Raw genomic sequence first — 144179 nt, 5'->3', positions numbered from 1 at the left:
GCTGATCATCGTTTGCCCACATGAGATCAACATATGAAGAGATGACATCAACATGTATAGCCTCCTCGACATCATCATAACCACCATGGGTAGCATCAGCGTCATCAAAATCACCATCTCCTCCAGGGGCAACCTCACTCTGTAGACCCATACATACATTCCCGCAACTCATCCAAACATGTACTAAGCTAGGGGAAACAATCACCTCGTGCAACTACTGTACCGAATTGCCCGACAGGGCACTCAATGAACCAAGAGAAACATCCACTGCTCAATGATGGGTAGGTGTTGGAACAAACAATGCAAAAAGAGGAACGAAGAGATCATCACACACACAGTTTCTAACTCTGTCACTCAATTTGGGCCCCGACCTATCCTGGGGCATGCCTCTCCCAACCCCCTTAAATGATCTAATATCAAAGTAATTGGGTTTTTTATCCAATTCAAATTCGGCCCATAATTTTTTCAAAAAAAATATGGTAACCTCATGATTGGATTGTGGCAGATAGTCAAAGACCATCCACCACCGCTCCCAAAAGTGTCTAGCTATTCCTAGGTACCTACACCATCAAATTGAGATTCATGACTTCTTTGGATCTATCTCTTCACCCATCTTAGGGTTCACAAAATATTGTTTCAAATCCTTTTATGTTATTTTTAATTCATTGACTTGTTTTTATGATATGCCATCAGCGTAAAAAGCACGGAATCCCTCCCTCCAACTATAATAGCTATCCAACTCACTATCTAAATCCTGTATAGACATTACAATCCCTTGCACACTATCTGCAAGGCATAACAACTGTGGAGGTGGATGAGACTCACGTCTAATGGTGTAGATATCTCTAATCAAAGAATCAATATTCCTCCTAGTGGTCTGCCACAATTGATCGGGTGGAGGTGGAGGTGGCGCTAGACCTAATAGATCATCTATCTCAAACTCATCCATTGTGTGAAAATAATCTGCATATATATACGAACATGAAAATTTACAATTACTATTTAATTTACATTTCACCTTCCAAAAAAACTTATAATTAACTAGAATTTACCAAATTAAATATAGAAAAAGGAAACTCACATAGATCTATATTATTAATAGGTGGGTCTATTTAAATAATAAGCATCATTAAAGAAATATTATCCACTTAAATCAAAGTATAAGAAATATTCTACAAAATAAAACATCATAATGCCCATGCAACTCAAACAATATTTTTTAACATCTAAAGATGCATTAGTATAGGTTCCATCAAAATCATAAAAATAATCATGACAGAGGGAGAGAGAATAGATAATGAATAAAATGACTCCACTAATTTAGATAATGAATAATCATCTCCTCTAAATTCCACTGAGGGCTCATTCTCGATTAAGATTCTCTTTTAGTTGGCATTTTGGGCCATCATGGTGCATTTGTATGTTTGTTATAGAGAGATGGATGATTACAATAATTATGATAGTTGTACTTTGGGACCCATAATAGTTGACCATCTTGTCATGAGAGGCTTCCAATCATAGTTTAATGGTAGTGTTGTGTAGTTCTTCTTTTCAAAGAAGGTAACTTCCATGGAATTACAATTTAGTACCCTTGCAATATTTAACCATTATCTTCAATTAGGATACCACTTTATATTTTCAACTTGATAGTCCAATCGATTCAACTACTCTCTTTCAGTTTTAACTAAATCCATTAAAGTCATAAGTTATGTGTATGAACTTGTCAATACATGTACTGCTTTGTTGTGTTCTTTGCTAGAATCATGGGATGATTTGGTGATCGCAACTACTAGTACTACACTAAGTTGAAGCTTGAATAAATAGTAGGTTCTCTACTCTTGGAGGAGTTAAAACAAAAAAAAACTAATTTTTTTAAAGGATGCATTGGTTAATAGAGGAAGATAAAAGGATAAAGCAAAGAGAAAAAATAAGAAAAAGGAAAAAGCTCCAAATCTAAAGTGAGATCTAAGTCTCTCAATAAATCCTATGTTAAGCTTTATAATCATGTCAAGAAAATCCACATAAAAATGAATGCAAGAAAAATATTACAAGAACGAATTAAATGATGATTTAGATTCAATAAATTATTAGGATGACAATAGTGATATAATTGTTATATATTTGGAATGCATATATGTGAGGATACATGGATGGTTAAATATAGAGATTCTTTCCACATGAGATTCTATTTCTCATTGAGGCGTAATTTTACATTTAGTGTAATATTTTTTAAGTTCAAAAACATCTTTAGATTCACATTGCAACGTTGGTAGAAGGTGGACTTTAGGATTAGTTGAAATTTAGTATAATAATGTCATTTTAGAAACAATTAGGATACTTCACCAATAATCTCACTTTGATGACAAGTTGAAACTTTGATAACTTTTTATGACACTTTAACAACACTTAATGTTACTTCAATAAGAGCTAACATTTAGTGGAAATCTATCACTTTGGTAGCCATTGGTCTTAATGGACATACTACCTCTAGGTTGGAATTTAATATCTAGCGTCTCAATGACTCACCCTTACATCTAAGAGTTCCATAAGGTTTTAAATAAATATAATATGGTGTAGCATGAACACATGGGCCACAATAGTGAAAAAGAACTTAGATATTTGAAAAATAAAAATCTTGTTGAGGGATCAACTAATTATTTTTTATTTTCACTTTTGTGATAATTGTATATATGAAAAAAAATATTTTTAATTTTATTTGAGATATACTTAGAGATATGTCTACACCTATAAATATGGAAAAAATATAAACTAACTAGAAACAACTTTTTGCTACACCTATAATTATGAAAAACCATGAATTATTTGAGCAATATTTGTCTGCACTTAAAGATTTGGAGGACATGATTCATGTGCTTTGTGATAGTGTGATTGGGAGCCTCATGTATGCTATGGCCTACACTAGACAATAAATTACCAAACAATGGGGGTTTTGAGGGTCTTTATGGCTAATCTTAAAAAGAATCACAAGGTTTCATTAAAGAGATTTTTTAGATATCTTTATGGTACTTTGGATTTCTCTATTTTTTATCAAGGATTTTTAAAACAAATGCTTTTAACAACCATGTTTTCAAAGCACAAAGTTTGGAAACAAGAAAGTTTAGTAGTAGGATTGTTCCACATGTTATTAAAAATATAGGGACTTGTAAACTCAAATTGGATATGGGATGTTGACATTAGGAACATTGTCTATGCATTTAGTCTATGTGGTGGTGCAATTAGTTGGATGAGTAGGTGACAAATTGTGGTTTCTCTTTCCACTATTTAGTCAAAGTATATGACATCTTATCATGTTTGTAAATATATAGTATATCTTTAGAGATTGGGATAAGTTAGGAAGTAGTGAGGATTAATAGTGATAGTTAGAGTATTATCAAATTTAAGAACCCTAATTTTCACACACACAAAAAAGAACATTCATATTCATTATCATTTTAAAGTTCAATTTAAATGTAAATTAAACATCAAAACATAAATTAAACATCTAACTTTTACAAAAGAATCCTATAATTAAATACAACATTTAGAAATATAAATTTAAATATTCAAACTAATACGCATGATTAAAATAGAGAGAGAGAGAGGGAGAGTAGGTAATTTGAGATACAACGAGTTAGAGAGAGAATAGATAATGAGAGATAGAGAGTAGGTAATGAAAGAGAGAGAGAGAGGGTAACGTGAGAGAGAGAGAGAGACGGGGCTAATGTGTGTGTAAGAGAGAGGGAGAGAGGGGGTAACGTGTGTGTGTGTGAGAGAGAGAGGGGGTAATGAGAGATTGAGAGAAAGAGAGAGCATAATGATAGAGAGGGTAACGTGTACATGTGTGCGAGAGAGAAAACGGGGGTTTATTGTTTGTTAATTTTTTAGGGTTTGTTGTTCATTTATTTTCTAGGGTTTAGTGTTCATTTTTTTCTATCTAGGGTTTATTGTTCATTTTTCTGTCCAGTGTTTATTGTCTATTTTTTGTGTCTAATGTTTATTGTTCGTTTACGTTTTTGTTTTTTGTTTTTTTCCTACGATTTTAAGTTTTTACTATTTTTTACTTTTCATATTTTTTACAATATTTAAAAACTAAAAACTATTTTAAACGTGAAATTAAATAAAATAAAAAATGTTTTTCAAACTTTAAAACACTAAAATTAAAAAATAACAATAAATTAACATTTTTTAATGAAAAATAATAACAATAAATTAACATTTTTTTATGAAAATTAATAAAAATAAATTTAAAAAGAATATAAAATACAAACTACGTACCTAGAAGGAGATAAAAAATGGTCTGGGGGGTCACCTGGGATGAAAAAAATGGGTACCCATGCTCCTCTAAAACGTTTACCCATTTTTGAAATATAAAATGATGGAAAATGGGTTAAAATAAATAAATAAATACATTCAAGAAACAGGAGCCCATTTAGCTTCGAGCACCCCAACCAAAACGGGTGCATGTTTCTGAAAAATGTGCACCCATTTTTGAATTGTTCATGCACTCGAAGTGAAATGGGTGCCCGATTTGTAAAAATCAAGCACCCGTTTCTAGCAGGCTCTTTTTCCAACCGACATACTTCCTCAGGATTGGGACCCAACTTTGTGCATTTACCCCTGTCTCTGTCTCAACTTTATCTTTAAAGATTTTAAACTTTTCAAAAGCCTCAGATTTCGCCCTAAGAAAAGTAACCCACATCTTCTTAGAATAGTCATCAATGATTAGCATAAAATATCTATCACCTTGAAAACTTTTCATTCTAGTAAGACCACACAAATCAGTATGAATAAGATCAAGAGCAACATTAGATTTGTCTTGTATACTCTTAAAAGAAGTTCTGACCTGTTTCCCCATTTGACATTCCTTACATACCAGATTATAGCACTTCACAATCTTAGGTTTATCTCTAACTTCTTTAATAGAACTAATTTTCACAATCCAGTCAAAATTCACATGACATAGCCTCTTATGCCATAGCCAACTTTCATCAATCTATGCAATCAAACATGTCTTCTCACCAGAATTCAAATGAAAGATATTACCTTTAGTCTGTGTATCTATTACAATCTCCAATCCAGATCGGTTAATAATCTTGCATTTTCCATCCTTGAATTGTAATTGAAATCTCTTATCCACCAATTGTCGTACACTCAAAATATTATACTCTAAACCTTCAACATAATAAACATTATCAGTGTTATGCTTACCATCCAATGATATATTTCCTTTTCCTTTGATCATACATGGTTTGTCATTTCCAAATCTAACCAGACTGCCATCAAACTCTTGCAAAGATAGAAACTTCACTTTATCTCCAGTCATATGATGTGAACATCCACTATCTATTACCCATTCATCCTTTTTTTCAATTTTAGCAACAAGGGCCTTCTCTTCAAATTGCTTCCCTTTTGGTACTTGATCACCTTCCTTAATAGCCAAGAACACCCATTCCTTTCCATTTCTAGAACCACTAGCAGAATCTTGTGTTGGTTCATCATGAGAATCAGTCACACCTTCCTCATCAGTAATATAGCATGATTTGTCTCTATTTCTCTCGTACTTATGTTTGTTCTAATAATTAAGATTAGCCTTAAAATATCTTCTAGCTCTTTCCTGAAATATTGAATTCCTTTTAGGACATCTACATGCAAAATGACCTATCTTATTACATGCAAAACATTTAAAAGGTTCTTTTCCTTCATACATACTTCATGTCGGTCCTTTAGGTACTCTTCTAGCAAAAAGGGCTTCAAGTTTGTCAAATTATTCATCTTCTCTCTTCATATCATCCAATTCTTTTGCATACAAATATTTCCAATCTTTCTTGCTAGTTGATTATTTAGATGCATGAAGAGTAGTTTCAGACTTCATAGCTCCAGAAGGTCCAAATTCTTCAAGCTCAAAGGCAGATAATTTCGCCACCAAAGTATCTCGATTAACAGTAGTGTTAGCCATTGTTCTTAATTAATTAATTGGAGTAGCCTTAATCTTATAGGCCGGTGGTAAAGCTCTTATAACTTTAGAAACTATTTCATCTTCGCTCAGAGATCCACCACAACATTGAATTCCCATAACAATCTCATTAAAAATTTCCATAAAAGCAGTAATCCTTGCATCTTCTTCCATCTTTAGATTCTCATATCTCACCCGATAACCATCAAGTTTTGCAATTTTAATAGTAGGGTCACCTTCATTCAGAGTCTCCAATTTGTCCCATCTAGCCTTTGTAGTTGCTTTGTCAGTTAGTCCCATTATTTTCTGATTAGAGAGTGCACACAAAAGTGCTTCTCTAGCTCTACAATCATTCTCAAGCTCCTTATCTAGGCCTATCGGTCGAGGATTGTCATATGCTGAATTATAAGGTGTAAGCCTAGTTTTTGTGATTTCCCAAATGTCCTTTCCAAGACATCTCAGATGAGTCTCCATTTGAATCTTCCATACCCTATAATTTGAACCATCAAGCTTAGGAATTTCTCTCCGGAAAAAAGCTACAAATGTGGATGATGAACTTAAACTATTAGATGCCATAGGATCTTCCTCAAGCAGTTAAGCTTCTATAAAGAGGACTAGAATCTGATACCAATTGTTACACAAATCAAGTAACTAGAAGACAAGTGAGAGGGGGGGGGGTGAATCAGTTGTCAACAAATTACCATAACCTTAAGCAACTCAAAGTTTAATATTGGAACCAAAAAGAATAATACCCGAATGCATAAACCAAATACCAAAATAGTAGATATACCAATTGAGCTCAAGAAATAATCAGAGAATAAATACAATCCACAAGACACCAAGATTTGTCCGTGGAAAACCCGATAAATGGAAAAACCACAGTGGGAAGCCTACCCACAGTCAGATAATACTTCTACAGCAAGTATGTGATTACAATTGAGGGGCCTGCACTTACAAGAAGGCCAATAGCCTAGAGCACACTTCTCATCACAAAAGGAGCCTCACTGACTACATAAAAATCCAGACAACAATCTGAAAGAATGAATGAATTACAATGATAGCATCTCCTATGCTTGAGTACAGTTCTGGTTAAGCTCAATGCTGGAGGACTAAATCATCTTACATAAAACCAACTCACTCTTCAATGATCTGCCAAATCCTCTACCTAAATGATTATTACATTATTCACATAGATAATCTCATAAACCCATAACCCATATATGATCTACAATGAGATCTTACATCTATATATACAAACCCTCGACCACAAACAATAAGGTCGGCCACCAGACAATAAAAAAATTACATAATTACAAAATATGTTGGCCAAAGACCAAACAAATAATATCCAACCCATAAGACATCCCAAAAACATATCTGGAAGCCCAATCCACACATTACATTTAGCCGGTCCATAAGCTAGATGAACTGGGAGGCAATTTAGGTCTATACACGCTAAGGAAATGATCTTAATCAACCAATTCTCAAACACAATCACCATTAGCATCCTAAAACTTCACTAGAAGTTGCACCAACAACACTTATGCATAATATCAAAGATCTTCAATAAAGCTTTGTCGGTGAAACTCTCGCTAGAACAACAAACCAAGCTTGTCAGCATACAAGAGAGCATCTGATCACCAAATCAAAACCAAATGACTGAGCATGAATCAGAGTGGCATGAATAAGCCAATTCCATAAGCCAAACATATCAGAGCATACCGGATCAACATGATCTAATCCAACTAGGAACCAAACAACCTATTGGGATTAGAAGGATACTAATAAAGCAACCAAAACAGCTAGTGTTGACATCAATGACAAAACATCAATGCAAAACATAATCAATTGCACCAAATTGCCTATAGTTATTCCTTACACATACTATTAGAGGTCTGATAGGAACATGATAGAGACAATACTTAACAAACAATGAGTGTCCATAAGACATTCACATTTGGAATGGTCACCATTAACAGTAAAAGAGAAAACAGAAAAGAAAATTGCTCAAATCCAAAATCACGAAAAGAAGAAAATTTGTGGCAAAATCCAATCAAGAACGAAGTGTAACAAGTGCCACTTAAAGGTAAAATAATATAACAGAAGCAAGAAATTGGTGACAGTCCAAGGTAAGGAAAATCCAAATCCATATTAACTCCATCCATACCACTCACAAATCACTGAAAAAAAAAAACCAAATAAACGATTCATTCAATCCACATCACGAGGTGACTAATGTTAGTCACAACAGAGGGATTAACTGCTGCACAAAACCCAAGTGTATAATGCCCTTGAATGAGTAGAGAGTGCATGCCATGCATTTAAGACCTTTACTTAAATTCCATATTTTCCTAATTTTCTTTAATGTAATGCACCCCTTTTAGCGAAGGTCTATATGAGTATCTTTTAGGAAAGTGACAATTTCAAGGGAGAGTTGGAGTAACTAGTACACCCATACTGATTATTAATAGAAATATCTTTTGCATGTTAGCTATCTCTATTAAGGTTGTCATAATCCTATTCTCATAACTTACTTTTCCTTTTCACACCATTCAATGCATACACACATTACCCTATTTAGAATCACTTCGTAACATTACTTTAAATGCAAGCATTTATGGAACAAGTATTTTCAGCCTTTCTGGGATACTATCATTCAGAAGACATATTACGAATTCATTCAATTCATTATCCTTAAATCCCACTAGAAATCTCAAGAGAGACACCTTGTTAAAATTCAAATAAAGGAAATAACATTCATTCTTATTCCACTTCATTGATTAAACAAAACATTCCTCCAAACCACACTAATCCTATTCAAAGTCAAGAATTCTATTTTATCAAAGGATGAAAGACATAATGGTACCATTCTCTATCCTTGCCATGTATCAATCTTTATTTTATATATATACATTGTATCATGGTATTATCACTTATTAAGTTTTAAACACTTGTATCTACATGGATAAATATTCTATCTAACTAGCTATTTTTTTTTAAAGAAATTAGAAATCGTAGATGATTTAGAAATCTTACACTTCAATAAAAATTTATTCTATGAAACTCTTTTAAAGCATGCAAAATTTATTTCTACCAATGGAAAATCATGATAGCAATAATCTTCTAGATACATAAATCTTTTGCCGAATGGAGCTCGGTGAGGGAGAAAGGACATTGCCAGCCAATTAACATACACACCCACAATTTTAAGCATGGACTATTCAATTATTAAATATTCTATATGAAGCTAATACAATCCTTCAATGGTATGCAAATCCATCTTCCCTTGGCATTTCCTAGTATTGCAGATACACCATGAATTCCCTTCCATGAATGAATGATATAATTTTACCAAATGCCATTTTCTTGCATGTTGAATCACACATAGGTAGAACACTTGGTAATTATTTTAGGTACCCTACATTACTAACCAATTTTGTGCTTCTCCAAGCTAAGCATCTTCTATAAACTATCCTACTTCAGCCATGTATTACAGATATTCATATGACCATACATTTAGAAACAACATAATAATTCATACTTTAGAGGCATCCACTTACAATGGAATATTACAAATAATTCATTTCATTTCTATATTGCAAGTTAGAAGAAACAATACAACACCATCTAATATATCTTTCACAGCCATAATCAAGTTCCAGAGTAACATTTGCCACTATATTTATAATTATCCAACCTACTAAGGGCTTAGCTTAACTAATACATGATCAGTAACAAAATCTCCTTTCTAGACTATCACCATTATTGCCATACTTACTCAATTCCTCCCTAACATAACTTAGCATGATCTCGAATGACATAGTCCTATTCCAATTTCTTAATACATATCTTACATCTCACGAATACATTGTATTTATCTATGTATATATTACTTTACAACCACTCCATATACTTAATGTTCTTTACTAAACCATAACCCACTTCATCGTTAATGCCATATGTTCCATCTTACACGTATCGCAACCAATATGATGAGTTAGTTCTATTTCCAACATAAACCTATAACAAGATAAGATCATAAATCACTTCCTTTCCATTATGAATTATAACATTATAACACATCTCAATACATATCAAGGACACATCATTACTGCCCTCTTCACCCAAGCCTACGGTGTCACCTAGAAGTCATCAATACATATACATACACTTAATCATTACAACATAAGCTTAGCACTTCTATTACATGATTCACCTAATTATCTATAAGGAAGTCAACATAACAAGAAAATGTTTTAAAAATACATAGCATGAGTTAAGGGTATACACACAATCCATTCCCTAATCATCTTTTTATAGAAAAACAAACCCATATCATCCAAGTAGGTATCAAAATTTACTAAAGAAACCAAGACTGCATAGAGTCATTGGACATTCCTTTCATACAAGAGGTATGTATATGAAATGAATACTTATTATGCACAAAATTATGATTTATAGGGGAGTCCAGGGACAGGCACAAGTATAAGTATCTAAGATTTCTAAGTTTTCATGACCTTTCCCATATGCAACACAAAGAGTGATTTAAGTTCAATAACATCATATTTCACTACCCATGTGATCAAGAGCAATGTTTGAAAATATCAGAATATAATTTTCTTTTATTTGTATGTTATATGTATATATATATATATATATATATATATATTTGTATTTTATACATGTTAGCAATTGGCATTTGAAGGTCTTGAGAGAATTTTCAGCCCTTGAAACTTTGGTCAATATTTTAGAGTGTTACCATAGGAATACTCTTATAGGTCCCAAGATACAACTCTTAGAGACCTTTCCAACAATGCAAATGGCTCGTAGTTTCGAGTTCTGATCAGAAAGTTATGACTAGTCAAAGATAGGATAAATTTTGATATAGATTTTTGGTGCTTTTTGTTTTTCTTATGTAACAAAAAATTATGACTATTGTGTTTAGATTTTAAGGGATTTCAATGACCCTTTGAATCTCATGAACTGGTATATGTTCAATTTTCGAATAGAATGGATCACTTTTGGCTTGTTGCAATTTTGTTCTTGTAAGCCTATTTTGTCAATACCACCGGTACTCACCAAGCATTGTAATCTAAAACCATAACCTAGATCAGCATGAATAAGACACCCAACCTTAACCAGAGATCACAGTGTTTGTGACTCTAGCTCTGCTACCAGATATAATGCCCACCAAAATACCCTAGAGAATTAAAGCCAAACTAATCTAAAGAGGGATAAATTTTTGTTTTGTTTAATAAACTAAAGTACACTTAACTCGTACTAACGAAAAAATTAAGCATTTGTTAACTTAGTTTCCAACTTAATGTCAATATCTTTATCATTGACTATTTATTAAGTTGTTACACAAGCGAAATTCTCATTATGATACCACACCTATTTCCCTAGGGTACATTAACGTCATTACTTAATCTCAACAGTAACATCTACTTACTAACCTTCATTAACCCTCATTAGCTGTCAGTAGCCATTACTAACCATCATTGGCTATACTTAGCTATCATAAGCTATCACTACCTATCCTTTTATACCATGCACATGCATAGACGCAATCTAGCTATATGTCCCATCATGAAGTACAACTACATGAACGTGGATGCAATCTGTTGATTTTATATGCAAGATTATGCAATGCTAGAAAATTCACTAACTTATCTATGTACATATGCAAGTACACAATTAACTACTCTTCATGATGATTTCTACTAATCTTATTCTATATGATATGATTCAAGGTTATCCCCTTTAGTCTAATATCCATTTGAGAACCAAATCCAAACACTCATAATCCCTTAACCATCTCTTACCTATGTGGAACATCATGCATCTATCATGATTAACCATCTCCTAATGCATAATCATTAACTCCATTAACCTCTAACCATATTTCTCATAAATATAAATTTGATTAGCATGATCATTTACTATCATTAACCTTACATTCACAATGTAATATCTAATTACTTCCATGTTGTCCTTACATTATGCATAATATGAAATGTATAAATTTCCCTATCATTACATGTTTCAGATGAGATTTCTATTCCTATTATGATAATTTATTTCATGCAGTCCAACTACATAATGCAATGGTCTATATGCCTTTCCTATGTGTTATTGCTATGAGATGCATGCTTACTAACTTGGAAATTAAACTAAAAGAATGTTAACATTACCTACACATGATATGAGTCATTGCAACCATCATAATTATGCAACCAAGGGAATATTACATTCATTACTAATAATATGATTTCAGCCATACATCTTATTTAGTTTTTATAGTGTTAATCTAAGGTTCATTGCCACATAATGTCTTAGTACAACTACACATGATTTCAGCTATTTTTCTATTATAGTTTCCATTCCACTCTTCTAAGATTCTTGCATAATGTCTCTAACCACTAATTTTATTTCCACTACCTAATAATGCTACTACACAATATCATGGTTCTAAGTTTACTTCCAACATCAACTTAGCATAATAGAATCAACTTAAGAATCAATTCCTCATTCCAACAAAAACATAAAAAATACATTATATACATTGCATATCAAAGTCATTTAATGATTACATTTATTGGCCAAGACTAGCATGACCATGAGTACGCTATGATTCAACATGATCATAACTCACCAAGTGTAAATATAAATGATCACATACACCTATTACAAATGTTTACATTACATTTACTTGAACATTAATTACTTCAAGAGTTTCATCCTTTCAATTCTATGGTTACTAATACATATATCTTCTTCCATAAAGACCCTAAGCCATCAATATGAAGATCCAATCTACGCATGGAGGGAAGAACACCAACCAGGAAGGAAAAACCCCAATGGTAAAAAGCACCAACCACCTGACCAATGTGGAACCTACAAGGAACCATACCCCATGGTAGGAGATGATGCAAGGTCCCAACACACACTCTACATCTAGGTTGATGCTCAAAACCAAAGGACAAGACTACCACAAGACACCCATGCATGAAGCAAACACAACTAACAACAATAAGAAAATCCCATAGGCTATCAATAATAAGGCATAGATACAATGCAAAACAACAAGGGATCATATGTAGGAGTGGAGTGTCATGACATGCTATCCACAAAACACATAACATAGGCACTATCCTGATGGACATGTGGAGCGATCTCAACCTATAAGAGACTAACAAAGATTAGCTTACCATCTTCACATCCTTCTCATGCTTATCTTAAAACATCCTCCCTTGGACTAAGTCATGAGGTACAAATCAATTTATTATTTTATTAATAAACCTATCTACCCATCCCATGTTCATTTTTAGGTTATTACTTGTATACAATGCAAGGTAAACCCCCTCTTTCCTTGGCGGTCTATACTTCATGCATCCTTACAAGGAACCTCGGGATAGTCAATCTCTCATGACCCCAGTTATCACAAGGAATCCCACTCCCCCTAACATGGACCTGTAAACAAGGAAAATATGCCAAAGAGATCCTAAAACAAGTATTCAAATCTTGAACTGAAACTCATAGCATGCAACCCAAACACTCACACACAAACAAGGCCACAATAACAAGGAAAAAAAGAATAGGAACCTCTTGGAAATCAATCATATATCAAAGGGCCACACATAGGGGCATCATAATATACTGCCAAACATAGAAACAACATCACAACAAGGCCATTCCCTTGCTAGAAACATAACATCAGGGTGCAACCTTCTCTCATGGAAATCACAACATGAGAGGAATCAATAAAACAACAACATGAAGATCAAAAGCTCATAAATCATCATAAGACCTTAAATATGAGTAAGAGAAATTCTAGAGCACAATAACATATCATAAACTAGCCTCGTGTGTGGAGAACAATATGGAAAAATCAAGTCAAATAAGCAACATATTGGAAAACTCCCTAAATACACAGTCATAGTGTTTTAGTCATATCTCAAAAACCCAGATCCCAAATTTCATGATTGTTACATAGATTTTAGAAGATTTTAAGGCAAAAAAAAATTAAAATTCATGTAAACATGGTTTCTACTTTTTGAGATACGTTCATCAAAATGTTGTAGATTCAAACATAAGAGTAGAAAATCACGGCAAGAAAATAAAATTTTACACTTAGCCGAATGACTCAGTAACACAGACATAGAGTCGCCTAGACCAGATCAACACTTAGAAACAAACCCAAATGAAATAGACCAAATGTGGTGAAGATTAACATTAAATAAAACTCACTCTAGACAAATAATGAACAATGAGTAACTCTCATAGAGTGTAAATTCCAACAATAACAACTTCAACACTATCACTCAACAATACCAAACACTCCAAAATGAAAGACACCAATCAAGGAAGCCCAAAACTATAACCATGGTTGCATAGGAAGGAAACATTGTCATGAATGACAACTTAAAAGGGAAAACATTATTGTAATAAAATTTAAGTAACTTAGGAGATAGTTCTCCACAATATGAATCCTTCACTATGCATTCAACACTAAATAAAACAACAAAGACTACCCAACAACAATAGAATAATGCACATGAATGGGAACCATTGTCGTGAATGGCACCCATAGGAAAAATATAGAACATCAAACCATACAATATGCACAATAAAATCAAACTCCTTTATCCCATAATACTCAATTGCAAACGATATTCTATATAAAGAAATGTTCAATACTACCCCATATTATCCCATAATACTCCATATTATCCCATATTATCCCATAATACTCCATTGTAAATGATATTATATATAAAGAAATGTTCAATACTAGCCCATATGCTTCAAGCAAACACAAGCACGAAGAAGACATAGGTAACATCACAAATCAGTATAAAAATAAAACAAAGTACAAGAAGTCAACGTCAACTCTATGTGATGGAAGGAAAGAGACCGATGAAGAGTTTTCCCCAAGTCCTCTAGTGATCCAACAAAGCAAAGCCAAGACCAAGCTCCAAAAATCAACCCAAGAAGTTGTAGACCCAATTTTTTTTAGAGAGAGGAAGAAGAAGAGCCCCAAAAATCTCACGACAACAACATAAAAATTAAAGACAATTAATCCAAAACCCTAGCCTCTCTTCTAGCCAATGAGATTATTTCATTTGAAATATATCTCATCCCAAATCTTAGGGTTAGATAATATATTTTCCCCATTGACTTTAACAATAAAATTTAAAAACAAAGGAGATAATAATATAATATTCCAACAGACTATTATTATGAGTGGGGAGGTATTTATATTAATTTAGCCCATAGTTTTATTTCCCCCTTATATAATATTAAAGCAACTATATATATAAATGAAAATTTAAATTAATTAAATAAATCAAGGAGGGGTTATAAATAAATAACCAAGTCTCCCAAAACTATATTAAATAAGATTAATTTAAACACTAAATAAAATAAACTATAAACAACAAATAAATAAATAAATTAACTACAAACATTATATATCGAATGAACCCCAACAAAATATAAAGTAATAAACATTAAACATTAATTAAATTAAAACACTAAATGAATATGGTAAGTTATAAACAATAAATCAACTCCAATAAATAAAATATCAATTTTTCAAATAAATGATCCAAACTCTCAAATATGAAATAAACAATAAATATTAAATAAAGCCTTAAGCAACCTTAATTTCCAAAAAGCATTGACTCTAATACATCAAAATATACATAATAACCATATAATCATGAATTTATAGTAAGATGATTAACTTAACATTATTGATCACATAAATGGCCACCAACTCATTCCACATACTCACATACCAAGGTGACCAATCTTACATGGCACTTCATGCCCACACTGACGACACACACAAGTGAAAACATAGAAATAGAATGTGTAAGGGGAAACAACATCATCTCTGGAACCACATATTACCATTAAGAAAGAACACACTCACACTTGTAAGGCCAGGGAGCTTGCACCAAGGAATCTAGGAGGAATAGATGTCTAGTACCTGCAAATCTTGCAACCGCAACAATGATACACATACATATACACATAACAGGAAAGTGGTAGAATTTTACAATGACACATCCCATTCAAAATGAGTGATGTGACATTTATTATCCATGAAAACAATCAAACAATATACAAACAATAGTCTATATCTCATAACATCATCTTATCATATGTACTCAGGAATGGGGTTAGTACATCCATAATATCACTAAATGTACAACCAACCTAATCTAAAACATAGCTAAGCATGTATAATCCATGAAGCACATGATTGCACATAAAAAACCATGGATATGTAAATCCACAATCCACATAGATAGTAAGACAGTATCCACGTCCATAGAATCATCAGAGCAACATACGCCCACCTGATGTTAAACATTGAAATGAGTAACAAAAATATATGGATTCCTAAACTTAACTTGAGACATCAAATAGGAATCTAAACAAATCTATTAAGAGAAACACACATGATGGGTCTGTTAGGATTCCCAAAGATACTGAGAGGGGGGGGGTGAATCAGTATCTAACCAGTATATCAAATTACTTGATTTAAAACATGAAAAACATGTTAAAACTGAGTACCGGTAAACCAGAAATAATGCAATAAATAAGAACAATAACAACAACATGAGAAGCACACCATAACATAGTATTTTAATGAGGAAACCCGGTGTGGGAAAAACCTCGATGGGATTTGTGACCCACAATATTCACTTACTAGCCAATAAGGGAATATTACTCTTACAATAGGGGCCTGCACATGCAAGAAGGCCAACTGCCTAGAGCTCATTTCTCAATTACAAAAGAAGTCACACTGACTTACAAAAATGGATTATACTAATCCAATGTCTTGTACTGCTTCAGATTAGCATCTACTATGCCAGATTCAGTACTGGTTTAAGCTCTGCAACAACATAAACCCTTAACCAATAATTTACATATTAGGTTTGTATATTTTGCATCCTATGTCATGTCTACAAAATGATCTAGAATGATCTCATACATATATGAGTCATATCACAATCCACCATGTAATCTTACAAAAGATTTTACAATTAATTACAAAGTATAAATACATAAAATTCATGTCGGCTAGGGTGTCGGTATTCTTCCTTTTTGCTGCTGGTGTTCTGTGTGTTGGTGTAGAGTTTGTCGATGCTGGTGCCTGTGTTTGTCTGCCGGTATCACATGATTGCAAGGTTGCCATCAATGGTAATACCTTCAATCACCTATAATTTCTCATTGGAGTGTGCATTTGCCAACAATCTCCCCCTTTGGCATTGATGGCAACACTCATGAGAAAAATTCAAGAGTGCATTTGAAAACTGAAGTCCAAATTTTTTTTGCCAAAAATCCAAAAATATGTGCTCCCCATTAGCAGATAATCTCTACTTCCTTCTGACCATTTTTCTCATCAAAGTACTCCCCCTTTGACATCAATTACAAAGGTTGTCATTCACTATCAGTGGAGTCCTGCCTGTATTCTTGTAACCGGTGGGTTACAATCTGAAAGATATCTGTCAAAATCAAATTTATACCATTATTGAATGTTTTGTTGTCTTTTATTGCCTCTTGTGTTCTCTACACTGTACTAGTGAGTATGTGAATTTTCTCTTCCGGTGTCTTTAGTCTGGGAACTAGAGCCTCAGATATTTCTTTTCTCAAAGAAGTGAGGTATTCTAGTCTTGGACCAAATCTGCATTTCAAGTCCTTTGCTTTACCCTTTATTCTCTGTTTGTCATTCTCCAACTTCTTGATTTTCTCTTCTTGATTTGTTATCTTCTTTTCTATCTCCAAAAATGAATCCAATGATCCTATCATATTGTTAGCAATATTGTTAATCTTGTCTTGTGCTTTGCTGATTTCCTTGTCAAGGTCTTCTATTAAGACATTTGTTTTATAAGTGTCCCTATACAATTTCTTGAAGTCAACAATTATTTCTCCAAGTTCCGATAATAGGGTATCCATTTTCTCCTTGTTCTTCTTCACAATTTCTTCAAAGAATTTCTCTTTTTCTTTAATCATTATTTCCTTAAATGTATCCTCATTTATTTGATCAACAACCAATATGTTGTCGGTGATGAACTTAGACAATGTGTCTAGTTTACCTAAATAATCCTTATTACCAACAATGCAATTTGGTGCTATCAATTTATGAATTGGAATTGTATCATCAATAGCCTTATAGGCTTGTACATTACATGTTGTGATCTTCTTTATTGAATCCAACAAGACCTCTATTATACTTGTAGATCTGAATTCTGCCATAGATGTACCAGATGTTTGTCCAACAGTCTTTACAATAGCCATGCTACCAGTTGTGGTAATCACCTTACTTGATTCAACCTCTATTAGGCCAATCTGTGTTTGCATTTCTACAAACAAGGGCTTTTGCTTTTTAGTTTGGGCCGGTGGCACTGTCTCTGTCTGAACCTCCACTTCAACCTGTACCTATTTTGGTTTCTCTATCTGTGTCTTAGAGGGTTTCTCTTAGCTTTCAACTGCCGGTTTCTCAAATGTAGTCTCAGTTTGTACCTTTGAACTCTCTTTTTCTAGTTCTTCAGATGGGTTTTCAGTTGTTTCTACCGGTTTCTCTGTGGTATCCTCAATCAGTTGTTCTTCCTGTGTAGGATTTTCTAAGCTTATCTTAACTTCTGCAGCTAGTGACTCAGTAGTCACATCTTCCCCTTTATCTTCAGTGGTTTCTCTGTCAACCACAAAATTTACTTCCTGGGTGTCTAAATTCATAGTATACAAAATTTCAGACTCAGGATTTGTATCCTCTAGTGGAGTCTTCATACACTCTGTGGTTGGCTGACTATCATTAGTATCTACCGGTGGAGTATATGAAAGAGGTGGGGGATCATTGTTAGTTATTTTAAGGCTTGGAGGTCCACCTACCTTACCTTTCCCCTTATCTCTGTCCTTTTGATATACTTTAATAGTGTCCGGTCTAAGTAATTCTTCTTGTTTTTCTTTTTCCACAAAGAATATATCCCATGCATCTATTGTTTCCTCAGAGACTTCCTCTACTCTACCTGCCATTGGTGCTACATGTTGGTGAGCAGTAGAGAATACTACCCAGTTTGCTTCACTGATAAGTTTATCAATTTCATCAGTTGAGTTGACTTTATGTACTGCAAGTAGTTTTTCAATCTTAATTTTCTTGTCCAATTCAATAATTGCTAACCTTCTAGCTTCAAGTCTTCTATACAGATCATTTGGAATTTCATCAACAATTTGCATAAAAAATTTCTTGTATATATCTAAGTGTAAAATTAAACTATTCTCTATGCTTTCCTTATCATCAACTGATAGTTTATTGTATATTTTGTCGATGTTCTTCAGCTTACCATCCTCTATAATTTAGTTAAGAAGTTTGTCTATTGGAGCAATATCTTGTTTTACCTTCTTCTTCTTAGGAGTCATTTTATTTGTTGGAGGCCTTACTGCATGTTGTTTTTGTCTAGTTCTTTTTGGTGTAGGAGAGGGTACCGGTGTGGGTTTTCTTTTCCCTTCTACCCTTTTAAATACTATCAGTATATCACTCTCAGAAGAAGTTCCAACTGGTGAAAGATGAGTTTCCGGTTGAGGTGCTTCCAACTCACTTTCACTTATAGTTGTTTGTCTCAAAACATCTTCCTTGATTGCTTTAGCCTACTAGGTTCCTTTTCTTACGGTTGCTTCAACCTTCTTAACCCTTTTCCTTGATTAAATTCCACTTTCTATTGTTTCAACATTTCTAAGAACTTCCTAAGTAGGTTCATTGGGTGCTTCAAGGAGGGCTTTTGCATAAGTTTCAATGATATTGTCATCTATTTCATAGCCCATTTCAGTTACCTAGATAATTCTAGGGACAACTGCCTCCATCCAAATTTCATCTTTCTTGATCACAAAACAAATTTCCTTCTAATATTTATTCACAATAGCTTGTGACAGTCTTACTCTAGTTTTCATTCGAGTCTTTAATGCTCGAAAATGTTCATTTAGGTTTTTCTCTCAGTTTTCTCCCATATTGTTCAATAGATCCAACATTTGTTTTCCTACCGAAATGTCAAAACCAAAATCTTTTGCACCAATACTGGGTACTTGTTTTGTTATGTACACCATCAGACAAACAAGCAAATTTCCAAATCTGAATGTTCCTTTCTTATCTCATTTAATCTTTCCTAGATTGTCTATCAACTCATCTTTGAGCCATATCATAGGCACTTCTGATACATAGGCTATAAATTGAGTTCAACCTATTTGCATGTGTATCCTTATAACCTAAGATCATACTAATAAATTTGACATTTATGTCTTTTACATCATTTACCCTTAGAGAGATTTTATCAAATGTTGCACCGGTTAGGTTTATCACTATGTCATTTGAGACCTTCTTTGTTTTGTCAGGTCTATTACCAGTGGAAGGTAACCCTGTTACAACTTTTACCGCTTCTTTTGTGATTTTATGGATTGAATCCCACTAGAAAAATTCACCATGTACTCTGCTTAACACAATCCTTGGGAAAATCTGGGATACTAAGAATTTTAGTAAAACCTAGGGTTTCCACTATTTTGTGTTTCGGTTTGACATTTCTAGACTCATCACAAATCACAGTCTTATGCATATTCTTAATCTCATCATCAACTAATTCCTCAATATGGAAATGTATATACATCCTAGGGTCTTCAGCATATACTACTCCCTTAGGAATTTGAGAAAATGCACCTATGCTATCATCTATCTTTGCAATTTCGGGAACCAGTTTGAAAACGGTTCTAGGGCACTTAATAACTTCAACAACAGTAGGGTTTGCAATAAATTTAGGAGTGGATGAAGATGTCATAGCTATGAATACCTCAATCTTCCTTAGGGATGAATGCTTTGTTGGATTGCTTCACTTCTTCACTTAGAATGCATTCGCTCGAGAATTTTCATGCTTTCAAAGATTTGAATGCTTGGTGAATGAAAAAAGAGCCAAAATATTTGCTTTATAATGTTATTTTCTCCAACTACCACATTTAATGCTCACTGGTTAAGTCACAACTTAACTCATCTTTCGGTATAGAAATAATTTTAACTTCTTACCATCAACCGAGGGAATAATAGCATGTTTTTCATTTTGTTGCTAAACCCCCGAAGAATTTTTCTTTAGTTAGATGAAGAGTCTCTTATCGGTGGAGTGTTACTCTATTCTACTATTGGAGGAGTATTCCCATCAACATTCTGATCTGACTTTCTGATCCATTGTTTTGAGAATTCTTGCTTTACCTCTTCAACCTTTTCTTTACCTTTCAAGCTAGGACCTTTGGTATTTGCCGGTGATGCCTTACTTCTACAAAATTTTGCAATATGTCCAATCTTGTTACATGCATAACAAGTCACATTGTTCTTCTGAATAGCTTTCCCATATCCTATGCCTGTATGTGTCCTGCATTGATTAGAAAAGTGTGCAAATCTTCCACAAATATAACATCTTACATTCATTCTGCAATTCTTTGAATTATGACCAACTTTGTTGCATTTAGAACATTGACTGGTGGGTGTATTAGTATTCTAATGATTTCTAGATCTACACTGATTTTCTCTATGACCATACTTGTTACAATTAAAGCATTTGCCATTAAGTTTGTAAGTAGTAGGTTGTCTTAATGGTTTGCTATGATCATGATTGTTTGCAGTACCAGAGCTTTCACCAACTTCAAAGCCAAGGCCATTTGTATCACCATTAGGTTTCTGATTCTTCAACATGCCACCAAGTTCTTCTGAACATTTCTTGAATTTATCCTTGTCTTGATTTGCAGCAGTCAGTTCATTCTCCAAGATTCCTTTCTGTCTCATGAGTTTAGTTCTGTCATTTTGTTTGTGCATAAGATCTGTCTTCAACATATCATTTTCATGACTAAGTCTTGTGTTTTCATTTCCAACATCATTTAGTCTTCTAACCAAGTCTTCTTCATTCTTCTTTCTATCTTCAATTTCTTTACAGAATCTCATAGTCATATCTTGCATCTCATTCTTTGTTGTACTTATTTCTTGTCTTAGCTTGTTTACCAAATCATTAAGAGTTTCCTTTTCATTTTCCTCATTCTGCATCTTCTCATAAAGTTCTCTCCTCTTGTTCCTTGCAATAGTAAAATTCTCTTGAAGTGCTTGAATAATATCTTGAGCAGCCTTCAAATCATCCTCAAGTTTGATATTCTTCACTTTTTCTGCATCATAGTCTATAAAAGTTGTTTCCATTTGCTTTCTCAAGTTTTCCATCTCTACTAGTGACAAGATCTTCCTCAAGCTGTTAGGCTTTTGAAAATAGAGGACCAAGCTCTGATACCAATTTTTAGGATTCCCAAAGATATTGAGAGCGGGGGGGGGGGGGGTGAATCAATATCTAACCGGTATATCAAATTACTTGATTTAAAACATGAAAAACATATGAAAACTGAGTACCAATAAACCAGAAATAATGCAATAAATAAGAACAATAACAACAACATGAGAAGCACACCATAAAATAGTATTTTAACGAGGAAACCCAGTGTAGGAAAAACCTCGGTGGGATTTGTAAGCCACAATATTCGCTTACTGGCCAATAAGGGAATATTACTCTTACAATAGGGGCCTGAACATGCAGGAAGGCCAAGTGCCTAGAGCTCACTACTCAATTACAAAAGAAGTCACACTAACTTACAAAAATGGATTATACTAATCCAATGTCTTGTACTACTTTAGATTAGCATCTGCTATGCCAGATTCAGTACTAGTTTAAGCTATGCTACAACATAAACCCTTAACCAATAATTTACATATTAGGTCTGTATATTTTGCATCCTATGTCATGTCTACAAAATGATCTATAATGATCTCATACATATATGAGTCATATTACAATCCACCATGTTGGCTTACAAAAGATTTTACAATTAATTACAAAGTATAAATACATAAAATTCCTGTCAGCCAGTGTGTCAGTATTCTTCCTTTTTGTTGCCGGTGTTTTGTTTGCCGGTGTAGAGTCTACCGGTGTTGGTGCTTGTGTCTTCCTGCCAGTATCACATGATTGCAAGGTTGCCAACAATGACAATACCTTCAATCACCTACAATTTCTCATTGGAGTGTGCATTTTCCAGTAGGGTCGAGGAAGGGCACTACATTTTAACTGTCATGGAACTTATTACTTTTTCCCATCTTGTCTTTGTATAGTCATGTGGACTATGTTCTTCCTCTTTCATCCATGAATATTTTTAGTTGCTTGTATCTGACATCAATTTTTTCTTGACTGTAACAAAATCCCATGGGTCATGTACCATTGTGAATAGACTATCACAGTGATTATTTGTGAGGCAACTTCAAGGATCAATTTATATGTGTCTTGACTATAATAAATCAAAGTGTGTTTCTATGGCGAATGACTACAATGAAGCCTTTCGATTAGCTATATTCTTCCCTTCAGATTGAATTTTTTATGTTCATCATATGGTTCTTATGACTCTCTTTTATTGTAAAAGAAAGCTTAAATAAATCTCTTTTTATTGTTACACCCTTCTATGACTATCTTTTTAAAGATTAACAATGGATCCACCCATGCCGTTTCCCCTTTAGTCTCTTATTTGGTAGTGAATGAATATTCTTGTTCATTGTTCTTAGCAATAAGAACTAGTTTGATAGTGATCATTCTTTGTCACTAAGACTCCTCAAAGACATCTCCAAGACTCATATCTACACCTCTTCTATTATTGGTTTTTATTCAAATATAACACCTTGCACAACTTATCATTTCTACCCCTCACCCCATTAGCATCTCCACTCCCAAATCCCTACTAGTTAGTGAGACATACCTTAGATGCCTTTATAGGAGGGATGTAGGCTCCTAGTTCTTATTTTTATATTTTCTTGGAGAATTTCATGTCATTGATTTCAAATTCCATGATTTTTTTCACCCTCATTGAGTCACCCTCGCCAAGTCTAAGTCATGGTTAAAGGAGTGAAAATAGATAGACTGAGTGATTAATTGGTATACTACTACTTCTATTGATTATGTTGATTATGATAATAAAAAAATCTAAAACAAATTGTATACTTTTTTCATACATAAAAAATACTTTCACCTTGCTTGTATTTCTATTTTGGAAAAAAATATGAAAACCTCCTACTATCATTGAACATCGTATGGACTGTGAAAACCTAACATACATCTTTTATTATATTTGATTATTTTCTCTTTCAAAAAATTTATATTGGAAGTTGGAACAACAAGCCTCAAAAAATTCTTTTTCTCTATACAGGTCCCTTTAGAGAAGGAACAATTGAGAGATTTCCATGTTACTACTCAAAAAATTATCAAACTAGAAGAGCTTTGGAAAAAAAGCCTTCAAGATACTCTTGAAGATCTTGAGAAGATTGGATTAGACAATGAGACTCAGTTAATTGATCTAAAAGTATGAAGATGTGTATGAGGTATATTCCTAGTCTTTGTATTAATTGCTATTTTATGTATTCTATATGTTTTCTCTTGTGGTGATTTTTTAATTTAATTCATACAAAAATATCCATCAACCAAAAACAATACATCAACCAATGGTTACCGGCAACAAAAGAAAAACAAAAAACATTAAAAAACTCCTTGTAGATGAGGATTATTAGAACCTTTCCACACTAGAAATATTAGAGTTGTAATGAACCTACTGTTATATATTTTGACAATTCAAGTACTATCAATATTTCAAGGAATCCGGTCTTGCATTCTAAGACAAAACATATATCAATCAAGTTTCATCTCTTGAGAGAGAAGGCGAATGAGAAAGAAGTAATATTGGAGTATGTATCTACAAAGGAACAAATTATAGATATCTTCATGAAGGCTTTGCCTACAAGTACATTTATATATATGAGAGAGAATTTAGGGGTGATTGCCCTTCCTATTATGAACTAGATGCATTGTGTTGCATCAATTCGGTGGACCTCATAGTCTTATTCTAATATCTGGATTGATAAGTGGGTCCCTCTATTCAAAGGGAGTGGTAAGTATATTATTCAATTGTTCAAATTTATGAGTTCTTTCTAAGAGGATGAGAATAATGATTTTTATGTTTCTTTGGCATTGTTGTCAAAGGGGGAGAGATGTGTTAGCACATATTTTTACAAAATATTTTATGCTATAATAAGGCCTTTTTCTTTTATCATATGAGCATTTATTACTGGTTTGAATATCCAGGAACCTTATTAGCACTGGTAAAAGTTCTCTAAGGATTAGTTGTTTAAGGAGTGCCAAGATATCATTTGGGCAACACTAAGGGCATGCACTAAGTATAGACTGCACAAGAAATCCATTACGGAAGCATTTGTCAGCAGAGAATTTATTATGGTATGATCTAGGATTGTCCTCTAGTGTGTACCAAACCATGTGGGAAAAAGGTTGGGATCACCAATATTTAGGATGAAAGCCTCATTTGTACTAGATTGCAAAAAATTCAATTATCGGCATAAGTAATCCTGATGAAGCAGCATTGGCAAGCAAAAGAAGGGTTATTGGCATAACTTTTACTAGTGAAACAGAAGGCGGATGCATTAGAATGCTTAAAAGAGACTTAGCATGGTGCACGCTTTGAAAAGGTCATACCATCAGGATAGTTTTTTGCGATGAAGCAGAAGACGGTGGTTTTCTATCGGCATGTATCAGCTTATAGGAAAAACATAGAAATTGTTATACCGATAGCCTATGAAACTATCGGTGTGACTTTTGATGATAACGAAATGCGGATCATGGACTTACAGTATCGGGAGATCACAAGCAATGAAAAAAGTCTATCTTGATACTTGATGACTAAAAAGAACAGAAGGCGGGCCCATCAGAGAAAAAGACCATATCGGGATAAGGCAAAAATAGTTAGACTAATACCCAATGTCCTAGAGAATTAGAAGGCGGAACCATCGGCATTACTTATATCGGTAAAATAGACTCAGAAGGACAAAGCATAAAAGTTCATCAGAGATGGATTGGGACTTCGGGAGGAATAGAAAAAGGCTATTCCAACCCTTGATGAATATAGAAGTTCCTATGGGGATATCAGTGTAACATATACCAATAAAGTAAACATTAAGTGAGAACTCATCGAGACATTGGAAGAAGAAATTTTATGCTAGTTGAGTCCTGATAGAGTTGTTAAGGTGGATAGTGAGTTGCTAGGAATTCTTCAAGGTAAGTTATGCCGATAGCATGGGGGACTTAATCAGAATGCAGATTGGTATATTGAGATTATCGGGGCATTAGGGGGAAATGAAATAAATTATACTAACACTCGATGAGTTAAATAGAAGAAAACCAAAGGCGAGAGCATCAGGGGGAATTATGCCGATGGAGCGTTAGAACAAAAACAAAGCTGAAACTGAAGGGATGCTCATCGGGATAAATTGAACCATCGGGATAAATTGAACCATCGGGATAGGAGAAAATTTGTTATCTCGAGACTCGATAAGTTGGTCGGGATATCTTGTACCGATCAAAGGGTGAAAAGTGGTAAGGTCATAACAAATGGCACTAAACAATTGAATCATTAGGAAAAGTCTTGCCGATTAGCCATTGGAGGTTTTGATGTGAAAAATTGACACAATGGCTTCAATTAAATGTATCTGTTGAGTAGGTTCATTGCCACATGAAGCAAATCCATCAAGATTGTGGTAATTGAGTACAAGATTGGACTTCCTGGAATATATAACCAGTGTTGCATAGCAGTATTTTGCATAGAGCTATTGCAATAAGATATCAGGTGTTTATTGAGAGAATATCCTGAGTTACTGAGCATAGAGAGTAAATAAATTTATAGAGATGGAGGGGTCAAGCTCAAAAGGGAAGAGAAAGGTTGTTGAAATATCCAGTACTGTGATGAAAAAATTGAAGGGTGACATCGGTGAAGCTCAAAGAAAATTAAACCAAGATATGATAGATCAGATGGGCTCTCCAGGAGCTAGGTCACATAGAACTAAGGTGAATTTGCCTATTCGTGACCAGTTGGAAGATAGATATAGAGTGATTGGAGATGTACTCACAACAGTGCGTGGGCACGAGTTGTTTGTCTTTCATTACCTCCACAGGGATGAGCCTATGCCAATTTCAAATCCATGGAACACTGATTTAGGTAAACTTGTGGTACCTAATGTCTTTGTAAATATTGACTTATTGAAGCTCTTGGTAAGACATTATGATGCAAGCAAATGGTGTATTTTGTTTCCTAATGGGACTTCTTTTGTTCACTTTGCAATAGCTACAATTCAGGAAGTTTTTGGAGTGGATCTAGAGGCAAATGTGCCTTTATCATTTGTGTATTTGGAAGAGGAATATAGAAAGATGGATACTACATATCATGGTTGGAACCTCTCTATTCACAAAGTGGAAAAGGGGAGGCTAATAGAGGAAGATGGTCCTCCTTATGATATGACTATTTTCAAGAAGTATCTACAGTATACATATATGGCTTGTGGCCAGGTCGGAGGAGTTGAAGCTCCTGATGTGGCAAACATAGGACCATTGGTTTTACCAGCAGATATCAAGAGACATGAGCCTAGAGATTTTGATTTTTCTTCATACCTGGTGGACAAACTACATGAAGGCTTCATGAACTTGAAATATAATCTAGACAAGTATTTCAAATATTATTCACTATTAATGCATATTATTTTATTTTATGGGAGATTCAAGGGATTGTGGTCAGAGGGTTTGAATGTAAATATAGTAGGGAAGAATGGACAAGATCAATTAGTGCAGTTGTGGGTTTCTGTCTGGGATTACGGATATGTGAATTCTCATTACCTCCAATTTGAGGAATTCTTTATTAAACAAATTTTCTTGCTCTTTGTTGAGCCTTTGCAGGGATCATTTTCTGAGGATGTCAAGAAGTTTCTTAGGCCTCACGAGCATAAGAATCCAAAGGTCAATCACAATTGGGGTTATTGGTACTCATGCCAAAACTTCACTTTTTTTTGATGCTACAGATTTAAGGGGTATCCCTATGTGTTACCAAATCCTGCACCGGACAGGATTGCATTTCTGGAATTTGTGAGGCAATTAAGTGTCTCTAATGCTAAGCATTTTGGAGGTGCACACAAGCAAGCCTTCCTCCCTGGTACACTTCATTTCCATGATTTTAAAGTTGTATCTACCAAAACATATGAATTTATTGACAGGAAGATGGTGGATGAATACAACCTGTTCCAACACATATCTAGAACGCATTATGACCCCAAGGGTTACATCCATGCAAGCAGGAAGAGGCAGGAGTTGGGAGATTATTTTCATCAGGAGGATGAATTTGAAGACATGTGTAGAAATAAGGAGGTAGAAGAGCTAACGGATGTTATGGAGACCCTGGAGAAAAAACTAGAGGAAAGAAGGTAGAGATTAGAAAACATGGAGAAAGAACTAGCCCAAAGTGATTCAGGGGAGAACGAAGTAGTTTCCAAGCTCCAGTCACCTGATGAAGAAAAGGATCCAGAGGTGCAAGATAAGCTCATCATTGCACTGAATGGAAAAGCAGATGAAAGAATGATAGAGAATGTTTCTTTTGTATTAGATGATCAATTTATAAAGTCTAAGGAGTTCAAATCATTCCTGTACCATTTCAAGGGTAAGAAATTAAGGGAAGCAGTGCCAAATATTACCCCTGAGAATGAGGCAGAAATGAAGAAGAGGTTGAAGGAAGATATAGACATGGAAGTTGAGACTATGACCCCACAAAAGGGGAGGCAACTACTAATAGAGGCTAGAGTAATTGTGTTTCTAGGTTGGGACCTAAGTTCCTCATTTATCTCTGATTCTTTGTTGCACTCTAACAATAAGGATATGAAATTGAATATCCAAGGAGTAAAAGATATTTTTATTGGATCAAGGTACAATCCAAATGAAGAAGAAATTTTATTGTGGGCCTTGTACCCTCCCAATAAAATGCCAAAAATTATGATGTGGATAAAGCTTTTGGTCACATTATGACTCTGAAAGTTGGAGAGGTAGACCCTATGGTCATGGCCGACATAGGTATTAATATTTCAAAATTCAACAAGGCCCAGATGAAATATGAGATAGCAGAGAAGAATAAATATAAGGCCTTATATGAAGAAACACTTAAGAGGAGTGGGCATCCGATCTCTCAAATCACTGATTCAGGAGGTCAGTGGAAGAAGAAATTTGAAAAATTAGCCTATGAGCATACTAGCTTGAAAAGGAAGATGAAGAGCATCAGGGTTGACACTGCTTGTGTTTTGTTGAGTAAGAGATATGACAATATGGAGAAGGTTTTGGATGATTTTTGGGGTGTATATTAGAGGAACATGGACAATATGGTTTCACACACCAGAATTTGAGATAGACTCAACCTGCTGTTGCAAGATGCATCGACTAAAGAAAAGGTAAAAAGGAAGGTTCAGGGTCTGCTTGTCACACATGAGGAAGTTGCAAAGGATTTGAAGTCTGAATTTGATGAATGCTAGCAAATTGTCCAACATGGGGTTCCCCATTTGGTAGAAGATGCACGAGTAATTAAAGATAAGATTATATGTCTTTCTAAGTGCAAGTTAGCCCAAGCCATTACCAAAACAGATATCCTTGATATGAATGACATTGTTGACCAGTTCGAGAAATTTTACATGATCAAGAATGTAGCCAGGGATGCGATCTTAAATGCTACAACCTACAAAGATGCGGGCTATTTGCGGCATATTCAGAAATGTGGACAAAGGTTGGATCGAAAGTCCTAGTTCTTTGTTTTAGTTTTTGTAATGTAATTGATAATTTAGTTAGGTTATTTAGTTACTGTTTAGTTAGTTGTTAGGATAATGGAAGGGTGTGTCCTTCCATTCGTATCTCTTAGCATGTATATTTGTAATGAGTCATTTTGTATGAAGAAGGAATTAGGACTTAGAAAACAGATATTGCCTGGCAGGACTGCAAGTTATATGTATTAGGGAAGTCTATAGAACAAAGTGGTATCTTTTATGCGAAACAGACTATAATGGATTATTGTGAGGTGCAGTTTGTATATGAAATCATCTCTTAAAGATTAATATATGAAGGTTCATTGTTTCTTTTCCTAAGTATTGTGCATACTTCTGTGGTGATGAGTTCTTTTGTCCTCTTGATAAATCTATTACATGATTTACTATGATGTGCCATCACATGTTGTTACATTAAATGTGATATTGGGTTCTTCATTGTTGTGTAACACATACTGAAACCTTCATAGTTGATAATTAATATTGTCTTGGGAGTTGATAGGATTTTCTATCCACAAATTATCATAAATACCCTTGAATAGAGGCATTGGTCTGCTATTTATCTTTTAAGGTTTTGGTTGGTCATACATTCAAGGTCCCTGATATCGAAACATTTTTCCTGAATTCTATACGAACTAATCTTTACATATTTCTTTCAAGTCTTAAAAGTATTCTTATTCTTAATATACTATTATAATCATTTTCATTTCTTCTTAGAGGCATTTTACTTAAAGCACTTAATAAAGCATAAATTGCAAAACAACAGATTGCCAGTTTTTGTAATTTGCTAAGAAGCTTAAATCCACTTTAAACAATCTCTTTTATGCTTGGGAGAAAGAGGTATACCTGCCTAGGTTTAGTGGAGCCTTAAGTGCAAAGGGATTTGGTCTTTGACCATCCCTATTCGTTGGCGAAAGCTTACTGGATTATTTGAGGAATTGGCAAACCCTTAAGTATTCCAATTTGTGGTTTTGGGAACCAACAAGATGCATGTGAAAAATTGTCTTATTTATTTAAGGTAGAGAGAGGTGTGTGCATGATCTCAGGGGGAGATTGTTTGAGTTGATTTATTTCTTTGCATTGATTGTTTTTCACATTCATATGTTTCCATCAATGCCAAAGGTGGAGATTGTTGGATATTAGAGTTGTTGGAATGTGTTGTTGCCATTGATGTCAACATATTCCTATGTTTCTTGTGCTTTTGTGTTATAGAGAGGGGGTTTCATTGCAAATGTGCTGATGTGGAATAATGATTTTTGAGATACTTAACTCTAGTTGATTTAGTATGATTTTTAGTGTTTTGGAAGGTGATTTGATCAAGTTATGTGATCCAGTGGATGATTGGTTTTTTTGTTGGTTCTATATTGTAGAGTTGTTATTTTTGGTCTGTATTACTATGAAATTGATTCTTTATGTTGTGTAGATTTTTAAGAGTGTTAGGGATGTTCATGTGTGTCCTCAGTTCAAGTAATTCATGATTTGTAAATTCAAAAGTGTATCTTTCAGTTTGTCAGTAAGTTATGTTGGTATTCTTGAGCTCCAATGATGAAATGATGATGATTCTTATTATCTGAGTTATTGCAGTTATTGTGGAGGAATTTATGTTCCTTGTTGATGTTATTTGATCATGTTCTATGCATTTTGGTGGTCTGCATTGATCATGGTGTGTGTTATTGAAGATTTTATTGGTTTGGTGATATTCTTCATGTTATATGACTTTATGGCCGAGCCGATAGTTCTTGCATGTTGTAGATAATGTTGGAGTGATATTCAGTGGTGTTTCATGTTCGAGGTTTTGATTTGGATCCATGATATGTCCTTGTTGACATTTTATTGGTCTACATATTGATTTATGTATCGTGTGATGAAATTTTGTAATTAGGTCTTATGTGTTCAATTGACCTTGAGTTTAAGGTTGATGAATTGTATAAATACATGTAATAGTGATTTGAGAGAGGTAATATGTGTGTGTGAATATTATTTTGATCCTTCACTAGCAGAGGAAAAAGGTGAAGAAGTGTGAAAGAGTGTGCAAAACTGTGAAGAGAAGAGTTTGAGTATATGTGCTTAACCGATAATGTGATATTATTTTAGTTCATGTAATCTGAATTGTTGTCCAATATTTGTAAGGCAATGAGCCTTCTAAAGGTTGTAGCCCCCTTTTTTTTTTGAACAATGAGCTCTAGATAGTGTTCGTGAATGCATGTGTGTTCCCCATTGTAATATTTTCACATACTACTACAGAGTGTCATCATATTGTGGGGTTCCCATCATGGTTTTTCCCTTAATCGTTGGGTTTTCCACATCAAAAATTTGTGTGTTATGTGTGTTGTTGATGTGGTGTTTATCTTTTCTATTGTTGTTCATGATCAGATCTAAAGTTGTGATTTTATTTTTTTTGGTGAAAACTGGTTCAACCCCCTTCCTCTCAGTTTTCTTGCATTGTTGTTGCCAAAAAATATAAAGTTTGACTTTGCTTCAGAAATAGAGAGGAAGTTACATAAATAATTGATGAAACTAAAAGAAGGTAGAAGTCCATTTGGCTTCAGACACTATTCATTGTTTTGCCATCTGATTTTATATCAAAATAGAAATAGGTGGAGGAAAAGGTTGACTTTGGAAATGATTAATAACCAAGGATATAGTCTACTAGTTCAATGATGGTGTTATGTGTGGGATAGGAGATGTCCAAACAATGACTATGTAGGTTTCTATAAATATTTCTTAATTATAATTATTGTAACTTTGAATCATATTTCACCAAGGCTACCCAAACAAATAATGGAAGTGTTGAGGCCTTTGACCTTAATACCAAAGAAGGGACACACAAATAACTTAGGTGGTTATTTTTTCATGGATAACTACACACTAATCATAGTTTATGGGTGCCCCCAAGCTCCCCACCATTTCCCTAAATTTGTCTTTGTAAGGGTTACTTTTATGGAGTTTATGTGGTAGATAATATGGATGGAGAATGATGTTATGGAAAGACAAAAGAAGAGAACCTATTTGCTACATGTAACTATATGCGTAGGATTTTCTATTGGATCCAATGCTTTAGAATAATTGAAAAATTATTTCAAAGGAATGTATGCTTTGAAGTCAAGAGTTGAGAGGGTATTTGACTCTAAAGTTCACATGGACTTAGTAAGACAAAAAAATATGACTAAAGTGATTGTAATTCCTCATGAGGTATATTATGATTAAGATGTTGTAAGGAATTGTGTCACAGTTCTTGAAGTGTTCCAAGGAAAGAAAAAATAAAATATTTTAATGAAAATTTAAGAGGAGAAGAAGAAGAAAGACTGGAGTTTTTAGGGTTCTTTGTAGAAGAGAGTAATCCTCTTATTTGAAAGATTATATAGCAAGTCAATATTTGATATTTAGGGGAAGCCATCTAAGCCTACAAAACTCTTAGTGAGGAGACCAAAATAGGATATAATTGTTGAGCACCCTCTAGATACTAGTACAATTAACCTCACCAAGCCCAACACCTAATCAACCAATGTCCAAAATAAAGGGGATTGATGATCCTAATCCTATTGTGCCTCATGAGATGATTGAAGAAGTAGGAGATATAGAGGAAATTTTTAGTACATTGAGGAGGGATGATGTAGAGATTGATCAACCATCAAAATTACCACCTAGGGTTGAGATTGAGCCTCATAAGACCAAATCTAGGAGGTATACACAAACACAAGGCAAGAAAGAGCCACATGAAGATGAGAAGATTGCAACTAGCATGAGATTTATTGAAGAAGATGAATTTATGAAGGAATTTGTGTTTAAGGACTTTTAGATCAAGATGAAGATGAAAGAGTTTGAAGAAATATTACAAGTGAATAAAATGGCAGTAGATGAATCCCAACATGATGAGATTGTCGGTCAAACTTTTAGAGAACTCAAAACAAATGAAATTGATATTATAATAGATGAGGCCAGAAGACTAGTGTTGAAAAGTGACATGTTACTTATTCCCAACATGGAAGTGCAAAAAATAATTTTGGTTGGTCAAGTAAGAAATCAAGATGACCCCATGATGATTGAAAATTTTTCTTGGTGTTTAAGAAGTAAAAACACAAAAAAGCCAACATTATTGGATATTGTTCAAGAGATGAGGGGAATAACAATAGTTAAAATACTTGTGGATACTTCAATGTTAGAAGAAAGCATCTTAATAATGCACTCAACCATGTTCACCCAAGCTATTGTTAAGAATGTGGTGCTTAAATTGGTTGAGTATGAGAAGACTCAGATAGATATGAATGAATAAATAAATAGATTGGTTATAGAGAATGTGAAGTTAAAACAACAACTCGAAGGACCGACCCCATTGCAAGGAAAAGATCTTCTTGTGTATCAATCCTCCAAAAGAAAAAGACAAATGTTGATGCAACTTCTATTAGATTTATGTGAATCTTATCATTAATGTCAAATCCAATAACCTTGTTAGTGTTGGAATCCAATAACACTGAGAGGGGGGGGTTAATCAGTGTTATACTAGAATGATCAATTTTAGCATTACTAAACATGCATACACCAACTAGTATATCGGTACGTACAAAATTGAAAGAAGTAAAGCAACCAATAAGACAATGACATAAATGAGAATCATAACACACAAATTTATACTTGGAAAACCTAAAAGAGGAAAAACCACGATGGGATTTGTGACCCACAATATCAATTCACTAGCCATATGAAGAGATATTAAAACATATAAGGGTCCTGCACTTGTAGGAAGGCTTATAGCCTAGAGCACACTGCTCAATCATAAAAGGAGCCTCATTGAATACATATAAATCCAGACTACAATCCAGAGAAGTGTTGAACTGGTAAGATAGCATCTTCTCTTCTAGAATACAGTTCTGATCTGAAACCCTAAACCCTTTACCAGAATAACCCTTACATAAATATCCTCACATACATAATCTCTTTGATATATTTTGTATTGAATCACATTCACATATCCATAATCTCCTATATCAAAAAATGATCTAATCAAACTGACCTATATACCCTATACAACTTATCATGCCTTATGTCGACTTACAAAGATAATTACAATATCAAAATACACATCATCTAGATAACATGAATGCATAAATATGAAGAACAAATGTCAATGCCAGATCCAAGAGATGTCAGACTCCAATATTGATAACCATATTCTAAACCATGTTGGCTTGCATTGCTGGTGAAGTGCCTATCGGTACACAATGAAACCAAAACATGAAGCCGGAATAAGATACCATGTTGCCATCAATGGCAACATAGTGAAACCAACCAATTGAGTGTCAATTTACAACAATATGCCCCTTTGGCATTGATGGCAACACTCATGTGAAAAATGGTCAAGGTTTCATCTGCTGGTTCCATCCTGCCTGCTCCCCCTAAGCTAAATATTCATTAATGCAAAATACTCCATAACTCCATATCTCCATATTTCCATATCTCCCCCTAATGTATACAACTCCTATTTTTTTTCACATCTATATCACTCCCCCTTTGACATCAATGGCATCAAAAATTCTAAAAAGAACGTCAAAGATCCAAAAAAAACTATACAATGAATGTCCCAAAAATATCTTACCAGAGCTTAACCAATTTCAAAATTTCTGGATAAGCATTCTCCAGTAGCTCAAGATAAGTATCCCAAGTAGTTTTGAATGTGCCGGAAATAGATACTAGTCTACTTAATATATGTGCAAATGACTCTTTCTCATTTACCTCTGTTGGTGTGGTCTTTCCCACCATATCCATGCATTCTTTCTTATGTACACTGAGTGAATCCAACTAGGGACTCACCAAGCCTCTCAGACTTCTGGCTCTTCTTATAATTTTGTCTCTTTTCTTCTCAAGAATAGAAATTTGGTTTTCCAAAATCAAAATTTGACCATCAATAGATGTAGTCAATGAAGTTAGCTCGTCAAAAGAGTTAGCTATATTTGCAATTTTCTCCTAAGATTCTTTTATCTTCTTATCCACATTAACTAGAAGTATATCAGTGCTACAACATACCCTATAAATATTTGTACACTACTTCAAAGAATTTTCTATCAGTTTCATCTTTTCATCAATCTTCTTCTTCTCAGATTCAATTCCCTAATCAAATGCAACTTTCTTAGCCTGAGTGAACCTCTCCAATGCTTTCCAGTTTGAAATCTACTGTAAGGATTGAAAATCCTTTGAAATATGCTAAGTAATTGTCTTAATCTTGTCAGATGGGCTCACTTCATTCTCAATCTTGCACTCTGGGACTAGTCTGTGTAAAATAATGATTGATTAATCAATAATCCATTTATCTGTAGATCCCTCCTTCATTAGTTTTTGTTCTGCCATCATCATGAGTTCAGTAGGACTCATCTTTGTTATGTTTTTCTTTTCAGCCTGTGAGGTGTCAATTAAAAAAAATTATGGACCAACTACCGGTTCTCTCCCGGTTTCCCCTTTCTCCTCCTCTGATGATTTATCCTTTATAACTTCCTCACTTGCACTAGTGGCTTCATGACTTGGTGCAGTCTCTGTAACTGTCGGTTCCTTTGTAGGAACTGTAACCTCAACCGGTACATTTGTATCTAGATGACAGTTATCCTCAAAATTATTATCTTGTACATCATTAACTTTTTCTTTCTCTGTATTAACCATTATCTCAATATTTGTCTTTACATTTGTATCTCTCGGGGGCTAGATTTCCACTATCTTAATGTTTTTCAAAATTAAGAGTGAAGAACCCATAATCCCTTTTCCTTTTCCTTCAACCAGGGTGTCTATAGTGTTTGTCTTTGATTCCTATGAAGTAAAGATTCCTCTATTCTCTCCAAAGAAATGAGTTTCCTTTATTATTTCATTTACCCTTCCTAGCATCAGACTGGTTATTCTATGTTTTCTATTAAAAACTTTTCTATTTGCCACCTCAAGTGTCCTTTCCATTTCCTCTAGAGGAATAGTAACACAAACAAATAATAACTCTTGAAGTTTTATATGCTTATCTTCTTGCATTGTAGACAGTCTCCTAGCATCTAAAATATTGTATAATTATGCCAGTATTTGATTTTCAATTTCTATTAAGGCTTTCTTATGAATATCTAAGTATAGTAAGACTACTTCCTCTACCTCTCTTTGTTCATCATCCTCTAAATGATAATAGTAAAACTATACATTCTTAACATGTCATCCTTAGTTATTTCATCTACTAGTTCTGCACAAGTTTTAGGTGGAACATTTCTAGATTGAGTAGTTGTATCAGTGTCATTCTTCTTCTTCCTCTTTGCAGTACCAAATGTAGCTGAAGTGGTTACTTTTGGTGCTCGCTTGTTTGCTGGTATTTTGAATGTAACCTTCCTAACCGGTTGCTTTTTAGCTTCTACATTTGTTTCCTCTATTTTCTTTCTTACAACCCTCTTGAATGTCAATGGTGTGTCATCCTTAGATTCAGACTCTCTTGTAATAGGTTCAATGTGTACTTCTGGATTCTTCCTCTTCCTGCCTTTCTTTGGGACAATATCGATTAATGATTTGATGTCCCATGAGACCTTCTCAAAAAATTTTCTATCCTTTCCTTCTTGCTTCTCTCTTTTCTTCTGGTTGAACTCTATTTCAACCTCATGTGATTTCTATTGTGCAGTACCACAGGGCTTCCCTACCTCATCAATAGGTGCATCAATCAATATTTTTGTATAAGCATCAAGGATCTATGCATCCACTTCATAGCCCATTTCCTCAGTCCAAATATTTTGGGGCTTAATCGCTTCCATAAGTGTTTCATCCTTCTTCACCATGAAGCATATGTCAGTTGAATATTTTTCTACAATATGCTTAGGAACCCTTACCCTAGACTTTATAGAGTTATGGAATGTTTTGAAATATCCCCATACCTTATCATCTCTCTGACTTCCTAAAGCAACAATTGGCTGTTTCAATTGTCTCCCTACAGGGATGTCAAATGCCCATTGCCCTTTACCAAAACCAGCTGTATCATTTATGAAAAATAACATTAAGGAGACTATTAAGTTGCCATACTGGAAGGTTCCCTTCTTTTCTCCCTTAATCTTTGCTAAGTTTATTAATAACTCATCTAACATCCAACCGCATAGATCCAATTTCACATTTTCTCATATCATTTTATATGCAGCCAAAATGCAAGAAATGGAAACAAAATTTAGTTGGTTTGACTGAGATACCTTATACCTGATGATCATGCTACTGAATCTGATGCTCATGTTAGTAATAGTGCTTATTCTAATAGATCTCCTATCAGATGATTTTGTTCATGAAATCATTTCAAATCTTCTTATCTGGATGTTGCCCAACCCATGGTAATCCAATGATTTCCTAGATAACTTCCTTAGTGATTTTGTAAGGTCTATCTAACTAGATAAACTCCCCATGTACTCTACTCAAAACATACCTAATTATCTCATCTTCAAATTTTGGGATGTCCAGAATGTTGGTAAAATGTAAGTCTTATATGTGTTTGTATGCCGGTTTGATCTTTCTAGATTCTCCCATTAGCTCACTCATGTACATGCCCTTTATTTCAAATGTTCCCAAGTTCTCTATGTGATAGTGTATGTATGCCTTAACATCTTCAACATAGACAACTCCCTCCAAAACATGGGAAAATGCTTCAACCAAATCTTCCAGGGTATCCACATGCAGATACCGCTCGGAAATTGGCCTGGGGCAGTCCTTGACCTCTATTATAGTCAGGTTTTCAATAAAGATAGGAATAGATGATGATCTCACTTGAATTTTCAAAGATAAGTACCTGTTGATCACTTTCAGTGAAAACCCTTAACAAATTCTTCCAATCGCCAGTGAAATCATTCAAGAAGAAACCTGATTGCTCTGAAATGCCTTTGATTGCTCTTAGTCACTCTTAATCACTTTGAAATCAATCTGAATGTAATTTGATCAATAATGAAGTGAATTTGACCTTTTATCCTCCAAGAAAACCCCTAATCTTCTATTGACATAAATGACTACCGGTGAAAGATACTGGATCTCGAACATAACATATCCATGCCGAATATGTATCTCCAATGCCTAGAACATCTTCCAGAACCTCTTTCTGGGGCATATGCAACATCTTCATGAATTTTTCCTACCCCTAAGTCATCTGCCTCAATTACCGAGTGAGCTACCTACCAGTGCTGGACCAACCTCCCCTACCAAATAAGTAACCAATACATTTCTATCTGATGATTGTTCTTTAGTCTTCCTAACCCATCTCTGAGTATGATCTTGTCAGATCTCACTAACCTTCTCTTGCCCTTTCTCATTTGATCCTCCATTACCAACCGATGGATTTTTGCTTCTACATGATTTAGCAATATGTCCAACCTCATTACATGCATAACATGTAACATTCTTCCTTTGAATTGATTTTCTAAAACTAGTGAAATTTCTTGACTTGCACTGATTAGCCATATGTCCAAACTTTCAACATGCATAGAATTTAACATTCATTCTACAATCTTCTATCTTATGACAATACTTATTGCATTTAGAACATTTACTGGGAGCAAAATCAGGGTTTTGATTTGCTCCTTTTCTACATTGTCTAGCAATGTGACCAAATCTATTGCAAACAAAACATCTACCATTAAATTTATAAGCATTAAATTTCTTTACCAATGCTTTATGTTTTTGATCTTCATTAGTAGTACTAGAACTCTGTCCTTGCTCAAATCCAAGTCCACTAGAATCTCCAATCTACCTTTGTCTCTTCAATAACTCATCTAGCTGTGTTGTGCTAATCTTGAAATTTTCTTTATACTCACTTGCAGTAGTTAGATCTTCTCCCAAAATTATCATTTGTCTCTCAAGCTTTAGTTCATTACTCTGGGATTGTACTAAATCTGTTCTCAACATATTACTCTCATGAACCAACCTACCACATTCTTCAAATTTTTTCTTTAGGGATACAACAAGATTTTCTTCCTTTTTCTTTCGGTCATCAATCTCCTTAGACATTCTCATAGTTATAACTTACATTTCTTTATTCATAACCATGTTCTCCTAACTCAATTTCTGACATTGTTCCTTAAGTGGACCTTTCCCTTCATCATCCTGATTTTGCAAAAGTTCCTTCCTCCTAGACTAAACAAATGATAACCTCTCCTGTAGGACCAGAATGGATTCCTTACCAGAATTTAATTCATCTTGTAGCTTTAAGTTCTTCAATCTTTTAGCATCATAATCTTCAAGTTCCATCTCAGGTTGCTTCCCCAAATCCATATCCATGTATTCCAGATTCATGATCTTCTGCAAGCTGTTAAACTTCCTCCGAGGCACAAGGCTCTAATACTAATTGTCAGAATCCAATAACATTGAGAGGGGCGAGTGAATCAATGTTATACCAGAATGATCAATTTTAGCCTTATTAAAACATGCATACACCAACCGGTATACTAGTACATAGAGAATTGAAAGAAATAAAGAAACCAATAAACCAATCACATAAAGGAGAATCATAACACATAGATTTATACGTGGAAAACCTCAAAGAGGAAAAACCACGATGGGATTTGTGACCCACAATATCAATTTACTAGCCATATGAAGAGAGATTACGACATATAAGGGGCCTCTACTTGCAGGAAGCCTTACAGCCTAGAGCACACTGCTCAATCACAAAAGTAGCCTCACTTACTACATATAAATCCATACTACAATCTGAAGAAGTATTGAACTACTAAGATAACATCCTCTATGCTAGAATACAGTTCCAGTTTAAGCTCTATCTGTTCCAGTCTAGAACCATAAACCCTTTACCAGAATAACCCTTACATAAATATCCTCACATACATAATCTCTCTGATATATTTCACATTGTATCACATTCGCATATCCATAATCTCCTATATCAAGAAATTATATAATCCAATGGACCTACATACCCTATACAACTTATCATGCCTTATGTCGGCTTACAAAGATAATTACAATATCAAATTACATGTCGGCTAGATAACATGAATGCATAATTATGAAGATCAATTTTCGATGCTGGATCCAAGATATGTCGGCCTCCAATATGGATAACCATATCCTAAACCATGTCGTCCTGCATTGCCGGTAACCAAAGAAATTCCTCTTAACTGTCGGTGTCAGTACAAGTGTCGGTGAAGTCCCTATCGGTACACAACTGAACCAAAACATGAAGCCAAAATAAGATACCATTTTTCCATCAATGACAACATAGTGAAACCAACCAATTGAGTGTCAATTGCCAATAGTTAGGACTAGAAATGGCATGTTGAACAACAGTGGAAGATAGGTATGTATGTGATATGAAGCAGTAAGGCATGTATGATCTACATGAGTCATTTCCAAATGATCATCTCCTCTAGAATCTTATGTTTTGCTTATCATGGTTTGTATCTAATTCTAGTATCAATTCTATCAATTATATCAATTTTATCAATTATATCAGTCATATTAGTTGTATCAATTGTCTCAATTGTATTAGTTGGTACTACTATCTGCATGATTTTATTGCATGGTTCTATGTTCCAAAATTTTTGGCATCTATATCAATTGTGTATGTTTAATTAGTTGTTGTGGTTGGAATTTGTGCTGAAGGGTATGACAAACCCTTGTTTTGGTACAATGATTGAGGTGTATGTTTCGGTTAATGAAGTGTGTAATGGAAGCATGTGGAAGATCTATAATGGTCAACTTGATTATCCTATTTTTTGTCAAGTCATTTTTTGGATAATGTGTTTATCTAAGAAGTGTATTATTGTGTAAATCATTTGTGCTTGGCAGACATATTATCTTGGTGTACGTGCTTACCAATATATATATACATAGAAGATATGAGGATGTAAATATGATATATTGTATATATTGAATGAAGAGTGTAGTATGTGTAGCGGAGTATGAAGTGTGCAAATCATAGAGTTATAGATAGAAGAGAAGTATATAGTGTGAGAAGTATATGAGAAAAGGTGTGTTTGAAGAAGTGTTAGAGTGTAGAGAGTGTTGCAGTAATCCTTTACTAGATTTGCTACAAGCAGTTGGTTTAGCATAGTGTAGTCATGGTGGTCCAACTATCCTTTATTAGATCTATTGTAGGCAGTTGTGGATAGGTTGGAGATATCCTTCACCAAATCTATTGTGAGGTTCTATAAGATGATATTGGTGCTTATATTGGAACTGACCTCATCCATTAAGATATGTAATTTTTCCTCAGTTCGTTTATTTTCTATTACAATGAGTGTTCTGACATTGAGCTACTTAGTAATCTAGTAATGAGCCATCTAGTAGTAAGCCACCCATTTTGTAGACACCATATAACTAGTTGTTTTATCTTGAGAGTTAACCCTCTCCATATTTTTTCCCACTTAATTTTTCCACGTATAAAATTCAATGTTTCATTTGTTGTTGTCTTGTTTATTTATCATGCATTTTCTGATTTATGTTTATGAGATTAATTGATAAAGTTAGCAATTCAGTAAAAGTTTTGAAAGTGTGGGAGACTGATTCACCCCCCTCTTTGTACTTCAGTCCATTCAACATTTGGTATCAGAGCTTGGTCCCTTGTTTGAAAGCTTAACCTCTTAAGGGAGATCCTTGTTGGTTGAATCATGGCACCAATGAGTATGACCGAAGAGTATCATCTAGATGAGGAATTGAAGATAGCTCTTGAATATCTGGAAAGTGTAGAATCTGAAAATTAAGAGTTGAATGACAATGTGAAGGTAGAAAATGAATGTGTGCAGAAGATGAGAGTTCAAATCCAGAAGTTCAAATGGATACATAAGGAAGTTAATAGTCAATTGAAGAAGGCAAATGAAACTATTAAAGATCTAATGCTGAAGATTGAGGAGAAGAACACGATAGAAGAAACCCTAAAAGATTGAATTAAGCTGAAGATCGAATAATGTGAGAGGTTGGAACAAGAAGTAAAAAGATAAAGGAAGACAGTAAAGCACTTGAAAGTAGCAAATATTGGAAGATCTGATTAACATGCAAAAAGCTCATTTAGATAAGATAGGACTAGGATTTCAAACAGGTGAATGTTTAAATCAAAATGATAATGATAAAGGCATTTAAGTCAAAATTGAAGCATAGAAGAAACTGAAAGATGCAATAAAAAGATCTACTACAAGGAGACTATTAGTTTCTCAATAGAATGCACAAAGGTACCCATCATTTAATGGTTATTATTTTCAATGCAATAAATTTGATCCTAAGGCTAGAGTTTGTATACGCATTCAATGTTACAATTGCAAGAAGTGTAGTCATAATTTCTTTTGTTGTAGAAATCATGTGGTGAGTCAGAATCATAATCTGATTGGGATGAGTAGGATGAATAGTAACTCTCATGGATATTGTCATATATGTAATGGCTATGGTCACAAAGCTAATTAGTGGAGAAATGAAGTTGGTATGGAAATTTCAATAGAGAAGAATGTGATGAAGGTTGGTGAATCAAGGAAAAAGAAAGTCATGGTTTAAAGAAAGAAAGAGGTAAGCAATGAGATAAAGTGTGGTGTATCAAAATTTGGTGCCTACACATCTTCCTCTGGTAATTGAGCTTATTTCTTTGTCTCAGGGAGAGTTTCCAAGTCAAATCATTTAGACCCCCTCTCTCTCCAAATTAGTTCATGTTGTTGGTCCAACATGACTATGTTTGAGATGAAATCCTCTAATTCAAGGTTTATGCTAATGTCATCGATAAGACACTTTTTGGCAGAAAAACCCTAGGAGATTTTGGCAAGATAAATTTGAGAATTTGAGATTATTTTCACCATTATGCAAAAAAGAATAGTTTAAGGAGCACAGAAACAGTTAAAGAATAAAGAGCAAAGATTAAAGAAAGTAAGGATTGAATCAAAGATGGTTATCAGACAATCACTCATTAAAAGTTTAAATTTAGACTTTGGAAACGGTATGATTAATTAAGTTTGACACAAAAAAGATAAAAAAATATAGAAAGAAGTTTTAAGTGAAGTAAATTTGGAGAAAGTTAAGGAGTTAGGTAATAAAGGAATGGATTTGTGGAGTGATTTCCCATTGTTTAACAATGAACATGTGATCATATTAATCTTGAATCCTGTGCAAAATGAGTGTATTCTTTCGGATAAACCATTCGATCATGAAGGACATTATTTCAAATGTTACAGGTTTGTGTGATAGAGGGAGTGTACCGCTTAAGAAGGCTATAAAGAATAAAGAGCTTGAAACTCTAGCCAGTGTGATGGGTGATCAAAGAGAATTGTTGATCAACAAAATCATTAATCCCATTGTGAGGTACATTGAAAATTGTATATCTTATAAGATTTATTTTAGAAATAAGGTAGGTTCTAAATAGACTATTGCAGTATATGTTGTGCACATGATTTCTATGGAAGATGCGGTATTCAATTTTTATGAATTGCTAAAAAATTCATTGTTAGAGAATATCAAAATAATAAAACATCAAAGCTACCCTTTCCATTTTGGATCATTGCTTGTATGTTTAGCAATGTATTGTCTAGGATCTTTACTCACAAAAGAGAATGTGATATAAGAATCTAGAGTCCTGGTTGCTATGCAGATCTTTCAATATCTTAATGGATTGGAAAAGAGAGAAGAAGCTATTGATGATTACTTCAAATAATGTTAGTATATGTAGAGTATCAGTTGGGTATCCCATGCTACTGATTTGGTTAAGGAGGGTATGTCCTTTGGAAATCGGAAATTAAAGGAGAATGAGTCTTTTGGTTCTTTGTAACCTAAGAAGAAGCAGAAAGAGCAAAAATAGGAAGAAATAATTGAGCTAGATGATCTGAAATACCTTGTGGTAAGGAAGAATTGGAGGTTGCAGAATAGGAAAAATATGATTCTGATGATGAAGCAGATAACATGTGTGATATGTTGGAAAATGTGATGATGATAAAAGAACCTTATCAACATGCATAAATGAGATGATAGATTGTATCAATAGTGCCAACAGAGTTTATAGATATTGTCTACAATTGTTGTCTACTATGGTAAAGAAGTTCAATTGAAGAAGAATTGAATTCTTTGGGTAAGACATTTGACTTTCTAAGTGACAAAGATGGTGAGCAATAAAAAGGTAAATTCCTTGCAGTCTGAGTTATTATTTTTAAAGAGGAAAAAGAAAGATAATGTGAGTGTTTTCTGAAAAATTTAAGGAAATTGTTGAAGCTAAGCTAGAACATTTATCTACATTGCTTGGTGATGCAATTTAGTATGAGTAGAATCCATCTATTCGAGACAATTTTTCCCATGCTATTGATGTGTTGGTGGAGTACATAAGCTTATCTATTAGCACTAAATTAGTTGTTCAGTCTTGGAAGGTTCTCCTTCTAGACATCAAGGAGAAATACAAGTAGATATTTCAGAAGAAAATTAGTTAAGAATCATTTTTGGTTGGCATACAATTTTGACATTTTTTTTGTTGGTGAATGCATTCATTTTTTTTATTTCCTTATTTTTTAATCAAAGGCACCATTTGTCCTTGATGTCAAAGTGGGAGAAGGAGCGAGGAGAAGGAGAAAGGTAAATAAAGATATATGAGTAAGGGGGAGTTACATGCAGGAGTTATATGAAGATATGTTTTCAAGATTATTTTTAAGATTATGTTTTTCCATCAATAAAAAAGGGGGAGATTGTTAGATTTGTGTGAATGTTGTCATTGATGTCAAACCTGGTAATCTAGTTAGGACTAGATATGGTCTATTGAACAACAATGGAAGATAGGTATTGTAAAGTGGAAAATTGAACCCTACTGATTCCCCACCTAGGAGAGAGAAAGGAAATCACTAGGATGATTTTCACTTGGGGGAAAATTTAAATTTAAAAGAGGGGATTGAATCCACTAGATCCAAATCCAAGGGAAATAAGGATGTGAATTCCAAGTGGATTGCAAGGGTTGAAGTGTGTTTTTCCCTCTTTTGTAAATAGGAAAGTTGACTTGTTGACTATGTGGAACAATGAAAGAAATTGAGTGAAATGAGAAGCTACTAGTTCAAGATTGTGCTCTAACTTTGGATCTTAGCTAATTAGACTGATATAGATCTGTCCTACAAATTTGGAGAAAAGTTCGTGGGACCATGGTGACAGTGTACATGGTCCTCCACAAAATCCACGAAATAAAAAGGGTTCCTCCATCTCTGCAGATGAAGCCCAAACCTACAATTACAGTTGCACACCTACAACCTACACATAGAAAAGATGGGAAGACGGGTTGTGGATAGGGGTTTGTCTTAGTCAAACCCCGGTTGAGGAATCAACCTTGAAAAAAGTAATTGCAAATGCTGAAATATAAAAAATGGAATTGTATACCTTGTAGATCTGCAATTTGTCGATGCTGATTGCTTTTGCTTCTTGAATGGAATCACAAGTGTTGCATGAAATGGAATTTAACATGACAAAACCCTAACACACACACATTCTTGCAAATGAATGTTGTAATGTTTCTCTAATGGATGAATAAATAAGACACATGAAGAAAGAAGACTTGATGAATGCTTGAAGACTTGAATGCTTGATGATGATAATGAAGACCTTCTACTTCAATTCCTTGTCCTTCCAAATGATAAGATTAATTCCCTTTTTGTACATGCCTTAGAAGATTAATTCATCTCACTAAAGGCTGACATTGAGGAGATTTGGGATCCCAAAGTGTAGATAGGGCCGGGGGGACCTATCTTGGGGCCACCCTAAGAGGGTGGGATAGGGACACCACGCCCCTATCCTTCCATATCTTGGGGCTTGGACAGGGTCCTGAGGCTATCTGAGGGCTCAAACGGGAAGGGGTAAAGGGGTGAAAATGCAGAAAGAGGTCTTGGTCAGAAAGGAGGGTGTCATCACCAAGGTGAGGACTTTAAATGTGGTTAAAATTGCTAGGGTTGCAGTTTTATGACACTATATTCAACCCCCACTTTAGTGGGAGTAACACGTACATTAATACTGTTGGTAATGTAGAAGAAGAGAGAGATCAAGATGAGAGATGTAGAGCAATACCATAAGGAGTATAATATATCACTAATCTTGAGGAAAAAAATCCCCCAATCCTAGGATCTTAACTCACTAAAATATATGCAAGAGCACACAAAGAAAAAAGGAATAAGATGCACAAAATAAAAAACAAAGCACAAAAGGACACATGACACAAACAAGACACAAACCAACTAGCCAAAGAGACCTTGATACTTAGATGTCTCAACAACTAATCAGGACACAAAGACCAATGCCATCACATAAACACAAGCGATCAGATAAAAGATAAAAGCTGACATCATCCATAAACCATTAATAGAAAAACTATGGGTTCATGAGAGGAAGGAGAGAGAGGACATGAATTCACACTTTGGTGATCCATGAGAAGAAAGGAAAAGAAAAAAGGAACCATGGGCGTCTCGCCCCTAAAACTAGGTGATCCATGGAGAGAAGGACATAGAAAACTAGCCCCCAATGTCTGTTTGGGTGATCCATGTAAGGGAGGAGAGTGAGAACACCGTTAGTTCCACCCAGCCTCAGGTGTGTGTGTGTGCAAGTGAGGTTCGAAGTGCCTCATAGGATTCTATGCCCAAGTATGCTATAACCTGCATAAGATTTATAGTACAAGTGTCAAGAAAGGAATGACATCTTGCTCTAAGAGTTTGTGCTCTGGTTCCAAGAATAATCACCTTGCATAAGAGAAAACTGGCATCATCTCTCTTGAAGAGTCTATGCTTTGGTTCCAAGAATGACCCACTGTACAAGGAAAACATGATGACATCTCTCTCTAAGAGTATGTGCTCTAGTTCTGAGAATGACCCACTATACAAGGAAAATAGTGATTACATCTTGCTCTAAGAGTCTGTGCTCTGGTTCTAAGAATGACCCACTGCACAAGAGAAGTGATGACATCTTTCTCTAAGAGGCCACCCTCTGGTTCCAAGAATGTCCCACTGTATAGTGCACAAGAGAAGTATGGTACAAAGGAGCAGTGTGGGTGCCCCCCATTAAGATGTCAACATAGGTTGATGTTGAAATCTTAAGGAAAGTAGAGAAAAGATTCATACCTTCACCACAAGAAGATATCCACTATGCAACAATGCCATAAATCCAAGCAAGAGAGTGAATACTCTTCAAACAAGGATAAGATAACTGAAAAGAGGTATCTTGCTATAAGTGTAAAGGAGATCCTTGAAGGAGAAGAGATTTTTGTTCAAAATACATCTACCCCCAAGAGGAGTTTTTCTTAGAAAAATATAACATCTTCTAGAACAAAACAAATGAGAGAACAAGAATACAATCCTTCCTCCTATTCCTAGGTGAAAGGGTTTCTCGAAGAGGGATGACTCAATTTTAGCCCTCAGAGGGATGGGTGAATTTATCATAGGTGTACATTACCAAGTGTGAAAGAGGTTGTAGTCAAGGACTTACACCTCTTGTATAAGAGAGAATCCTTGAGCCAACACCCAAAAACTATGCACAAGGAATAACATCAAGTAATATAACTCACACCATCCACAAAATAGGGCAAAGTGGATCCCTAGAGAAAGAGAGAGAGATCATTTCCCCCCAAGTGTAGGAAAATGCGAAGAATTACACAACTTCTAGAGAGATATTACTCATAATAGACGTACCATTTCAAGGAAGAAATACATCCTAACCAAGGAACAAACATGTGCTCGCATGAAGGATAACTCCATTCAAGAAAGGACATCAAGTTATGAATAACACAATAGAAGAGGCAATTTTCAAAGACAAAGGAAGAAAATGATTCAAAAAAGTTCTCTAAGGAGAGATTGTTCATAATAGACGTACCATTTCAAGAAAGGAGAAGATCCCACTCACGAAACAGACATGCACTCACATTAGGAAAAATCCATGCAAGAAAGGACATCAAGTTAATGAATAATGTACTCCATAAAGAAAATAGTGAAACCTTAGAAAGAGGAAAAGAAATATTATTGCCCCCAAATCATAGAGGCAAGAATAAATAGACTATTAAATTACTCACTATGTATGATTGCACCTGAAATTGTACCACCATGAATGACAAGGAGACCCCAATAAGTAGGCTAACAATGTCACATAGTGAGGAGCAACATAATAGAAACTTGAATGTTATTTTCAATGATCATGATGAATATGCCATTCATTGTCAGATGTTATTTTTAACATGTGTGAATCAATTTCAAGATTTGTTTTAAGAGAAAAATTTCGACTATGAAATTTAGGCATCTTAGATGTTCTAGAAAAGGTAGGAGTGAAATCTAAGGACCCCCAATCATCCTCTAAGAGTCCTTCTTTATGAACTTCTTTGGTAGGAGATGGTGTATTTGAGTGAATTGAAGAGAGCATTGTAGGAACTAAGAAAGCATATGATGCTTCACTTATGTTCTCATCAGCTACCTCATTAGTATATGTGTAAGGCACACCACGATAATCAGGAAATTTTTTTAGTTTCCTAGGAACATGAAAAGAATTGATTTGATTTTTATTAGGCTCTTGATCTGTGGGAGAGAGAGCATTATGATGAGAAATAATATCATCCTCTCATTCTAAGGTATCTTTATGTTCAAGACATTCATTAGAAAAATGACTATCATATGTAATAAATGCTTCATCTTTAGAGGGAAAATCATGAAAATAAGGTATGATATCACTAGGATAAGTAGCCATAATATCATCTCATTTGACCAAATAATCCTTATGAGGGAGGTAATTTTTACGAGAAGAAGGAACACAATTCTCCAAATATTTATCTTTAGGAGGGAGATCTTTGAAAAAAGTGTCCACAATCCCTTTTTGCACCAAAGTGCCCTCATTAATGAGATCAATTTTGGGAGAGGGTAAATCATAGGTATGAATGAAAGGGAGAACTAAATTATCATCATATTCATGAAAGGGAACATCATGAGCATCTTTAATGTAACTTGAAATTGAATTAGCAAAATTAGATAAGAACTCCATGTGCACTTATGATCAAACAAGAAACTCATATGTCATTTAACCAGAATAATGTTTACCCCATACATGCATAGAGAATTTAATAAAGGAGGGGAAAATGGAATTTGAACTACAAATTTGAAATTTGAATTTGAAACTGTGAAATTTGAATTTGTGTTTGACCTTAGAGGGTGTTAAAATTGATAAAGTACATCCATTTTCTGGATTTAAGCAGAAAAACACAGTCAATTCTATCTCCTGAAATTTTGAGAAAAAAGACGAGGACCATAGCGAAATTGCACACAGTCCAACCAATTTTTTTCAAAATTTGCAGGGATGATAGGTATTATAATATGATTACTGAATCCAAAAAAACAACTGATTTGGAGATGTCTCGATTGGTCAAATTTGCAGTCAAAGGTCAAAAATAGAAATATCTTAAAAATTAGGGTTTTATTATTTAAGCACTGAATTTTCAGAATAAAGAGACATATTTGAATTACAATTTTGAGATGAAAATAAGATCTGAAACAATGAATTAAAAAGTTGTACTTCACAAGCTTAATTTGCTCAAAATGAATAATTAGGCTTTTTACGTAATTAACCTCTAAAATTGCCAAATAGATCAAAGTCGGAAATGAAAATTTCAAATCCAAATTGCAATCAATCATATCTAATAATGAGAAATTAGAATTAATCTATAAGATGTCAAGTTCACCAAAATGTAAAGTGGAAAATTGAACCCTAGTGATTCCCCACCTAGGAGAGAGAAAAGAAATCACTAGATCCAAATCCAAGGGAAACAAGGATGTGAAGTCCAAGTGGATTTCAAGGGTTGAATTGTGTTTTTCCCTCTTCTATAAATAGAAAAGTTGATTTGTTGACTATGTGGAACAAAAAGAGAAATTGAGTGAAATGAGGAGCTACCGGTTTGGGATCGTGTTATAACTTTGGATCTGAGATAATTAGATTTATATAGATATGTCCCTCAAATTTAGAGAAAATTCATCGGGACCATGGCGATAGTGTACATGGTCCTCCATAAAATCCGTTGCACACCTGCAACTTAGACACAAAAAAGAAGGGAAGAAGGGTTGTGGATAGGCGGTTGCCTTAGTCAAACCCCATTTGAGGAATCAACCTTGAAAGAAAGTAATTACAAATGTTGAAATGTAAATAATGGAATTGTATACCTTGTAGATCTACAATTTTTTGATGATGATTGCTTTTCTTCTTGAATGTTATCAAAAGTATTACATGAAATAGCATGTAACATGACAAAACCCTAACACACACACATGCTTGCAAATGAATGTTGTAATGTTGCTCAAATGGATGAATAAAGAAGACACGCGAAGAAAGAAGACTTGATGAATGCTTGAAGACTTGAATGCTTGATGATGATAATGAAGACATTCTACTTCAATTCATTTTCATTGCAAATGAGAAGACACATTCCTTTTTTATACATGCCTTAGAAGATTAACTCATCTCACCAAAGGCCGACATCGGGGAGCTTTGGGATCCTGAAGTGCAGATAGGGCCGAGGGGAGCTATCTTGGGGCTACCCTAAGAGGGTGGGATAGGGGTTCCACTCCCCTTTCCTTCCCTATCTTTTGGCCCAAACAAGTTTCTGAGGCTATCTCAGGGTTGATACAGGAAGGGGTCAAGGGGTGAAAATGCAGAAAGAGCTCTTGGTCCGAAAGGAGGGTGTCGTTGCCAAGGTGAAGACTTCAAATATGGTTAAAATTGCTAGGTTTGAAATTTTATGACACTATAGGTATACATATAATATAAATTTCTAAGGCATGCATGATCTACTAGAGTCATTTTCGGAAGATCGTCTACTAGGCCTCTTTCCTAGTAGCCCTCTTAAAGGGTCTATTCCTCCATAAATTTTGAGTCGGGTATGATAATTAAAATGTAAGACAATTTTAAGATACCCTTTTTTATTTTATTCAACATATCTCAAAATTAGGGTAGGTTGTTTTGGCACAATACCCATAAACATTGACTGCTATTTCTGCAACTAGGCCTAATTAGGCTTACTTGAATGGCTCACTATTAGGTTTTCAAATTCCCAACCTCAAAATTTCATGAAAATTGATCATATAAATAAAAAATAGCCTTATATTAACATTTTAAACCCTTTCAAACCATTTCCCATGGGCTTTCCCACAAACTCTAACTCATAAGCCACTTTTATGACAAAAAACATAATGTTTTCCTGACTAGGGAATAGCCTTTCGATAAGAAAAATTTATTTTCAGTTCTTGAAAGTTTTTTTTCTTTAATAATGCATAATTATAGGGCTTTTAACCAATTTATAGGATATTTTAGTATACCAAATGGGAGATATGAGTTTTTTTTTGTTTCTAGAAACCCTAAGCAAGGTTTTTGGATTGATTTCACAAAAAATGTAATATTTCTCTCAAAACTCAACAAAAATCGATTAGGAAAAGTGAATTTGAAAGTATATTCATGTTTATTTCAATTTATATTGATCTAGGATAAATATATTGAATATTAAATTCATAGAACGTGCTACAACAAGACTGTTATAGGAAAATCTGAAAGTGGCAGTCACTAAAAATGATCTAACATACTGAAAACTTAATGAAATCCAACCAAAGAAAAGAAAAATTAAAGTTAACTCATTACCATATAAATAAAAATAAATTGAAATACTTTATCAGACCATACAAATCTGTACAATGCAAGAGAGAAGCATTATTGTAGAAAAACACAAGGAAAATTGTTCCAAAATTATTGCATTTTCCTTCAAAACCTTCATCAACCCCTCTCCAACCTTGGATTGAACCTAAAATGGCTTATTGAAACATATTTCAATATTTACCAACCAAATTTTTAATTCCATTCAACTTTTCACATTCATTTCCACCTTTGACCCTTCATATTCCTCTTTTTTTACATTCTTGTACAATGACAACATTTTCAAAATTGAACAATGTGATTCCACAACCACCTACCAACCTAATATGACTTAAAAAACACATAAAATGGTCCTAATTGACCTTATTTCATAGGGAAAATACCAAAACAACACAAAATGACAAAATGGCCTCGTGGAGGCATAAAGTCCACTAGGTGCTCCTACACCATACTCCCAAGGGAAAAGAAAATTTGAGGTCCACCTCAAATAAGAATATTTTTTCTTGTCTTCTAGTTCCTTTACACGTGTGCATGGTTTTCATTTTTTTGGATCTCAAGTAAATTTGTATCTACTGGTGCACTTGTGCATTTTGGTCCATCAACATGCTTCTTGAGCTAATGCCAACTTGGTACAATGTAGCCATGTGGTTTTGTTTTTGTTCTTGTTCTAGATGTACCTTGGAATGCAATTGGAAAGTTATAGTTTCTTTCATCCAATTTGTCTTTGTTAGCTGCACATGAAACAAACATATTAAATAAATCACATTTTTTGTCTTCACACTTCACTTCTTCATCCACCTCATGTTGTTTGTCACACATTCTTTTCTTTTCATGATTCTCCAAAATATTTGGTTTCACCTCAATCTTACTCAACCATTCATTTTCATTTTTTAATTTTTCATTCATTCTTCCATTCTTATTGACATCAACATTCTCAACTCTTAGTTCCTGTCTTGGGAACCATGCTATCTCCTATCCTCTATGCCTCTCTTCTCTATTTGGACTATCCTTGAATCCTCTACAACTTCTTCTGCTATCTCTTCTTCTTCCTAAACATCACTCACTTTAGCATCAATGTCACCATTAGTTTCATTAGTTTGAGAAAATTCAAAATAAAATTCTTCCCTTTCTTTTTCAAACAACATGTTGCTTTCAAAATGTGTTACCTCATTTGTCTTTCCCTTATACTATTGCACTTTCTTTTTCTTACTTAACAACAAGCTTTCAATTTCCATGCACTCATCCTTCAAGGAAGTTAATGCATATTTCATTCCATCTTTTCTCAACTCATATGTGTTTTTTTTTATGTTATACTTTTCTACTTTTTTATAATGCCACAACCCTCCAAACACAATATGACATACATCCAAATGCATAATATCACAAACTATTTTATCCTTATAAGGGCCTATTTGAAACTCAACTTTGCATTGCTCACTTACAATTACCTGGTTACCTATTTGAAGCCAAGTCACTAAATAGGGAGTGGGATGTGGTATTCTCTCCAAACCCAACTTATATACCATATATTTAAAAACAATGTTATCCATGCATAAATATGAGATCACAACTTTGCAACATTTACCTTTACACTAGCAGGTAGTCCATAATAAGATTTATTTTTCCATCTTACTTTCTTTCTTGGATTTCATTTCTTCCTCCTATATCTTATTTTCCACTTTGAGAAATCTATTAAATAATGATGATTCTCCTTGCCCATCTTTCTTCTTATTAAGAGTTATCCTAAAATATCAAATCTCACTAAACCACATTAGCCAAAATAATAGATCATTTCCCAAAGATCTTCTAGCTCTGATACCAATTTATATAGGGAACAATCTTATAACATATTTACTAACTCAATCAAGCACTCACAACAAGTCTTTGGCATGGTTCAATGGTAGATTTTTCACAACTAGGTCTCTTTCCTAGTAGCCTTCTCGAAGGGTCTATTCCTCCATAAATTTTTAGTCAAGAATGATAATTTAAATATAATACCATTTTAAGATACCCTTTTGGTGTTTATTTAACATATCTCAAAATTAGGGTAGGTTGTTTTGGCACAAAGCCTCAAAAAGTGACTGCTATTTTATGCAACTAGGCCTAATTAGGCTTACTTGAATGGCTCACTACTAGATTTTCAAAGTCTCAACCTCAAAAATTCATGAAAATTGATCAGATATTTCACAAATATCCTTAACAAAAAATTTCAACCCTTGCAAACCATTTCCCAGGGGCTTTCCCACAAAGTCTAACTCATAAGCCACTTTTATGACAAACAACATATTATTTTCCTGACCAGGGCATCACCTTTCCATGGAAAAAAAATATTTTCAGTTCTTTAAAGTTTGGTATCTTTAATAATACATAATTACAGGCCTTTTAACCAATTTATAGGAGATTTAATCATGCCAAATGGGATATATGTTTTTTTTGTGTTTCTAGAAACCCTAGGCAGGGTTTTGGGACTGTTTTCACCAAAAATGCAATCTCTCTCTCAAAACTCATCAAAAATTGATAATACCAAGTAAATTTGAAATTATATTAATTTATATTTGAATCATAATTGATATAATATTAATATATTAAATATAAAATTCATACCACGTGCTGCAACAGGACTATTATAGAAACACTTGAAAGTGACAGTCACTAAAAATGCTCTAATATACTCAAAACTTGATGAAATATAGCCAAACCAAAGCCAAATGATATTTAACTCATTACCATATCAATAAAAATAAATTTTAATACTAAATCATACCATACAAATCTTTACAATGCAAGAGAGAAGCATTATTACAGGAAAACACAAGGAAAATTGTTCCAAAATTATTCAATTTTCATTCAAAACATTCTTCAACCCCTCCAACCCTGGATTAGACCTTACAAGGCTTATTTAAACATATTTCAACACTTCTCAACCAACTTTTAACATTCATTTTCCACCTTTGACCCTTCATATTCCTCTTTGATTCAGGAACATCCTTGGTTCACAACAATCTTGCATCAACCAAAAACATTTTCCTTTCTGTGTGTCCCGGTTTTGGCTCACAAGATCCTATGGAGTTGGATTATACTTGAAGAATTAATCATATTTCTTTCTTTTAGACCACATCACATTTGGATCATTTACCAGCAAGATATCGATGTCAGTTTTCATGACAGTTTCTTGTTACCGATTGTTACTTCATTACCGGTTGCCTCAGACCTATTCTGGTGATCTACCAGAACCCATTACAAAGCTTGTGAAGCTTTGAGAATTGATTTCGATTTTCCTTTATGTTTGGCCAACATTTTCCTGGGATCTACGTTTCATCCTTTGGACTTTCTAGAGGAATCTCTTGGCGAAGGCTAATGTTGTTCATTTTGCAGGTGAGTTCTTGTTCTTCAGGTTTTGATCCCTTCTGGGCCGACTAGATCCTGTGGATCGATATATATATTTGTACTCATTCTTTAGAATAAAATAAATTATAATCAATTAGAGTATCGAATAGATAGACTATTCCTAGAAGATAGATCTTTCGATTCAAGGTCTTGATTGTGACCTATTCTACTAGGCATGTGTGTCGGTATGTTGTAACCTAGTTGTTACCAGTTGGATGTAATCAAATTCCATATAATAAAACTATCTGTTCTGAATTTCCTCCATCATATCTGTGTGTTTCCATTTTGTTACTCTTGCTGACCAGTCCAGACTGATCTCCTTGAGGTCCCTCCTCACCGGTGACTTCTTCAGGGTAAGTGCACAAAGATGGTGGTCAAAAGGGGGGTTATAAGTGGACACTTTTTTTTTGAAATCAAGTGAACCTAAACTTGGAGGCAAAATCTAAAAGTCGTCCACTCAACATATGAAGATAATCAAATAACAAATATTGTATTACTCTAAATCTAGTTTCCAAAATACAAAACTTTCAAAATTGGATAAGATTAAGAGGGAAAAATCCTTCGGGCATGAAAAACTGACCCTAATTTTTTCTGAAAAACATAACATAGTGTCTGACGTGCACATCAAAAAAGTCATAGTTAGATTTAGTATTTTGAAAAATCCTTTGGTAGAAATATAGTTAAGAGTGAGCACTAGAAGATGTATATTTTTTTGTTATTTTTTGTTGAGTATTTGTTTTTTTATGATTTTTCCAATCGAGCGCATCCTGAAAATTAGGTACCTATTCGTGCGTGGAGTACAAGTTGCACTAAACAAATTGAAAAATACATTTTTTTAAAAAATTGTAACGAATCAAGTGCACTACAATAATATATAAAGTTTTTTAAATTTGGATAAGTATATCAAAAGTTATTCAAAAAATGGTGCACCTATGTCTGTGAGAACTATGGAGACACTGGTAAAAGAAATTCAATAATAATATGTTATTGTTGTTCAAATTGAAAAAAAAATTATATGGTTAGAAAGCTCATAAGATGGGTGAAAATATGGTGGCAATTTTAGAAATACCCACTTGATGAGGTGTAAACCTGATGATGACAAAGTCGCTAAACCAAGTTGATAAAATAAAACACGTCAAAAATGAGAGAAATGGAGGGAAATGAAACTTCCAAACCGTAGCTTTGTCATACAGGCCTATTTCCAAGCCTAAACAATCAAAAGCACATACATGGTACTTATGGTGTAAGCAGCGCGCATGTGCTCTTTTTACTATAAACAACATGTACGCGCTATTGTATAATATGATATTGTATATATAATATGATATTGATGGCATATGCACACTCCAATGAGACATTGTAGGTGATTGAAGGTTTTGTCATTGATGGCAACCTTACAATCCTATGATACCGGCAAGGCATTCCACTGGCACTAGCAAGATTAGACTCTACACCGGCACTCAGACCACTGACATTGGCAGTGAAAGGAAGCATACTGACACAGAAGCCGACAAGAATTTTTTTGTTAATATATTTTGTTTATTATTGTAAAATCATTGTAAGCCAACTTGGCAAGTTGTAAAATGACTCTTATATAAGAGAGATCATTGTAGAACATTTTGTAATGAGATGGAGGAATGTAATTAGGCAAAATAAGGCAGACCTATTATGTGAATTATAGGTTAAGGGTTTATGTAAGAAGCAGAGCAAAAGATGGTACTGGATCTGGCATTATAGATGCTATTTTGAAGCAGTACAAGACACTATATTTATATAATCCATTTTGTAAGTCAGTGAGACTTCCTATTTTGTATTTGAGTAGTGAGCTCTAGGCACTTGGCCTTCCTCCATGTGCAAGCCCCTCTTGTAGCAGTAATATTCTCTTATTGGCCAGTAAGCAAATATTGTGGGTCACAAATCCTACCGAGGTTTTTCCCACATCGGGTTTCCTCGTTAAAATATTGTGTTATGGTGTGTTTTTCATGTGGTTGCTTTTGTCTCTATTTATTGCATTACTTTTTGCTTACGGGTACACAATATTAATATGCTCTACATGTTTTAAGTTAAGAAAATTTTATAACCGGTTAGATACTGATTCACCCCCCCCCCCTCTCAGTATCTGTGAGAATCCTAACAATTGGTATCAGAGCTTGGTCCTCTATTTTCAGAAGCCTAACAGCTTGAGGAAGATCTTGACACCGGTAGAGATGGAAAACTTGATGAAGCAACTTGAAAGAGCTCTCTCAGACTATGATGCAAAAAAATTGAAAAATATCAAACTTGAAGATGATCTAAAGGTTGCTCAGGATATCATTCAAGCACTTCAAGAAAATCTAACTATTTCAAGAAACAAGAGAAGAGAACTTTGTGAAAAGATGCAAAATGAGAATGATGAAAAAGAAACTCTTAATGATATGATAAACAAGCTAAAGCAAGAGAACATGATAACAAAGAATGAGATGCAGGATATGACTATGAGATTTTGTAAAGAAATTGAAGGTAGAAAGAAGAATGAAGAAGATTTGACTAGAAGACTAAGTGATGCTACAAATGAGAACACAAGACTTAGCTATGAAAATGATTTGTTGAAAATGGATCTGATGCACACACAGAATGACTCAAATGAACTGATGAGGCAGAAAGAACTCTTAGAAAGAGAGCTAGATATTGCAAATCAACATAAAGAGAAATTCAAGAAAAGCTCAGAAGAATTTTGTAACTTGCTGAAGAATCAAAAACCCAAAGGTGACACTTATGGAATTGGCTTTGAAGTTGGTGAAAGCTCTGGTACTCCAAACACACAGGATCATAGAAAACCGGTAAGACAACCTACTACTTATAAATTCAATGGCAAATGCTTTAACTATAACAAGTATGGTCATAGAGCAAATGAATGTAGATCTAGAAATTATCAGAATACCAATGTACCCATCGGTCAATGTTCAAAATGCAACAAAGTTGTTCATAATTCTGAGAATTGCAGAATGAATGTGAGATGTTATGTTTGTGGAAGATTTGGACACTTATCTAATCAATGCAGAACACAAACTAGCATAGGTTATGGAAAGGCTATTCAGAGAAATAATGTGACTTGTTATGCATGTAACGAAATTGGGCATAATGCTAAATTTTGTAGAAGCAAGTCCTCACTGGTAGACAACAAAGGTCCTAGTTTGAAAGGAAAAGAAAAAGTTGAAGAAGTTAAGAAGGAATTCTCAAAACAATGGATCAGGAAATCAGAACTAAATGGTGTTGGGAATACTCCTCCACTGGTAGAACCAAGCAACACTCCATCGATGGAATAGAGTAGCACTACACCAGTAGAAGTCTCTTCATCAAATTGAAGAAATTTCTTTGAGGGTTTGGCAATCAATGAGACATATGCTATTATTCCCTCGGTTGATGGTAAGAAGTTGAAATTACTTCTATACCGACAGTTATGTTAAGTGATTACTTAACCGGCAAGTATTAAATGTTGTAGTTGGCAGATTGACATTATAAATTAGTGTTTTTGGCTCCATTTCACTTCACCGAGCATTCAAACATTTGAAGAGCACAAAAGTTCTAGAGCTAAGGCATTTCAAGCAAAGAGGCAAAGCATTTCAGCAATCAATCTTTCCAAAGGCAGAAAAAGGTATTTATAATCATGGCATCCTCCTCTGTACCTGAATTCATAGCAAACCCTACTGTAGTCGAGGTAATCAAACGCCCTAGGCCTGTATTTTAGCTAGTTCCCAAGATAGCTAAAAAGGATGATAATATTGGTGCTTTTTCCCAAATTCTGAAAGGAGTTGTTTTTGCAGAAGATCCTAGACTGTATATCCATTGCCATATAGAGGAATTAGGAGATCAAGAAATCAAAAACATGTACAAGACTATCATATGTGATGACTCCGGAAATGTAAAACCTGAACACAAAATTGTTGAAACCCTAGGATTCACTGAGATCCTCTGCTTTCCGGAATTCCCCAAGAAAGTGATAAGGATAGTATTGAGCAAGGTACATGGAGAATTTTTCTGGCTAGATTCAATTCATAAAATTACCAAGGAAGCTGTGAAAACTGTAACAGGGTTACCTTCCATCGGTAATAGACCAGACAAAACAAAGAAGGTCTCAAATGACCTGGTAATGAACCTAATAGGTGCAAAATCTGACAAAAGGCCCTTAAGGGTTAATGATGTAACCGACATAAATGTAAGATTCATTAGCATGATTCTAGGTTACAAAGTAACACATGCAAACAGACTTAACTCAACCTCCAGTTTATGCATAAAAAGTGCACATGATATGATAAATGAGAATGTGAAAATTGATGTATGTGAATGGTTAAAGGATGAACTGATTGACAATTTAGGGAAGATCAAGAAGGATAAGAAAGGAAAATTTAGATTTGGCAACTTACTTGTATGCTTAATGCTACACATAACCAAATAGGTGCCCGATATAGGTATCAAGATCCTTGGATTTGACATACCGGTAGGAAAATAGTTATCAAACTTGTTCAACAACATGGGTGAAAGCAAACAAAAGAATATTGATGAGTATTTTCAAGCACTAAAGGCCAAAATGAACAAAAGAGTCAGACTGTCACAAAAAATTGTAAACAAATACAAAGATGATATATGTTTTGTGATTAAAAAGGATGAGATTTGGATGGAAGCAGTTATCCCAAGAACAATTTGGGTTACTAAGATGGGTTATGAGATAGATGATCACATCATTGAAACATATGCTAAATCCCTTCTAGAAGCACCAAATGAACCTAAGGAAGAGGTATTTGGTAGTGTTGAGACCATTGAAAGCCAAATTCAATCTAAGAAGAGAGTAAAGAAAGTTGAAGCAACTATGAGGAGAGGTTCAAGGAAGGCTAAGGATATTAAAGAAAATGTACTGAAACAAACCGGTATCACTGAAGATGAGTTACAGGCTCAACAACCAAAAACTCACCATTCGCCGGTAGCAACTTCTTCAGAAAGTGACATGCCAGCTGAATTCAAAAGAATTGTGAGGAAAATACAACCTTCACCGGTATCCACACCTTCACCTAGAAGAACTAGGCAAAAACAACAGGCAGTGAGGCCCCTGGTCAAGAAGAAAAAGTTGAGACCAAAGAAAAGAACTCAAAAAATATTTCTCCGATTGACAGACTATTGGATGAAATCACAGAAGAAGGACAGTTGAAAAATGTCAACAAACTATATGACTCACTATCATTTGATGATAAAGAAAAGGTTGAAAACAGTGTTATTTTACACTTGGATATCTACAAGAAGTTTTTGATGCAAATTGTAGATGAAGTACCAGATGAACTATTCAAGAGACTAGAAGCAAGAAGACAATCTGTTAGAGAGCTTGACAAGAAAATGAAAATTGAAAAATTACTTGATGTCTACCCAGTTGAATCTCCGAAAGAAATAGATGATCTAATTGCAGAGGCTGATCGGTCAGTATTTTCTACTGCACACCGGCATATTGCACTAATGGTTGGAAGAGTAAATGAGGTTGTAGAAGAAACTGAAGATGCATGGGATATATTTCTTGTTGAGAAGGAAAAATAGGAAGAATATAGGAACCCTAAACCAATAAAAGTATATCAGAAAGACAAGGACAAAGGTAAAGGAAAGGTTGGTGGTCCTTCGAGCATCAACATAAGAGATAATTTATCCTCACCACCTCTAGTTACTCCACTGGTAATAACAACTAAAGATCAACCGGCAGATGAGAGTATGGATATAGAGGATACAAATCCTAATCCTGAGGTCTTATACACAGTTGATGTTGATACTCAAAAGTTCAACATTATGATAGACAAGGACACAACTGGTAACATAGATATGGCTAGTGAGCCACCGATAGCTGACAAAATTGATAACACTGAAGGTAAACCGGCAGATGGGAAAACAAAACAACAAGTAGATCAACAAACAAAGAGACAAGCAGAGCAACAGGCTCCAGAACAACAACAAGTTCATGTGGAAATAGTGCCACCGGCAACAAGAGAACAACAAAAACCCTTGCTTAAGGAAATGGAAACACAGATTGACCTACTGGAGGTCACTACAAGCAAGGATATTTCTCCCACCAGCAAAATTTAGAATGTTAGCTCTTCAACTGAAGGATTTAAATCAACAAATGTAATTGAAGTTATTTTAGATTTTGTAAAGAAAATTACAGATTGCAGTTCATGGGTATATAAAGCTATAGATGACACAATTCCAGTTTTGAAGATGATAGCTACAAACTGCAAGATAGATACTAAGGATTCTTTGAGTCAACTTGACACTTTGTCTAAGTATATTACTGACAACATAGTGACAGTTGAACTAATAAAGGAGGAAGCATTCAAAGAGAGGTTAGAAAAGGAAAAAATAAAATTATTTGAGGAAGAAATAAAGAAGTGTTCAAGGCAGTTTGACACACTTCTACTAGAACTATACAACACGCTTGAGTTCAAAACTTTGTACAAAGACACTTGTAAGACAAACTTTTTAACAGTTGACATAGACAAGAAAATGAGCAACATATAGGAGGAAATTAATAAACTTGCTAACAATTTTGTTAATTCACCTGATTCATTATCAGATTTTGAGCAAAAGATAACAGGTTTTGAGGAAGAGTTACTGAAGCTAGAGAGAGAAAAGGAGAGAATAATAAACAAGGATAAGAATATGAGATCAAGACTAAGTCCCAGACTAGACTATCTAGCATCCCTAAGGAAGGAAATATCTGAAGCACTAGTACATGGATAGAAAACACCGGCAAAGCATATGTAGCACCTCACTGGTATAGTTCAAAGAACAAAGGCAGCAATAAAAGATAATAAGAAGTTTTTGGAAAGCATAAATTTGGTTTTGGGGGATCTTTTTCAAATTGTAACCACCTAGTTACAAGGTTGAGACAGAAAACTAGAACTCTATTGACACTTTGACAATCTTTGTCATTGATGCCATAGGGGGAGTAGTAGTATGAGAAAATAATCAACAAAAGACTTATCTGCTCAGGGGGAGCTCACATATTTTTGGTACACAATTTTTGGATTACAAGTTTTTGAATTTTCTCATGAGTGTTGCCATCAATGCCAAAGAGGGAGATTGTTGGCATATGCACACTCCAATGAGACATTGTAGGTGATTGAAGGTTTTTTCATTGATGGCAATCATACAATCCTATGACACCGGCAAGGCATTCCACTGACACTAGCAAGATCAGACTCTACACTAGCACTCAAACCACTGACACCGGCAGTGAAAGGAAGCATACCGACACAGAAGCTGATAGGAATTTTGTTGTTAATATTTTTTGTTTATTATTGTAAAATCATTGTAAGCTGACTTGGCAAATTGTAGAATGACTCTTATATAAGAGAGATCATTGTAGAACATTTTGTAATGAGATAGAGGAATGTAATTAGGCGAAATAAGGCAGACCTATTATGTGAATTATAGGTTAAGGGTTTATGTAAGAAGCAGAGCAGAAACCGGTACTGGATCTGGCATTATAGATGCTATTTGAAGCAGTACAAGACACTGGATTTATATAATCCATTTTGTAAGTCAGTGAGACTTCCTATTTTGTATTTGAGCAGTGAGCTCTAGGCACTTGGCCTTTTGGCATCTGCAAGCCCCTCTTGTAGTAGTAATATTCTCTTATTGGCTAGTAAACGAATATTCTGGGTCACAAATCCCACCGAGGTTTTTCCCACACCAGGTTTCGTCATTAAAATATTGTGTTATGGTGTGTTTTTCATGTGGTTGCTTTTGTCTCTATTTATTGCATTACTTTTTGCTTACCAATACACAGTATTAATATGCTCTACATGTTTTAAGTTAAGAAAATCTTATAACCGGTTAGATACTGATTCACCCCCCCCCTCTCAGTATCTATGGGAATCCTAACACTTTTTACTATAAACAGCGCGTACACACTATTATATAATATGATATTGTATATATAATATGTGTATGTACATATAATATATGTAATATATACTATATGTATAGTATGATATTGTATATATAGTATGTGTATATACATATAATATATAATATTTATATATGCATATATATATATGTATAAATATAATATATTAAGTATATATACACATGTAAGTGTATTGTCTCCCCTTCTCCCTTCCTCCATACCTGATCCCTCCCTCTCTCTCTCGCTCTCTCCCCTTCTCCCTTCCTCCATACCCTATCCCTCTTTCTCTTCTTCTCTCCCTCCCTCCCTGTATACCCCACTGCAACTATTTCTGCATTTCTATAAAAGTAAGTGAATTTATTTCTTGTCTACAATTTCATCTTTGATTTTTATCATGTATGCTCTCCTAAGAAAATTGACAGATGGATTTGTGTGTGTATATTTAATAGGAGGAATAGGGTTTGAAATTGAACCACGAGTGTATTACCATGACAAACAAGGAAACCTACAACAATATTCTTCTTGAATGTGTTTTTAATGAGTATAGCAGATGTGGAAAATAGTGTCAACAAAGAAACATGATGATTCAAAGTACCTGAAATATGTTTTTCAGAAGGAAACAACTGGTAGGAAGAGAAAGAGGGAGAGTAACAAGGATGATGTCCTGGAGAATGATAGTGGTGGGTATGCAAGAGTTTCCATGTTGTTACACAATACCTGTCACCTAAAGAAATTAAATTTTGTTGTATGCATGGAAGTGGTAGTATATGATGATCATCACATGTCAAACGGCTTGGAACGGTACCTACCCATGAAAGAAATCAAGTGTGTAATTCCTATAGTCACAATCAATATCAGTCTTATAACCTTGTAAATTTAATAGCATAATATGTTTTAGAACTTAGGCAGTACTCTTAGGGTTAGGTCAAGCTCTTACACTTTCTTTTTAGTGAAGCCTCGTTGTTTGTTCGCTCGGAGTCTCATTGTATGATGTTCTGGTTATAACATAAATTTAATATATCATTTTATTAGCCCACCATATGACCCCTTAGGTGTCATTAGTGGTCGTCTTGTTTCTTAAGAGGTCATATGGTGTCCCGTGACTCCTTAGGACACCATATGACCCCTTAAGACACCATATGACCCATAACAACACCATATGGTGTCCTAAGGGGTAATAGGATGCTATATGACCCCTCAGAACACCAATGACCCATAAAAACACCGTATGGTGTTCTATGACCCCTTAGGACACTATTTGGTGTCGTTATAGGCTGGATGGTGTGCCAAGGGATAATATAGTGTCATATGAACTCTTAGATGTTGTTAGCGGTCATATTGTATTCTAAGGGTCATATTGTGTCTTGGATTTGATATCTCTTCCCCTCCCTTCCCCCTCCTTCTTCTCTCTCTCTCTCTCTCCCTTCCTCCATACCCCATCCCTCTCTCTCTTTCTCTCTCCCCTTCTCCCTACCTCCATACCCCATCCCTCTTTCTCTTCTTCTCTCCCTCCCTCTTTCTCTTCTTCTGTAATTCTTATGGTCACAATCAAGATCAGTCATATTACCTTGTAAATTTAATAGCATCATATGTTTTAGAACTTAGGTAGTACTCTTAGGGTTAGGTCAAGCTCTTACACTTTCTTTTTAGTGAAGCCTCGTTGCTTGTTTGCTTGGAGTCTCCCTTATGCTAACAATGGTCTAACTTAGCTATATCAAAACTAAACTACTGAAGTTATATTGTATGATGCTCTATTCATAACTTTAAATTTAATATATCATTTTATTATCCCACCATATGACCCCTTAGGACACCATATGGCCCATTAAGACACCATACGACCCATAACAACACTATATGGTGTCCTAAGGGGTCATAGGATGCCATATGACCCCTTGGGACACCAATGACCCATAACAACACCATATGGTGTTCTAAAGGGCCATATGGTGTTCTATGACCCCTTAGGACACTATTTGGTGTCATTATAGGTCCTATGGTGTGCTAATGGATAATATGGTGTCCTATGACACCTTAGGACACCCTATGACCCCTTAGATGTTGTTTGGGGTTATATTGTGTTCTAAGGGTCATATTGTGTCCTGGATTCGATATCTCTCTCTCTCTCTCTCTCTCTCTCTCTCCATACCCCATCCCTCTCTCTCTCTCTCCCATTCTCCCTTCCTCCATACGCCATCCCTCTTTCTCTTCTTCTCTCCCTCCCTCTTTCTCTTTGTCTATAATTCGTATTTTCACAATCTTGATGAGTCCTATAACCTTGTAAATTTACTAGAATCATATGTTTTAGAACTTAGGAAGTACTTTTAGGGTTAGGTCAATCTCTTACACTTGCTTTTTAGTGAAGCCTCATTGTTTGTTCGCTTGGAATCTCTCTTATGCTGACAATTGTCTAACTTAGCTATATCAAAACTAAACTACTAAAGTTCTATTGTATGATGTTCTATTCATAACTTTAAATTTGATATATCACTTTATTATCCCATCATATGACCCCTTAGGTGTCATTAGAGGTTGTATTGTTTCCTAAGAGGTCATATGGTTTCCTATGGCCCCTTAGGACACCATATGGCCCCTTAAGACACCATATGACCCATAACAACACCATATGGTGTCCTAAGGGTTCATAGGATTTCATATGACCCCTCGGGACACCAATGACCCATAACAACACCATATGGTGTTCTAAAGGGTCATATGGCATTCTATAAACCCTTAGGACACTATTTGGTGTTGTTATAGGTCCTATGGTGTGCTAAGGAATAATATAGTGTCATATGACCCCTTTGGATACCCTATGACCCCTTAGATCTTGTTAGGGGTCATATTTTGTTCTAAGGGTCATATTGTGTCCTAGATTTGATATCTCTTCCTCTCCCTCCCCCCTCTCTCTCTCTCTCTCTCTCTCTCTCCACTTCTCCCTTCCTCCAAATCCCATCGCCCTCTCTCTCACTCTCTCCCCTTCTCCCTTCCTCCATACCCCATCCCTCTTTCTCTTCTTCTCTAATTCCTATAGTCACAATCGAGATCAATCCTATAACCTTAGAAATTTAATAGCATCATATGTTTTAGAACTTAGGTAGTACTCTTAGGGTTAGGTCAAGCTCTTACACTAGCTTTTTAGAGAAGCCTCATCATTTGTTCGCTTGGAGTCTCTCTTATGTTCACAATGGTCTAACTTAGCTATATCAAAACTAAACTACTGAAGTTCTATTGTATGATGTTCTATTCAAAAATTTAAATTTAATATATTATTTTATTAGCCCACCATATGACCCCTTAGGTGTCATTAGAGGTCGTATTGTTTCCTAAGAGGTCATATGGTGTCCTGTGACCCCTTAGGACACCATATGGCCCCTTAAGACACCATACGACCCATAACAACACAATATGGTGTCCTAAGGGGTCATAGGATGCCATATGACCCCTCGGGACACCAATGACCCATACCAACACCATATGGTGTTCTAAAGGGTCATATGGTGTTCTATGACCCCTTAGGACACTATTTGGTGTCTTTATAGGTCCTATGGTGTGGTAAGGGATAATATAGTGTTATATGTCCGCTTAGGACACCCTATGACCCCTTAGATGTTGTTAGTGGTCATATTGTGTCCTGGATTCGATGTCTCTTCCTCTCCTTCCCCCCTCCTTCTTCTCTCTCTCTCTCTCTCTCTCTCTCTCTCTCTCTCTCTCCCTCCCGTTCTCCCTTCCTCCATACCCCATCCGTCTTTCTCTTCTACTCTCCCTCACTCTTTGTCTTCTTCTGTAATTCCTATAGTCACAATCGAGATTAGTCCTATATGCTTGTAAATTTAATAGCATCATATGTTTTAAAACTTAGGCAATACTCTTAGGGTTAGGTCAAGCTCTTACACTTTCTTTTTAGTGAAGCCTCGTTGTTTGTTTGCTTGGAGTCTCTTTTATGTTGACAATGGTCTAACTTACCTATATCAAAGCTAAATTATTGAAGTTATATTGTATGATGTTCTATTCATAACTTTAAATTTAATATATAATTTTATTAGCCCACCATATGACCCCTTAGGTGTCATTAGAGGTCATATTGTTTCCTAAGAGGTCATATGGTGTCCTGTGACCCCTTAGGACACCATATGGCCCCTTAAGACACCATACAACCCATAACAACACCATATGGTGTCCTAAGGGGTCATAGGATGCCATATGACCCCTCAGGACACCAATGACCCATAACAACACCATATGGTGTTCTAAAGGGTCATATGGTGTTCAATGACCCCTTAGGACACTATTTGGTGTCGTTATAGGTCCTATGGTGTGCTAAGGGATAATATAGTGTCATATGACCCCTTACTTATTTTGATCAGGTTATCAAAATTTACATGACAAAACCTTTTATGTCATAACCAGGTATCTTTTATTTTTCCATACAGACAATTGTTACGAGTTGAGTCAAGATGAAATGTATAACCTCTTCTTTGAGGTCTGGTAGCAACCAACTTTCCATGTTTGTCATGAACTTTGACAATTCCTTTTGAAATTCTATTCAGTATCCTGTATTGTTTAGCTATGCTACAGTCAACAAATTGTATTTCAAACCTTCAACCCAATATACATCATCACATTTAGCATTTTCAATAAGTGTGATAGAACCTTTACCTTTCATAGGACATGGTGCATCATTACCAAATCTTACATAACCTCCATCATAATCTTCTAATTTAACAAACTTGTGTTTATCACCTATCATGTGATGTGAGCATCCACTATCTATGATCCAAGAATCATTATTGTTTATGTGTGATATTAAGGATTTTTCTTCATACCTTTCTTCATTTGATCCATCTTTGATAGCCACATATACAACTTCCTTTGTCTCAGTCCCATTGGATTTATCCTCATTGGATTCCTCATCAGCTAATAGGCATGTCTTTCTATCTCTCCCTCTGAAGTCTCGGTGCCCTTTGTATTGGTTGTCTTTCTGTCTATCCTCTCGGTATTCTCTCTTTTCACTAGATTCTTTTTTATGACAGTTAGAAGCCATATGTCCAATTTTATCACAGTTAAAACATTTTAAAGGTAACTTTCCTATACACTTACCTTTGCCTCTCAGTAACCTTCTAGCCAATAATGCTTCAAACTCTTCTTGCTTTCTGATTTCCTCATATAGTTTGTGTACTTCTTCCATGTTTTTGTGAAATCTCTCACTTGCTCCACTATGATTTCCTTCAGCATACTTATACATTCTATCATTGTAATTATTAGATTCACCAAGATGAAAAGAACTGAATGCAGATTCAACTTTGTTTACTGAAGACCCACTGTTATCAAAATTACTTAACTCAAAAGCATGTAGCTTACAGATAGTAGCATCCAAAGAGACTGGCATGTTTGGTATAGACCTTAATTCATTAATTGCAGAGACTCGAATGTCATAAATAGGTAGAAGTGATCTCAGCAACTTACTTGTTACATCCTTTTCCTCAATAGTTCCTCCTGCTCCTTTGATTTGATTGACAGTTTCCTTTAACCTTGTACTGTATTGGATTATGTTCTCACCTTCATTCATTCTCATGGATTCAAGTTGACCTCTTAGACTATCTACTTTTACTCTTTGAACATGTTCATCACCACCATACATAGATGTAAGCTTATTCCACATAGCTTTGGCATCATTACAACCTTCTAGATCATTAAACTCTGAGTCGGTCAATGTTGATGTTATTTCAATCATTTCTTGAATATGTTCTTGCTTTGCCTTTATTTATTCCATTGTCATAGGGTAGGTGCTAGGTGCAGTGTAATCATTCTCCAGATAATATGTTTCATATTCTCCAATTCCTAATAAGTGCAACTTCATCCTTTTCTACCATGTGGTGAAACTTGACTTGTTCAACTTTTGTGCATCCCTTGTATACATCTTCAGATCTTGCCTCAGGTTCCTTTAAACTTTTCTTTTGGAGTTCTAGCTCTGATACCAATTGTTAGTTAAATGAGAGGGGGGGGTGAATCGGATAAACTCACAATACAATGTTCTAATCAGATTCAACCTTGGTAGAACTTACTTGACTTGCAACTATGACTCTAAATCATTCAAACTCATAAACTAATAAATTTGAAACATCAAAACACATTTAACACCAAATTTAACGTGAAAACCCAAATAGGGAAAAACCACTGTGGGATTTCAAACCCACAAAGAAAATATACTCTTCTAGAGTATGCTCGGTTAAAAGCCAATCTTGTTAAAGATTACATAAACATATTTCTATATGTAACCCGGTCAAGGGATTTCCCTCAGACCTATCAAAATCTTGCACTTTGTTAGAAGTGACCTTGTCAAAGGATTTCAAACACTCAATTAGAATGTTGCCTTGCTAGAGGATTTACAAATAAGACTGTTAGGTCCACTCGGTTAAGAGATTTCCTATCACTTACAAAAATAAATAACAGTAATAAAATATATCTGCAACTTCACATCTCAAATGTTATGGCAGACTCTATGTGCTCAAAATAATCTTGTCATAAGACTTATCTTCCTCCTTGCTGGGCTTCTCACTCTGTTCTTCAATTAGATCTTCAATCTTTTGTACTCTGTAATCACTTCAGCAGCATCACTGTTCTTCTATTTGCCCACATACTTTGTTTATCAACTTTTCCTTATTTATAAGCAATTCCTAACTGCTTAATCTCCTTAATCACATTTCCCATGATTAATCTTAGCCATCAGATCTTCAAACTTGACTAGGTTCATTGAGTCCTTCAAACTGAAAAACTTTTTATCTTGCCTTGAAACTTGTATTCCTTCCTTGGTACTTGTGCTCGGTTATGACCGTTCAATCTGTGTTGTAGATCTAACTCTTGAATTTTCATTTCCGTTGATCCTTAACAAACTTCTTGCACGACATTCCAATATTCTATAAATATCTAGCTCATTGGAATCCTTCATTTAATAATGTATTTATTCATCCAATGCATTCTGTTACTACTCAGTTGATACTCGGTTAATTCTGAACTTTACTTAGTAGACATTGTGTATTCATCTCGGTTATTGTCTCGGTAGATTTGCTTGTTGACGATTCTCGGTGACTTCTTTCTTCTTTAACCGACATCGATACCCTTGGAATTTACTGACTGGCTCCTTGCTCGGTAAAATAGACTAGTATCAAACCTTTACTCATTCTATTACATGAAATCTTAGCTCCTTCTTATTCAGTCTTTGAATACACATATATAGGTATCAAAAGAATCAAAATAACATAATCTCATCACTGTCTAACTCAGTAATAGTTGCCCATTGAATAACTTATTACTCCCCTTCATTTTCACATTCTTTCACTATCACTTACCGACATCTTTATACTCATCAAAACATACTCTTTAAGATATGCCAACATCATACTGAATCAGAAAGTCAATTGCTTGACATCAATGACAAAATAATATCATTAAAATTGTAATCATCCTTTATCAATTATATCATCAATCTCCAACATTCTTCTCAATATCATCATACCAAAAAACTTGATGTAATGCCAACAAGATGTTGTTAGGGGTCATATTGTGTCCTGGATTCGATATTTCTTACTCTCCCTCCCCACTCTCTCTCTCTCTCTCTCTCTCTCTCTCTCTCTCTCTCTCTCTCTCTCTCTCTCTCTCTCTCTCTCTCTCTCTCTCTCTCTCTCTCTCTCTCTCTCTTCCTCCATACCCCATCCCTCTCTCTCTCACTTTCTCCCCTTCTCTCTTCCTCCATACCCTATCCCTCTTTCTCTTCTTCTCTCCCTCCCTCTTTCTATTCTTTTGTAATTCCTATAGTCATAATCGACATCAATCCTATAACCCTGTAAATTTAATAGCATCATATGTTTTAGAAATTAAGTAGTACTCTTAGGGTTAGGTCAAGCTCTTACACTTACTTTTTAGCGAAGGCTCGTTGTTTGTTCACTTGGAGTCTTTCTTATGCTGACAATGGTCTAACTTAGCTATATTAAAACTAAACTACTAAAGTTATATTGTATGATTTTCTATTGTATGATGTTCTATTCATAACTTTAAATTTAATATATCATTTTATTAGCCCACCATATGACCCCTTAGGTCTCATTAGAGGTCGTATTGTTTCCTAAAAGGTCATATGGTGTCCTGTGGCCCCTTAGGACACCATATGACCCGTCAAGACACCATAAAACACATAACAACACCATATGGTGTCCTAAGGGGTCATAGGGTTTCATATGACCCTTAGAACACTATTTGGTGTCGTTATAGGTCCTATGGTGTGCTATTTGGCATCGTTATAGGTCCTATGGTGTGCTATTTGGCATCATTATAGGTCCCTCCCTTCCTCCTCCCTCTCTCTCTCTCTCTCTCTCTCTCTCTCTCTCTCTCTCTCTCTCTCTCCCTCTCTCTCTTCCTCTGCCTCCTCCCCTCCTTTCTCTCTCCCTCTCCCTCCTTCCCCCAACTCTCTCTCTCTCTCTCCCTCTCTCTCTCTCTCTCCCTCCCTCCCTCCCCTCTCTCTCTCCCTCCCTCCCTCCCCTCTCTCTCTCCCTCTCTCCCTCTCCTTCCTTCCCTCCTTCTCTTTCCCTCCACCATACTCTCCCTCTCCCTTCCTCCATACCCCTTCTTCTCTCCCACCCTCCCCCCTCTAATCTCCCACCCTCCCCCCTCTTCTCTCTCCCTCTCTCTACCTTCCCTCCCCCTTCTCTCTCACTCTCCCTCTCTCTCCCTCTCCCTCCTTCCCTCTCTCTCTCTTCCTCTCCCTCCTCCCCTCCTTTCTCTATCCCTATGGAAAAACTATTTTGAAAACTTAAATCGAACCACAAGATGTCAATTAATTGTTCAAATGATTAAAAATTTGAATTTTAGAGAGACAATGACAATTCTAGGCCAAAGATCATCTGAAAGTAACAGTGTAAGAACTATTGTGAGAAATATATTTGATGCATATAAAGCTATTGGTTCAAAATCACATACTAAATATTCTAATGCCACTCGACGTGTCATTACATCAACCATAATGAGTAAGAAAATAAAAAAAGATCATTTGATAAGCAAAACAAGTAAGTCATTAAATGTTAGTACAACAACATTAAGTAAAGCATTAAAGAGGCGGGAAAAAATAGAGGAGCCTAACAATAATTCTCTTGGGGCATTCCTAGGTAGACTACCATGCAAAGACAAGGTTGTTGCTGATGCACTAAGAACATTAATTGAAAAATTTTGGCATGACAACACAAGAGTTTCGCCCAACCAAAGAGATGTTGTTAGAAGGCGAATTGGGTCTACAAATCATGAGCCACATGCCAAACACTATTTGGATATGACTCAAACTAAATTTTATAAAAGATTCCTTCAAAAGTTTCCTCAAATAATAATTTCTCAAAGATTTTTTGAAATGGCAAAACCTTTTTATATTAAGATTAATCATGTATGCACCACGTTTTGTAGTAGGATGCATATTGAATTTTCCATGCACTATGATATTTTTTCATCATATTTGTTCTACTTTGCACAGTAATGATGTTTTGCAGGAATGCAATATACAAGCACTTCCTAAGTTGCAAAGAGAATTTATTTCAAGTGTTCTATGTAATAGAATGATACTACCAATTGAAACTGGCTCCGAGTCATCAAAAACTGAGTTTGCCCTATTAGTTACCTAGCTTGTTAAAGCTTTTACAAAAATTCATGTTAAAAACTAATCCTCTTAGGAATCACTCAGTAGAGGATTTGAAAATCCAATCTAATGGATCACCTTGTGAAAGGATTTGAATAACACCAAGCTTGTTAGAGCTTACCTGGTTAGGGGATTTCAATTCTGCTGTAATTGTTAGAAAACAATAGGATTTTGTTGATCTGTCTAAATAGCACTACACTTGCTTGATCGGATCTATTTCATGCTCCTATCTGCCTTTACTCAAACTGTAGATACATCATCTAGTTTGCCAACCACACACTCAACTGATTTGTGCCAACTCTTTGCCAACTCATTAAACTAAACAACTTCATCAACCTTATAAACAAATCAATCAGGTCGGTAACACAACAAAAACCTAATTCTCATAGAGATTACAAACAAATCCGTTCAACTATGACCGTAGGATTACATAGCAATCTCTGCACATCAATCAAGAAAACCTTGATCGCTCCTTGATCATCGCTTCATCAAAATTAGTAACTCATCATGTGCTTTGCATTAGATGCAATACATCTCCTCATTCCCTAGACAAAAATCATTACAATAACACGCCAAAATAGCATGGAATTGTGTTCATACAATAATCATGCATCTCATAATCATTACCGCTCATCATCAGATCATAAACCAATATAACCAATTCACCAAAATTAATCGGTTAGGGTTTATCAAAAACAACAGGTAGGGTTTACCAATTACATCAATAGATAAGGTTTACATCAATTACCGATTCACTCCACAAATTCTTCCTACCGGTTATAGTAACAATATTACAGCAATATCAACAATATCATTACCGGTTAATTGACATCAATGACAACATAACAATATTACAACAACATCAACAATATCATTATCGGTTAATTGACATCGATGACAACGTAACATATCATTAATGTAATCTTCATGCAAATGCCAACAGAAAAAGATCATTCATGTTGTTATTTCTCATCCCACAAGACCCATCATCTGTGCTTTTGCCCATCGCAAGATAATCTAAGAAACCATCTTCTTGTTATAACCTACCCCACATGACTATTCTATTTTACCTTTTTTCTTAGTGGGATAAGGGGGGAAACTCTTGCTTACCTTTTTTATCCCCCACAATGCCACTTTGCACCTTCTCCTTGGTGTAGGATAATGGGGAAGCCTATGCTTAACTTTGTTTGCCTACCCTGCACAACCTTTGAGCATTCTCACTACATCATGTGGGGGAAGACCAAATAGCAAATCGTTCTTATCTTGCATGGTCATCTGTTTTGTTATTAACCTACAGTGGGATAACAAATAGCCAATTGATCCTATCCCATGTGCAGGGATTTTTTTAGTGGCTAATATTCACCAATTGACTATTTTTTAAAATTTGAAAATCAAAATTTAGCTAATTGTTCAAGTTTTAAGGTGGACCTAAATCGCCACATTTAAAAATATATATATTTTAGCCTTATTTAAATTGCTAGAAAGTTTATTTTATTTAATTTTTGAACTGAAAGATGCACCAAAATATTCGATACATGATTGGATCAGATTCACCAAAATTTTATAATTTATTTTAAAACATTAAATTAATTCACTAATAATACATCATAATTATTACTTAATTTAGGGTTTTATCAACAACATTTAGTTGTCACCATTGATTCAAAATATAATCTAATGACCATCATTGCATTCCGTGAAGTAAATTGTACCTACAAGATGTAATTCTCATGGGGATTGAGTTGCTTTTCAATTGTTGATCTCAATGGAAAGCAATGGTATAAAAAAAAATTGGGCCCCATGAGTATTACAAATTTTAAGTATATTTTATCTAAAAATATACAAATATGGCTATTAGATTAATTAAAATTAATGGCAGTAACCAAATAAAGTAGTATCTACCCTTTAAACTCATTGATGATTTCCACTTTAGGGCTCTACTTTTCTATAAGAATTTATTTTTTTACATGAAATTATTTGCAATAGAAATTAATGCATACTCATATTATTTTCTAAGATTTGCCAAGATTTTCAATGAAATAATTTTGATGTAAAAAATCTCACCAATAAATTAATATTTTTCTTTTAAAAAATGAAAGGTTCACCTATTAAAATTATTGTTTTTATCCAAAATAAATAAAAATTTGCCAAGATTTTATATCTTTTTTTGAGGGGGGGTTCTTAAAGTTATCATTGCCTGTGGGACACTTTCCTTTGCACTTTTCTTGTTGTGAGATAACAAGGGAAGCCCTTCGAGCCTTATCCCGCATGACCCTTTGATTGAGCATGTTTGCCTCGCAGGGTAGGAAGGGAGCCTCATCACTAGTCCATGATAATAAATATGAGGACTGGCCCGCCAACGAATATGAACCCTCTAGCCAATGAAAACTAAAGTTAGTTGACCACTGACCCGGTCAACACAAAAATAGACTTAGAGCCTGAAAAAGAAGAAAAGACCCCCTCTGCATGCCATCAACAAGGAATGCACATAACATGTAGGTTATGTAGGTGTGCATAACACATAGGTTATGCAAAACTGAATTTCTCAAATGGATCTAAAGCTTTGTTGACATAAAAAGGTCAACAATAAACCCTCAAATTTGTCCTTTAAATCTGAAATATTCCACTCCACAAATAATGAAGCAATGTCTCACAAATAAGAATCTCTATCAATATTCCTAGGAGCATGAGTGATAATTAAGGAATAACCTTCTCCTTTGTAATCGAGAGACTTGTCTTCAATTTTTGTAAGAGATGAGATTGGTGAAGAAGAAATGAAAATGTCATGTAACTTGAGTAATTGTCGCCACTCATGAATTTCCTTTTCGATTAACTCAATCCTTGGGTCTACCATGATATAGATTTACATGAAAGGATAAAATTACAAGAAAATCTACCCCCAAAAAAGATAATTTTATAGTTCTGAAATATCAAATTTGTTAAGTGAGCAAACTATTACACTTATGACAAATTACAAAAAAAAATTGAGTAAGTTGGAAGTAAAAAACGGAATTAGATGAGCATGGCTAGTGGGAGGTAGGGGAAGCATACTAGTAGTGGACATAGCTAACTTCACACACATAGAACTTTCAAACCGTATGTCGGATTTCAAATTTGTTTTTTGTTATCTTTGTATACAACTTAACTACTTATAACTAAGCATCCATCTTTTGGGTAGTAACAATGCACACTGTGGAAATCGTTATATGTGGAAAGGTAAAAATGTGGTCATTTAAAAATGTTTTCCTATACATAAACACCTTTACGCCAATAGTAGATAACTCATGATATCCAGTAGTAGTCTCATAGTAATAGACAAATTCCCTAGTAGTTATGCACAAATTTCCTAGTAGTGGTGAACAAATGGGTCAGTAATGGTGCACAAATGAGATAAATAAGGGTAAAAAAGATGAAAAATTATCCACTATTGATACATGTGATATTTATTAATGAACTTTTCTTTATCAATTTCCTTTACAATCTACTAATGGGAGGGTAGGTTGACAAAAAGGTGTCCACTATTAGAACTACGCCCACTACTGACATCAGTATGATAGACAAAAAGAAACTCTGCTCCAAATATTTGCAGCCTAAAACAAATCTGTACAGTGATATCAATGTAGCCCTTTCAAAGATCACTCGTAATGAGGTGTCAAAAAAAAGTCACTCAATCTCACGTGTAATACAGAAAAGTACTATATTTGTGTATTATTGCTCTAAGCTTATGTCACCTTTCTCTAATCAAAATGTTGATGTTAGTTATGCATTGAAGCAAATGATAAAATCGATAACCCCAACCTCCCTCCATTTTGAACCTTGGACATGACTCTCCTTTAAAAATCGGACCAACTTCCACAAGCCGATAGAACAATAAAATGTATCGCTACCAAAGAAATATATCTGAACCGCCAACAGTAAAATGAAAGGTCTCCAACATTAGGAAATAAAAGATGGAACTGTCCCTTGCTTGAATATATGTTGATGGTAATACAAATATTGTTGCTAATATTAAATGATATTAATCTTGTCACTGCGGTGCTTGGTAATTTGCCTCGAACCAAAGGATATTGGTATTTACCAACACCACATCACCAAACAGGGACTGTCTGCTACTGATTTGAATAAGGGCTTGGAAATGTGTGAAAATTGCAGGCCCTTTATAAAAAATGTTACCTCTCAACTTTATCACTGTTTCTATTTAATATTAATGCCCAAACAATGCTCCTTCACTATTAATTCCATCCTTCAGAGCATACATGTAGCCTCAGATAAGAAGGCGTCGAGATTGGTAGTGTAAGGCCCCACCTAGTAATGGAATGCATTTGGAAATTATGAGGAAATTTAATTGATTTCATGACTCTTTTACAATTGCTTATTTGTACTTACATGAAACAATGGCTATGACTTGAATTATAAGGTAGGTATGTTATATTCAAATTGTGGGATAAAGAGTTCATCAATGTAATTGCATTCCCATGGTTTACTATGCAGGAAGTGTAAGGGAGCATCATCTAATCCCAATAAAGTATTTCAATTGAGGAGTTTTCCTATATGAACAATAAGGGAGTGTATAAGTTGTATGTGATGAGTTTAGTGTAGTATTATCATTGTGGAGTCATGGTTAGGCTATGTAAATGTAGTTAGGGGATGAGAACCATTGTTATGCTTTAAATTTCAAATTTGATTTTGAAGGGAGTTTTAAAGGAGTTTAAATGGTCAATTTTATTGGTGTTTGGGTAAAAATTGTTGGAGTAAATAATTCATACATTAATTATTCACTTAATTGCATTAATTCACTAAATAATCTATGCCTTAATTAGTAATTAATTATTGGCATTTATTATTTAGTTAATTAACTAATTAGGGATAATTAATTAAATTTTTATCTCCATGTATAATGCAAACTAGAAAAAACAAACTATGTTTAGATTTCAAGAGCTTCATGCATTTAATTAGTCTATTATGCTATTTGTGCATACATGACTGATTCATGCATTCTATTTTAAATCTCAGTCTATATTATAAACTCCAGCATTTAGGGTTTATATCTTTAGAGTTAGATTTATTTATAAGGATGTCGTATCCCTCATTATAACTCAAGAAATTTCAAAGCAATTCAATCAATTTCATCATTATTTCCTTCAATTATTTTTCTATTCAATTCTCTCTTAGTGTGTGATAGGTATTCTTGCTGAAGATAACTAGGCTTGTGGGATTCACATTTCATGAATTCTAACAAAACTAGACCCCTAGGCTAAGTACCAAGGGGATAGGGGCTTATTGGAGACATAATACAACCTGGTCATGATTTGACTTCTAAAAAGGTCACTTGAAAGTAAGTGATGAGTTTGTGGTTTTGGAGAAAGTATGGGGACTTACCATCATCCTATTGCATGTACCAAGCAATGGTTGAGGGGTTATGTCAAGTACAACCCTCTTCCCCATGTCTTACACATGTGTGAGCACATAGGATGCATGTGACCTAACGTATAGGATTTTAAATATGGTGAGAGTGTTTAATGTTAAGATCCCTATATTTCTTGTGATGATTGGAGGTAAGGGAGGCACCAACTTTTGCTTTTGTGAGACCCTTTTTGTTTGAGAAGATGGATTAGTTATAGGAGAAGAAATGGTAGATTCATGCATAAGGAGATGGATGGTCAAGATAAATATTATATAGAGATAATTTTTCATTCCCTTCTCATGCTTACTTTTATTGCAAATTCCTTGTTTATGTATTGTTTCTCAAGGAAGATATTTGGAGAAAATGCTAGAAATATTTTTGTAGCAAGAGTGAATTTGATTTGCGAAGTTAGTCCTCATCATAGATTATAATGGTGGACAATGCCCTTACTTTCTCAGGGGTATGGCTAGGACCTTTGAGGTCTCATGACACCATTAAGGATGTGACAAGAGCAATTCTTGATTTTTTCTTTTTCATAGAAAATATGGTGTTAAATTTATTATTTTGTTGTTTAGAGAAAATATTGTTTTATAGGACATGAATTTTATCCCATAGACTTGAAGTTTATTTGAAAAGTTATTGATTTTGTATTTTCTCTCACTAAAGTTTATCTAGCAAAAGAGAGCTTAGGTAGAAGCTTGGTTATCACCACTTAACAGAGTAAGGGACTCCTTTCCTTCTATTTTGAATAAAGGTAGAGATATTGCTCCAAGGGATAAATAAAAATAATAGTAATACCCATGTGTTTATAAAAAAAAGAGGCCCTATGATTTGAAGATTAAAAAGAAGAAAAAGAGCTTCTAGCTTACATTCAAAATTGGGAAATAAGGAACATAGTATGCTCCGATGGCATATCTCTCTTCTTAGTTACATAGTTTACCACTCTCACTAGTTATGGTTTGAGGTTTATTTAGTAAAGTATAAAACTCATTCTCGTTAGTCTATAAATAAAACCAACTATTCTGAATGATAAAGTAAAAATATAAATTCCATTAGTGCATTCATCGTATGAGTTAAGTGGAAAGAAACAAGTTTATATATACTTGACCATCAATTATATATTCAATTAGTAGCTTCACCTAATTCTTATGTAGCATTAGCTTGTGATTTTTAAATCATGATGAGGTTCTCTATGTGGTGGCAAGTTAAAGGCATGCCTAATTATTTCATCTATTAGAAAAATGATATCTACACAATAGGGATCTTTACACTTTCTAGGTCTAGAATTATAATTTTTGTGCAATACTAATTATTAACTCAAGTGATTTCACTATAAGAGGCAAAGAAGCTACATGATCCTGGCTAGAGTTTACAATCGTCATCTACATAGGAGTTACATTATCTCCAAATGAGTCCTACTTTAGTGCTTCAAGATCAATATGGGTTATCTCTACATCTATGATATTTTAAATTTCTAACACAAAACTGGATACCTTAGATACTCCTTGGAATTTATACTTTAAAGTTAATGGTAGTTTATCAACTTTTGCATCTTTCCTTTCTTCTACACTCTTTCCAATTCTTGGTAAATATCATCTTCTACAAACTCAACTTCATCTTGAGTGACTTAGATCACCTTTAAGTAAACAAGATACCATAAGAAGCCACAATTATCCATTGAAACCTTTCAATTATATCCAATTCTAGTGATTTTGACATATTGTGGAAGTTTGAGTGGTAGAAGAATGGGGGATATAGAGTGTGAAAGAATAAAGTATCTAAGGATCTATTGTAAAACTACCTTATGGGTTTGAAAAACCTATGTAGATATGGCAGTTGTGTATAGAAGTGAAAAGCATTAATAGTTTTAGACCACTAACTCCTAAAAGACCTAAAGTCCCATCAGGCTCATAACAATTAAAACATTGATGAATGTCGGGAGTGTAGAAGAATCACTAATAGGAGGATTTTAGACCAAAATTTATGTCAGGGAATTAAGTTCTAAGGATATTAATTATATATTTGGATCATGTTTTGAGTTCATAGATGGACCATAGACATAAGGATGTAAACTTCAAAGATCCCTATAGGATCCAAAGTCTTGAGAGGATACATTTTACTAAAGAGCCTGTGTGTTAATATCAATGGTTCACATGGAATTGCAAGGACCCAAGCTTACCTCAGAGTAAAGGATAGAGATATTTACATTAAGTTGAGGCAAAGTGTTATTTTATTGAAGGCCAACAAAATAGAATGAAAGAAAAAAGAAGAAAGGGAGAAAATGGAAAGAAAGGGAAAGAGAGAGGTCCCATTTTTCATTTTTTAAAATCAAGGGGTATGTATGTAGGTCATAATAGTTCCATTTTTCAAATCCTAATTTAATTATATTCTTTTCCATATGAACCTTTTTTTCCACCCTCCTAGTTCCTTCAAGTTTAAGCTTAGATTACACTTTGTCATAATCATTAATAAATTTTAGGAAGAATAGTTGAAGCAACATGAACACTCTAAAATTAAACATATCATATATAACATAACGAATAATCAAGTATCAATAGTAAGGTAACCTTTATGGGAACATTTCAAACATAATCTGCTATACATAAAATGATAATTAAAAAATTGTATTGTTACCACATATCAAAACACTCCCATAAGGGTTATAGGAAATGAGAGAGATAATCAAAGAATGACTATTGTATAAAATAGTCCTAACAATTTACAAGGGGAAATAATAGTTTTTTCCCTAGATATTAGTAATATTAGAATTGTTTTAAATAATTTGCATATCCCTCTACACTTGAGGATTCCTCATGGCATATACTTCTATTGAGATATTGGCCCACATCTCATAGTAAATTGATACACTTTTTCATACATTCAAGGTACAATTATCTTTAACCATTTAGGAAGTTTGAAGTTCTATTATACTAGCTAGTTTACTTTTTACATCCCTTTCCTACATCTTACTAAGGATATGAGTTATTCCCACACTTAGATATAGATTATAGTGCAATCTAACAATTTTGTACTTGGGGTTGCACATCTAAAGATATTTTCATATCACTAGAGTAATTTTAATTCTATAATTTCTATAGTTTGATTAACACGAGATTGTCTTAAGGGCCAACCTCCTCCATGTGGATGTTGATGTGCATTTAATTAGTGTACTCAATGAGGTCATGACTCTATGTGACATGTTTCCTATCCATTTCAACAAGATCCAATCATCAATATTCTTGCAACTAGGCTCAACCTTCCATCTCGCCTTCAACCTCGACTTCTCAATCTCAAGACTTTTGCATGTGCTCACACATTGCATTGACCACTTCTCCTTTTCATGATACTTAGTTGCCTATAGATGAATGAAATGACGACGGTGTAATTAATAGGCAAGAGCATGCTCCTAATGTCTCTTACCCTACTATTGTATGAGGAAAATTAGAAGACCATGACCCACTAGTGGTATGGCTCTTAGCACTTAAGAATTTTTTTTGTCTGTTTTTTTCCTCAGTTCAAACTAGATCCTCTTTAAACTTTTGAATGTGATTTCTTTTATCAATTTTTTTCCATAAATACATAATATATTCTTTCTACACAAATAATATAAGACAATTATTCATCAAATAAATATTAAATTGAAACTTCATAAATAAATAATCAATAAATATTACTAATCACAAACCACTCAATTATTCATCCATTATATGAAATATATATATTAAACAATTGATATAATTCTCTTTCATGAGCTAATAAGGCGTTTAGCGAACAGTATAGATGGTACACATAAACCATGGGCGTTTGAAATGGAGTTTTGGTTATAAGATGTCATTTCACATCCCTGGTTTTGTCTTCCCTGTTCAATTTATAGCTTTTCTTAACTTCGAAAGGCCAAAGCAATGACTTATATTTTAAGTGGTTTGTGTAACATGTGAGATACTTTTATGTGCTTTCAATTATTAAACAGATAAATCTTCAAGTGCAGTTTATTATAAGCAGCTATCATCATTTGATGGTATGCTCCACTTGGGCACCAGCCACAAAAATTTTCAACTATTTCAGTTTTAAATACTAAACAATGATAGGTAGCTAAGAAGACAAGTGGGAAAATTAAAATTTAAAAAATAAAAAAAAGAAAGAACGGAGCAATCGAATATCTCCACTTGGCCACAGCCAACTAAAACATCTATTTCTGTTTTAAATAGAAAACAATTATAGCAAGCTGACAAAGCAAGATGTATGGCTGTCTGTACAAAATTGGAAAACCCATAATGGGTTTGGTAACTTTTGAGAATAAAATAATGAAATGCTTTTGAATACGAAATATTGTTTCGCAGTGCTTCCACTGAAGGTTTATCTGTCATTCCTTTAATGGTTTTCTATTAATGGGTTTGATCAGTCAAATATTCAATGAAATTAATCATATACATAACCCTAAACTTGCTACGGTTAGTTTGTGACCATTTAAAGAAATGAGTAACAAATGGTATATACTTTTGATGTTCTTCTATAGAATGCTAAACGATTCAACGTCAGAGATTTCCCAGGAGTAGGGGATGTCATCTGGGAGATTGTTACTCGGGGAAATATTATGCCCAACGGATACAAAACTAATGGTAAGAAAAAATATTTTCATTTCTTATAGAGTTTGATGTCTTAAGAGAGATCATATCTGAATGGAAGATTAGAAAACATTTGATTGGAAGACATATCTAAATCCAAAAGTGAGACAAACGCCTCTCAAAAGTGATAGTTAACAAGCACTCAGAATATTATTTTTTCCATTCAATTTCATACAGTGATGGTTTTGTGCATATCCCTATGGTTACTGGGATTCCACAATTTATAATCATGTTTCATTCCTTTCTACCTAAACATCAGTTTATAATTATGTTTGATATCATTTCTACCTAAACAATTTGGGTTCATGTTTAAAGGGGAAACATGTGGAAGATCTTTCAAACAGCGTAGTACTTAGTTGGTAATTGCTCTTCATACCAATATCACTGTCTCATCAATATTGTCAAACAACTCCACAAAACTAGATTGTGTTGTGTTCATAAGAACGAGATACTAATAGCCATCCATCAATTAAGAAAAAAAAATCAATGGTATGAGAGATTTAGTGATGTTTCACAGCATAAAGATGCAGTGTTGTATGATGCCGTCTAAAGAGGATACATGTGAGTTATAAATATAAATGATTATTAATACAATATTAGTTAAAATGTTTACAGTTTGGATATAAATGAACCAGATTAAACTTTGAAATTTAAAGCCAAATGTACACAGGGAAATTATTATGGTTTTACGAAAAAATCGAGTAAATATGATCCAATCACCCATAAAAGTAAAACATAACATTCTTTCTAAGGAAACCTCATCAGAATCAAAAGATAGTTATAGTAAAAATCATGAAAAGTTTACAGTTTGGATACAAATGAATCAGATTAAACTTTGAAATGTAAAGCCAAATGTACACAGGGAAATTGTTATGGTTTAAAAAAAAAAATCAATTAAATAGATCCAATCACTCATAAAAGTAAAACATAACGTTCATTCTAAAGAAACCTCATCAGAATCAAAATATAGTTATAGTAAATATGATGCAATCACCCACTGGCACTGAGCAATAATACCAGTAGCAAATGATAGTTATTGTAAATAAAACAGTGCATTTAAAGCAAATAAACAAATAGGCACAGAAATTTCAAAACTATTACCTGCCTTGTGTGTGAAAATATTTGAAGGAGACCAGTTAAATTCAAGTGAGATAAAGTGCTCTTATCTCCCCCCAGAGTTTCCCAAACTCTCAGAAAATAGAGATTTTGGGAGTCTTTGAGGGAGAGGTAGTAGCATCTATCTCATGTTTTTCCTCTTCCTAAGTAACAGATCTCAAAAGGTAAGAGCTTGATAGGTTGGCTCTTGCGTGATGTATTGATTGGTTAGAGGAATATATATAGACCAGAGTTACCACGTATCAGAATGAAAGATCAACATTTAGTTACTATTTATTGGTCCACCACTTAAGTTGCATAAACTGCTTTCACATGGATACCCACCTTCTTTATCCTCCACATAAGGTAGAAGACAAATTTATCTACAAATTCTCAAGTGCATGATGGTGCAACATGTTTTTTAGTGCTTGATTTATTTAATGTCAAGCAAAAATCAATTAAGAATTTTGTCACCCAAGTGGACAGGAAGTTCTCTATTTTGAAATTGACCGAAAACAAACTCAATAATCAATTGATTTTCTGATTAGAGAAAGCACATTATAGTAGACATTTTGTCCTCTTATGGAGGATTCACAGAATCTATCCCTCGTTGTCAATTTCATATATGTTTAAATATTTGGTTAATCCTTATTTTTAAGTTAATTTGAATATTAGAAGCATTATTTGGTCCTATATTACTTTAGGTATTTGATGTAGAGGTTAAAATATTTTAAATCAATAAATCTGTATATAAATCAATATCTCACCTTTTTAAGGGAAAGGATGTGATTTTAGATAATTATTCATATTATTAAATAATATATCCCTTAATTATGACTTGTTAAAATTTGATACCAATTTTGATGTGTAAGAATTACATATTTAATTAATATAATAGTATTTTTAGTTAAAGTGTTATCAAATAAATCATTACTGACATCTATATGAATTAATAGATTTTGTTAAACCCCATAAAGGTAAAGCTATTATATAGAAATAACTATTCTTGTAAAATCTATTTACATAACAATCATTTAGTTTTTTATTAAGGGAAAATAGGTTTTGATGGGTCCCTAAAACCCAGTACATTAGGAAGATCAAAAGATAAGCATTAGCGCACAGCTAAGCAAAAGACAACAGCTAAAGAAAAGACAGCCGGCATACAAAACACTAGCAAGCAAAAGAACAAAACAGACTAAAAGCCAAAAATGACCAACAGAAGCTCGGACTTAGGTCAAATTTTGAAGCATCTCCACCGCTTCTAGCTCCAACTGATCCATAGTTTTTACAGCCCGCTTGATGTCCTCTATTTCTTTGCTCTAGTCTTCTTCTGAGGCCAGTTTACTTTTCCTCAGGGGTGTTGTCTTTGACCTCAATAATACCCTTTACAGCTTTATCCCCATGGTAGCTCTCCAGCTTGTAGACGAGGATTTTCATGCTCACCGAGGCAGCCTTCAGGATCTTATGGCTCTGCTCCCCAATTTTTTTAAGTGTGTTTTCAATACCATCAAGTATGTGATCAGTAGCATCTGCTCTTTTTTCCAATCAAGTAAAGTGTTGCGGTTGGCATTTATAATCTCCTCTGCATTGCCAATTGCCTTGGTTAGCTCACTTAGACATTCTGGGAGGGAGTTGAATTTTTCGGAACCTAGGGCCTGTAAGGTTTCGATTTTTCCAACTTCATGGGCTTGCTTGACTTTTATGCCCTCGATTTCCTTTTGAATCGAGTTGAGCGCTTGTTTGAAGTTCTCTGTCCCATTATTTATACAAAGGCCTATGTCCACTTAGTGCTCTCCTTGGCTCTTGACATCCATGGTATTAAGATTGACCTCTAGACTAACCTCTCTATCCTCAATGTTTTAAGCATCTTTTGTTGCCATGTACTCCTCCATGATGCTCTTCTACTTCAAATCAAACCTGAGAGGTGACCTTTCTTCCACTTCCCTTCCTTTTGACTTCTTCTTTTTTTGTTTCAAGCTCACTTGGGTTTGAGCCTCCTCACTTTCAGTGTCTGTATCATTGTGAGTGCCTTCCTCCTCCTCATTCCAACTATCATCCTCCTCTCTTTGTTTATTTTTAGCAAACCCTATGTTTTGTCTCCCCTGTTCTAATTTTTTCTTTCATCTACTGGTTCTGGCCATTTGGGGGTCATCTTCAAACTCTGCTTCCGTATCATAGCCATCACCTTCTTCCTCTTTTGACTCGTCAAAATCTTCATCCGAGTCAGAAATCTCTACAATATTCCTCTGGATAGTCATGTTATTGATGTGATTATACAGAATCACCATCAAGCCTTCATGCATAGTAGGGTTAATGTGGGGATTGGAAATGACATCCTTAATCCCCACATTAAGGGAGCAAAAATGATAGTAGGGAAGAGAAATCTCTTCTTTGTGCCTAAAATGATTTAACAAAACAAAGTGGTAGCTATAGACCCTAGTATATCTACCATTAAGCATGATAAACTCCATAATTGCATGTAAAAACTTTCAAAAAATTAATTTGATTACCTTAGGCAAAAGTAGGTATGGCTGCCCTTCACCAGCTTTGCCCTTTCCTCCTCAGTCTTCGGGAACTTCTTCACAGCAACATCAGAGATTTTTCTATCCCTGTAAAACATGATACCCTTCATTGGAATGCCAGTTGCCTCTGCTATCATTGTCTCGGTCACATTAATCTTCCTATTTCTGATGGTGAGAGTCCCTTCATTCTAAACCTTCTTGAAAATCTTGGTGATTTCAGGGCATTTCTCCTACATTTTTTCCATTAATTCTATCATCTTGGCAGCATGAAGGATTCTCTACACCTGCGGATGGCTCTTCCATTTCTCAATGGTCGTCGCCTTTGTTCTCTCCCTTTTACCTCCCATGGTTCTATTAATTTCAATCCAAAGCTTCAAACTGGTAACTTTCTTCTTGCCAGAGTCTTTGTGAAAGCCATTTCGATTACTACAGAACTTTCTAGCGTAGTTGTTGGGGAGAGTTAAAATTTTCCATAAAGCATGTGAGATTACACTACAATGATGACTATACTTCCTCCTCAGTAACCTGAAGTGCCAATGCCTGTTGCCATGATATTGATTTTCACTTTGGGAAATGATACTAAATATGTCCCTTCTTACCATGTAATCTTTCATAAATAACTATATCACGTGCCACACATGGTAGATCCCTTTCACCATTCCAGCTAATTATAGATTTGCTCTCTACTATTGTGTTGGCCTCCTAGTCTGCACTTCGATTAGCCTCTCTAAAGACATGTGTGATGTGGCATTTCTTAAACCCCTTTAGTAGATCTCTTGCAGAGTCTATGATGTTCTTGATGGTCCATGAGGGTTGATAATTTCCAATATCTACAAGGGTCGATGATTGCCAATATCTACGAGGGTTCATAACAATCATCTAGTTGTTGAATGTGATTTTTTCAAAAACTATCTACTTATCAACGTAAATGATTGTTAAAAAAAATTATAACAAAATCATTTGGTCATATCAATTAGTGGTGTAAATGAAATTAAAAACATTTAGATAAATAAAATAAATATTAAGTTCTATTTTTTATATTAACTTTTGTAGATACCTAAAATCGTCCATAATTGACCATACTTGACTTTATAGCATTCTAGTATTTAATTCATCTTTTATCTTTTCCCTTTAGTTTCAATGAAATAAATTTACATTTACTTAATTTATTATAAACCTTATACAACATACTCTTCAACCAAATAAATAAATTAAAACATTCTTAAATAGTTGATTTATGTTAATTTGCCTCCATTACCATTTTTCCTATTCTTTAATTTCACCTAATCCTCAATCTGTTTCCATTAAATCCTAGTGATTGATCCATTTACATGAATGGAAATGTAAACTTGCAATTATGTCACAAGTGTCCCCACCCTCCTACTAACACATGTGTCAGCATAAAAGGTCCCTCATAACTAACCTACCTCACCCTTCACTAGGGCATAATTTATTTTCTTTAACATCTTATCAAAGAGGGGGAAAATGTAGAAACCCTAAATTACTTGATTTTATTAAAAATACATTTGATTAATTAAATTTTATTTAGCCTTATTCTCATCATCTCATTAATTAATTAAATTACAATTAACTAATTTTGAAAATTTTAGAGTTAATTTGTTCTCCCTAATTGTTGTTCCAGTGAAAATCCTCCTTCTAAAAGGGGTTTTTCCTTTATTTTATTTTTATTGTTTGGTGGTCTCACTACTTGTGAGTTCCCCCTTTTTATTTTCTTGCATGGTGGTTTTTTTTATGATTCAGGCCTCTCTTGATTTTATCTAATGAGAACTATTCCTTCTAAAGGTTGATTAATTAAATGAAATTAAATTCAACATTAGTCCCAACTCCTAAATTCTTCTAATCATGCTTAGTTAATTAATGTACTAATTAATTAACTAATCCTTCTCCTATATTAGTACCAACATTTTATTCATTTTCTAGTTCTCCCAAATCTCCAATCTTGTAGTCATGTGATATGTGTTCTCCAGTCCATCATGAATGCTTCCATGTACATCTTACTTTTTTAATTTCAAGTCATCCTTTCACTAAATAATTTTTTGGGTACTCATATATGTGAGAATTCTCTTTGCAATAAAGCCACCTACACTTTCCTCTTTTCTCCATTTCTCATATTTTTCAATCTTACACCTCTTCCACATTTCCTCTTTTGTTTCCAATTGTCATATTCTTGTTCTTCTCAAGATTTTTTGTTGATGCACCTAAGAGATTGTGCTACAAGACAAATCGTAGACATTCACAAAAGATAATGTGATGAAACCACGAGCTACTTCACAAGACAATGCAAATTATGCATTGATGAGAATTAGGTATTTATAAATATATAGACCCCATGGTTACAAAGAAATATTTAGGAAAGTAGTATATAAACAATGATTGAAATGGCCTAATTAGAAATAAGACTAGTTATAACTACTCCTACATTAAAAAAATGATATAGCTAACCTGATATCCAATATACTGCTATGCATCTAGAAGGTTTCCTATCCCTAAGTAAACTTAAAAAAATATGTACAACGTAAATGAATACACCAATAGCCCCCTTAAGTGTAACTTAGGGAGAATATGCAAGAGTTGCAATCAGCGAATGAAAATTCAATAAGCAATGAAATGTAAATCTCTCACAAATGCAGAAAAGGAGAAAAACCTTGTGGGATAAAAATCCTCTCCAAAAGAGAGAACAAAAAAATGCTAAAAAGAAAAAGTGAAAGGAAGGAGGACTCCTCAAGAGCCCCCAAGGACTACTTCCTTCACCCCTAACATTGATCACAACAAGAGAAAACAAGTTTATTTCAAATATTTAGTGAATATGTATTTAACCTGCTGCCTTATGGGCAAATACTCCAAGGAAAGAATACCATCTTGAATGAGTTGTTGAATGAAGTGCATGTGGATCTCTATATGCTTAGTGCATTGTTGCTCTGCTGGGTTGCAATAAGTTTGTATGGAACTCAAATTATCACACCAAATACTAATCGAATGATCAGCAAGAAAGCCAAACTCAACCATCAACTATCGAAGCCAAAGAACCTTCTAACTAGACAAAACTACTCCTTGATACTCAACCTTAGTGGATGAGAAAGGGATAAAGGTTTTATTCTTGGAAGAAAAATCATCTAGAATAGAACCAAGATAAAAGACAAATATAGAAGTAGACTTATGATCATCAACATCACCAGCCAGATCTGAGTTAGTGAAGCTCACAATCTTAGTATAACCGTATGCGCAGTGAATACTAAACTATGTAGTGCACTTAATGTACCTCAAGATACACTTGACTTCCTTCTAATGACTCTCATGAGGATCTTGAGAGAAACAAGAGGCAAGGCCAACTAAAAAGGAAATACTAGGATGAATATGTGTCAAGCACAAAAGGCTACCAACCAACTACAAATACAACATAGAATCAATTAATGGAGTAGTACAACTAGTACAAAACATAACACCTAACTAAAAATGGAGTAGGGTCTATCTTGCAATTAGCCATCTCAAATCTCTGAAGAAAATCATGAGTATACTTTTATTGAAAGATAGATAAACTAGTAGAAGAATGATGAACTTGTAGGCTAATGAAGCAATGCAAGAGACCAAAGTTGTTCATATCAAAATGCTCCATAAAATATCACTGAGCATCCTCACTCATCTCAAGAGAATTCTTGATGAGAAAGAATTCATCCTCATAAAGAACAAGAATGAGAAGATCTTCATGCCTTAAAATGTAAACTGTAGGATCAAACTGGCATCTAGTGAATTTTGAAGCAAGAAACAATTGTGCATCTTCTCATAACAAGCTCTATGATTTTTTTTAGACTATAAAATGAATGACAAAGCCTGCAAAGAAGTAAAGAATTATACACAAATCCTAGTGTATTATCTATATATATATCCTCCTAAAGATCACAATGTTGGAGAGCACTCTTCACATCCATCCGAGACATTGACCAAGCTTGAGATGCAGAAATAGAAAGGATAAGATGAATGGAACCCATCTTGTCTATATGAGAAAAAGTCTCAAAATAGTCAATACTCTTGTCTTGAGAAAATCCCTTAGGCACTAGATGATCCTTGTACTTATCAATAGAGCCATCAGCTATAAATTTGGTATGATGCACTCACTTCAAATTAACCAAATTTATTCTTTTTAAAAGAGGAACCGAATCCCAACTTGTATGATTCTTCATCAAATATGAATATTCCTCTATCATAGCACTATCCCATTCTAGAACACTCAAGAATAAAAACAAATTCAAGAATTGGTAGAAACTATACAAATTAAAAGATTGATACCTAAAGTGTAGGAATGAGTATAATGTGTAGCATTGGTATTACTAATAAGAGCACTAGAATCCTCAAGAGTTGTACAAGCCCATAAAGGTCAATTAGGTGTATGTGGAAGAGAAGGATGAGAAGAAGGAGTGATGTCAACAATAATATCAATACCATCCTTATAAATAATACCATCATCAAGAACAACATCTACAAAAGCATCATCATCATCACCTTCTAAATACAAATCATCCTCAAAAGAAGAACTGGGAAGAAGGGACAAAGATGCATGTGATGGAGTGTCCTTTGGAGTGAAAGACACATTAAAATGAACATCACAATGAAAATAAATTCCTTGAGTGTTGGTATAAAATAAATGATAACCCTTCACATTTTCAAAATAGCCAATAAAGGAAAAATTTCAACTCTTCTTCTCCATTTCCATATGCCTACCATTTGAAATTGATGTCCATGCATCACTACCAATTGCTCTAAAGTAGGAAAACTTGGCCTTGACATAAAACAAAGCCTCCTTAGAAGTCATATGTACACTACCCCATGAGGCATGTGGTTCTGAATGTAGTTATCATAATTCATAGCTTTTGCCCAAAATGTTTGAGCCATGAACCTATACTCTAGCATACAATTGGACATCTCCTTCAAGGTTATATTCTTCTACTTAGCCACATAATTTTGTTTATGAATATATGGAACTATTTTTTGATAAATAATACCTCAAGCACAAGAGAATCCTTGAAATGCTTGATTGACAAATATTATGGAGGGAATATTCTAACTACTTCTCCACAAATGCAAGAAATATTATGAAATGTCAAAGAACCTCATCCTTGTACTTCAAAAAGTACAGCCATGTGTGCCTATAAAAGTCATCAATGAAGGTGATTACATACTTGGACCCTAAAAATGGAGTGGTGAATGAAATGACATACAACTATGCACCAACTCAATTTGAGCCAAAGCTCATATGGCCATACCCTTAAGAAATGCATCCCTATGATGTTTTCCAAGAGAAGAACCTTGACAAACTCCATTTGGACAAGATCTATCTTAGGTAGATCAATCACCAAATTTTTTGTGCTCATTTACTATAAATATTTGTAATTTAGGTGCCCAAATTGTTCAGGCCAAATCTTGCTTGTATAATCTACATGAGCAATAAGGCTCAATCTTTATGAAGATTCGAATCCATCAAATCTATAAAAAAAGTAGCATGATCAATTATTCTTGTAGCAATGACCTTGTTAGGATCCTACATCTCTTGAATAGTCATATCTATAGGAAAGAACTCAAAAAGTCTCCCTTCACAACTATGGTAAATATGATAGATTCAAAGAAGACTCAAAAAACTATCAAGAACAATAAGATTGTCCTCAATGCTAGCATCTTGCATCAGAAATGAGCCTATCCCAAAAACTAAAATTTGAGAAGATTTCCCAATAGGAATATGTGAAGTAGGACTATCAAAAAGAGAATCAAGAAGATTAATAGTATGAGTCATGTGATGAGAAGCACCAGAATCAAGAATCCAACTAGAAGTGGAAGATGATAAAGCCCTAGCTAAAAGATCTTGCCCTTTTCCCAAGGAAGAAGGCTTAGGCATGACAATATTGTGCTTCCTCCTAGCATTATCCAATACTACTAGCCTCATGAAACAACATGCATCACTATGTCCTAGTTTGCCACAAGAGAAATAATTGTCCTTCTTCTTCTTAGACTTATAAGATGATTCTCTTTAGTTATAAGGATGAGGAGAAGTAATCTTTTGATCATACTTTTCCTTAGACTTAGAGGCAGGCTTATCAATTTTAGATGAATGTATGTTGGGCTTCTTCTTGTTCTTACCCTTTCCCTTGGAATATTGAACAATCAAAGCATGACTCTTAGGAAGACCATCTATCTAAATCAACTTGGACTTCTCCCTAGTCAAATAATCACCAAACGCCCCAAAAGAATGAATCTTACGATCTTATCCCATAGCATCCATGATATAATAGAAGGTTGAGGAAAACAATTGGTAAGGGCCTCTTAGCTTTGAAAGGATCAAGAATATGTACTAAATGTCACCCTTCTTTTTGATGTCTTTTTGTGCCTGGCTAGGCTTTTGTTATCTCTTTGGTTGTTGTTTCTTATGCTTATCCTTCCAACCATTTTGTTTTGGATGTTTCTTTCTGATTTTATACCTCTTAGAATAATTTTGTAAAGGGTTTTGGGGAACCTTAAAAACCTATTTTTTCCTTAATCCAAAACAAATGTCACCCTTCATGCACTCTTGACTTGGTGAGTGTCATTGCAAATAGTAAGGATACAAGACTTACCATTTAAGCAACAAAAAATTTATCTTATGTTCTTTGTCCAACTAAATTTTCAAATTAGATTTCAGATTTAATTGACCAAAAAGACTATTTTAGAAACCTAAAGTTTTAAATGTAATAGTTCTTTAATGAGAATGGAACCTGAATGAGATATAACTTACTCACTATCTTCATTGGTCACAAATTAATCTTCTAATGTCTTACTATTCATAATAAACTTAATAATAACAAGACATTAATAACAAGAATGTCTTGTTATTATTAAAATAAAAAATTTCTCTTACTCTTGCTTAAGATGACTCTAACTTCTATTACCTACAATACAAATTCTATCAAAGTCAAGAAATAAAGAATGAAAGCTCAAATCAACATCTTCACACCTAATATTTTCCTCTAAATGGATTCAAGAATAATCTTTTCCCATTATCTTATTAGACTTTACACTAAGCATTTTTATATATTTTAGAAGGTAACAATACAATCACAACTCATCCATAGGCTTACCAAGAAAAAATGACAATATCCTTCTACCTATTCAAGATCTCTCCAAACACATACCAAAATGAATAATAAAAAAATGATAGAGGTTGGCGACTGAATTCGGTAAGCTAGGGCACAAGGGTCTAGATACTTGGAATTATTTCTTGATGTTTGAAGATGAAGAAATTATCAGAATTGCTCTTAGCAGAATTCATGATGAATATATCTAGCTTGATAAACCATACTTAATTTCAAAGGAAGTGTTGCACATTGTGACAGGGTTATGTTTGATTGGACAAGTGCCAATAATGAAATCTGGAAAGAATGTTGAAGTGAATCGGTTGATTATAGTAATATCAAATGGAAGAGCTTCGAGAATTATTTCTATATGAGATGTAGATGTCAAGTATGTAACAATGGGGATCTATCATACAAATTTTATTATAGAAATAGAGAAGGTTCTTCTGCATCTACAAGATCATTTGTGGCTTACATGACGGTAAAGGAAATTCTTGAATATGATCTATGTGAGATTCTAAGGCAGTAGTTGTTTAATAATATCAAGATGCTAAAAAGTGATATGTATCCATTCTAGTATGGTTCTCTAATTGTCTGTTTAGTTTAATATTTTTTGAATTCTTTGCCCAGTGTTGAGAATGTTGCATGGAGAGGAGATATGTTTGTTGGATGTCATATTAAAAGTTTCTTAGATGATTTGGATGATAGATCTAAAATGTGCAACAATTTCTTAGAGAAGCTCAAATGTGTGTTTCTTTTGAAGAATTAGATTCCTCCTAATGTTTTAGACTGGTATGAGAATGACATTGTGTTTCTGGTGGACAAAGATAATTTCTTTTTATAAGATGGGTTTCCTAGAGTTTCTTGGGTAACTCCGCTACCTTATGATGTTTTGGAAGATGAATGCATGAGGTTAGCTGAAAAACTTCTGAAGATGCCAAAGAATCAAAATGCAAAGAGATTTAGAACAATGGAAGAGATTATTGGAACGTTTGGTATGATGAAGTCAAAAAGGAAAGTGAAGAAATCTAGAAGGCTATTTGCATAGGCATCTTCCTCTTGTTATGAGATTTAGAAGAAAGGAAAAAGTTTTCTATAGAAGATGGATATTCAATTAATGGCCATGTTGGCATTGTATTGTCATTGATGTCAACCGGTATAGGTAGGATATCGGTATAAGAGATGTATGTGTTGCACTGACATGTATGCATACAGAATGAGATATCTTTGATATCACCTTGTGTTGTAGTGCACTAGTAAGGTAACAAAAAGAATGCCATTCAGTAGAATGACCTTTGGTGTCATTGATATACGTTAGTGTTTGACTTATGTGGAAGAGATGGGAAAGTTACTAGTATAGTCTATCACCGGCAAGGAGAATTTGTCAACTGGTAAGTGATGTGTTTACATGGAGAAGATAAATCAATTGAGTGAGTGGTTGTCAACCGACATGCTTATAATAAGTGTACAAGCAGGGTGAGCAGGATGTTGAGCTATTATTTGTGATGCATAGGTAGAATATTACCTAAATCGCATCAACACTGGAGGAGAAGAATGTATAGGTTACCAATGTGTTGTGTAAATGTCAAATAGCAAGACTCCCAACGGATAAGGATGCAGTCACCATATGAAGAGAAGACTGACAGTGAATGTGCCCCAACTAGATCACATGTGCCTTTTCAAAGATATGTTGTACAAACAGGGAAGCCACATGAGTGCATTGCAGGAAGCAGATGACAAGGATCCACTCCCACCGGTAAGTGGAGCTTATCTCCTAATATGCAAAGTATGCATCACAATTATGAGAGATAAGTCAAAAGAATAGAAGGCAGGAGACTGAAGGCTCACATTGAATGATCTTGTGAAATAGTAAGTTGCCTTGGGTACATAAGATCAGGGATATGCACCAGATAAACTGGGTAGACAGATGAAGTGTGATGAATTTGTCACATTGAAAAACCGATTAAGATATGGTCCAGTAGCTATACATAGAGAATGCAATCGACATGTAGATGCCTTAGATGGAAACAACTAAAGGTTGATGAAATTGTGTCATCAAGGTGCCTACTGATAAGTACGAGAACTGGTAAGAGAGAAAAGAGGCTAAGTGATGTGCTCCTACCTGATGAGAATGAGAATTCTATGGATAGGCATGTCTGGTGACTGGCTAAGGTGTTCCACCGATAGATCAGCAAAGTGTAGACATGATGATTAATTGGTAAAGTGTGAGATACCGACAAGGTTAGAGAACCAGCAAAAAAGAAGGACATGTTGTGTGTTGATTGTCGGTGACCGAGTCTAGCTGACACAAAGATCTTTGATGAGGTGGATATCGACAAGGATTCCATGAGGAGTTGAAGTGGCGAGATCACAGAGGTTGGTGAGGTTTCGTGTCAGGGAGGCAGGTGGCGGTTGGTCGACATTTATGATGATTACGAGGCTCAAGGAAGAAAAGAAGAAGATTACGGCTCAAGATGTAGAAAACAATAGAGATCCAGATAAGTTTGATCTTGCAGATCAAAGTGGGTGAAGGAAACTGTGTCACACATGTTATTGATCAAACAAAAAGCCAAAAAACATGCTACAAACGGCTAAAGAGAAAAGACATTTTTCGTAGTGTAGACAAATGGATGATGCTCATTGATTGAATGTTGAACATCGATCAAGGACATGATATCGGATTGGATATGATATGTCACAATGATTAGAGATCAGATTGGATGCAGATTCAGTGCATGGTGAAAACCCTAACCGTGCCAATCTTCAAACTCATGTCTTGGCGGGAAAATATAGTTATAAGTATGCAAGACAAAGATATTGTTAGTATTGTTGAATGATAGAGTGTTGCTACTGCATGAGAGAAAAAATTAGCCCAGTACTAAAAGAGAATCAGAAAAGAGATTGAGTGTGTGAGTGAGAAAAGGGTTGAAGATTTCAATCGTCAATAGTGAGGCAATTGGTAGTCAACCATTGAGTTTGACAGAGGAGAGAACCGACAAAGAAGAAGTGAAGAAGACTGCAGAGAAGGTAGACATAGAACCAAAAGATTGGTGTACCAGTGGAGAGTAGGGGTGTGGTAGAGAAGAGGAGAGGTTGAACCAGCCAAGGTTGCAGTAGTGAGTGGGTTAGCAAAGAACTGATAGTGTATTGGATAGAAGATCCATTAGAGAGATTTGCAGAAGAGTTACAAAATCCATTTTTAACAAGGCTATTAACTTCTAGATGATTATGTTTTGCAATCTCTGAGTTGGAGCTTGGTGTAGGGTTTGTAACTCCTTGGGTTGGTTCCCTAATTAGGGGTTCGTGCTCCTTGGGTGGGGGCCCTATACATTGTAATCAGAGATTCATTGTGAGGCTGGATTGGAGTAGTAGACTCTAGCATCATTTCTCACCGAGGTTTTTCCCATGTTGGGTTTTCCTCATATATGCTGGTGTTATGTGATGCCCCTTTTGTGTGTGATTACATTTGTGTTGGTCTCCCCTCTAACCGGTAAGACTTCTTTGAGCTAGATATGATAACCGGTATAGACACATCTAGGATAGTTAAAGGGAAAAGATTGAAAACCACTGATTCACCCCCCTCTCAGTGGTGCATTGTGTCTAACAATTGGTATCAGAGCATAGGTTCCCAGTCAAACAATATTTCTCCAGCTTGGGTAGATTCTGGCTTAAGGACACAATGGTTTGTTTAGTGTCAATCCCAGCTTTGGTGTTTAATGGGTCTAACTATTCCATTTGGAGTTGTAGAATGGAAGTTCACTTATCCTCTCTAGGGTATGATGTCTAGATGTCTATTGTAAATGGCTTCCCTAGTAAAGTCTATCCTCCCACCAATTTAGATATAGAAAGAAGAAACCAATGCAATGAAGAAACAATGAAGGATATACTATGTTGGCTAACAAATGATGTCTCCTCATAGGTGGACAGATGCAGATCATAAAAAAGCTTTTGGGAAGAGTTGAAGAAGCTCTATAGAAATGATTTGAATACCATAGAACCGACTTGTGATGATTAAATGAGAAATAAATCTCATGTATCTGTAGATGATGAAGGCAGATTGACTAGCAATCACAACATTGATGAAGAAGGAACCCACCTCTTCATGGCTTAAGAATCAGAAGATGAGAGGCACACATCTGAGAATGATCATGTCTATCACTCCTACAGGAAAGATGTGTTTGGTAGTGATAGTGAAGGTGAAGAAGAAGAGGAAGCAAAAGTTGATCTTGAAGGAGAACTTGTAAGTTCACTCGAAGAACTTAGTAGAGTGAGGAATGAGTACAAGCTATTCAAGAATGTTGCAATTGTGGGGTAGAACTGGTTGACAAAATGCCTTGAAGAATCTGAGAAATGTATCTCAGAGTTGAAAACTCATCAAGAAGACACCAAGGAATGCAGGTGTAATGATCTAGCATCTGAGCTAGAGGCCAAGAAGAAAGAATATCAGTAGGTTCTTGGAGTAATGGAGGTTCTTTGAAATGAGCTTGTGAAGTGTCAAGATGATCTCAATGTAAGAATCTAGTTTGATAGCAGTAGTGATGCCTTGGAAAAAATGTTAAAAAAGAAAAATCATCCCAAGGACACTAAAGGATTAGGAAGTGGTGTCACTGAATGCTCCACTAGCAAGAATGTCCCTCACAATGACATTTTGTTTGTCTCCTTAAATGGAGAGAACAAGGGACATACCTTCACTGTTTGGAATGCTCCCCAGAAGAAGGTTGATCTAACCACAACCGATGAAGACTTATAGACAAGAATGAAGATCGGTGCTACAAGAAGGAGGAACAATGTAGATCTCAAAGGAAAAGGGAAAATGGGAGAAGACAACTTCACCAGAAGCAAGAACATGAGAAGAAAGCAAAGAAGACCTCCTCTAATAGAGGACAAAGAAATGATATTGCCCACATTTCAAGACAAGTGTGGGAGAAGAAGAGATCAGATGGAGGAAATGCAAAGAAAGGACAACCTAGGATCCATCCTCAAAGAAGGATAAATAGATATGTCAGACAGATAAAATCTCCCCATGCATGGCAGAATAAGTTTGTATGTTATAAACCCTCCTTCTCCGGTTATTGATTTGCATGTGATGCTCATGGCCATAGGGTAGAACATTTTAGAAAGGGATCTAGAAGTAATAATATAGGATCTCATATATATCATGCATATGAGAAAAATGTACCAAGGAAAAGATACATGCATATCCCCTCTCCCAGTTATGAAAATGATATTTGTTATAACTACAATAGATTAGGCCATAGAAGTTATGAATGCAAGAAGGACTTGCAGTCACATGGAAGCTGATATAGCAGCTATGCTCAACTTATAAGTGGATACATACCATATGGAAGTCAAAGACCTACATGGAACCAAGAGAGAAATGTCCCTGCAGGATCAAATGGCCCATTGGTTCCGGTTTATAGTCACCACAAAATGACCAAAAGAAGATGGTCAAATCATTGTGTTAAGAGATTCCCCAATCATGAAGTTGGGATGGATGTTGTGTGCTACTATAGCACTACTTCCAGTTGTGATGTAGAGTCCAGAAATGAATGGACCCATCAGCAGAAGAAGGTAAGACTTGCTACCATGACTGAAAATGGGAAGAAGAATGTGACCCAGCAGGTATGGAGGAAGAAGCATGAAGATGCTACCATGGACCGACACTATACATTCAATGCAAGGTGATATCTCCTAAGGCTTAAAGGAGATGAAGGACCTTAGGGGGAGTAACATATTGAATAGATCATTCACCCCCTCAATGAAGAAGGACACTTGGAAGAACAAGTTGCTGCCGATATGAAGGAATAAAATGAGAAGATAAATGTATGTAGTGGTTGTCTTGGCTACACACCTACAGATCAGAGAGGGATCACTACTGCTTGTGTCCATGGTTGACATATTTACAATTGGTATCAGATGCAAATTGACATAAGATGTCTGAAGTTATAGGAAGGTGCTCTGGTAGTGATGATGGACTAGTGCAAGGAACAAGTATGAGTTGGATGTTACCGGTATGAATGCTAATGGGTACTTGTAGGTTATGTAAGATAATGAGGTTCTTTATCATTTCCTTAGCCTTGGTAGAATGGAATATTGAACTTATGTCTTAGGTGGTATTAGAAAAGACCTGAATGATATATGTTGGCCCGACTATTGATCATGTAGGCATGCATGTTTTTGGGCTAACTGGTTTGATTCATGGCATGACGATGACATTGTATGGCATTGTGAAGATACAGGATCATGTCATAGGTTGTGGTGGATATGATGGATCTGAAAGATCATCAAATGACTACATATGCACAACTCAACTAGTATATGTTGTTGATTAGAGCCCCAATTTTGGACCTAACCAACAATATGGACCTGAGATACATGACGCAGGGGGATTTGACAACCATGTTTTCTGACTAATATCAGACTTGCTGGACATAGAGGGTGTACAAGTGTCTATGGTTGTACTGGTATGTTTGTGTCTTTAGAGGTATCTAGGATTGTGAGATATGTAAATGTTTATCCAACTAAAATCACAACTGGACCACCAGGAGTATTGCCTGCAAAGAAGAAAAGTTACCTGCACAAGAGAACATGATTTTGGTATCAAAGGAGATACGACTGGTATCGGTGTTAGATTGAACACTTGGTATCGACATCTTGGGGTCAAAATAACTTCTCCATACCAAAGGGGAGATGATGCAGTTTGACTGGCAAGAGGTGATGCAGCCGGTAAAGAAAAAGGGGGGAAAGATTTCTATCAGTGCTTGGTAGATAGAAGGAGTGAAAACTGTGACAATTCCCTTTGCCATTCTTGTCAAAGGGGGAGAAATATTTTGTAGTATACTGCATACTACATGTGTCAGAATCCATTGATTATACAAAGGGGGAGATTTGGATCACACAAAGAGGGAGAGAGATTATGTAGTATGCCAGATACTACATGTGTTGACATCAATGCCAAAGGCGGAGATTATTGGCATTGTATTGTCGTTGATGTTAATCAGTATAGGCAGGATACCGGTATAAGAGATGTATGTGCTACACTATCATGGATACATATAGAATGAGACATCTTTGATAGATCACCTTCCTTTGCAATGCACTAGTAAGGTAACAGAGAGAATGTTATTCAGTAGAATGACCTTTGGAGTCAGTGATATACAAGTCAGTGTTTGACTTATGTGGAAGATATGGGCAGGTTACCGATACAATCTATCACTGGTAAGGAGAATTTTTCAACTAGTAAGTGATTTGTTGACATGGAGAAGATAAATCAACCAAGTGAGTGGTTGTTAATCAACATGCTTATGAAAAGTGTATAAGCAGGGTGAGCAGGATATTGAGTTATTTCTTGTGATGCAGAGGCATAATATTATGTAAATCACATCAACACTAGAGGAGAAGAATGTATGGGTTACCGATGTGTTGTGTAGATGTCAAGCAACAAGATTACCACCGCATAAGGATGCAGTCACCATATGAAGAGAAGACTGACAGTGAATGTGCCCCAACTGGATCACATGTTTCTATTTGAAGATATGTTGTACAAATAAGGAAGCCACATGAGTGCATTACAAGATGCAGATGACAAGGATCCCCTCCTATTGCTAAGTGGATCTTATCTCCTATTATGCAAAGTATGCATCATAGTTTTGAGAGATAAGTCAAAAGAGTACAAGGTAGGAGAATGAAAGTTCACACCAAATGAACTAGTAAAACTCTAAGTTTCCTTGGCTGCATGAGATCAGGGATATGCACCAGATCAGACGGGCAGATAGATGAAGTGTGATGGGTTTTGTCACATTCACAAACTAGTTGAGATATGGTCCATCTTGATGATGAAGAAGGCAAAGTGGAGCAGCCACAGATAGAGAGTGCAACTAGCATGCAGATGCCTTAGATTGAAACATGTGAAGGTTGGTGACATGGTGTCATCAAGGTGCCTATCGATAAGTATGAGAACCGGTAAGAGAGTAAAGAGGCTAAGTGATGTGCTCCTACGTGATGAGAATGAGCATGTTATAGATAGGCATGTCTGATGACCAGTTAAGGTGTTCCATCGAAAGATCAACAAAGTGCAAACATGATGATTAATCAGTAAAGTGTGAGATACTGGTAGGGTGAGAGAACCGACAGAAAAGAAGGACCGGTTGTGTGTTGATTGTCAGTGAATGAGTCTATTTGACATAGAGATATTTGCTGAGTTGGATATCAATAAAGATGCCATGGGGAGTTGAAGTGGCAAGCTCGCAAAGGCCAGTGAAGTGCTGTGTCGGGCAGGCAGCTGGCAGTTGGTAGACATTTATGATGATTGTGAGGATCAAGGAAGAAATGTAGAAGATTGCGGCTCAAGATGAAGGAAACAACAAAGATCCAGATAAGGCTGATCTTGCAGATCAAAGTGGGGGAAGGAAACCACATTACGCACATGATTGATCAGACAAAAGGCCGAAAAACATGCTACAAATGGCTAAAGAGAGAAGACATGTTTCGCAGGGTAGACAGATGGGCAATACTCATTGATTGAGTGTTGAATATCGATAATGGACATGATACTAGATTGGATTTGATATGTCATGATGATCAGAGATCATATCAGATGCAGATTTAGTGCATGGCAGAAACCCTAACCATGCCAATGGCAAACTCATGTCTTAGCAGGAAAATATGGCTACAAGTATGTGAGCCAAAGATATCGTTAGTGCTGCAGAATGATAGAGTGTTTCCTTTGCATGAGAGAGAAAATAAGCCAAGCACTCAATGAGAATTAGAAAAGAGACTGAGTGTATGAGTGAGAAATAGGTTGAAGAGTTCAACTGTCAATAGTGAGGCAACCGGTAGTCAGCCATTGAGTCTGACAAAGGAGAGAACCGCCAGAGTTCAGACCGGCAAACAAGAAGTGAAGAAGACAACAGAGAAGGAAGGCATAGAACCAGAAGAGTGTTGTGTCAATGGAGAGAAGGGGTATGGTAGAGAAGAGAAGAGGTTGAACCAACCAAGGTTCCAATAGTGTGTGGGTACTTGCAGAAGTTACAAAATCCATTTGTAACAAGGCTATTAACTTGTAAATGATTATGTTTTGTAATCACTTAGTTGGAGCTTGGTGCAAGGGTTGTAGCTCCTTGGGTTGGTGCCCTAAATCAGGGGTTGGTGCTCCTTTGGTTGGTGCTCCTTGGGTTGGTGCCCTAAACATTGTAATCATAGCTTTATTATGAGGCTGGATTGGAGCAGTAGAATCCAACAACATTTCTCACTGAGGTTTTTCCCATCTTGGGTTTTGCTCGTATATGCTAGTTTAATGTGATGTCCCTTTTGTGTCTGATTGCATTTGTGTTGGTCTCCTCTCTAACCAGTAAGTCTTCTTTGAGCTAGATCTAATAATTGATATATACACATGGGATAGTTAAAGGGAAAATATTGAAAACCATTGATTCACCCTCCTCTCAATGGTGCATTGTGTCTAACGGGCTATAGATAACTTGATGAAAAAGAAGAAGAAGAGATAAATTTTCTCAGAGTGAGGAAGCTAAAGTGCTGCAAAAAGAAGGTGATGAGAAATTGATGATGATGAGATTATAATGGACATGGTTCTTGAAATCATCAAGAAGCCTTTTTGGTGTGAAGTTTGTTGGTGATTCATATGAAAATTATGTAGCTTATGAGTAGGATGTCATTGAGAAACCATTTGTAAAGTATTTGACCTTCAGAACAATTTGGTTGATACCGATGTTGTTGATTGCATTTCGGAGGAGCTTGTTGACATAGTTATAGAGAGAATGGTTGGTGACTATGACAATAATGTTAAGGAAGGATTTATTGAAGCAAATCTGCATGAGATGATGATAGAAAAATGTAGGAAGGCACATCAAGTGCTAATTCTCAAATTACTGAATTTCAAGAAATCTATTGAAGTAGTTGAAAAATTGTATAAATTTTGTTTGTGGTGGCCTGGTACCACAAAAATGTTCAAGGATGAAATTGATCAGATTGAGTCTTAGTTGGTTGAAATGGATAAAGATTATAAAGTGTCTACAAATATTTATGAAAAAGAAAGGGATAAGGTTTGATAATTACATAATTGGTTAGCTCTGAGAAGGAGACAAAGAGATGATTTTATGAGAATATTTGTAGAGTTGATAGTGGATGTGGAATTAAAACTTTCTTCTTATTTGAGATTGCTAGTTGAAGGTGAGAGTGTTGAGAAGGTTGCTAAAAACATAAATTATTTTGATGATGCAGTAAATAAATGTATTAATTATGAGATTCAGAGTAGGATTTTGAATGCTACCATCCATGCTTGGAAGGCCTTGGTGATCAAGCTGAAGAAACAATCTAAAGATATCTGGCTAGGTGATTTTGAATGGTTTTTATGTTTTATGTTTTAGTCTTTTTCTTTGATGGCAAAGGGTGAGAAAGATGCTGGAAAATGTTTTGTTATATGTTTTGGTAATGTTATTGTTAGTGGGAGTTGTTATTGGTAGTTGTTACTTGTTGTTTTTCATGGCTTGGGGTGAAAACATTTTTATCTGTTTGTCATCAATGACAAAGGGGGATATTGTTATAGATGTGTTCTTTGATTGTCATTGATGTCAACCATTGTGGTCTGGATATTTTCTAGTCTATACATTTTCAATGCAGGATTCAACATATGTTATGGAGAATTCAGTTTTGAAGTGTTTTATTGAAGTATCTGTACTTATGTTTTTTAACCAGTTGTCATGATTATGTTTGTAATAGAGGCTGTTATTATTGTTTTTGTGGATTGGATATAGACAAATTGTATCAGCAGTTGTTTTAGTTGATATTAGCTTGTTTTTTATGGTATGGATAGTTGTAAGCTTTATCTGAATCGTCAAGGTGTTGCCTATTTTGATCCAAACTCTTCCAATGCATGTGTTGGGATATATTATTGAAGTTAGATGTATACTCCTTGGTCCAATGATTCTGTGTGATGCATTCTATTATTTTGGTGTTGCTCATTGGATGATGGTTTAGATTTGGTTTATGCTCCACATTTTATATTTTGGTTTGGATGTGTATCTTGAGTAAAAGTTATATGTACATGTTACAATCTTTCTTTTGGTCAACTTGGTCAGAATTTTTTTGTTCCGGTTTGGTATATATATACATGATGATTTGTTGAAAAAAATATGCATAAAGAGAGAGATATATGTGTGAGGTGGAACTGAATTGGATTTGGCAATGAGTATGTGTCACCTAATGTAAGGATGTTGATGTGATTTGAGTTACTCGCGTGAGATGGTATTATAGTTGGAGATCTAGAAGATCTAGTTGTCTGGATATTTCAATATGGTCTGAGATTGTGCTTTAAAGATGACTGTAATTTGCATATGAAGATGCTTTTAATCATATAGTTCTTATCATAAAATTTGTAAATCTGTATCTTGCCTTGTTGCAATTAGCTTCAAGTTTGCAAGTCCCCTTTGTATCTTGTTCCATGAGCAATTAGCCTTGGTCTACAATTCTGGAGTTGTTAGCTCTCTCTTTTGTAATCATTTATATATAGTGGATTATCTTCTGAGTTAACACTCATCATGGTTTTTCCCAGTTTGGTTTTCCACATATAAAATATTGGTATTTTTATCTAGGTGATATATGATGTGTATATCTAGAATTGATTTATCGATATACATTTGAAATCTAAAATTTTAAATTATACCGATTCAAGTAGCTTCTCAGATTGAGCATTTATCTCTAAGCTAGTGTCTTTATGTGTTTTTGTGGAAGTTTTCAGTCTAAGCTACAACATGAACTAGATTTTTTTTATAATACCTCCAGTTCGGTAAGTTTTATCTCTAATTAGTAATATAAAGTATGCATTTTCGCTTTGCCCTACGAAAAAATAAAAAAATAATACATATTAAAAATTGAAAGAAAATATTATTTAACACTTATATTATTATTATGAGAAACTACTTAATAACATTTTAAAATATAATATTCATAAGCCTTTCACATAAGATTGCCTAAGAATATCCTACCATTAAAATAAACTTAAAATAATTTAAGTAGCATTTACGATTATCCTCGGCTTTAATCAAACTACATGTTTATTCAAATTGAATAGCTATTTAATATATTAAATACATTAATTTTATTTTAACATAATTCTAGCTATTTTATCATTTGAATGGTGGAAGGATTGAAGATGAACCTCGGTATACTATTTTGATGTTATGCTCAACAAAGGATAGTCAAATTTTTCTACTCTTCCTATGAAGGGCTAACTAAATCAATATTGGCAACTTCAATCCTAAGACTAGATCATGCATTTATTCTAGTTTTACACTAGACCTTAGGAATCTTGAAATTAGATTCATGATTTTTTTAAGTCTTTTGGACTCACACCTATTTTATAGCACATCCTTTTGTTAGGGGGTTGGTCGTGACTCCCTTTCATGTATAGTTAGAATTAACATGCTTATAGAGAAAGTATTTTTTTTAGCACTAGAAAAATAATTTTTTAAGGACGTTGTGTTAATGCTTACTTCTCCCTTGATACTAAATATATGATTTTTTCTAATGTACTTATCCAAATTTAAGTGAATAGAGAAAAGATGCATTTGACGTTAGCCATTTGTAGTATCTTATTAATAATTGGGGCAATGTTCCTTGCATTGTTGCAAGTGTTATGTGTCCTTCCTCTTCCCCTCCTATGAGGCAATAATGAGGTTGCAACTATTCTAGTAAGTTGCGGTTCGCAATCCTAACTCTTCATCAAATAAAAATTGAAAATATGCTACACATATTTGGTGCCAGTCCTTACGAGCAACCTTAGCCTTATCTCATGTGTTGAGAAATTATGGGTAGCATAACTCATCTCATGGGCATTATGCCCATAATTGATCTAATTTTATCCTTTTTCTTTAATTAGAGCTTGCTGTTTCTCCACTACATTCTCAATTGTTTTTAGAGGGTGCACTCACTTGCTAAGTGCAAACTGATGATAATCTTACCTATAATAATGTTTGGAAGAATCTTAATAATAAAATTAGCCCATGCTAAAATTGCTTTGGCCACTAAATTTTTTATGTTGTATAATTTGAACTTCACTCTTTAACTTATTAATGTTCAAACCCATCTTGTCTTAACTTTTAAGGGAAATTATGTAACATCCTAAAATTTAATTAATATAATACTATTTAACTGAAAAATAAATTAGATTTATTCAAAAAAAAATTATGAAACATTGAATTAAACCTTATATGTACTACATTACAGTGGTAACGTATGATTCAACCAAACATATTGGTGACACGTAGAACTTGGTGGTAAATTGGGACAGGTCATTGTCAAGGAATATTATACAATATAATTTTGTTTCTTCCATCGTAATGGAACACCTCACAGAGAATTGTTCGTTCCAGATTTTTTAAATCAGGAATTAAAACGCATTTGTTTCCCATTAGAAATAATTCATATATTGTTTACAGGCCTCGAACTCTCAGATCTGAATAACTTAATCAATAAATCAAGGGAATATTTTCGTTCTTACACACAATTGGTTTAATAAGTAATGGTTTTTTCAATGTTTCACATGGATCGTGAAAAATAATTGATTATTAAGTTTCTTTTCGTCCAACCCAATAATAGAGAACTTTATTTTTTCTAACTTTTTGTGGTAGATTTCTTACTCGCGAAGAAACCTCCTCTTCACTTACATCACAGAACTGTTCATCGAATTTGACTTGACATTAAACAAGCAGACACTTGTGTCATCAAATCTCTTGTACTTTATGCAGAGGATAAAGAAAGTTAGGTATCCATGCCAAGAGAGTTTATAGATATTAAAATTTAGTGAGGGACCAATCAATAGCAGCCAAATATTAATATTTCATTCATATACATCGCAACTCTTACCTATATATTAGTCTAGCCAAATAGCATATCACAGAAGAGCCAGCAAACATCTACTAGAGATTTTAGCTATTGAGATGCATTGCTTAAGAAGAGGAAAGATATGGGAGAAATGTTATTATCTCTCCCTCAAAGGCTCCCAAAATATTTGTTTTGTGCGATTTTGGGAACCTTTGAGGGGAGATAATAGAACTTCATTTCACTTGGATTCAAGCCAGCATAGTGAGTTGTCATTTCGTCTTAATGCTTTTTCAGACAAAGAAGGCAGATAATAGTTTATGGAAATTTTCTTTCTATTTATTTTTTTGATATGGACTATTTATCACATCCATTGTTTAGTTGACGAACGTTCACATGAATTTGAATATATAGCAGGAGTTTAAAATGCTTTAAGTTTATTTTATATGCAGTGGCTTTTGTTTACAATTGTTCTTCTTTTTTTTTTCTTTAAATGTTATGTTCTCTTTCTATTTTTGAGACAGTGCATATGTATGAATGGACTATTTACTTATTGCAAATGTTTTTTTTTTAAGGAAAAGCAAAATAAATTTTTCTGCGCACACTTTTCTTCAAATTAGAAATCCTGTTAACTAATCCATTTATATTCAAACTACAAAGTTTGTTTATTTATCTAATGCGAATGATCATTTATATGCATTTATCTTATTTATATTCTAAGGTGCATTTATCTTATTAACCCTAATCAATCTACGTGCTGAGTACTGTTGCTGCAAGCGATAAGCATAAACAAACACACTTTGACTATATACGAAATCAGCCCACACAAACCCTAGATAGGTTAATACAAATAAAAGAATCCAGACACACATTAACATTCAACTCTAGATTTCATCAGAGCAACTACTTTCCTCAAAATTAGTTTCAGGCGTAACTGAGAAAATGAACTTATAAAGATTTAGTGCCAGATTAAATGGTATTTCTCAGTTGGAAATGACTGCTAAAAATGCGCTTCCCACTAATATTTGAAATGGAAAACATTTTGGTATGGCCGCTTTTGTGCAGACAGATACACATCTGAAAAGAAATGTACGTAGGTTGATTGCTACAGGTGGACCATATTCTCACATGATGGCAACTGATCATAGATAATAAACTGCACACAACAATATTCAAATGTTCATCGAACCAATTAAATTAAAATATATGTTACAGCTTTGGCCTTTCGGAGTAAGGAAGAGCCATAAATTTAACACGAATATTATAATAACCACAATTCCATTTTCGACGCGCATGACCTTTTTATCACATTTGAATAGGTATTTTTTAAGCTCAGTAAGGAGAATTATAATAATCGTCAATTCACATAGTCCATCTTGTATTAATTCGTAAACATTCAATGTATGTAGGTAAATGTGCCTACACACAAGATACAGATAGGTAGAGAGACAAACATTTTCTAGGGAAGAATATTCAATAGATAACTTTTTTAAATTCTCATTGGTTCTTGTAAATTGTCTAGATTTTTTCAAGGCAAGCAAGTTTAATTTGTTCTGTATGTTGTCAAATATTTTTTTGTGTTAATATGGTTTTGTTTTATTCTATGATAAATGACTACCTGTAAGACTATTTCTAGTTTGCATCTCATGATAAGTGAGGTCATTTATACAAGGTTATCATTCACTAAATAGCACTAGGTATTAATAGTAAAGAAAGTAATGCATAGGTGGTAATTCTAATCTATCATTTCAAATAAGAAACAAACATATAACACAATTAGATCATAAATGCTTAGAATATATAATTTCAAAATCTCTACCAATTGTATTTCGGAGATACCTAGTTATTTGATTCTAGATAAGTTACCCTTCACGAAATATCATTCATTTCTCCATTGAGTATGCTATGCAATATATATTCCTTTATTGTCACCCTTAAACTTACTCTTAAACTGACTAAACATCAAGTGGATTAGGTTGTAGATATTGACTAATCTTAAAATTACTGATATCATTGCATTAGTGTGGCCTCATATTATATATTATATGGCTTCACATTAGGGCATTGTTAGCATATATTACATTGTCCACCATTTTATTAAGATAGTAGTAAGGTTTGAATTAAAAGAATACGCTTTTTAGTTATAGTTATATAAAGTGTAAACTCCATGTATAAATTCTTATGATCAATCAAATATCAATATCAAGTATATTTTTCCCACACATTATATCAAGGAACTATGAAAGAGGAAATAATGAGGAGAGAAGTGAATAAATTTATTATGTCATTCGTGCATGTGTCTCTCATGGAAGAGTCACAATTTGTGTTATAGATTCATTCTTCAATTCTTTGTTTAACATATCTTTCCGCAATGGTTTTTACAAGGATATAAATCCCAATATTTACCCTTTATATGCCATTTCTTGATACAATGAGAGAATTAAATTAATTTAACATCTATAACACTATTATTTGTAACATTATTACCTTTACCTTTGACATACTCTAGGCCTTCATACTTTGGCCTCATTGTTGGCTTAATTGATTCACTCATTCCTTGTTCGTTATTTCCTAATTTGTGACCTTTGTATCCCATTCTTTTCATAGTTTTCAACTCAACACTGTCTTCAAAATAACTTCCAACATTTTCATAATCATATCTTTGATGATTTGTAGACTTAAACATATTATCATCTTTCTTACAAGAAACTTCAACAAAATCAAAATTCCTAAATGAAGAATAAAAATCTTTTTTTCCACATGAAGCATCACAAATCAATGGTTTTGACCTTACACATTCATTATACACTATCACTTGTTCATTTTCTTCTTTCAATTTTAAAATTTCTTGCATTCGTAAATTGTTTTCCTCTTCTATTCTATTTTACTTTTCTTCCAAATCATTATTCCCTTGGCCTTATCAAATAATTTTACATCTTTTTCTAGCTATTCGTTTAGCTTTTCTTTAATAATTGTTATCATTTCTGAATTGTATTTTTAAACTTCCACTATTGCTCACTTCGTTCAAATAACTGCAACCTTCTTTTGAAATATAGCAATTCTCCTTAGCTTCACCATTTCCACCTCAATGAATCCTTTTATTACAATTTTTCTTTCATGAATACAACAACTAGTTTCTTTAATATTAGAGTGGACTATCACATTCCATGGAAAAACTTATAAATAATCCAAAAAAAATCTCCATAAATAAAACCATAAATACGATTCAAATTATGAAACAAGTATGGCTCACAAGATCACATGTGATTTCTAAAATAGGTTTTCTTATAACTATTATAGCATCAATCTCCTTCTTTAGCCGATGGGTTGATTGTTGGAGATATAATCCCAATTACCCCATCAAGTATAGTCAGCATCATAACAAGATATATTTTGTCATCCATTTGATAAATTATCACATTGAATCCTCCAACCTATCTTTTGTCTTATCAAATAAATTTCACAACTACCTACAAGATATTTTTCAATGTATGTGATCAATATGCAGAATTTTGGAAGTTTCTTCCAGCTACATCTTGCCCATTCTAGAAAGATGTAAGTTTTCCATAACAAGAGCCACATGTAATCCATATGTGATGAATTAAAAATATGGATTGATGAATTAAAAAATTGTCTTTCTTTCTGCTCTATTTTTGCTTTGTTTATATATCTGCTCCCCTATTCCAACATGTGGTATTAGTGCCATGCTTGTTGGGAGTAGAGGATTGTGGGCATCAGAAGAAGATTGCTACTTTGCAAAAGATGAGTAGGAAGGATCCATGAGAGTATTGATATTGAATGTGAGTTATAGCTATGGTTGTAGAAGTCTGAAGACATTGGAAAAAGAGGATCCCACTAAAAAGAAAAAGAAGGTATAGCCATAGATCATTGAGGAAACTTATCAAAGTCTAGGTAGTGCAAAGGAGTTGGTAGCTTTATAAAGTAAAAATAAGGTCAATGTGTTACAAAAAGAAGACAATAGTTATTGGCATATATGTGTTTGTGTGAAGCAATTAAAAGTAGAATTATTATAATCCACTAAAGAAATGATCCACTCAAATCAAAGTGGCCATCAAAGTCTTAAGAAGTTGAGTTTGAAGAAAGTTATCAAGGTTAAATGACAAGATAGAGCATGAAGATTTGATAATGTGAAAGGTGCTACCAAAGACAAAAAGGCTGTTCACTAGCATGAAGAAAATAAAAGTGTTGAAGCCACTACATAAAGGCCCAAAATAAGGAAGTCACTATTAAAAATGATTTAGATCATAGCTGTTGATGTTAATGAAAAGATGCATAAGCAAAAGAAAGTTGTGTGACGAAAATAATTTCACTACAACACTATCAGCTATAGAATGTTGCCACTAAGTTAAGTAAGATACTGTGTTTTCTATTGGTGTTTCAGATTTGTTATCTAAAATGTAGAGAAATAAATGAAGAGAAAAAGTTTGAAAGGAAGCCTAGTTGTAGCTATTGAAGAAGTCAAGATTGTTGTCAAAGAGAAATTGTTGTTTGGCCCCATGTAAGGAAAGAAAAGTTGTGTTTGAATAATTCGTTTGAAGATAAGTGAAAAAAAGAAGAAGCCACAACTGTTAGAGGATTGGTTATCACAGTGAAGGGATATCAAAGAAGAGTGAAGGGAGGCCAAGCTATCCTAGAAAAGAAATTCATAGCATAGAAACACAATTGTCTAAACAAGGTAAGTTCATTTTTTTTTTCTTTCAATGGGAAAATATGATAGAGTAAATAAAGAGAAAACAAATGATTTCGAATAAGAATCGAAGGAATGTAAGAAAAAATTCTCGAAAATGATCTCTTTTGAATGAGAAACAAGCTGAAAAAATGTAAACTTTTAGATGACAATTGTGAGCTTGAATAAATATTGAACAAAGTAAAAGAGAAAAACGAAGAGTTAGAAAAAGGTTAAAATTATTTGATGAAATTAAGAAGGAAAATGTAAATTTGAGATAAAAGATGAAGTTGTTGAAAAAAGAGAATGTGTTACCCCCTATTCTTGAATTTATTGATTCTACTTTGTATTAGAATATTCATGTCGTGATAGTGTGGGTGCTAATTTTAATATAGTCAATGTGTCTCAATTGAGACATCTTTGTGTCTAAAATTATTTGTATATTTGAACATTTTTGTTCGAACCCTCCTTGGTTCATTGGTTCAATGAATCTTATCTATACTATGTCTTTGTTTTGTCAAGTTTAACTTGTGTAGAAAGCTCAAGCAGGAAGTGAACCTTAACCGTTCAACCTTCCTTGGTTCGTGATTTCACTGGTTAAATGGTTCAGCCATTCTAAATTTAAAGCGAGCACTTTGCAAGGCGAAGGCTGAGAAAGGGAAAAGACCAACATCATGTAAGGAATATTCTAGAAATCTCGGTGATTTATTTGAAAAGATTTTTCACAAGGTGGTAATCATTTTTTCAATGATAGATCACATAGAGTGTAAAGTAATAAAAGCGGGTGTCAGAAGTCTCATCTCCATCATCACTCAACACGAGTGAATGAGTTGTGGTAATAATGAACTATATGTTTAGCCATTTATGTCATTTTTGTACAAAATGATTTGTATCTTCATGAAAAAGCTTAATTAAGAAAGACGGAGGTTCAACACTAGAGGTAATTTTCTCAGAATTAGTAGACACGGTTATATGAAAGGTGAGTTGAAAATCTTTTCCATCTCTGTCATTTTCATCCTGCAAGGAAGAAACTATTAATTTTATTATAGTAACTATAGTGGGTGATATTTCTGCTTGTTTTGGTTTTGAAAATGAGACCCGTACTACCAAAACTAGGCACAAAATCTGGTCTAGGTTGTTCTCTTCCAGAATTTGGGGATACATCCCTAGATCATGCATACTTAGATTAATTTATGGAGAGAGCTAAAAATCCCTCTTGTTCACCTATGATAGGAAGAATTGTAGACAATGTGTTAATAGAAGCTTCAATTTTCCCTTCTGCCATTTAGTGCTTGAGTGTATGAACAAGTATGACCTTGTACATAGGTGCATCAAAAATGCAAATGGGGGTGTTCTGTTAAATGTGAATAGGGAAACCATTATGGCAATCTTGAAAATTCCCGCTAAATAACCTTATGAAGACTAGACAATAACCACCTCGTATGGGTTTTTCTCAAAAAAGAAAGCCCACTATAGAAGTGTTATAGCCAGGAATTGGCTCCTAAATTCCAGAAGGGTGGTTCCAGATTGCCTAAACCCTTGACTAGGGAGCATTTGATTAAGGAGGTAAGAGATATCATCATTTTGTTTCATTAAGTTAAAGGGAGTCAATAGTCATTTTTTTGGGGAAGACTATGTGTATTTTTACATACAAGTCATATTGGATGAGAAGAGATATATTGATTGGGCTGAATTAATTGTTGAAAGATTGCATGAAGGGCTAAGTAATTATCTCGGGAACAAGAATTTCTACTTGTCCTCATACTTGTCACTCCTTAGCGTGTGTTAGACCTTGGTTGGGACTACATCATGTTCAATAGTTTGATGGAATGAAAAACTATGATTAACAACCACACCTCCAGTTACAGAAATGTCATGAGGATTTCAAAAGAGTTCATGATGTATTTGCAGGGATGGTAATTTATGAACTATGAGGCAATGTGAATAAGATATTATCCAATAAGGAAATGCAACTAGTGAACACCTATCGGAGCTATTTCATTCTGTATGCTTGGTTCTTTTATATCAAGGTTGGAGGGTTTAGAGGAGAACCATTTAAATTTCCAAGGTTTGCCCTTGATCACTTTGGGCTAATTGAATTGTGCAAGTAGCTGGTTCATATTGACAAGAAAACTTTGGCAAGTCAAGATTCAGGTATCTATTTCCCGTTTGAGATGGGTTACTATATTTGTTATTCTGTCTCGGATGCCTTGAACCTGGAAGTTGATTTCAAGAAGTTGAATCTTCAACATTGTGATGCTCGATCAAATTTCAATAGAAAAGGTTATGCTCAAACACATTTAGCTCTTAAAGAGAATTTCTCACATGTTTCACAGCTTGAATATTTTTGGGAGGATTATGGAGATGAGTTTGAAGTTAGACAAAGAACATTCTCCAAGTTCACAAAAGAACAAATTATTTCTTTTCAGCTTAGAATGAATATGACAGGAATTGTGGATGATGGAGAAGATTTGATTAACCCGTAATATACAGGAAAAGTATAAGGAACTCCAATTCTTGAGATAGAGTGGCATAAGAAAGAGGAAGATAAAATTCAAATGAGGAATTTCCCTATTATTCATAGGACCAAGCAGTGGCTACAAAAACAAAGATTGGGAAAGATTGTTATCAAAGATTCTCCTGTCCAAAAGGTTTCATCTAATCAGTCTTTTTAAACTAGTGATGTAGGTGATACCAAGATTAAACTTGAAGAAAATACTGTCAGAGGTTCAAAGAATTTCCTTATTAGCCAACTTCCAACTTGCATTACTACATTGAGAACCAAGATTAAAGACAAAAAGTTGCCAAAGAGTTCGGTGTTGGTTGATTTGGAGGGGTCCTGAGAAGCTGAGGACAACATGACAGAATTGAACACCAAAGTACGCACTTTAAAGGTTGGGGATGTTGAAGAACATGAGAAAGAGGAGGAAGGCACTGAAGGTGCATTGATTTTAGCTAATGTTGACCAATCTTAAGTAAAGAAAGATGCAGGTCCGAGTACTCCCCATTGGTTGGACACCGCTCTTAGCAACAAGAAAAGGAATGTGGTTCCTATGTAAATTCCAATTGAGGAGATGGTTAGCAAGTGCTTGGGAAAAACTCTTAAATCTAGAAAGGTAAAAATGGTTTCTAAAGTTGATTTTGATCTAGATACATGAAGTTGGATTGCTGAAGTAGCATGTCCTATTTCAGACCAAAAAATAGAGAATCTGTCAGTAAAGGATTTTAATGTTGAAAAGTTAATTTAGGTGTTGGATCCCGTGTGGCATATGTGCAACATTTAGAAGCCTCTACTAAAAGAATAATTAACAGGACATGGAAAGATGAGAAGGATAAGCAAAACCTAAAAGAACCATTGAGCCATATGGTAGAGTATATAGACGCCATTCATAATCTAAATGCTCAACCAATTTCTCACCTACCTATGCCATTTGATCCTAAGTTTCCTATTAATCAAAATCTTTTCAGACAAATCCACAAGAGCAAGATCATGACGAAGATTTTCCTAGAATGGATAGATGGGATCACACAATATGGCACAAAATATTTCAAAAATCTGAGCAAGGTATATGAGAATGTCGTCATTGTAATGAAAGAAATTGAGACAAAAAATACCAATTGGAAGAAAGACGAAACCAAATGAAAAGTTGTGGTAGTTTGGATGGTTGATGTACAAAAATATGGCATCATGAAATTTCTATCAAAAAAACCAGTACATGCCCTGGATGACAATGTTATTTATGTGTGTAGGAGAAATATTGAATGCCAGAATTCTTTAGTGGAACAGGGTTGTGGTGAATCTGCTAAGCTACTAGGTGAGTTATCTCAACTTGTTTTATCAATGCAAAATGATTTGAAATGCATTGGGATTAAATGCCTGAAGGAAGATGGAAAAACCATAGAGATCTTAGAAGTCATAACTCAATCATTTGAGGGAAAATCAACTATGTCAGAGAAACAAAGGCTCTAACAACAAACGACTTCTCAATGGTGGAAAAGATTTAATTCCTCCTTTTCTTATGCATAGGACACTTGGGGAATCATGCAAATATCATGGCCCAGGTTCAACGAGATAAGGAAATGTGGTGCTAGATGATTGCACATATCCGAATCCAAAACTTCATAATTATACAATGCTTCTCAGTTGCTCATGTGGAGTGGAAACATGTCCCCAACACAGTGTAGAAACAACCCAAAGATCTTGCCTTGTAGCTGCAATCTCAACGATATTGGCCATTGAAAATGTTTAGTGATGAACTGTATGACAATTTTCTTTTAGTTAGTTTTTTGGTTATATTTTCATAACTAAATTTGACTCAGGGATAGAGTTATGCAAACTATGTGTTTCCCTAGATTTTGGTTAGCCGATGTGGCTATTTATATGTTTTTAAAGACTTTGTGAAGGACTGAGTTTTTTCTATCTTTCAGACTTGATATATTTTGTCATGCATTATCTGAGATTATGAAAACTAAAATATGCATTTATCTCTGAAGGAATGAAAATGATTATTTTGGGAGATGCAAATCTGTGTATTTGATGAAGGATTTGGACTTCGGTTGGAGTTCATTTCAACTGAAATAGTCTTTTAGTTCTGATGGAATAAATTATGTTCTTGTGAAGAAATTAAATCTAAAAGTTTTCTTGAATGAAAAGTGTAAAATACAACAAATTCTGTGAACTTTGTCATTTCAAAAATTGATTTATAAAAAAATGAAATTGCATTTACAACATAGTGATGTGTAGATGTGAAAATGCCTTTTGTACTTTCTTGTTAAAAGTATATGTGAAATTATTTTCTTTCTTTCATTCATTGAAAATCTGAAGAGGGAGTTGTACCTCAGAAAAATTCAAAGGGAAACTTTCACAAGTTCACCCAACTGTTGGTTAATATTTTGGGCAATAGAGTGACATTATTTTAATTATTACAAGGGACAAATTTGTTTTGTGTGAAGTAGTTGTTGATAAAGAATGTGAGATTGAAAGTCAAAGTATGTCTAAAAATAAAAAGTTTGTAGATTGTGATATTCATAACAAAGGTTGTTTAATAAATAATGTAGGTTTGAAGATTATGAGGAAAATGGGTTATGAAGGTAAAAGATTGTGAAAGAAAGAACAAAAAATCAGATTGTCTATTGAACCAATTATGAGGCCAAAATATGAAGGCCTTGGATATACAAAAGGTGAAAGAAATAAAAATGATGTTGCAGGTGATATATGTTCAAACAAATCGATTAAAAGAATGTAGTGTATACTATGTTCTCATTGTAATAGAGAAGGACATGCAAAAGATGTGTTGGGATTTGCATCCATTTAGTATTTGTGGTTTAAGAAATCATTCTGAAAAAATGTGTTGGAAGAAATAATGGAAGAATTGAATCTAATATAGGTTGTATAAAAATGGATTGTGGATGGAGCTATCGATCTGGTTGGGAAAAGCTTACAGGTATGTTAAAAGGTTGTACAAATGTTAATATGTGAAGACTAATAGAAGTCATGAAAGGTTGGATGTTCAAAAACTATAACAATTGTTTTGAGTAAAAAGAAATCATTTTCTAGCAAGACATTTACAGATTGTGAAGACACAATAAGTTTCAAGATGTTTTGAAGATTTGAGAGTGCTGTAGTAGTGGGAGAAGCCAAATGAATAGCATCATTATTTATAGTTGGAAATTGTTTAAAGGAAATCTTTGAAATTCTAATGACTTGATATTGGAAGGAGACAAAAGAAGACAGTAGTTTAGAGAAAATGAATTTGTGAATGCCGCAACTCTCATGTGGTAGTTGTGATTAAGGGGGAGTGTTGGAGATATGATCCCAACTACCCCATCAAGAACAGTCAGCATTAGAGCAAGATAGATTTTGTCATAGATTTGATAAAATATCACATTGGAGGATTCTGTGATATCAAATAAATTTCACAACCACCTGCAATATATTTTCCAATGTATGTGCTCAATATGCAGAATTCTAGAAATTTCTTCCAATGTATGTGCTCAATATGCAGAATTCTAGAAGTTTCTTCCAGCTACCTCCTGCCATTCTAGAAAGATGTAAGTCCTCCATACCAAGAGGTTCTTATAATCCATTATGTGATGAATAAAAAATATAGATTGATGAATAAAAAAATTGTCTGTCTTTATGCTCTGTTTTTGCTCTGTTTTTATATCTGCTCCTGTTTCAACATCAACATTAAAACTTCAAAAATCTGAATTAACTTGACTTTGAATTTTCTACACTCAACAACTTAAAAATGCCGTCAACTCTCACATCATTTAATAAAGGGGATAATCAATCAGAAACAACAATCTCGATAACAACTTCGACTACAAATTATGACAACAACATTTCAAATTTGCGACTTCTTTTTATATAAATCAGCTTTTATTCGCAAACCCTAAATTCCGTTAAAAAAGAATTTATCAGTCAATAAAAAGTACCTTTCCAAATCCTCGAGCGAAGAACACTAACATTTTTCTTTGGCAAGATCTCCACTTCATCTCGAGCGAAGAACACTAACATTTTTCTTTGGCTAGATCTCCACTTCATTTCTTTGGCAGCAAAGACTTGGACATCGATCTTCAACATCTTTTAATTCTGTTATAAACTTCTTCTTTGTTTCAAACTCCACCAGTTGAAACAAACCCTTCTAACTTAATCGGCAGCAATTTTGATTTACTTAAGGCGATTTTCTTTCAATCTTGTGGCTTCATACTATATCTCTGGCTTGTGTTTTTCAAATAATCTTAAACACCTTCCTTCCAGCAATGCAAGCGATGACTTCATCCATTGCAGCGAGCTTTCATGGTTTCAGCAGATGCTAGTTCCTTTATAGGATCTGGACAATTTTTCTGTACTTTATAAAATTAACGATCTTACTCTCTCCACAGCATTCTTCCCCTGAAATTTTTCCTCAACCCTTCTGTCTTGACGTGCAGCTTTAACGGCTCCCTTTCTTCATGGTTTTATCTTCACTAGCAGCTTCTCTCCTTGGACAATTGCAAACAAATCTCCTGCAGCGGATGCTACTCTAATCTTCATCAGCAATCTTTATTCTACATGATCTTTCAATCTGGGCCCTGATATCAATTGAAGGAATGTAATAATAATAATGAAACTGAAAAAATAAAAAATACACAAATATATCAAATTTAAAATTATTTCATTACATTCCTTCTCTGTCTCATTCTTATAATGCATTATCATGTATATAAATTCAGAATATAACTGAAACCATACAACTAGCCACTAACAAATAAGTAACTGCATTAAGCAATGTTCATTATATTTTAAAGTTAAGACTCTCCACTGGTGTGTATACAAGGCATTGAAGGCGTTAAAGGCATTAAAGATGTTCAAAATATGCAAGGGGTGGTGGATTATTTTGATCAATACAAACTGACCTGCTCTCATCTGACTTCACAGTGTCACACTCGTAAGAATCCCTTGCCAACTAGCTGCCTAATATTCATGCATCTCTCAATAAAAGCCCATTCTAAGGTGCTCATTTCTACTTTCTTGCCTGAAGTTTCATCTTCATGGGCACTATTCTTTATTGTGTGGGGTAAATTTATATCGAGTGTTTGGGGAAAAGAATATCATGGATAGCATGGCATAAGGACGAGAGTATTAAGCCTGCTGCATTTCAAAAAATGAGTGTACAATACTTTGGTGATAAAGATCAGAGAAAGGTACTTTGACTACGCAAGGGAACGATTTTTGTCTATCTTTACTTCCAAAAAACCTAGTAGATTATGGCCACCACTTTTCTTTCAACCATTTAAATGTAAATGAACGTAGGGAATGAGGAGTTTGGGTACACAAATAGAAAGCTTATGCTATCTATAGCATTGCAAGTATTTATGTATGTGACCAAAGTGTAGATGAAGTGAGTTTTCTGGCAAAATTGCTATACAAAGAGTTGCCTTGTCCGGTTTCTACAGGCGGCCCTAATCAATCTACACGATAATCACACATATATGCACTTTAACAATTTACGAAATCAGCCAAAATGAAAACCCTAAATATATGCGAAATCAGCTCAAACAAACCCTGCATAAAATAAAAGTCCAGACACATTAGCATCCAACTCAAGGCTTCATTAAAACAACTTAAAGACTAGTTATTTTCTGCTCCTCCTCTCTTCCTCTCACGCCACACTTCTGGCTGTTCTTTCGTTTGATGGGCGATGCCGCTGAACTAGTTTTCTCACCGACGAATCGAGAAATCCAAAACATGGAGATTAAATGCACGATTAATGGGTAATTTTCAGTAAGAGTTTAGTACTATTTGAAATGAAAAACATTTTGGGATGGCCGCTTTTGTGCACAAAAAAGCTGTACATCTGAAAAGAATCGTCTACAGATTGATTGCAACAGGTGACATTGGCATTATTTACTATTTTTTAATACAGAAATAGTTTCGTATTGCGTTCCCATGTGGACCATACCCCGAAATGATGGTTGCTGATTACAGATAATAAACTGCATAGTTGAAAATTCACCTTTTTAACAATTGAATGGAGACAACAACAGCTCATATGTTACTCAAACCAATTATAATATATGTTACAGGCTTGCCCTTTCGGAATTAGGAAGAGCCATAAGTTAAACACGAACATTATAATAAAAATAAATGATCACCACAATTCCATTTTGTTTTGGGCGCCCATGAATTTTTTTTTACATTTGAAACAGTCAGTCTTGCTTTTGTAGTATAGAGATTATAATTATTAAATTAATTAATTTTATCGATAAGCACTTACATATGAGAATATAATAACTTCGCTACCTTATCTCGCCCTTAACCCTAAAGAGAGTTCTTTTGAAAATGAATATTGTACCAAATTTTAAACCATTATATCTCACAGGCACCAAAATAAATGAGAAATGGTACAGGAATAATAATATTTGTATTATAGATGATAGAAATAATATAGGGATAATAATTTTTTTTTATTTTTTATTGGTAAACTGTTAGGTCAGAGGAAATTGTATTAAAGTTCAAAACATTTACATGACATAGTCTAGCTTAGATAGTTCAAAAATTGGGGATAGACTCCCCAAAAATATAGAAAAGGAGTTGTTTTGATAAACAAATTATAAATGATTGAAAAGTTTCATTTAGTGATTTGATATTAAAATAAAATGATAAATATTTACCTTAAAACTTTAGTATTTATATTTCCAACATCTCCAATTCCATATTTCTAGAGCATAATTATTATAGTAGAATATTTCCATTTAGCATAGATTAATCCTATTTGAAGATGATCTTGCTAGTAGGTAATCATTCTATGACTTTAAGTTGCCTAGGTGTGCCTTTTTTCTATGGAGATCGTATGCCACTATTGTAAATGGTTGTTGCTCTCTTTTTATGTACAGGTACATCTTATTGCAAGAGTAGATAATTCCACTATTACCTTCTATGTTATTGTTTTGTCTATAGTACCTACTTTCAATATTTCAAACTCTTGCATGAGAATTCCATTGTTCATCTTTATGGGCTCAACAAAGTACCTTAATTCTAAAAAACAATCTTAGTTCTCACATGGTATGAGCTAGGTTTGGGTTAAAATTTTGGTCTTGTAAAATTACATAGTTTATATAATTAATTTTTTTATTTAAGCATAATCATGTTTCATATGTACCTATTACATTCTATGTGATTCCATATAAAGAGATCATAGAGAGAAAATAATGATTTTGTTTGTTGTTGTTAGCCTATTCAAATTTTATTTGGGTGATTAGTGGAAAAGTCTTTGATGGATCTATATTGAAATAGTTTAAGCCCTAATCAATACCCTCATCGAAGGTAGTTTTGGAGTGAGGACTTTTTTTTTTCATTGAAACTACAGTTTCTAATATGGTTGTCTCCTTAATCTGAGTGTCTTTCTTCATGCAAACTATGTCAAATTTATTATACTTTGTGTGAATTCTTTTCTTTGTAGATGGAATTTACCTCTACATAAGTGTGTGGGATAGGAAGAACATTGCATATTGGATTCTTTGATTCATGGTTTTAAACCATGTAACTGAGAAGGAATGATCCATTCAATTGAAAGTTATGATCTTGCATTCGATATTTTTTTTCTTTTGTAGACAAGGTGTTTGTAGTATGGAAGGGAATTTAATTTGCAAAATTTAATTTGGTTTTATATCCTAGTTCATATGCATTTGTATGTCGCATAAGGTACATTTGGAATTCATTAAATGTTAGGGTATAAGCTAATTAATATGACCATCTGGGTAAAACTATTAATTGGATTTCATATTGAATACTTATATGCAATCTACATTAACATAACACTTATCATTTTCACATCATCTATCATATTTGTTAGGAATTTTCATGACACAACAAAAGTCATCAATATTGCATCCTTTCAAGGTCATCTAGGAATATATTATGTGTAACAACAGTACGATAGTAGCAATTAGAGTTGTAGATGGTGAGGAGTGGTGCAAGTTTGGGCAGGAAGGTAGCTTTCAAATCGAATGGCAGGAAAGGAGTGGCTAGATTAGATCTGGAGGGTGAAGCAAGGGAATCAGAAGCTTGAGAAGGAAAAAAAATTCAAATGAGACCTCAAGAGATAAGCTAGATGGGACAATGGGGCTCCTTGAGGATCCCAAAGGAAAAAAATGACATGCATGGGACGATCAAATATTGGGGTCAGATTTGTGGGCACATATGTGCTTCCAAGGATAGATGTGATCAGTCTTCTGAGAACCCATGTGTAGTTGCTGAGGTGGATAATAGAAAAGACAAGATGGGGCTGGAGTTTCATAAGTCATGGGTCTCACTTTTTGGGGTGAAACCTACTAGGAAATCTTCTCATTCCCCTATTTGTAACCTATCAAATCCTAAGACAGGTAAGTTTGCTATTGTAGTGCCTGATTCCATTATTGATCTCAATATCTCTCTTATGGGATCTTCCTTAGTAAGAAATTTTATGGGTCCTAGACCAAATATTGAGGTTGTTAGAGCTTTCATGAGAAGAAAGTGGTGTTGGAAAGGCCAAGTGGAAGTTTATGCCCCACCTAAAGGATTTTTTTTATTTGGCTTTTCATGCGAAGAGGATATGGTTTCTATTCTTTGTTAGGGGCCTTGGGTTATTGGAAAGGCTTCTTTAGCCTTAAGAAAAATCGTGCTCAAAACTAGATTTATCAAATTCAGCCTTTGGAGCTATCCTAGTTTGGGTACATCTCCCTAGGTTATTGATGGAATATTGGAATAAATATGTGTTCAAGGGGATAGCTAGTTCTTTTGGGGAACTCCTTTCTATAGATCCCATGGCTACTACCAAGAAAAGGCTTGTGTATGCTAGAATATGTATTGGCATCCTTCAATATAAGGATATGCCTACTTTGATTGATATTGTTTTTAAGTTGGATACCGGGGCATAGCCGGTTGAATTTGAAACCCTACCTTTTGTTTGTTTCAACTACAAAAAATCAAGTCACTGGGCTAAAAAATGCCCTGATAAAGTCCTCAAGTATGGGATGAAGTTAGTTGAAGGAAAACTGAAGGTGTGGAGAGCTAAATCCAAGGAGAGAGATCACATTCATCAAATGATCGAAGTACCTGCGGTTGAAGATAAGCAAAAATGTGAGAAAGAGAAAAACAAGGATGGAAATAGTGTTGCAATGATTTTTAATATGAGAAAGAGGTAGGCCACGGGAAAGAGGAGTAGTTGGATACCCATAGTCATGGTATACAAGGGGATGTGCTCTAGATTCCTTCCACATAGGTTACTAGTAAGTCTGCACCTATGCATTAGAATAACTTTAAAGTTGTCGAAGATTTTGAGAAAATAAATAAGTTGTATAAAGCTAACTCTATTGGTAATATTGGAAATCCTTCCATTGATATTCCTCTTTCTCCTAAAGTGGTTCAGCCTACTTTTGGGGAGTAGGTATTAAAGTGATTAGTGAATCTTCTATTTTTCATGTTTTGCTTTGAGGATTCCCCCAACTCAAAGGAAAATATTTTTTTTCTAATGATTCTGGATTAGTAAAGTCCAAACATTTGGATAAAGAGAATAAATGCTAGGAATCTGAAATGGAGAATGATCCTCCCTTTACACAGGTGGAAAAGAAAAAAGGAAACAAGAAGTCAATGAATTCTAGAGTTTCAATAACAAATAGATTAAAGGCTAATTGTGGTAATAATAAGGGCTTGAGTTGTAGGTCATCAAAACTGCACTGGAAGCATGATAGTCTCCATATCATTGTTGATGGGATTCAAAAGACTATCCCTGAAATATGTTTAAACAACACCTGTCTTAAATCACAAAGATAATGTCTTGGAACATAAGTGGGCTCAATGGCTTGTATAGGTAGGAAATTATGTCAAATTTTGTTTGTGATAAAAGACTTGATATTATAGTTATTCAGGAGACCAAGATGACTAATGAAAAAGTCTTGAAATTGAAGCTTTTTAAGAATTGTGGGTTGCATTGTAATAGTTTGGAGGGTGCTTTAGGAGGTTATACTATTATTTGGAATGAGGTTTTTGTAACAAGTTCTTGTGTTTGGGAATATGCTAATCATGTTGCGGTTAGATTCAGGCACATTTGAGATGACTTTTCTTGGATTGTTTCCAACATATAGGCTCCCAATAATAAAGCTAATAGAAGAAATTTCTAGAAGATTTTAGGCAAGTTTAGACACAAATTTCATAATGAAAACTAGTCAGTAATTGGTGATTTTAATTATCCTCTTCAAGATTTGGAAAATTTTGGTGGTTCTTAGGTTCAAACTGACAGTAAACAAGATCTTCTAGACTTTATCAATAATCAATACCTTCATGACCTGGACTAAAGGAGGGATTATTTCACCTAGACCAATACGTACTAGTAATGATCTTATTTAGGTAAGGCTAGATCATACTTTAATTTCTAATGGGTGGTCTTTTTAGTATGCTTTCTCTCTGAATGCTCTCTCAAGAGTTGGACTTGACCATTATCCCCTAAGCCTTATTGTTGAACCAATGATGGGTAATAAGAATCCTCCTTTCCATTTCGAGCACATGTGGATTCAAAATGCTCAAATTAAAGATAAGATTATGGATTGGTGCAACACCACTATTAAGGACACAACCATGTTTGAACTAGCCAATAAATTAGGAGTGGTCAAGGAAACTATAAGAAAATGGAACAAGGATTGTTTTGAAAATATTTTTTAGAACAAGGCCAATATTCAGTTAAATCTTAAGGATATCGAAGACAAAATCTGAAGGGAAAGTTATATTGAGGAATACCTAATCAAGGAGAAAGAGATCTTCTCTCATTATCATGACATCATTTCAAAAGAAAAAGAATTTTGAAAATAGAGATCTAGATCAATCTAGCTAGCTTCTATGGATAGGAATACTAAATTCTTCTGTATGTCTACACTGAAGTATAGAGTTGTGAATAAAATTTCCAAGATTCAAAGGAATGGGGTGGATTTTGAAATGGAAGACAAAATAAGAGAGGAAGTCATAAGTTTCTTTTCTAATTTTCTCAAAGTTGAAGCCTCACTTGATGTGACTATTCAGAAGGACTTATTCAATGGCATTTTGAGAGTAGTTTATGAAGATTGCAATAAATTTCTTATGGCTATCCCCTCAATGCAAGAAATTAAGGATGTAGTCTTCTATTTTCAAGAAAATAAGGTCTCGGGTCTTGATGGTTTCCCCATGTCCTTTTCTCAGATATTTTGGGAGATTGTAGGGAATGATGTGGAAAATATGGTCAAAAAGTTTATTGGATCTAGAAATTTTTTGAAAGAGATCAATTCCACTTTTATTGTTCTTATTCCAAAATTTCCTAGAGCAAATTCATTTGAAGTTTTTCGGCCAGTAAGCTTGTGCAACTTCACCTATAAAATCTTCTCCAAAGTCTTAACTTATAGAATTTTGAAGGTCCTCTCTCAACTCATTGTGAATCAGTAGAATGGGTCTGTTATTGGTCACCAAATCCTGGACTCTATTATTATAGTTCATGAGAATATCAATTTCTCGGAGAGTGCCAATCATCAAGGTTTTTTGCTAAAGATGGATGTTTTGAAGGCTTATGATAGAGTTGATTGGAATTTCTTAATAAAGGTTCTGATGGCTTATGGTTTTTGTAGTAAGCTCGTAGACTTGATATGGCAACTCATTTCTACCTCTAGATCTGCAATGATAACTAATGGTGCCCCTTCTAATTTCTTTGAAGTCTCAAGAGGCATTCACTAAGGGGATCCCTTATCTCTTATTCTTTTCATTTTGGTGTTTGGAACCTTTTTTTAGCTATATGCTGAAAATGATTAGCAAAGCAAATTTTAAAGGATTAAAACCCACATCTGATAGAATGGTCTATTACAATCAGCAATTTGTGGATGATACCATAGTTATGGGGGAAGCCTTTGTTGGGGAAGCTTGAGTCCTAAATAAAATCTTGGAATATTATATGAGTGCCTTAGGTCATTGAATAAATTACTCTAAAAGTACCTTGTATTTCATAAATACTCTAGTTGATAGACAAAGGAAAATTTCTAGAATCCTTAGGTGTTCTATTGGAGTGCTTCCTACTACCTACCTCGGCCTGTCACTTGTTTCTAAAGTGCCTAACTCTTTTTGGATCTCTTTGATTGATAAATTTCACAAAAAACTGGCTAGATGGAAGGGAGCTTTTTTGAGCCAAGTAGGGAAAGTAGAACTACTAAAAGAGACTCTTCAAAACCTCCCTATCTATGCCCTTAGTCTATTTAAAATTCCTCCTAAATTTGTTGATGCTATTGACAACATCCAAAAGAGATTTCTCTAGTCTAGAGTTGAGGAAAAAAAGAGAATCCCTCTTGTTTCTTAAGACTCTATCTCCAAACCGAAAAAATGGGAAGGTCTAGGATAAGAAATATTCAGGATTTCAATAATGCTCTCTTGGTGAAGAAGTTTTGAAGAATTTACAATTCCAAAGGTGAATGGAATATTTTATGGAAGAGGAAATATCTCCTAAATTTTGACTCTCTTCACAATCCTCTTAGTTCCAATAATATTCCTACTGGCTCTCCTCTTTGGAACTTCACTATTCGAGAAAGGTCCATTATTAATTCCAGAGTTGGTTGGAATCTAGGATCAGGAAGGAGTATCTAGTTCTGGGAGCAGATGGATGGGTCATGAAACTCTTTGTATTCATCCTACCTTCTATAATAATATGAATAGATGTAAGAGAAGGTTTGGAATTTGGGTGTCTGATTACTCCATTTACAATAGATGAGTTAAATTAGGAGAAATTAGTGGTGAATTGCAACCACTGCAAAAAGCCTTATATTCCTTTATGTTGGATAGGGATGTAGAAGATCGGTTGATTTGGAAACTCTCATCTTTGGGAGATTTTTTTTTGGCCCAGCTATGACTATTCTTGAATATAATCATTCTCCTCCTCCTTGGGCTAATGTGTGGTCAAAATTTCTAATTCCCAAGATTAATATTTTTTTTTTGGACCTTGATGCATAATAAATTCCTGATAGTTGATAATTTAGGCAAAAGAGGTTTCTATCTTGCTAATGGATGCTTTTTATGTGAGAGAGGCAGAAAATATTCAACACATGTTCTTGCACTGTGACTTTACCATTGAAGTGTGGGGATATTTATGGCAAACATAAAATGTTGATTGGGTGACTCCAGCTAATGTGTTGGATGATTTTTCTCAATGGAAGGGGCCAAATGCCAACTGGTCCTTGAATTTAATCTGGTCCCCATCTTTTCCACATCTTGTCTAGGGTATAAGGAAAGAATGTAATAATAAATTTTTAAGAATACTAATTCTTCTCATGCAGTTGTTTTCAACAAAATTGAAAGAGCCATTACTAAGAATTTCCACTTTGTTAGAGCCAACAAAATTTTTGAGGAGAATGTTCTCTCTCTCTCAAATTGTGATGATGTTTCCAAATGAAACATTAAGATGGATTACTTCAAAGATCTAAGATTGGCTAAATCTCTTAGAGATCATGCTCATTGGACACTTCCCCCATTTGGAGGGGTTAAACTCAATTTTGATGGGGCTACCAAAGGAAACCAGGGCCGGCTAAGTGCAGGGGAGTGATAAGGGATGAAAATGGTAGGTTGTTGGTAGCGGTGGCACTCCCCTTGGGAAGCCAGACTAATCACCTTTCTATGGCAACTACCACCTACCATGGGGGTCTGTTGGCTGAAAAAATTAATGCTAAGTTAGTATGGTTAGAAGGGGAATTTAATATCATTATCCAATGTCTTTTGGGTAAGTATAAACCCTCTTGGAATATTAAACGTTGGATTGAGAAAGAAAAGGGTTTATTGAAAGGCTTCCAAAACTATAATATTTCTCATACCTATTGGGAAGCCAATGGGTTGGCTGACTATTTTTCTAACCTTGGAGTTAGGAGTAATGATGGAAAGGTATGGGGACTTGGTGATACTCTTTTAGCTGTAATAAAGGCCTTAATTTTATATGATTTGTCCTAGGGGAGATAGATTTTAAATGATCACAAAAGATCTTATTTTCATGGCTTGTATTTCAATTTTTAGTTGTGCCATTCTGGTGCTATTTCTTCTTGGTTCACACACTTTCTGGGATCATTATAGAGTTCTTCGTAACCATTCAACCCTATTCAAAATTGCCATTTTCGACTCCATGGGTGGATAGAGGAAGAGGGTTGAGCCTTTAAACTATGAGGATCTTTAAAAAAAAAAACAATTTGGCGCATATTGGATAGAGGAGGGCTTATTCTCTTCATTGAAAGATTACATGGTGCTCATACAAATGTGACAAAGGAATTTTCTAAGGGTTTCATGGATGGAAAAGTTAGAATTTTATGCAGAATGGTGGAGATTGATGAGAAACTCATTATAGAAGTCACGGGTCACTCTATGGAAGGGGAAAGTTATACATAGACAGGAAAATGGTAGATGTTGTAGTCAAGAAATTCCCCATAAATGAGAAGGAAAGGGCAAAGCTAGAAAAGGTCAACAAAAGCAACTACGATACTGGTAAAATCAAATCCATTTTTCGTTCTGTTTTAGTAGTTTTGATGAAGTATATCACCATAGACAAAAGATTTACTAAGGCCTACGGGCATTATTTTTTGCTGCTAAATCATTTTAGGCATAAAGAGAAAATTTTGTTCCCCTTCTTTTTGATGAGATATATTAATGCTATCATTAAGGGCCATAGGAAGAAGAATTTCCCTATGTTTCATGGTGGTTTGATTTTCCTAATTCACGAGTACATCAAAGCCCTACTCTCCCCCTTGGTTAGGGTTTTTGAAGCCTCTAGTGACTCCAAGGAATGGGATGATATCAACCTCTCCTCAAATGAGGAAGATTTGAACATGTATTTGGAAGGTTCATACTCTGATTTTGAGCCCTCTTAAAAATGTCACCATCAAACTAAACATGGCAGAGCTTCCCCTACATCCACTACTGATACCATTCCATCTCATCAATCTCTCCCAGATAAATTTGTTTAGGTGTCGAGTAGAAGTGGTAGACCCCATTTCCCAAATAAATGCCAGCTCTTCTCTCCTTTGTATGGAAGGGGAGAATCCTAATGATGTTCTGGCAATAACCCGTGTTGTGACTATTGATAATTTCAGGATGTTTAAATAGGAATTTCATGAAATCAAATACGTCAATGTGAAAATGAGGGCCACTAGCAATAAACAAGACTCACAAACTAATGAGCAGTGGACGGTGGATCAAAGAAAGGCCATTGTGGATTCTATGCAGAAAATTGTGGGAACAGTTGGTAATATAAAGAAAGATTATGATTGCAACATTGCTCATATAGAGGAAAACCTTAAGAAATATTTTGAAGGGAGAGTAAGTAATATGGAAAACAAATTTTAAAAAGTCAATGAAAATCTGATATCTTGTCACCTTCAGTCACAAAGTCATTAAGAGCTCGACTGAGAATATTAATACCATGGTTGGAAAGTTTGAAGTGTACCACTAGGAAGTTGATGCTATGGATGTGGAAGCACAGGACAAAAATATGGATAATATAGTGGGACCGTGCAAGAGAAAGAGGACTAACTTGAAGAAGAAAAATGATAATCAGGACATTCAGGACCTAAAGAAAGTTGTCTGAGCCTGATAGAGTTGGGAGTTGAGGCCACTAAGGCACCCAATAACTTGCACTAGTTTCTTTCCTTTTTGTTGACTTTTACCTTTCTATTGGTTTAGTGCTAATTTTTTGTTGTCTCTAGGGCTGCAATGGATCTGTTTTATCTTTATGTAGCTTTTTTATGTATTTTTTTGTCAAAGGGTTTTGAGTCCCTTTAAAACCTATTTGTTCCATAATAAAAAAACATAACACTTATCTTTGTTATTTCCATAGCCTTAATCATTTCTCTTGTGGTCACAATATACATATCCCCATGTGAAGAGTGTAGTATGAAATCTAGGAAAGAGAACATTGGTGAAGAGTAACTAGTAAATACCATAGCCTTTTGTTTGAGTTTTGATCCAATCTTGAGAGGTACAATATTGTATATAGATGTGGTATGAACTCATAATATTTGAAACTTTGAAGGGTCTATTCATTGTAGGCTAAATACAAAATATATAATGTGAGGTTTTTTTGACTTTTCATGCATATTAGGTGTTTGCATGTAACAGTATGGTTTTTCCTTTTGGCTATTTTTATTTTAAAGGCAACTTAAAATTTTTAGTATGAGTTTAGGAAAGACTTTCTTATACACTCAATATATAGCATCTTTTGATATATCATTCCCCATGGGAGATTATAATACACAATATTATAGTGATAAATTTAGCTAAATTTCTATTTTTCATAGTGAGTAATCTATTTAGGTTGATATTGGGGATAAAAAATTGCCCCTCTATCATTTCTTTAGAATAAGGAAACTACATGGTCTAGTGTGATGGTATCGTACATCATAATTGATGGATTTATCTATGGTAATATTTTTGTAGGATTTTCTATGAACCAAGTGCATGTTGGAAGAAAATCTAAATGGTGAAGTAAAGATGATCATGTATAAGGATTAACTAGTTTAAGTGTTAGTGACCACAAATTATGGGCTATATCACACATTGATTTTACTTAAACTCTCTGGAAAACTCTATAGGAAATGTATGGAGATCCTAATTAATGTTCATTAGACTACATTATCAAATTATACACATACTTGTCTCTCTTTATGATGTTTAAAATCCTTTGTAAGATGATGATATCATAGAGGAAATTTATTATATGGTTTTTTTTTTTATGTCGTTATGGCACATATAAATCTCATATTTTTCACCTCTTTGTATTTGTCTAGCATTGGTAGCTATTCTACAACCTTCGCATATCATTTTAGTAGATACTAGAGCTTTTCCCCATGCTATAGTATTTAAAGAGACTTCACAAAAGGCTCCTAGAGATTATGTGTTGGAGATTATCTTGGAAGATTTGCATTGTAGAATTAAAATGGAATGCGTTAAAATTCCAAATGTACTGATCACTTCTTTGGATCTATCTCTTTATTAGCTTCTATGTTGTATGGAGAGGTAAATTATATTAGTTAGATTTTATGCTCATGATTTTATCTTGACATCAACATGAAGAAATTTGAGAATTATCATGAGAGTTTCACCTCACTTTTCTATTTTAATTTGGAGTTAGTTCAACATCAAACATCAAAGTTATTTATTCCTATGGGGATAAATGTAATTTTTGAGAAATGGACTGTTTCAAACATTCATACATCGACATCCTCTTTTGGTTAAAGGGATACTTCATTGAGAGGGGATAATAAAATCTTCACCAAGTCTCTCTTATGGGGGAGCTTTTCCACCTAATTCTTCTGAATAGAATCTTTGTTAGTGTAGACCAATTTTGTCTTAGACAATTTTAGTTGTTATGATAATTCTTAGATGGATAAATATTATCCATAGAACATACCATTATTATAGATAAAAGCTTCTATTCTAGGTGGTAGTATGTTGGATATATATTAGCACATTTTCTTATGTTAATTAAGCATTATAGTTTTATATTCAGTAATCTTTTGTGGAATTATGTAATTTATACTTCTACTAGGTTTTTTATTCTTGCATGGAATTAGTAATTAGTTTGGTACAAGTTCAAATAATTTTTGGATAAATTGATTGGCATCTTTTTTTTTTTATTAAAGATTTATGGAGATAGTAAGTGAGTTCAAGTATCTTGAAATGTCATGGATTTGTGTCTACTACTATGTGCGTATGAATACATATATTTGTTGAATATGTATCTACTATAATTTTCATTCATGACAAAAATATTCTCTTTGATTTGTATGCATGAAATCTATTTTCTATGTAATATTTGAAAGTTTTCATACCACAAAAAGAATGTGAAGAAACCATATTTTAGGCTTTTCTCACTAATTTTAAGTTAGTTGTTTTCTTGTGAAGGCTATTATAGTTTTTAAAGGAGGTTTTTTGGAGAAAGATAATAGTTTTTTGGAATATTTTTTACTCTTTTGGCATCAAAGAATTAAAACTATATCTATGTTTCAAGAATAAAGGTGTGAAATATTCTTCTTGTACTAATAGCTGAGGTGTTTTCCTACTTGCAAATTTGTAGAATTCATGATTTATTATTGTTTTTATTAGTGTAATTTGTCCAACCACACAATCCTGCAAATCTCTTGCAAGAAAAACACCTATCATATTTGAAGAGAAGAAGACATGATTACTAACATACAACCATGAGATATAATTGATCCAAAGAGAAATATAATAATTTAGATTAACCTATAAATAATTTGAATAGATTACAAAGAATGAATGAATTTCTTTACAAAAAGCAAGAGAAACATAATCTAATATTAGAAAACTTAAACTAGCTCAAAGAACTAAGGAATAGGACAACTAAGTGAATTTAATCTATTATTAGCCTAATCTAATAAAAGATAAAAGAATGTAGTTTAACTTAAGTGAATAAAGTAATTAAAGGACCCAATTAATTAAACAATTTGATAATGTACTAATTAATCCAACACCCCCCTTAAAGATTAACTTATGGATAAGTTATAGAGATAATGAATACATTAATGTAAGCATGAATAGATGGCTCTAATTAAAAAATGATTGATTAGGTGACCATGTACAAACCAATGCATTCACTCATTAATAGAGAAACAAAGTAACACCCAGTGAGAGAAAACTCCTCTCAAAAAGAGAGAAAAAAAAATTAAAAGGTACATGTGACTACATATGGACTCCAAATGTCCCTCCAATTACTGAATTGGTAAAATCAATTAAAATCAATATCCCTCTCATAGGAGAGAAAGGAAGAGATAATGTATCCCCTCATAATGAGGAAGCTCTAATATTGAAGGTGAATTCTCATACAAATGATACTTGATATAAATCACAAAATAAGTCCAGGAAATATAGCCAATCATCCAAATCTATATGACAAGGTGACCATTATTGGTCACACCAAAGGGAGTAACTGATACACAACACTCAAGGGTATAATGCCCTGAATGTGTTAGAAAGTGCATGCAAGAAATTTAAAACCATAAATTAATTTGCACATACATATTTCTTTATTATGTTTAATGCATGCAATGTCTTACAAAAGTCTAGGTAAATATTATTTATGAGAGGACACATGCAAAGAAATTAATACACATATCACATACAATTATGATCTCTAGAAAGGATTATAGAGGGAACACAAAACATAAACTTCTAAAATCTAAATGTTTCTAATGTAGTTTTTAACACAAATTTCAAAAAATAACTCAAGTCAAAGAGAACATTATAGCACACCATGAAAGACTAAGAGCAACAATCTTAACTAGAGATCCTAGTGTTTACAACATGGGCTTTGATACCAAATGTAATGCCCACCAAAATACCCTAGAGAAATTTCACTAACCAACATGCTAAAAGATATATATATTTTTTAAACATCATCTCATTCATCACATGTAACTAAACACTCATATGCATTAAAAAACTAAATACAAGATATCTACACAACATAATCACAAGGCATGATACGCTAGCAGAAATGAACACAAACTCATTGATCAATATTCCCTAGGATATCTCAATGTCATTACTTTTTCTAGCATATTCTCATGCCAAGATTAATATGGTGAATAATCTTGAGAGTTCTCAATAGGACAAGATTTTGGTTAACCTAGAGGAGGATAAATACAAGAATCGAGTGGATTCTGGCCCTTGTAAGAGGACTAGGGGGAGTATGAAGAGGAAAGTTGCCTCCCAGATTGTGGATTATCGGGAGTTAAAGTATATTGCTAGTAAAATGAGTCACTTGGAGGTTGAGGTTGTGGAGACGTTAAAGATCCTCATGGAGTTTTTTTTCTTGTTACTAGTTTTGTCTCTATCTTGATGCTGGTTCCTGGTTTGTCATTGCTAGTTTTTGGTGCCTTTTTGGATTTTTGCTGGTTTTTTGTCTGCAATTTGTACTTTTCTATCTTCACCAACCTATTTTTTCTTCTTTTACTATTCTAGGTTTAATTCTTTGATTCTAAACCTTGTAGAATGTTCTTTGTAAAAGGTTTCAAGATCCCTTCAAAACTTGTTTTTGCCTTAATCCAAAACATATTCACATTCCCTTAATCCCTTTAGATTCATTTTAAAGCACCAATACAAATGTTTAGAATATCCATTTGAAGCTACTTATAATTATATATAATCAAAATTCCAATATCTTATTTTCATCAATAAAAATGATGAAAGATACTTTAAAAAGCACAATAATGACTACATCATTATATGCCAACATGAGGGTCATGCCCACAACCTATTACATCCATTCCATTACATATGAGTACATTATCCTCCTATTTCATAATACATAGTCTCAATGTACAAATACTACTATCTCAAGAATCCTACTATTGTAAATGACACATGAATCATATTACATCAATTTGCTCGAAGAATCCATCCATAACCAAAGAGATAATGAATCCACATCCATGAAAAAGAGAGTCTAATGAATAACATTCCAATGAAAGAACCCATCAAACTACCTGACCATGTGGAACCAAAGGAACCACCCCTCATGCTAGGAGATGACATAATAATCCACACACACTCTAGATATAGGCTGATGCCAAAGAACATAAACATACTAACAACCACAAGAAAAGGAAACCATATGAAAAAATGTGTAACACTTCACAAATATAATTCAAACACAAGACATGACATATACATGATACATGACATCCAAAGGCACCAAAAAATAAGCCATAAGGAACTAGGATCTACATGTAGGGAAGATTGTCATCACATGCTATCATCAAACAATAAGAGATATCCTAGAACTTAGTCCTGACATACATGATACACATGTGGAACCATCTCAACCTTTGAAGAAATCAAGGGATTTTAGTTTATCTAGTTACCAAATCTTCCCATACTTCACTTTGACTACACTAGCAATCCAACGCATGAGATGGCGCCTCGCCATTCTATTTCTTATCTTATTAAGATGAATTACTACTACCCAACCCACCTAAGATTAATTAATTATTTTATCACTTGATTAAACCAAAAACTCCCAATGAGTTATCGAAAAGGTCTAGACCCCGGCTCCTCACAAAAGGAATCTTAGAAATCCATTCCTCATGACCTTGGCATACGCATGGAAGACCACTGTCCCTAATCATGCACCTAAAACTTAGGGTAACAACACAATTGAACAACAGCGCTCAAATGCATCATATCCTAGTTAACCAACATATCCAATCAATGAATGCATAAAGATGCCAATATTATCGCCTCATAGGCAACATGAAAACATATAGCATCTAATATACACAATGTCAAATATATCCAAATAATTACAATACGATAAGAAAGGAATTATTACAGTTACTTAACACAGAAGAATGCAAATAATAAATCTCAATCAACAAACCAACGTTCGGACCACCTCAGCAATATCAAAACACAACCTCTCGATAGGTTAAATATGAAAACAAAAATAAAAAGAGTCTCAGAAAAGCCAAAAGAATAATACATAATCAACATCGCACTTACAACACTCTACCACACATCCATATGGTTCTATGGCACATACGACAAACCCAACCATTACATTTATAGTTAATTTATTTAATTCCTTAGCAACCCAAAATTCCCAAAGACAATCTTTTCCAAACAAGCTTTTGGAAAATAAATAAAAAGAAAGATAAAACCTTTGACCTCTAATAGAAAAAAATGAAGAATAAAATTTGATGAAGTGCAATCCCAAATCCAAGCTCTAATTACAAATTCAAATCGAAAACCAAAATCAAGAATTTCATAATAATGAAAATAATCTCTAGCAAGACCACACCACAACAGTCTCAGAAAATGAAATAAATAGAATTCCATTTCAAAATCCATGGAAAATGTCGGCCAATAAAAAAAATTAAAAATATAATATTTTATACCAACCCCTACCCAAATTCTAGGTAAGAAAAATATAAAATAATATTACTTAACTTACCCAAATATGTCAACCAAGAATAAAATAGGGTAGGTAGGGTAAACAATTAAATAATAGATAAATAATTAAACCAAATGGGAAAATTGAAATTAAATAATAATAACCAATAAATAAAATATAAAGGCTTAGTAAAATAATCTCAATAAATCAAAGGCCCAATCAAAATAATAAAAAATAATATATTTCTTACCAACCATCTGAAAAATTAAAACAAAAATAATATAAAATAATTTTATTACAATCTCCAAGTTGAAAACCAATAATGAGAGAGGGTAGGTAAGATAAATAATAAATAAATAAAGGGGTAGGAAGAATAAACAATAATAAATAATAAATAAACCCATTAACCAATAAATAAAATAGAAAAGACTAACAAATAAAATAAATAAATCAAAAACCTAATAAATGTTACACCATAAAAATAATATAAATAAATAATAAATAAATAAATAATTGAATAATATTATCTCACAAACACAACTTCCAAGAGGGTGAATCATAACAAGGGGTAAGTAAATAAATAAATAAATAATAACAAATAAAGAACCAATAATAGATAAACTGACAATAAATAAATAAATAAGTAAACAATAATAAATATTTAAATATACAGATAGATACAAATGCTCTAGCCAATATATTTTAAACTCAATATGATTAATATTTCCCACATTAATATATAAAATATATTAAATTAATAAATAATCTTTCATGCATAATTATAAATGCCAAGTACTATGATCCACAAAATAACATTAATAAATAATAACCCTCAATAATTAAATACACCATTATTTTTAAATATCAATGCCATCCATTAATTTAATTTAATATTAATAAACTATATAAACTAATTAATTAATTAACAATCACAACTCCTCAAGACAACCCAACATAGGGTAGCATAAAATACCACACGATACACATAGCAACTCTCAATTAAAACACCAACTGATAGGGTACAAACTAGAGTATAGAATTATGGGATTTCATATCATCTCTAATAAAATTTCCATTGGGATAAAGACACGTCACACACTCATACCTGTGAAGCCAGATTGAGTCAATCTTTGGTACCAGCAAACCTATCATCACCAAAACATGTATGACAACATATACAATAATGTATATCATAAATGATCAGGAAAGCAAAGAGAATCACAACATCATATCATGCTTGCAATGAATGATATGTCATTGCCACTTTCACGAATACAATAGTAAACAGTCACAACAATCATAGCATCAACTCATCCAATATAATCCTGAAGCGGGGTTAGCATTAACAAGATATATGTAGTGCCCCTCCCTAATTCATCTTGTCTTTTTGTACATCAAAAGAATATAGTGATCTAGCTTAGTCTACTTTATGATGATTTGATGGTGTCATGTTATGGACTAACCCTATTTCATGATTGTATTGGATATCACGATAGATCATAATGGGATTTTGATGACATTATGATTACACTAACCCTAATCTATTATTATGATGGCTGAGTAGATGCTACGATGTTTGTGATTGTCTTCTAGTGTCTTCATGATTAGAGACAATGTCATGCCACTCAATCTGAGCATGATATGACATTGTGATTCTTTATCACTTCCCTAATCATTTATGATGTATATGTATTGTATATATGTTGTATTGCATTTAGTGGTGGATGCCGGATTGCAGGTACCAGACATTGACTCCACTTGGTCTCACAAGTCTGAGCGTGTCTTTATCCCAATGGTAAATTGTTGGAGATGGCATGTGTTTCCCTCTCATACTCTAGGCTTAAGTTGATATGCTTGTCAATTAGTGTCTTGGCTTGAGTCATTGTTCTGCATCATGTGGTATGTTATTCAACCATATGTTGGGTTGTCTTCTCAGTTTGTGATTATTTATTAATTAATAATTAATCAGTTTAGATAGTTTAAAAATATTAAATTAAATCAATAGATGACATTAATATTTAATATTAATATGTGATTATTATTTTATTATTATTGGAGAATTATTACTCATTAATGTTTATTTTATGAATTTATATTTTATTGGTTATTTGGAATCGTGGAAATTAATTAATCAATTACTACGTATAGCCATTGGCGTAAACTATTAAATAATGGTTAGTACAAATACAATATATTTTGATTTACTAGGACTTTATAATTAATTAATAATTAATCAGTTGAGTATTTATGCTTATCAGTACATCCATTTATTTATTTATTATTTATTTGATGATTTTATATGTATGTGGGAGATATTTAAGTATTGAGTTTAATTTATGTTGGCTAGAGAATTTATATGTATCTATATATTTAATTATTTATTTATTGTTTATCTAATTATTTATTGTTTTGATTATTTATTTATTTATTTGCATTGTTGTTTTATTTATTTTCTATTATTCAATTACCTACCCCTTGTTATGATTGACCCTCTTGGGAGTTGTGATTGTGAGGATAATATTATTTATTTATTTATTTATATTAATTCTGGTTTTATATTTAATTGGAGCATTTATTTATATTGCCTTTGATTTATTTTATTGGGATTTAATTTATTATTATTGTTTATTATATTATTATTATTATTATTACATTCTCTTGTTTTTGATTAAGGGAAAACAAGTTTTGATGGGCCCCTGAAATCTATTACAACAAAAGATCAAAAGATAGGCATTAAAGCACTACAAAAATCCAGAGACAACAAACATAAAAAAGACAGTTGACTAGAATATAAAAGGCCAGCAATAGAAAGACAATAAACAACAAACAAAACTGATAGAGAAAAAGCCAAGGCTAGGTAAAGTTCTTCAGCAACTCGGTCACTTCTAGCTCTAGTTGCTCCATGTTATCAACAGTTTGTTTGATTTCCTCAATCTCCCTACTTTGTCTTTGCTTTTTTCTGGTGCTCGCGTGAGTTCTTCTACCATGGTCGGTTTCCTTATCTTCAAGGGTGTCTTCCTTCACCTCAGTAATGTCCGGAGAGGCCTAATCCCCTTGGTCACCATCAAGCTTACTAATAAGAACCTTCATACTTGCAGAGGCGGTCTTTAAGATCTGATGACTCTGCACCCCTATCTTCTTGAGCATGTTCTCAACCCCTTCCAGCCTTTTCTCAGTAGCCCCAACTTTATTCTCTATGATTTGGAAGCTATTACATTGAGTGTTAATGATCTCCTCATCATTACTAATTACTTTGGTAAGTTCATTTAAACAATCAAGAAGAGAGCTAAATTAACTAGTGCCAATAGCCTCTAAAGTCTCAATTTTGTTGGCTTCCTGGGTTTTCTTGGCTTCTATGCTTATAATTTCCTTCTCAACCCAAAGAAAAACCTTGTTGAATCTATCTGTGCCATTTTTGATGCAAAGGTCAATATCCAAATGAGAGCCTTCCTGGGTCTTGTCTCCCATAGGATCCAAATTCACTTCCAGGCCCACCTCCCTCACATATGTACTCTTAGCTTCCTTAATGGCCGTGTCCTCCCCATCCAAACCCTTATCCTTAGAACCAGTCAAGAAGGGTGACCGGTTCTTAGCTCCCACATACTCATTTTTGAGAATTTTCGTTTTCTTCTTCTAGCTGGAGAGGATTTGGACCTCCTTGCTATAAGTATCCATAACATCATCAGTCTCATCTTCCTCCTCATTCGAACTATCATCATCCTCCCCCTTATGCTTCCTTTTGGCCGACCCTTTGCTCTGATTCTCTTGCCCTATTTTTATTTTTCTCTTGCTCGACCCAATGATTTGGGGGTCATCCTCAACATCAACTTCCATGTCACAACCTTTACCATCATCATCATCATCGTCTTCCCATTCCTCTTATGACTTAGAAACCTCTGCAATGCACAGATGGGCGGTGGTATTCTTGATGTGATTGTACAAAATCACCATCAAACCCTCATGCATAGCAGGATTGGTTTTGGGGTTGGGGATAGTGTCCTTTATCCCAACATTGAGAGCACAAAACAAATAAAATGGGATGGAAATTTTCTCTTTATATCAAAAATGGTTGAGAATATCAAAATGATAGCTATAAACCCTAGTAAATCTCCCATCTAATGTGATAAATTCCATAATAGAAAACAAGACCCCTTGCCAAATCAACTTAATTCCCTTTGACGAGTAGTAAGTATGGTTTCCCTTCACCAGTCTAGCTTTCTCCTCCTCATCTTTAGGGAATTTGTTCACTACAACATCAAACAACTTCCTGTCCCTATAGAACTTGATACTTTCCATCGGTAGACCCATAGCCTCAACAGTCATGGTTTCATTCACCTTGACCTGCCTACTGCCAATGGTCAATGTGCCTTCATTATAGACCGCTTTTTGAAAATACTTATAGTTTATGGCCATTTTGGTTGCATTATCTCCATAAAATCAGTCATCTTAGCTGCTTACAGCACAACCCTAACTTAGGACAGTCCCTCCATTTATCAATTTTGGTTGCCTCCGTTCTCTTGCAATTTCCACCCATTTTGTGATCAATTTCTGTCAACTGTGATTTCCTGCAAATAAAACTCTTCTCTATGGAATTTCTAGTTAGCAGGGGAGAAACTACTAGAAGCCAATGGATATTTCTAATTCTTTTTCTCAATAGGGAAAAAAGAACCCACAAAGCATGCAAGGTGATATAACAATTATTAATGTACCTCCTTCTCAACTGCATACAAAACTGATTCCTACTACCATGATTTCCCCTATCATCTCAGGAAATAGTTTCAAATTTGAACTTGCTTACCATGATATCTTTCATAAATTAAGATGTCATGTGCCACTTGAGGGAGCTCCCCCTCTCTATTCCAGATCTTGATTTTCTCACTCTGTACTACCTCAATGGCGACCCAGTCAACACTCACGTTGGCCTCTCTATAATCATGAAAAATGTAGCATTAATCGAACCCCTCAAGCATCTCCCTAGCTAAATCAATGATATTTTTAATCGTCCATGAGGGTTGGTATTTAATAAGGAGGCAATTGATAATGTTTTTAGAATCCCCTTCTAGCCATAATAGTTTGGCACCCAGATTATGTGCTAATTTGATAGCTTGGAGGGCACCCATAGGTTTAGCCAGATGATTAGTTTGAATCCCCAAGGGGAAGGCCACCACCCGAATACAAAAGTTAACACTATTTTGGATAACTCCACCATAGCCAGCAGGCCTTGGGTTCCCTTTAGCAGCCCCATCGAAGTTAGCGTAAAACCAATCATTAGGGGGAAAAGACTAGCTGCACATACTTTTTTTTATTTGGTTGGTGTTGGTGTCCATGTAGGCTGGGATGTTCTAGCTCTTGAGAACATCAAATTCCTCCTTACTATTGCAAAAATTCTCTCCCCTAGCCATCACATTATCAAAAAAATTATATTTTATCTTGGCCCAGACCACCTCATAAGGGTTAATATCATTCTTGGAGATTTTGTTATTCCTCTCTTTCCAGATACCCCAAAGGATATGTGGAAAGGAAAACTTCCATTAATTTCTTATAGTTGGATTGTTTGTAATGAAGTACCAACTCTTGAAACAGTCTTCAATCTCCTCTAGGAACACCCAATTCAAAGCCCAATGTTGAAAAAATATAGCACAGATAGGCTAGACATAAGAACAGTGAATAAAAATATGGTTCACTGATTCCTTATCATTGAAACAAAGATAACATATGTTGGGGATGTAGAAACCCCTCTTTCTCAGGTTATTTGTGGTTAGTATCTTATTTTGCAAAACAATCAAAAAAATATTAATTTTATGAGTAAAACCTAGATGCCAAGCCTTAGCCCAGCAGGGGCTAGGGTCTTGAGATGGAGCCAGCATAAGGACAACATATGACATAGAATAAATTCTTGAAGAGGTACCACTCCACACCATGTGGTCCTCCCTTATGGGATTTAAAATAGCTTGATTGGTGACTAAGTTTACTTGCTTTAGGTTGGGATCAATAGAGCTAAGGTCCACCTACATTTGATCTCTCCAGTAGTCAGCAACTTTAACACCAAAATTCTCCTTACATGTTTAGATGTTCATCTAAGAAACACAATTATTTAGAGGGGCTCCTCCAATCCAGGAATCATCCCATAAATCCACCTTCCTGTCATTATCTATGGCCCAAACTTTGACTAAACTAACCATACCTTTAGCTTGGATAACACTATTCCAAATAGTAGAGCCACTCAGCATTTGATTAGAGGCAAAAAAATCTTCCATGGTAGAGAGCAAACATAAGTACTTAGCCTTCTAGCTATCATTCTACTCTGCATTTCCCTGATAGATTCTCTAGATTTGTTTGGTTAGAAGGGTCTTATTCAATGCTCTAATATTTCTTAAACTCAGACCCCCCACCTTTTTGGGTTTACAGACATTTTCCCAAGAAATGAGGGTAACTCTTTTCTTCTCCTCAACCCCAGACCAAAGGAAAGCTTTATGAATTTTCTCAATAGCATCTGCAAATTTTCCAAGAATTTTAAAAAGGATTAAAGCATAAACTGGAAGACTCTAGAGAGAAGATTTTAAAAGTTGGATTTTACCAGCTTGACTAAGAAGGGTACCTTTCCAACCAGCCAACTTCCTATTGAATCTATCAACAAGATTATTCCAAAACAAATCCGTAGGTTTCATGCCCAGAGGAAGACCTAGGTAAATAGAAGGGGGCTTTCCAATTTGGAAACCAAGGATCTGGGGCATCCTAATTTGTCTTTCCCCTAGTGTGTTGAAGAAGAACACAAATCTTTTCTCTTAGTTAATCGTTTGACCTGAAGAAGAACTATAAGTTTTGAGAAGGTCCTTCATAGTGGAAAGTTCTTTGATCAAAGAGGTACCCATTAAAATTGTATCATCAACAAATTGCTGGAGGGAATAGGCTCTAAAACCAAAAGAGTGAGAGATTCCCAATAGAAGCCCCTGAGAAATAATTTTTCTAATAAATTTTCTCAGACATTCAGCCAGAATAATGAAGAGAATAGAGGAGATGGGATCCCCTTGCCTGATGCCCCTAGAAGTATCAAAGAAGGGGGAAGGTATACCATTCACACTGACAGAGAAAGAAGGGCTCGAGATAAGCTAGTAAATCAACTTAATAAACCTATCATAGAAGCCAAAATCACCAAGCACCTTAGCCAAGAAGCTCCAGTCCACCTGATCATAGGCCTTAGACAAGTCCATCTTCATCAGG

This window comes from Cryptomeria japonica, chromosome 5 (assembly GCF_030272615.1).
Source record: "Cryptomeria japonica chromosome 5, Sugi_1.0, whole genome shotgun sequence".
In the NCBI taxonomy this organism is placed as follows: Eukaryota; Viridiplantae; Streptophyta; class Pinopsida; order Cupressales; family Cupressaceae; genus Cryptomeria; species Cryptomeria japonica.
Note: the sequence above shows the minus strand (reverse complement) of the source record.